Genomic DNA, 127711 nt, shown 5'->3' on the forward strand with positions numbered 1-127711 from the left:
GCATTAACCATTAATATCAACAGAATTCCTACTAGACACCAGGCGTTGGTTAGTTAGGGAGGCATGGTTAACGCACTCACGCCCCAGCTTCACGTCAGCAGAGGACGGAGGGAACTGAACAGGATGTGGTGCCATTCACTCGGTGGAAAGGACAGATGTCACATCTGTCAGAGATGAAAGGGGGGCTCGGGGAGCCGAGAAAGCTGGGGGCTTCTTGGGCATCACACCTGCCAGTGTGTCCCACCAGGAACAATGCACCGAGTTCTCTGGAGGCACCGGGTTTCTCCTTGAACCTGTGACTGCTGATGCGGGAAGCCCCTTGCACAGTGGGCATCATGCAGCCGTTGAATTTGCAACAATTGTGGCCTCCCCTCCAAGAGAGTTACCAAGTCACTGCACCGAAGAGGGAGGATCAGGTCAAAACCCACCTGCCACCTCTTATTTCAGGGATGCACAATTAAAGCACAGGTCGGTAGAGCTGAAAGGGAGGTGGAGCAGCGCCTACTCCAACCCCTTATTCCAGAGAAAATGAGACTGAAAATGCTGTGTCCAAGTGTCTTGGGCAAGTAACCACTGCACCACTGCACAGTAAGGATTGAAGGTGGGTGCAGCCTGTCACAGCATAAAGGAGCGAATCTCAAATGCCATTGTCCTCAGGTTTCCTACCTCCCCTACTTTGTACACTGTTTTCACTGTCTGTCATTCTGCATGTAAATCATATCTCCCCAAAATCTTTAGGGGCCAGATCTTTACTTAGGTTGGACCTCAAGGCCTCAGCTGTGATCATCAGTTTGAAAGGCTCAGAAACTCAATTTTGAGGTTAGCCTGGACCAACCTCCCCTCATTTCTGTGCATTAGGCACTTCCAAGTCCCTGAAATCAAACTTGAGGTCCTGGTACATCTTTCTGTCACCCCAAGGTCTCAAGGCTCCTGGACCCCAGTCCAGATCTTTTACTGCTCCATCAGGGGGACATTCAGAGGAAGCTGACATGATCAGGAAATATCCCCCCAGTGGTAAAACCAGAGGAACCTTGAGTTTATGAGACAAGCAAGTTCCTGATCCAAAGTCACACAGCTGGTCAATCACAAAAAGCCCGGGACACATCCCTGACACAGCCCTACACCTCCTCGCAGGTCCCATGCTCCCCCCACCCCACCCGACCCTGACTCATTAACTACATGCCACTCTGCCCAGGGATCATGTCCCAGAAATATCTGACAGTAAACTGAATTTCCATAATTGAAATACTCCTTTTTTGTTGACTTCTTCAATGATGATTTGGTTGAATGCAACATGGTAAGAATCAGCTGACAAATTATACTAACATTCAAAATCACACTGGGACTTCCCTGGCGGTCCAGTGGTTGAGACTCACTCCCAATGCAAGGGGCCTGGGTTCCATTCCTGGTCGGGGAACTAGATCCTACATGCTGCAACTAAAGATCCCTCATGCCACAACTAAAGATCCCGCATGCCGCAACTAAAGATCCCTCATGCTGCAACTAAGACCCCTCGCAGCCAAATAAATATTTTTGAAAAATGCAAAACCACTGATGGGGACAACTCAAGAGTGTTAGCTCCATGTTGATTTTTTTTATTATTATCAGAAAATATGAAAGTTTCATGGAATAAGGATATTTTCCCCACCACGTTTTCAAAGATTAATTCATTCAACTAATTTTTATTAATATGCCAAGCTCCAAAGATACAAGAATAATTAAAACAGTTAAAAAAAAAAAAAACTCTGCCCTCAAGCAATCATGTGCTCATACATTCTAATAGGAATTACATATTTTCATTTTTTTTGTTTTTCATAAACCAATTCAAGTTAAGGGTTTATTGAAGTTTTTTTCATGTGCTTGCAAGGCCCTGTGAAAAGTACACAATTCATAGTCTTTATCCTTTTCGAACTCAAAGTGATTGGGGAAAAACAGACATGGAAATTCAAAAAAAATAACTATCAGTGAGAGATGTCCGATCAAGTAACAAAAGTTAAACTCAAAATGAAGCCTGAAAATACTTCAGGGGAAGAGAAATCAAGGCAAGTTTGGAATAACAGGCTTGTCAAGGAAGAGGGGGGCGTCCAGCGTGGGGAGGGCACACCCAGAAGCAACTGGCTTGTTAGGGGGGATGGTGCCGCCACCCGCACCCTCGGCCAGAGTGTGAGAGATGCCTGAGCCCTCCAGAGCCGGACTGAGACCCTGTATATTCAGCCTACAAAATCAAGCTTCCAAAGCTTCTAAGCAGGGACTAAAGGCAAGTGGAGGCTTCCTTCCAGCCCAGCACAGGTAGTTGTAACAGAGAGACCAGAGACCACATGCTGAGTGCTAGCCGAGAAGCCCCCTTCCCTGGGGAAGCCCTGAGCAAACACATGTCACAGTTGGGGACAAGAACTGTGTGTGAGTTACAGGGCTCGGAGAACCTCCGAGATGGAGGGTGAAGAGGATGGGCCTGGAGGAGCTGTGAGGTCTGAGGCTGGGCCAGGGCGGGGGCGGGAGCCAGGGGCCAGGAGTCGGGGCTGCAGAGAGGCGGGGCCAGGTCAAAGCTGGGATGGGGCCACCAGGGCTGCTTCCGGCTGTTTCACTCTAGCTGCTCTGTGTAAAGTAGAACACGCACAGGAGCCCCAGCCCTGCTGAGCAGCATGGGGAGCCTGGGGCAGTTGGTGGCTGTGGACCCTCCCCTGCTCTTCCCTTGGTCCAGCCGCACGCGGGAGACAGAAGCTGCCATTGGTGTCAAGTCCACACCCTTGACAGACGCTGCTGTCCAGGCCCAGAATCTCTCCAGGAAGGAGGTAAAGGCTCAGAGGTGCTCTCAGGGCAGGGCCAGCCTGACGGGAGAGGTGAGGACAGGGAGCCCACCTTCTCCCAGCCTTCCCCTCTCTGCCCTCTCAAGCCCCTACCTACCCCCCCACCGCCCCCTCCCACCCCCAGAACAGACTTCCTCCCATGTTGTCGCCCCTCCAGCCCTCCCTATCTCAGGGCTGCCCCAAACTTGGGACTGGGAAGTTTCAAAGCCCAAAGACAGAAGAGGCATTGGTCACCCTGGCCTGACGTTCCCTCTGCCCAAGCCCAGTGCGTGGCCAGCAGCACCTGCAGGCTTGGGCTGCTGGAACCACCTCCCTCTAACTGCCTCAGGTTCCAACTCCCCCCTGCTACCCACCCCCACCCCTCCCAACGGCTTCCAAGCAACTGCCACCGACTCAGAGCTGCCTCCCACTCTGGCCTCACACTGGACCAGACCCTCACCTCCTCCAACGTCTTGGCTTTGCCTCCTGGGCTCCTCTGGGCTCTACCCCAGAAGCAGCCCACTTTCTGGGAGTTTCTCGGTGGTGCCCAGCGCTGGTGATGGTCTCCATCAGAGGCTCAGGCATCTGAGGACACACTTAACTACTGTGTCTAAAGCTCAGGGTCATACAAAACTATTTGTTAAAAAGAACATAATGCTACAGAACATTGTCATGGCTGAGGGACCCCCCATAAGGTCTGGTCTGGGCCCCCCAGCCCCGCTGCCTCAACACTACCAGCTGTGACATCCTGACTCCATGTCCAGGTATCTGTCATTTCAGATTTTGCACAGTCAAGTCAGGAGTGCGACACAGCCAAGCTCTGCCCAGGACTCCCACACTCTCCCCGCTGGGCCCACCTGGGCTGACGACCCCCACCATTCTCCGTGTCACTCACTCTCCACCCTCACCCAGACACTCACAACCAAACTGCTTGAAAACTTTGCTCAGTTTGTGCTCCAGTCCCTCATATCCCTCCCGACCAGCCTCTAATCCATGCAATCAGGTCCCCACCCACAACACAGTCAACACCGTCTTCGGTTCAAGACACCAGGGAACTTGTCGCGAAGAGCTATTCTGTCCTCCTCCTGGGACGTCCCTGGGACCACGTGTTCTGTCGAGCACTCTGTTTTAAAACTCTCTTTGAGCTCTTCATGTGCCAGGCTCCATGACACACAACAGGGGTGCAGAGATGAATCTAGGGGTGGCCCCTGCAGGAAGGCCCCAGCCTGGTGGAGGACACAGTGGGGAGCGCCCAGCCCAACCCGGAAAGGTCCAGGAGGCTTTCTGAAAGGCCGAGAAGGACATCCCAAAAGAGAGAAAACTGGAGAAGCGAACACGAGGGCTGCACTGCCCGCAGGCCCATCTCACAGGTCCCTGAGCCATGGGCACAGCTAGGCCTCGGAAAGGCCCCCAGTGCCTCGGGCCTGACCTGGGCTCCCCTCCCAGCCTCTATCATGTTCTTTTCTCTCCGCAGATGGGCTTCCTCCAGCCCCTAGGCCCTTCGGCGGACCCATAGCTCCTGAGTCTGCACGTTACCTATTAAAACAGAGACTGGAGACTTTCTTGATACTAAGTCTTGACTCTGACATTGGTCACCCAAGGTCAAGGCTCCACCCCAACCTAGTTAGGTGCAGCAGGGGAGGGCATCAGCTGGAGCCCACCGCTGGTGGGGCACAGTCGAGGGAACCAGGGCCGGGATGCAGGGAGCCGAGGCCCCGTCAGACGTGGGGGTGGTGCAGCCTTCCCCGGAGCAGGTGCTGAAGTGAGCTTGTCGCTCACATGACAAACTCCATTTCCTAATAGACTTGAGCTCCCCCCGACCAAGCCCCCTCTTGCGCTTGAGTCTTCTTTGCCACCAGGCACTTACGGGAACCTCTGGCAGGAGTGAGCAGGACACACGTGTGGCCCCAGGGTCCCACCCTCCCCGGCCTCCTCTAGGAGCCATACCAGTCCGTCACGCGGGGGCAGTGCTGTGGTGCCCGGGACCAGGGGAACCCCCACAGCAAAGGGTGCCGAGGCTCCAACAGCGATTCTAATGCTGACAAGCCATGCCCGGCTTCCCCGGAGAGCCCCCCACGGACCCCTCACCCTTCCCAGCGTGGTGAATGCACTGCTCGTGGGCCCCGCAGCCCCCGCCGTGATGCACACGCCCAGTGGCTGCCCGAGCCCCGGGGACAACGCGCAGGGATGCTGCTGCTGCGTCCTAGGGAGGCCTGGCCCTGCTCCTCCTCCTCGCTGGGCTTGGGTGGGTGCCCTCGGAAAACTCAGCCTACCCGAATCACTGCAAACCACCCCCCACACTCACACAGGCAAACCTGTACTCCTCCAAGGGGCCCCCATGCCCACGTGCGGTAACTGGTAAGGCCCTCCATCCCTCATGTGAACCCGGGTGCCCGTGCACACCCGGAGGTGGGGGTTGGGGATAAGTGGGGACAGTAAAGCAAGGTGGGGGCCTTGCACACACCAGTGAGGGTGGTGGGCCGAGAACCAAGGAGTAAGAGTCAATCAGTCTCAGCCTCCGGGGTCACCCTGGCACTGCTCTGATCAGGTTCTCAGGACCTACGTCTGTCCCCAGCTTCCTCTTCTGCAACCTTCTTCAGAACATGACCTTTAGGCTATGTGCTGAGAGCTGGAACGACCCAGGAGTTTCAGTCCCCGGGACTGGGCAGGACCAGACTGCACTGTGACTTACATCCGGGGGCCCCGGGATCAGACGGGGCTGAGACGTCGCCTGAAAGCCCACCAGGCCTGGCTCCGTCTAGCCCGGCTCCCCCCATTCTCACCAGTTTCTCCTGGGAGAACTTCCTTAACAAATCACTTGCATCCAAATCTCTGTCTCTAGATCTACTTCTGGGGAACCCCACCCAAGATAATTTCCAGCATGAAAAAAAGAAAAAATAGGGACTTTCCTGTTGGTCTAGTGGTTAAGACTCCATGCTCCCACCGTAGGGGGTGCGGCTTCAATCCCTGGTCGGGGAACTAAGATCCCTTGTGGCCAAAAAGAAAAAAAAGTTGCTATCCCAATCTTGTGACTGCAAAGTATAACACGTGTTTTCCTATAACCCAACCAAACCTCTATTGAGAGACCTTGTTTCCCCCAGATTGAATGAATTCCTCAGTCAGTACAGGTTTGTTCCCAGGGGTGTACTGGTAAACTAGGATCTCCAGGGAAAAGAAAAAAAAGTCCTGATTTGTAGCATTTGCAAATTTCCGTGATACAAACATTGCCAGCACAGCCAATCACAAACTACCAACACAATGTCGCTGACCAGGGGCTGGAAAGAGGTGCCAGGGAGCTAGCTGCAGCCACCTTCCTTCTCGACCTCGCTTTCAGGAGGGTCTCTATGTTACTGTGAATTCCTGTGATGCGGTGACATTGCTGTGGTCAGAGCCTCTCGTCATGGACGGCCACGCGGTACCCCCCGCCTGACCTGCCCACTGCTTTCCCGGCACACAGGCTGCGTTTTCTGGGGCCCCATTTTCAAACTGCAGCCTGAACTGTAATTCTCTCCCTCTGGGTCCCTCCCAGGAGACAGGACTACCTGGGAGTTTCAGGCCCCAGGATCAAGAGAAAGAGAGGAGATAACTGCAGGAAAGCAAATGCTTGAGATGGCAGGAGGGTATGACACTGGGGCTGACGGGGGGCCAGCCGCTGGGAGCAGAGACGTCCTGGAGGGAAAGACAGGAAACAGAGCTATGGATGGAAATGGGTTTGCATATTTGGCCTAGAGAAGATGAGGCTCCTGTTCACTTTTTCCTAATTTCTTGGTTAGGTGTGGAGCAAGATCTTAAACTGAACAGGTTTTTCTACAAAGAGGGATCCGTAAGGACCATCTGGACAGTAGAAAACCATCCCACCCCTCCCTGCATCCCCACCACCACTGGCACCTCTGGCACGGACCAGTCGACAGTAAACATTTACTGAAGGCTGCATCCGTGTTAACCCAGAGCATGTACAGGTGGCTGTGGGCCTAAAACCTTGGCTTCATAAGTCTGATTCACATGCAGGATATTGTACCATTGCTGCACGAACCAAGCTAGCCCTCGAGCCATCATTTCAGTGTCAGGACAAAAGCCAACCCTGACTGGGTTCTTTTCATTTCACAGGTCTTGGTGCCAAAAGGAGCCTGCCTGGTTTGACAGACATTGCCAGATGACAAAGTCCTTTTTTTAAGTGGGGGCCACAATAGGGCCTCTTTTATAGCAAAGTATTATATGTGGATTTTGTGATCCAAGAAGCACAGAGAATCTGTTGCTACTTCCTCATTGTAGTGTCTATTTCAAAACTGATCAAGGGTGCTTAACAAACCCCACTAGACTGAAAGAAACCTAAAAGGAAAACGAGCATAGGAGAGAAGGAAACAAAATTTTAGAAGCCAGAAGGCAGATGGGTCTACTGTAATTGTCATCGCAGGCCCAGGAAAGTTGGTCAGAAGAGAGCAGGGGGGAGGCAGGGGAATCCCAGAGCCCCTGACTCCCAACGATGCAGGAACATAACAGACATGACAGATCCAGAAATGAGGGTAACCGCGGGGCTACAAAGTTTTTACAGGGCGGTTAGACCCCCTCCCTCCCCTGCCCGACGCAGCACACTGAACCGCTACCCCTCACCTGGACCGGCAGGGGCCCTGAGCCTTGTTCTCTGCAGAAGATAAATCGGGATGTCTGGACTGGGCTGGACAGCTGAAGAAGGGATGACAGTACTGAAAACAGAGGGATTAACTGAAAGTTTACCCACTGAATGATGAGCCTCCCACGAAGCTCTTAGAATGCGGGAGGCTTAAGCTTCAGCTTTGCCCCGGGACAAAAGCACACAGGAAACTTCTCTGGAGAATCGGACCACAGATACTCAACTGGTGGAACCCGCCGGCCACATCACCCTGCAGAGAAGACGGTGCAGAGCAGTAACGTCCACGGGCACGGGGCTCTCGACATGCTCCTAAGTTCAAAGGATAATGTGCAGGGAAAGATGCAGAGTGAAAGACACTAAAACAAACATATAAATTCAAGAATAAGAAAACTTCACAATATTCTCATTAATATCCTCACCGAGGCAAGGAAGGCTATGTCCCCGTTAAACAAGTGCAGGATGATTTTATATTTTTAGATAGCTACAGATACAGATATCTGAATAACATACATCCACACAAGATTCTGTACACAAATGTTCATAACAGTGTTATTCATGGTAGCCAAAAAGTAATGATAACCCAAATGTCCACCAACTGATGAATGGATAGGTAAAACTGGGTCTACGTGAGAATGCTATTTGGTAATAACCAGGAATAAAGTACTGACACAGCTACAACAGGGACGAACCTTGAAAACGTTACGCTGAGTGAAAGAAGCCACACACAAAAGGTCATGGAGTGTGTGATTCTGTTGATAAGAAATGTCCAGGGACTTCCCTGGTGGTCCAGTGGTTAAGAATCCACTTTCCAATATAGAGGACGCGGGTTCAGTCCCTGGTCGGGGAACTAAGATCTCACATGCTGAGAGGCAACTAAGCCTGCACGTCCTGGAGCCCGCGCACTGCAACTGCTGAGCCCGTGCGCCGCTACTAGAGAGAAGCCCATGCACGGCAATGGAGAGCCCGCATACCACAGCCAAGACCCAATGCAGCCAAGTAAATAAATGAATAAATAAATATTTTAAAAAAGAAATGTCCAGAACAGGCAAATGCATAGAGATGCAAGGAGATGAGTGGTTGCCAGAGGCTGGGAGAAGAGAAGGGCAGGGAGTTACTCCTACTAGAGACAAGGTATCTTTGGGGGATGATGAAAATGTCCTGGGATTAGAAAGTGGCGGTGGTGGTACACTTTCGTGACTATACTAGCAAACAAACAGACCCACTAATTGTACACTTAATTGTAGAAACAATGTAAAAGGGTGAATTTTTATGACAAGTTACATCTCAAAAAATGTGTTATTTTAAGAAATCAATGAATGTTTAGAATTTAAAGTTGAGAAAAATCACCCAAAAAGTAAAGCAAGAAGACAAATAACTGGAAAATAAGAGAGGGAAAATAAGAGAATTAGGATCAGGAAGTCTAACATCTGAATAATCAAATTTCTTAGAAATAATAGAGAAAAGAAAGGGTGGGAAAATCATCAAGGAAATCAAGTTTTCTCACAACTGGAACACCAAGTTTCTAGATTGAAGGAAGCCTTAGAAGAATGAGAAAACAAGAAGTACCTAGCAAAATGTTTGCAATTAGACCCACACTATGAAGATTCAGAACAGTGAAAACCAGAAAAGAGTCCAGAAACTTCCAGAGGGAAATGGCTCCACACAAAGGATCAAGAATTAGAAAAGCAGTGACATTTTCAAAAGCAACACTGAAGAAAACTACAAGTCAGCTGAATACCTAAAAAATTCTAAGAGGGACTTCCCTGGTGGTTCCGTGGTTAAGACTTCACGCTTCCACTGCATGGGGCGAGGGTTGGATCCCTGGTTGGGGAACTAAGATGGCACATTCTGCGCAGCATGGCCAAATAAATAAAGAAGTTTTTTTTAATTCTAAGAGAAAAATATTTTGAATATAGAATTCTATATCCAGCCAGAGTAGCAGTTAAGCATGTTGTGGGACGCATTTTTAGATATGTAAGTTCACAGAAAATTTATTTCCGATGTACTAGCTTCTTTTCTACAAAATAGAGGGAGTAAGTCAAGAAAGAAAAATCTGCGGCAACCAGAAAACAGGGAATTCTACATAAAAGAAAGGTGATACCATAAGATCCAGCAATCGTGCTCTTAGCGTTTACCCAAAGGAGCTGAAAACTTACGTTCCCCACAAAAACCTGCACATGGATGTTTACAGCAGCTTTATTCAAATCTTGGAAGCTAAGATGTCTTTCAGTAGGTAAATGGATAAACTATGGTACATCCAGACAATAGAATATTATTCAGAGCTAAAAAGACAAGAGCTGTCATGTCATGAAAAGATACGGAGGAATCTTAAATGCTTATAAGTAAGTGAAAGAAGCCAATCTGAAAAGGCTACATACGGTATGATTCCAATTACATGACCCTCTGGAAAAGGCACAAATACTGAGTCTATAAAAAAGGTCAGTGGTTGTCAGGGATTTGGGGGAAAAGAAAGATGAATAGGCAGAGGAAAGAGGATTTTTCAGGCAGTGAAACTATTCTGCATGATAATTAATGGTGGATACATGTCATGAGACACCTGTCCAAACTCACAGAACGTACACCACCAAGAGTGAACCCTGATGTAAACTGTGGACTTTGGACGATTGCAATGGGTCCACGATCACTGACTGTGAGAAAGAGATCACTCTGGTGGGGGTGTGGATAATGTAGGGGCCGTGCATGTGTGGGCGCAGGGGACACATGGAAAATCTCTGGGCTTTCTGCTCAATTTTGCTGTGAACCCAAAACTGCTCTTTAAAATAGTCTATTTTTTCAAGTTAATTCATTTCACCCTTAACACTGCTTCTTGCAACATTTCCTAAGGAAAATATCATAATGATTAAGAAAAAAAAAAAATGTATGTCTAAATGATGAAATGTCATGTCATAAATGAATTTTGTTTTCTTCAAATCTCATGTAATAAAACGGGGGGGGGGAAGACTATAAGAAAAGAGGTATAAATAACACCTGGAATGAGAAAGTTTCTAGCAAAGAGAGAGCCTCACCCTGTAACAGGCTGAGGGAGCATCACATCCAGAGAGAAGCAGACAACGGAAGTGAGGATGCTGACGTGTCTGAGTGTGCTCAGAGGGGATTCTTACAAAAGGGGGTAGGGTGCAGGATGTATTACTGAATTAGTAAGGAGAACGGAGAAAACCAGAGCAAAGAAGGCTGCTAACCCAGAGAAATGGACAAGTAATTCTAACATAGTAAGTAGCTCAACTGTAAAGAGAATTTTCCTAGTCACAGTGACGTAAATATAAATACTGATCTGAACTAAACTTCAATAAAACTCTGTGGGATCTTTGAGAGGACGTGAAGAATGAATGTGAAAAGATACACGCACCCCTATGTTCACTGCAGCATTATTTACGATAGCCAAGACATGGAAACAACTCCAGGGCCTACTGATGGATGAATGGATAAAGAAGACGTGATATGTATATATATCACAGCCATAAAAAAGAATGTAATCTTGCCATTTGTGACAAAATGGATGGACCTTAGAGCATTATGCTCAGTGAAATAAGTTAGACAGAGAAAGACAAATACTGTATGTTATCACATATGTGGAATCTAAAAAACAAACAAACAAACAAACAAAACCTCACGCTCAGAGATACAGAACGGATTTGTGGTTGCCAGAGGCAGGGAGTTCAGGGAAATGGGTAAAGAGAGTCAAAAGGTACAAACTTCCAGTTATAAAATAAATAAGTCCTGGTGGTATAATGCACAGCATGGTGACTATAGTTAATGATACTGTATTGCATATTTGAAAGCTGCTGAGAAAATAGATCTTAAAAGTTCTCAGCACAAGAAAAATTTGTAACTCTGTGTTACTACATATTAAGTAGACTTACTGTGAATCACTACATTGTACACCTGAAACTAAAATACTGTTGTATGTCAATTATATATCAATTTTAAAAAGTGAATGTGAGGGGTGGGGGAGGGATAAATTAGGAGTTTAGACTTAGCAGATACAAACTATTATATACAAAATAGATAAACAGCAAAGTCCTATTGCATAGCACAGGGAACTACATTCAATATTTTGTAATAAACTATAACAGAAAAGAATAGGAAAAAGAATATATTATATATGTATAACTGAATCACTTTGCTGTACACCAGAAACTAACACATCATTGTAAATTAACTATACTTCAATACAAAATAAATTTTAAAAAAGTGAATGTGAGGGGTGAGGTTTGGAGTGCAGAGAGAAAGCCAGGGTATTACAGAGCTGAAGTCCCGCCATCCCTAACAGGAAGCTCCCAGATTTTGCCTGAAACTGAACAATCAAGAAGCAGGAATGGAAACATAAATTATAGGAATAAGATTTTTTTTTTATTTAAAGAAGAGCTAAGAAAGCTGAGGTTGGCTGCCTCCTGAGAATCAGAAATGAAGGAGGAGACTGACAAAGAAAAGCTGCTTTTCACAAATTAGGGGCAATTTACCTCCAAAGATAAAGAATGTCAAGAATACAAGTCCATTTCTGTGTGTCCTTTATGTTAGTTATTTCACTTCTTTACGCCTCACTTTATCCATCCATTCCCCAAATGCAGCAGATCGTTGAACCATTTGGGGTACTATTTTTTTTAAAGGCTATTTTACATAAGAAATATTTGTGGCTTTATAATTAGAAATTAAACTGTCTACTTTCAAGTTTTTAAGGGGGTATTAAAACTACCTGTAAGATATAAGCTATTGAAAGTGTGGTTTAGGTGAATTTAGAGTAAAAGATGCCCTAATGTCCAATCCACCTCCACCAGGCAGGGGACAGTCCTCATGGCCTCAATTTGACCTTAGCTGTGAGAACCAGTCTGGCTCAGGCTAGCTGCTTAGTGAGCAGTGACCAGACCCAGAGGCGTTCTCAGCTCGAGGGTCAGAGGCCCCCTCCCACAGCCCAGGAAGCCCAGAGCCCCTCGTGAGGGAGACCCCCAAACGGCAGAGCTGCCAGTACCCTCTAAATGTAAAAGGGTCCTGGGCTTCCCTGGTGGCCCAGTGGTTAAGAATCTGCCTTCCAATCCTGGGGACACGGGTTCGATCCGTGGGCCGGGAAGATCACACATGCGGTAGAGCAATCAAGCCGGTGTGCCACAACTACTAAGCCTGCGCTCTAGAGCCCTCGAGCCACAACTACTGAAGCCCCCGGGCCTAGAGCCCGTGCTCCACAACAAGAGAAGGCACCGCAAACCTGTGCACAGCAACAAAGAGTAGGCCCCGCTCACCACAACTAGAGAAAGCCCTCGAGCAGCAATGAAGATGCAATGCAGCCTAAATAAATAAACAAATATTTAATATAAAATGCAGATCCTCCAACTGCTTCGTTCACCGTCAGTGAAAAAAATTTCAATCTAAACCTTAATGTGTGCACGTTATCGATTGTACTAACACATCGTGACTGTTATGAAACATACATGCAAAAACAGATGTTAAAAGAATCTAGACATAAAATGTACATTTTAGAGCTGCCTCTGTATCTCCTACTGGAATTCCAGCAAATCATTCTGCACATCTTGGGCGTTATCCACCCCCTGCCCCAAATCTCTGAGTCACCTGGAACCTGAGGGTCTCAACTGATGGGAGCTGCAAGCCAAGCAAGCCCAGACCCACCTTGGTTTGAACCACGTGTCAGCTACATGCAAGGGGTCCAAGAAAGACACTAGCAGAAAGACGAGGCCGTGCACGTTCACTGGGAGAAGAAAACTGGAAAAGAACAAAAAGAAGAAAGTTAAAATGACCTGGGACCCAACTCCCAAAAGACAACACTGCCTACACTTTAGAATGAAGTTTGTCAGTGACCTTCTATACACTGAGATGTTTCCTTTCAAACTGTGCTCTTTGGAAGTTCCTTTTTTTCATTTATAGCGAATATTTTGTATGTCCTTAAGCTTCTCAACATTTTTCATTAATGTAATGTCGCTTAGTACAGCAGTCCCCAACCTTTTTTGCACCAGGGACCAGTTTCGTGAAAGACAATTTTTCCACAGATGGGGAGTGGGGTTAGGGACCCCTGGCATAGTGTATTTAATTCTTTCAGTTCATGATTTTTAAACATTTCTATTGTGGAAATTTTCAAACGTATGCAAAGCAAACAAAATAGTAAAATGAGACCAAATGTATCCATCGCCCAGCTTCAACAACGATAAACATTCTGCCATTCTTATATCATCTGTAACTCTAGACTGAACTGCACTTTAGGGGGGGGTTACATATATTGCGATGTAAGAGATTGATATGATCACCTTCCTTAAATGTTCCATAGTACCTGGAGTTTTCTCTATGGGGACACTTTTAGTAACAATTTCCATCTGTTTGCTAGATACATTAGATCTATGGGATCAATGCTAGATCCCATTATTCGGATTTTCTGTTTCTTTAAGTTTCAGTAAATTGTGTTTTTAAGGAATTTGTCCCTCCCTCCTCAGTTATCAAATGAGTTGATATAAAGTTGTTCATAATATTTCCATCTATAATTTTGATTTTCATAGTCTCTGTAACAGTATTCCCTCTTTTATACCTGATATTGGTAATTTGTGTTTTCTCTATTTCTTTTCTAGGGATTTATTAATTTTATTCAACTTTTCAAAGAACCGTGGATTCTTTGGAAATTTATTGCTTAATTTCTGAATATTTGGTGATTTTTAAAAATACCTTATTATCATTCTAACTTAATTCCAGAGTAGTCAGAAAGCATACTCTTAAGCCTTTTAATGTTTTACAATTTGCTGTGATTTTTTTGGCCCAGGATTTGGTCTATCTTGGTGAACATTCCACTTGAACTTAACAAAAGCATTTTGCATTTGCTGGGTGGGGTGTTCTATAAATGTCAATTAGGTAAAGGTAGTTTGTGGTGTCGTCACCCAGACCTTCTAGTTTTTCTGTTAATGAGAGAAGCATGTTAAAATATCCACCTAAGATTGTGGATTTGTTTACTTCTCCTTTAAGTTGTTAGATGTTACTTCACGTATTTTGAATATAAGTACACATTTATATTATGTCTTCCCGATGTGCTGACCCTTTTTTTCTTGACGAAACAGTCCTCTTTATTTCTAATAAATCTCCTGCCTCGAAGTCTATGTTGCTTGATATTAATACAGCCAGTCCAGGTTTCTCACAATTAATGTTTCCATGTGTCATGAGTTAAATAGTGTTTCCCAAAAATTCAAGTCCACCTGGCACCCCAAAATATGACTTTTATTTGGAAACAGAGTCTTTGCAGATAGTACTTAGGATAAGGATAGAGGTAAGGATAGAGGTGACATCATACTGGACTAGGGTGGGCCCCAAATCCAGTGAGACTGTGTTTATAAGAGACAGAAAAGGACACACAGGCCCAGGGAAGAAGGCAAGTGAAGACAGAGGCAGAGGCTGTAGTGATGCTGCCACAAGCCATGAACAACACCAGGAATCCCCAGAAACTGGAGAAGGTGAGGCAGGGCTCTCCCCTGGAGCTTACAGGGGGTCTGTGGCCCTGCCAACACCTCGATTTCAGCTCTGGCCTCCAGAGCTGGGAGAGAATGAATATCGGCTATTCTAAGCTCTCTAATCTGTGGTCACTTGTTACTGCAGCCACAGGAAACCGATACACCATCATACACGTTTTTCCTTCTTTTTCTATCAACCCATTTGTGTCTATATTTAAAGTGTTTCTTATAAACAGCATAAAGCTGAGTCTTTTTTTTTTAATTTCTTGATCACACCATGTGACATGTGGAATCCTAGTTTCCTGACCAGGGATAGAACTCGTGCCCCCTGCAGTGGAAGCCCAGAGTCCTAACCACTGGACCACCAGGGAAGTTCCAAGGCTGGGTCCTGTTTCTATCACCTCTGACACTCTTTGCCTTTTCATTGGAAGGGTTAGTTCATTTACATTTAATTATTAAAATGCTTGGATTTAAGGCAGCCATTTTGCTATTCGTTTTCTATTTGGTTCACTTGTTTGCTCTCTATTCCTCCTTTCTTTGAACTTACTTGAAGATTTTTTGCTATTTCAGCCTTATTCCCCTATTAGCTTGTTAGGTATCCCACCGTTCATTATTTTTCAGTGGTTGCTCTAGGGCTGCATTGTGCAAAATGGTAGCCACTAACCACCTGTGGCTATTAAACTTAAATTTTAAGTTAATTAAAATTAAGTGAAACTTGGGCTTCCTAGGTGGCGCAGTGGTTAAGAATCCACCTCACAATGCAGGGGACATGGGTTCGAGCCCAGCTCTGGGAAGATTCCACATGCCACGGAGCAACTAAGCCCGTGCACCACAACTATTGAGCCTGTGCTCTAGAGCCCATGAGCCACAACTACTGAGCCCGTGTGCTGCAACTATTGAAGCCCACGCACCTAGAGCCCGTGCTCCACAGCAAGAGAAGCCATGACAATGAAGAGCCCGCACACCACAATGAAGAGTAGCCCCCACTCGCAGCAACTAGAGAAAGCCCGTGTGCAGCAACGAAGACCCAACACAGCCAATAAATAAATAAATTTATTTTTTAAAAAAATTAAGTGAAACTAAACTTAGTTCTTCAGCACAATACCCACATTCCAAGTGTTCACTAACTACACGTGACTTGGGGGACACTGCATATACGGAACATTTCTCTCACTGAGGAAAATCCTACTGGTAACTTATCACATTCTATCTCCAGTTACTATTAACACTACTCTACATACAATATTGGAACTTTGACAGAGGGCAGTTCTTTCAGCCAACCCCATCCTTTGTAACATTTTCATATATTTCATACATATTTCATCTGCATACATTATAAACTCACAATACACTATTAATATTTTGCACATATTTGTAAAAGAAATTTTAAGAAAAAATACACAGTCTTTATATTTACCCACATGTTTACCATTTCTGCTGCTCTCTACTTTTCCTCTGGATCTGAGTCACCACCTGGTGTCATAACCCGTCAGCCTGAATATCTGCACTCAGCACTTTTCAGCTGAGGTCGAATTCGCTCATATTGTCCTTAATCTTAATTTTTTTCACCTTTGTTCTTGAAGTACATCTTTGCAAGATATAAAATTATGAGTTGGTGATTTTTTTCTGTATTTCAGCACTTCCACCGTGCTGCTCTACTGCCTTTTAACCTCCATTATTTCTGATGAAAAGCTAACATTTTCCATGTGTTATTTTCTATACATAATGTCTCTTTTCTTTGGCTACTTTTATGATTTTCTCTTTATTTTTGGAGTTCAGCAGTTTCATCATATGTACCCATGTGAGTTTTTCTGTGTATCCATCCTGCAGGTGGTTCACTGGGTTTCTTGGATTTATAAGTTAATGTCTTTGATCAAATTTCAGACATTTGAGGCTACTATTTCTTCAAATACTGTTTCTATCCTGTTTTTTTTCTTCCATCTTTTTCTAGGACTCTAATTACACTTATTTTAGACCAGATAATATTCAACACCAGGCCTGTGAAAATCTGCTCCTTTGTCTTCAATTGCTTTTCTCCCCACTCTGCAAACTGGGTCATTTCTATAGAACTGTTTTCAAAGTCTTCAAGTTGTTGTTCATCTTCAACCTGCTGTTAAGAACATCCAATGAATTTTTTGTTTCAGTTATTGCATGCTTCAGTTTCAGTGTTTCCATTTGCTTCCCTTTTACAGTTTCAATTTCTCTGCTGAGAGTCTCCATCACTCCATTGGTCACGTGTGCACCTTACTCTAAATCTTTGAATGTATTCGTAACACCTGCTTTAAAGTGCTTGTCTGCTAATGGTTACATCTGGTCCATCCAGGCATCCATTTACAGGACTGCTTTTTTCCTAATTGTGGGTCACATTTTCCTATCTCTGTGCCTTCTAATCATTTTTTACTGGACACTGGACATTATGAATGATACATCATGAGGACTCTGCCTTCTGTTACAGTTCTCTAATGACTGGTTTTTGTTTTGTTTTGTTCTATACACCAGTTAACCTAGCTAGGCTCAAACTCTGTCTCTCCTGAAGGGAGAAGAACCTAAAGCCTTGCTCTGTTCTTTTAGGTTTTTGGCGTTTCTTGTCGGGCCACCATGTTGTTGAGTAGTCAGCCAAAGATTTGAGTGGATTTTACATTCAGATTTGTGGGGCTCACACTTCTCAAGTTCCCTTCCTTCTAGGATTTGGCTGCCAACTTTCTGGCTCTTCCCATGGCTCCAAATTCTGCTCTCTGACATCGTGAGCCAGTGAGTAGGGCCAGCTTCCTGGGCGTGCGACCTGCAAAGTCCCACAGGGCCCCAGGCCTAGCTTAATACTCTGCACTCACTATCTTGAAATTCCTGTTTTCAACACGGGACAGAGGATTTTCATTTTGCACGGGGCCCCACAAATTCTGTAATGCATGTTGCCAGTAACCCTGAGGTTTTCTGCTCTCCACCGACTGCAGACTGGGGAGTGTCCTCGGGCAAAAGGGCATCAACCCACACATCTTAGCCAGTGCACTCATCTTCCAAGGGGATACTCACCCTGCTACTCTTCCGTGAATTTACACAGCACATAGGAATCTCATATTTTTTTTATTGTTGTTTTCTGAGGAGTGTCAGTCCAGCCAAGCTCCTCTGCCAATCTACTGCTGCCACGGTTCCCAACCAGGGTCAGTTTTGCCTAAGGGGACATCTGGCATGCCTGGAGACATTTTTTTGTTGTTGTCACCATTGAGGAAGGTGTCACTGGCATCTACGGGGTAGAGGCCAAGGATTCTCCTAAACATCCCACCATGCACAGGACACTCCCCACTGCAACAACTTCCCCAGCCTCGAAGGTCGGCAGTGCCGAGGTTGAGAAATCCTGCATTACAGGAAGCCAGGCCTCCACTTTCATTTTTAATGTCTGCATTATTATATACATTATCATCGTATTATTCAATGAATCTTTTAAGACTATATGTATCATACTAATCAAACAGCCCTAAATTTCAGGGAAGAGGAAACCAAATTGGTCTTAACTCTTCTCTATAATTTTACTTAAGTTTCCAATGGAACACTGTCAAAATGTGTAAAAATGGCAATAATAAAGTGCCATTTTCATCAATTAAACCCGGTATCATACGAAGACCTTAGACATAACGTTTCACTACATCTTAACTGTTTGCTCTTCTAAAGGAAGTTCAGAGGAAGATGCATTAAGAATGTAAAAATCCTATCTGCAACAGTGAAGATTATACATTAGATTACATATTATACCAACACTCTGTAATGTTACATTGACTTAGACTCCCCTCATGATTTCTACTTTCAGATTCATAATCATTCTTTGACATTAGAAATTACCTACATAAATGACCCAATGATTTTTAAATTAAATCATCTAGATTAAAGAAAAAACATTAAATTTTGCTGTTATATATAAATATTAAACATTCTAATTTATCCTATGCATAGACCACATAATCCAATTTTTCTAATAATTGGTATTGATGGAGGAAATTTTCACATATTGAGGTGTGGGAAAGTCATTCTGGCTTAAGCATGATTTGGCTTGAACTTTACGCTAGAACAGCCTGTCTTATGGCCTATCAAACATGCATCATCCACCTGCATCTGCTTGAACTACTAAAGACAAGAATGCACTTAAAAATCAAAATGGAGTAACTGTGGTTCAGGCATCCAAAACGGAGCCAGGTGTCCATTGTGGACGTGGTTTCAGACACGGTCCTTCATCACTGAGAACGTGAATTTTCTGAACTGTATCAAACTCAAGGACACCACCAGCTTTTCTCAAAATGATGTCTGCCAGCAGCTGCCAGCTGCCACCTTCTGGTCTCAAGGTCCCCCCTTGTAACTATGCAACCATTTCAGACCCCAGCCAATCCTGGCTTAACAAGCACCTTACTTCTTACCAGATGCAATTATCATTCTTGACAAATAATTCATGGAATTGTGCGGTTTTGCCTTTATTAGCCACCCGCGCTTCATAGTCCAGAGGAACACAACTCAAGTGCTGCTTGAATCTGTGTCTTTCAGGCTATGGTCTTCGGTTTGGCTCATATAAAACTCTTTTCTATTCCTATTATAGGCTGTTTATGGATTATTTCCATCAATAGGATGTAATTAGAGGTGTTTGAAAGAAACTGAAATGTGGGCACAAGGGCCAGGGCCTTTTTTTCCCAGAGTTCTTTCAATAGGATAGTAAGGGTTTTTGTTTTTGTTTTCAGTTTATTATGTAAGGTACCAAGAAGGAATATTCTCTTCTATTACTTTTTCTAAGTAAACTATTAAATTTGAGTGAATTCTTATTTAGATACATTTTATGTACTTAAACTTTTAAAAACTGTACTCTGCTTCTATTTTCAGCTGGCTTTAATTTATAAACAATGTTATCCATCTCGTGATACTACTTGATAAAGTGTGTATAGTAAACTACGTTGTAACAGAAAAGGAATTAATATGCATTTCTCAGATCTCCATTCAAATATTCCGTGCTCTGAAAGGCCTTCTCTTGATCAAACACAAACCCCTTCCCTCTCCAATTTAAATTGGACCTTCCCTACTTCTCTTCGCGGCACTTGTATAATTTGCATTATATAATAAACATGTTGGCTTGTGTTTATATGACTGAACATACTTCCACCTCCGAGGTTACAAACTCCACGAGGACCCGTGTCTTTTTTTTTCCCCTTTGGAATATAGTTGCTTTACAATGTTGTGTTAGTTTCTGCGGTACAGTGAAGTGAATCCGCTATATGCATATCCCCTCCCTCTTGGAGATATGTATATATACACATCCCTTTCCTCTTGGACCTCCTCCCACTCCCCCCCATCCCATCCATCAAGGTCACCACAGAGCACTGAGCTGAGCTCCCTGTGCTATACAGCAGGTTCCCACTAGCTATCTATTTTACATATGGTGGTGTATGTATATCAAATCTAATCTCCCAATTCATCCTACCTCCCCTTCCCCCACTGTGTCCACACGTCCATTCTCTACGTCTGCATGTTTATTCCTGCCCTGCAAATAGGTTCATCTGTACCATTTTTCTATATTCCACATATACGCATTAATACACGATATTTGTTTTTCTCTTTCTTCACTCTGTATGACAGACTCTAGGTCCATCCATGTCTCTACAAATGTCTTTTCCTTCACCCAGTACCAGCCAGGAAGCCAAGCAAATTGTGTGTGCTTGATACATATTAATAAATGAGTGGGCACATGGAGGTAGGTGAATGCATATGACAGTGATATTTAGTACCTTTTTCTGTCTTCTCAAGTTAGATTTTCTGTAGTCATGGTTTGTTCTACCCAAAGATCTAAAAGTAGAGTACAATTTTGGCAAAAATTTTGGCAAAATATTTGGCCAAAAGCATTACATAGCATTTGCTATTAACAGGCCCTAAAATAAATGTGAATTGTGGATTTCCATGTTTTTAATTTAAAAATTAATCAAATATAGTTTACTCCAAATACCCACTGCCGTGTTGCATTAAACAGCCCAATTTGCTCTATTAATGGGATTTCTATATATCTATCAGTTATAACATCCCACGTCATTTTACTCGAAATCAAGGAACACGTATTACAGCAGGCTTCTTAAAAGCTATGTCAAAAACTTCATGTGTTGCAAAAGCCCCGTAAGATGATGGACATTATGTGAGAAATAAGGAGAAAACCAAGCATTTCTGGTGGATTGGAGGCATGGAGAGAAGGCACCGGGTTTGGAAGCGCCCCGCTCCTCCCTGGGTTATACTGCAGATTAAAAAACAGGATGCAGGGTGCAATTCCGTATTCTCCTTTTAGCAAGTATAAACAGTATATGACAATTGACACTTGTTTTCAAATTTTTACTACGTGTATAAATAGTTGAAAATGATGTCGTGGACCTACTGATTCGGAAATATTGTCGAGATGGAAAGTGTAATAGTTTAAGGTAGGGGTCAAGAGTGTGCGGAGGTGTGTGCACATGTGTAAGATGAACAGGAAAGGCGCTGCAAGGTGAAGAGAGCGCTGCAGGTGTAACATCCGGGAATTCAAGATCTCAAAGCTAGCATTCCCACCCCTTTACCCGGCTTTCGGTTCTTATTGACTAGTGTCCAAGATCAAACTCCGGAGGTGTTTTAACAGCTGCAATGGCAGCTGCGGACGGTGGCGGCAGCGCCACGGTCGCAGAGGCACTGTCCGCAGCTGCGCGCCGGGCTCGGGCAGCGGTCTTTACCGTAACGGGGACGGAGGCGAGCGGCGGTACTTACGGTAATGGGGGGACGGGCCAGGCGGCGGTATTTACGGTAAGGGGGCCGGGCCGGGCGGCAATACTTACGGTAACGGGGGCCGGGCTGGCGGCGGCCCGTCCGGCCCAAGGTCCGCGTTGTCAGGTGATCTCCGGCCGAGGCGGTCGCCGCCCCCTGCACCAGCGGAAAGCGCGGAATGGCCCTCAGGGGCGGTGAGGGGCCGGGGGCCCGCCGCACCCATAGTCCCCAGCCTGCCGGCCGCAGCGCCGAGCCGGGTCCTCCTGCAGCCCCCTCCCGCCCCTCGGCGGGGTCCGCGGCCTGAGCCCCGCGCCCCGCGTCCACATGGGGCTGTGCCACAGCCTCCGGCCGCTGCTCTTCGGGGACCCGGAGCCGCCCGTGGAGGGCGCGCGGTCCAGCCCGGACCCGACCCCGACCCCGGACCCGGACCCGGACCTGACCCTGGTCCCGACCCCGGTCCCGACCCCAGCGGGTGCAGACGCGGCGCTGCCCCCGGCGCAAAAGGAGAGGCGGCGGCGCGCCGACCAGCAACGCGAGGAGGAGCGCGAGGCCAGGCGGGTCAGCAGGAGCATCGACCGCCGGCTCCGTGAGCAGAAGCGCGACCTGCGGCGTACGCACCGGCTGCTGCTGCTCGGTGGGTGCAGGGGGCGCACCGGCGGCGCGGGATCCGGGCCGGGGGCGGGGCGCGCGGGGGGCGCCTGGAACTGGGCGGGGCTCACGGGGGCGCACACGCGGCGGGGGGCGCACAGGGCTCGCGGGGCGGGGCGCGAAGCCGAGTGCACCGCCGGGCGCGCGCCGGGTTGAGGACTGGGCTCTGGGCGGACGCCGGCCCCACGGGTTCGGTCTCCGGTCTGGAGAGCTTCCTACCTGACAGCGTCCACTTGAGTGATTGGGCTGGGAACGCGCTGCCCGGTGACTCTGCTCTTTTCCACACCGTGTCATCCTGGCCGTGGCTCACTTGTTACTGGTTAAGAAGCCTGCCCGGGAATTTCGCCCTCACTCGTGCGGCGGCGGAGGGGCCCCGGGCATCTCACCTCCTCAGAGGCGGCCTTTGTTCTAAGGGCGCGAGTGAGAGCAGGTACACGAGGCCTTTAGGGCGGGGTCGTCGGTGGGGGTGGCTTGTCCCCTTTGGAGAAATAACTTCCACAGCCCAGGATATGGCCCTTCTGTTTCACTGAGTGGGTTCAACCCCGGTGCCCTCAGAATGTTTGCTGCTCCTTCAGAAGCATCCTCTGCGCCACCTGCACACAAGAAAGTGGGCACACCACCACCGGCGCTTTGAAGATACAGAGCGCATGGTTTGCTGGCGTTTCTCAGCTCGAGCTGTAGCAAGCATCACAGTTCTTCCAGTGAACAACCCGGGGACGTTCTCTGTGCTCTCGAAGCCTGGATTCCTGATGCTACTTGTGCCTTTTAAAGTTTAGGGGGAAAAAAAGTAAGACATGGCCTTCTGACCCCAATTTTGTGAGCTATAAGGAAGAATAATTGTTGAGTTCTGTGTCCCACCGGGCCCAGAGAAAGAACCTGGCCTACGTGGAGGAAGATCCCAGCTTATAAATGAATGAGACTTTTCTTTAAAATCTAGAGAACAACGAAATCTTCCGTTTGAAAGGGATCACCATTGCAAGAATGAATAACGAAGCACAAACCTAGATGCTGTATCCTGGTGAAATATCTGAATTCTAACATACAAGAACATTTTTATTTTAGAGAAACAAAAAATATATAAATAAGTGATAAAGTTACCTAAAAAAGGAAGAGGACACATCAGAAGCAGAGTTCTCATCTACAGTGCTGACTTCTGGAACAGGACAGAACAGTGCTTTTAGAGGTCTGAAAATACAGAATGGTGATCCTAGAACCTGGTACCTTGTTAAACCACTGTGTGTGTGTGAAGGGAAAATAGATTTTCAGATATGCAAGTGCTCAAAGTATATCCCCCCAACACATATTTTTCTGGAAAGAAGTCAATTAGAAAGTACTCCAGCCAGATTTCTTTTCATGCACCAAACTAAAATAACTCAAAAAGTAGAGAATTGTGGTCTCAGGAAATAAGAGAAAAATAAGGTCTACAGTTCTGGCTATGTAATGTTGTTTTAACGTGATTGTGCAGCTGGACAGAAATGTTTGAAAGGATAGGTGAAGCAAGAAGATGCTCGATATATAGGAAAAAAATTAAACTTAACGATTCTCTGAAAGAGTCCTGGGAGGCAAGGTCTAAAGATTGGAATAGTGAGCAGTTTCTTACAACATGTTGAGAGACTGTCCCTGTAAAGACACCGTCTTAGCCTTGTGTGTCAGCATCACATATGACTTGATACAGAGTCAGGTAACTCACACTTTGGGGGGACAGTGTCCTGGATCTTCCCACCAGTGACAGCAACAGTGCAACACAAACTGTCCTGTCAGGGTGACATTCAGTCCAGACCAGTCTAACAGGGACAGTGCATCCTAGCTTCATCCCATTGTCACCTTGTGAGAGTGCAGGCCCAGTGTTGCCAGCTCTTGAATTTTCAGAAGAGGGAAATGCCCGTTTTCATCTGAAACCTCCTTATTTTTAACCATTGGCTCAAATTAATAAAACACAATCTGTGTGCCTGTTGTGGCCCACAAGACACTGAGTCTCACATTGGATCTCTCCTAAGCCACAGAGACATTTCCACAGGCCAGGCACTGGGCTGCAGGGGCAATAGCCCCAGGCCAATGTCAGCAAAACGCAATTGACAAGACTGGGTGTGGGATCAAAATATGTAACCTGAACACACACAGCAAGCGAAGCCAGGTTCCCATCCTTCAAGTGAATCTTTCTGCCGCTGAGCTCATAGGGTCATGACATAGTCATGAAAATAGATGCCATTGATTCTTCTTCCGCCTCTTTTGTTGACTATAATGTAAATTCCTGTTCACTACAATCTGAATGGAAAAGTGTTTATTTGATGTTATTCTTTTTCTAGATAATTATTCAAATTAAAAATGGCCAACTGTGGGTAGGATTCACATTTTTTGTTTCCTTCAATTATTTTCTGTTGTTTTCCTGTGCATTTGGTTTTTCTCTGACAGGAATACATCTTTCAAGAAGGAAGCAGTCCTGGGGGACGTTTGCTGCCTTTCTCTTGTACTTGGCTGTTGGTATAAACCAGAACTCTGGCTTGACCTCCGTCTGTGGCTAGTTCCTTTAAGAGGGAGTGCTTGGTGCAGTCACAGGAAAACAGAATGTTCTCCACTGAAGGGTTTTGATCACTTTTTTTCAGATAAATGTCTCTTTTCTTAAGTTGTGCAATGGATGTGAGCTGCCTGGACCCCTGGGGCGCCTCCTTTTCAGTTTTGTGCCTTGTCCTGCCTCAGCCTCCTGTAGCCCTGTGGCTTTTAAAGTCAGGAGAAATTCCAGATCCTCTGGCTGTGCCTTGGCTTTTCCAAACTTACACGCGCAACACATCCTTACAGCCTGGGAAGAGGATGCAGCCACAGCTTCTATATCACTCTGTTGTTTAAACTATTACCAGCATCCTTCAGACACAAAGCTCCCATTTCAAATCAGCGGAGTAAGACTCAGGAATTGGGTGTGGCCCGAGGGATGGTGCAGTGAGAACGAGCAGGTGGGGGCCTTGGGCCTCCGAGGCCAGTGTAGGCAGACCCTGAACCCACACCCTTCCTTAGAAGGAAGCACAGCCCATGAGGGCATGAGTTGGGGTTAACCATCATTTGATGTGGGGGTGGCACTTGTTCAGAAGGATGTTGGGCCATGTTTCGGGCCACCCTCTTGTGAGTTCAGCAGCTCCTGCCCAGGGGGTCAGCAGAGAGGTGTTCCCATGGCCTCTTGTGGGGACAGGGGTACCTGCACCATAACCAGGGGTCCCCTGGCACCACATGCGCAGGACCAAGCGGGGCCTGGAGGGAGGGAGGCTGCGTGGAGGTCACTGATAGATCGAAATACACTCGTGGAATAGGTTTGTTTTTAAAGTGGACCAGGGGTTCTTTTTTTTTTTTTTTTTCCATTTTAAGGGGTTTGTTGGAAAGTGGTGTATTAGGGTTGCACTTGGAACAAATGCAAAGCAAAACACCCAGCACGTTTCCCACCATCAAAACCTCACAGCTTCCCTACTCTGGCTGCATTCACAGTCTGGTCCCGACGCCCCAGTGACCTCTGTGGTGTCCTCCTGGAAGGTGAGGATGGGCCCTCTCCTTTGGCTGTTAGAGCTTTTCATGTACAAGGAAATTCCATGCACTGGAAAGAATCAGCAAACCAAGGGGGAGACGGCTGTTTTCTGTCTGTCCTTCCCTCCTGGGCCAGGAAGGATGGTTGTGTAATTCTCTGTCTCGGAAGCTTTTTACCTGGTACATTAGAATCACTTCTTAACATAACAGGATCCTGCATACCAGCTATCAACTGATCGGTGCCGCCTGGCCTGAAGAGGGGGCAGAGACGCAGCTGGTCTGATGCTTTTCCCTGCACCTAATGGAGGATGTTTATTTAATAGTCAAACCCACTTTCCCCTCCAGTGAGTGATGTTTTCTCAGAAGAAACCGCTCCCATTCGGGCTTGGGCCCAATAATGAGCTCAGATGGGCAGGGAAGGCCCAGGTCACTGGTCTGGCTTGGCAGCAGCCTCAGGCGCAGGGGGTGGTCTGCTGAGTGTGGACCCGAGAGCATCAGGGAGGAGGGCTTTGCTGCCGATGTGCCCTGGGCAGCCCCCACCCCACCCCGCATTTATCTCTGACCTGAATTCCTGAGTGTCAGCCTAGGCACAAATAGTCTCCGATTTAATCAAGTGCAGCCGAATGTTCACTTAGGAAAATAGAGGACAGGTTTCTAGGGTGACCTCCACATTCTGTGAGTTAACCCACAGTGGCAGAGCCTGAATACTGTGGTCACAGTGGGTCACACCATGGTCACAGTCATCACGAATCTACAGGGACTGATTCAGGACCCCCTCAGATACCAAATCTGAGGATGCTCAAGTCCCTTATAGAAAATGGCCTGGTACAGTCTGCCCTCCACATCTGCATTTGGAGATGGAGCCTTTAAAGGACTAAAGTAAAATGAAGTCATTAGGGTAGACCCTAATCCAATCTACTGGTGTCCTTCTATAAAGAAGAAGTTTGGACACAGACATGACAGAGGGACCACCATGTGAAGATACAGGGAGAAGATGGCTGTCTACAAGCCTCAGGAGGAACCAACCCTGCCAGCACCTCCATCTTAGATTTTCCAGCCTCTAGAACTGCGAGAAAATTAATTTCTGTTGTTTAAGCCACCCAGTCTCTGCTACTTTGTTAAGGCAGCCCCAGCAAACTAATACACGACAGGTGTGCCTCCTCCAGAACATCATGCAATTGGAGTCATACTTTGTGGCTTTTTCAGATTGGCTTCCTTCACCGAGAAATACGCATTCAAGTTTCCTCCATGTCTTCACGGTTTGACAGCTCATTTATTTTCATCACCAAGTAATATTCCACTGTCTGGATGGACCACACTTTGTTTATCTGTTTACCCTCTGAAGGACGTGAAAGAAGCATGCTTCATGCTGTAGCATAATAACCAGGATTTAGGCAAAAACATTCCAGTTCAGTCGGGAAAGGTAAGTATTCATATTCCCCTTGAGAAAAACAAATCTGGTTACTTACTTTCTCATCTGTGAAATGGGATCCTAAACCACCTCACAGGATTTCCTGGCCCCGCGGTGCCCCACCCATGCTGGGAGAAAATATTCCCAGAGCACCCATCTGCAGGGCACTTGTTTTCCAGAACAAAGAAAGGAATCCTACAGACTGTTATAAAAAGATACAGATTGACATAAAAACGGCTTGGAGCCAACAGTACATGAAAGAAGATACCTGAAAAGCCAGCACACTGGCAGCATCCTTGGTCATCAAGGAAATGCAGATTAAAACCCCAGACAGCGGTTCACGCAAACCCACAGTTCCAGTGCTGACCAGAATGTAAAACAGGGTCAGCAGACTTTCTCCGCCAGGGGCAGGTGGCAAACATGTTCTGTTTTGCAGGCCATGGGACCTAGTCAGCTCTGCTGCACCACGCAGCAGCTGTAGACCCCATGTAAGCACACAAGTGGGTTTGTGCTCCAATAATACTGTATTTATAAATGCTTACATTTGAATTTCATGTAATTTTTACATTTTTTTCATATAATTTTTGAGTTTTTTAAATCATAAAATGCTATTCTTTTGATTTTTTTCCCCAAAGACTTATGATGTCTTAGCTCACAAACAATGCAAAAACAGGCTGCAAACCGAAGTTTGCTGAGCTCTGATCTAGAAGCCAAACCTGCACTCTCTGCGGGCAGCACAAGTACAATTGTACAGTCCCTTCCCAGAATTACTGGGTAGTTTTCTGTGAAGTTAAACACACATCCTATGACCCAGCAATACCACTCCTAGGAATTTACCCAAGAGAAATGAAAACATGAATTTATTATAAGGACTTGTACAAAGTGTTTCTATCTGCTTTTTTCAGGATAGCCAAAAACTGGGAGCAACTCAAATTGTCATCAACCGAGAATGAATAAGCACATTGTGTATATTCATACAGTGAAATACTCAATGATGAAAAAGTACTGATTGATAACATAGCAACACGGATGAGTTTTTTTAGAATTATGTACACATGCAAAAGAGTATCTACTTTCGATTCTCTTTGTACTGAATTCTAGAAGAGGTCAAACCAATGGATGGTGACAGAAATCAGAACAGTAGTTTCACGAGTCAGATTTCTGGGAAAAGTCGTTAAGCACCTTTCTGGGGTCACGGAAATGTTCTGTCTCTTGTGTGGGATGGTGATTACACAGGTGTCAATGTGTGAGAACTTATCAAATTGTATGCTTAAAATCTATGCATTTCAACGTACGTAAATTTTACTTTTTTTTTTTAAATAAAGCCCTTAAAAATAGTGCCTAGCATATTGTAGAGGCTTCATAAATGTTTGCTGTTTTTTAAAAGAATTTTTTTTAAAGGATAGATCAAAACTCAAAAGAGGGACAATTCTAATTATAGAACGAGATAAATTATGGCTTGCTACATCAGGGGTCCCACCGCCTGTTAGGAATCGGGCTGCACAGCAGGGGGTGAGCACAGCAGGGGGTGAGCAGCTGGGTAGCCCGTGAAGCTTCATCAGCGGCTCCCCATGGCTCCCATTACCGCCTGAACCATATCCCCTCCCTGCCCCCGTCCATGGAAACATTGTCTTCCACGAAACCGGTTCCTGGTGCCAAAGAGGTCGGGGACCGCCATCACCACACCTAAATTTCGTGTGTTTGATACAAAGATCCTTACGTAGCATTCGTAGGGTCTGTGTTCTAAGGATCCCAGAGATGAAACAGCAGACGCTGAAGTGGGCCTGCGGTGTGGGGGGGGGCGGGCGGGGGGAGGTAGCTCATCTCTCTGCCATGTGGTCAGACTGAAAGGGGGGCTCGTGTTCAGATTAATTGCCTCTCTAACCATTTACTGAGCTCCTTGGTCACAGGAACATCCACACTGTAATCATGAAACTATAAACCTTTTTGTTGCCGGGTCCTCTGTCCCATTCTCCCCTCTCTTCTCTCTACAACAGGACCCCAGGCTGAGGTTATAAAGCTGAAACTAACTGTGTAGGGGAATCACAGTTGCTTGTTTTCATCCAGACCCTTTCTGTTGTGGTAGAATTCCAGCTCAAACAGCCTAAGTTGGAGGCAGAGGAGGTGTCAGCCAGGCTGTTTCTGTCCCGAGTCTCATTTCTGTGTGTTCACCAGCGGCTTCAACTTCACAGAGTCTCAGGAGCCCAGAGGAAAGAGGCTTTGTTAACAGTTTGGGGCAGACAGCTCAAGTGAGAGCTTAATGTTGTTTCTAACTGTTCTTGTCGCAAACCTCAAAGGTGCATTTTTAAGATAAATGCATTTTACACTTTCTAAAATTATTTCTGAACTTAATTTCACCATTAATCTTTGATAAAAGACATTGATTTCTTTGTATTTTCTTCTGTTTCCTTACAGTGATAAAATGGACAGAAACGTAGATATTTGCTATATCACTGTAAGAAAATGAAATTCCTGTCTTAGACAGTGAATTTTGCGATGTATGATACCAAGCACTATTGCAAGCTTAAGACCCTTAGGCATTTTGAAGACAAGTTGTTTCTTTGGGAGCCCACAGGTAAAGGACAGGGTCCTCTCTTGGGAGAAACCATAACGCATCACTTAAAGTGCTGAGGATTTAAGCACTAGCTGGTGGACCAGGGAGTAGATAAAGTCTGAGCAAGAAATGTCAGAACCACTACAGGGAAAGAGATCTCTGGCATCAGAATCTTGATTTGCTCTTTGGTCTTTGTACTGATAATTTGGTGTTTGGCAGCAAATGCAATATTTAAGCCATATTTCTAAGATCCTGGAAATGACACCCGGGGTGTGACGTTTGTGGGCTGGAAGGTTCACGTCCTCTAATGTGGTGAGATGGGGCATTTTCTCCTAAGACAGGAGAAAGAGAGCAAGACTCCCCCCTGACGTCAGGCTGTTCTGAGGCCCTTCAGGACCTGACCACGTCGTTTGCTGCCGCATGCATGTGTGTGTGTGTCTGTGTATGTGTGTCTGTGTGTGAAATACCACCAAGAACCACCCCCTCAGGGCACGTCACACTGTCATTCTCTGTCCCTCTGTCCCTGCCTCCCCCACTGCTCCCTCTGCCTGGAGAACGGGTCCCCTTTCTTGTACCTGCTTGAACCCAACTTAGCTTCACATCTTAGCTCCCTTGTTACTTTCTCTGCCGAGAGGCCTTATTTGATGCCCATCTTTTCTTTCCCTGGGCAACTCTTTCCTCATAGAACTTACTCCATTTTGAATACATTTTCATTCATGTGTTTGCTTAGCATCTGACTCCAATAAACTCCTGGGGCCAGAGACCTCATCCGTCATGTTTCCTGCTGCATCTCCAGTGTCCTGCATGTGCCCAAAGGCATGTTTTTCAGTAAATGCGTGAATGTCAGGCTAAGGTCAGGTGGTGACAGGCAAGTGTAAGAGCTGGCCAGGCGGGCGCCCTCCCCCTCCCCCCACTGCGCCCCAGCAGGTGGGGGCTGTGGGGCTGAGGCTCTAGACCAAGAGGACAGGGTCCAGTGGGAAACTTTTTTTTTAGGTTACTTGTTTTAGTATGTTTTAATTGAGATGCAGTTAGCAGAAAACATATTTCAGGTGTACAACAAAATGATTCTATATTTGTATTGTGAAGTGATCACAATAAGTCTAGTTAACATCCGTCACCACACATAATTACCCCAAAAATTGTGTGTGATGAAGACTTTTAAGATCTACCTTCTTAACAACTTTCAAATATGCAATACAGTATTGTTAACTGAAGTCACCATGGTGTACACTCCATCCCCAGGACTTATTTATTTTATAGCTGGGAGTTTGTACCCTTTGTCCCCCTCCCCCCATTTCTCATGACCCACTCCCCTCTACACACGTTTGGACCTACCACACCAGACCATCTATGCCACCTGCTCGCTGGCTCCTTGGCTCCCCTGGGTCCTCTGCCCCTGGAGTCCCCTCCCCGACACCACTAAGTGTCTTGTTCACCCCCAGTTTCAAAGGCCATCTCGGGTGTTACCTCTTCTTCCAAGCCTTTCCTGATCCCCTCTGTCGGAAGTGTCCGCTCATTTTGTAGGTAACTCCCTTAGAATACCTTTTCACCTTCTATCATGGACATTCATAAGTTTAGCTGAAATCCATGATCAGATTAGATCCCACAAGAGTCACGTCCACTCTGATTTATGTCTCCTCTACATCACACGGCAGAACCTGGCATAAAACAAATGGGAAATTATCGTGGACAAAACAGAAACAAGAACGTGCAAATCCTGAGATGCATTTTAATTCCAAGCCAGAGAGACTGCCGTCTGTTCTTTTTTTTCTTAACTGAAATATAATTCACATACCATGAAATTCACCCTTCTAAAAACTGTACAACACAGTAGGTTTTTAGTGTACTTATGAGGTTGTGGGACCATCACCACTGCCTCGTTCCGGAACATTTTCATCTTTCCAAAAAGAAGCCCCTGCCGGCAGTCACCCCCCCATCCCCTGACCACCACTGGTCCACTTTCTGTCTTTATGGACGTGTCACATAAATCATCACACAACGTGCAGTCTTCCGTGTCTGGCTTCTTTCTCTCAACAGGATGTTTTCACCCATGTAAGGTGGATCAGCACTTCATTTCTTTTTGTGGCCAAATAAAGTCCGCCACATGCATCTGCCACCTGCTGTTTGTTATCCATTCATCATTGGTGGGCATTTGAGTTGTTACAGTTCTTACCTATTAGGACTAATGCTGTGAATGTTCGTGTACAGGTTACTGTCTGGACATATGTTCTCATTTCTCTTGGGTGCATATCTGGGAGTGGAATGGCTTCATATGGTAACTCTGTTTAACTTTCTGAGGAACCACCAGACTGTTTTCCAAAGCAGCTGAATCATTTTACATTTCCACCGTCAACATGTGAGGATTCCAAGTTTTCCACACTCTCATCAACATTTGTTATTATCTGTCTTTTTTTTTATTACGGCCATCCTAGTGGGCGTGGGGTGGTATTCACTGTGCTTTTGACTTGCATCTCCCCAATCACTAATGTTGCGCATCTTTTCGTGTGCCAGTTGGCCATTTGTACATATTCCTTAGAGAAATGCCTGTTTAATACTTTGTTCCCTTTGTAATTGGGTTATTTTTCTTTCTGTTGTTGTGATGTAGTTTCTTAAACATTTCTGTCTGCTGGAGCCTTTTGTTATTAACCACGCGTAACTCTGCACCTTATGTCCTAAGCTTCAGGATATCAGTTTGTAGTGAATAATGTCAAGTTTTGCCTCTATTTTTATAATTTTAATTGCTTTGTGCATTAGCAATATCAAGAGTCTTAATTCCAAGGTTCCAGATGTGGACCTTACCAACATTTACATATTTATGGGGAGGGGTATGTAGAATTTTCTAAGATGTCAGTATACTTTGAAACTGTTTGATCAACGCAGATGTTAAATCAGCAGAACCCGATAATTTATGATAAACAGGATAATTTAACAGCAATAACAGAAATACAGGGATATGGTGGAGGGGGAGGGGGGCAGTGGCCTTAGGGGAGAGAGGGAAGGGCTGGGTGGGGGAAGTTGTGTGTTTTGAAACGGGCGCGTTCAGAGCTTTGACTGACTGACACGTGAGAAATGGGCAAACAGAAAAGGAGAAAAGAAGCCGGGAAGGAAGCGAAGTTGGGGCCAGGCCACGGGGACTTAGGGCCTCCAAAGACGATGCAGGTGCGCGCGGCCGGTCGTTCCTGCGGCGGCCGCCAGGTGGCGCTGCGGCGCGGGACGCCCCATGGGCCGGCGGCGCTGTGCCGCGACCTCGGTCCGCACTGCCCGCCGGGCTGGTAGCCGAGAAACCGGCTTGTACCGAGCTCCCAGGTGTGAGTGGTCGTGCTGGGCGAGAGGTGAAACCGACGGATGCCTTGCCAGTGGCACAGCGGGGCCCGGAGGCAGGGACCCCATTGATCGGGCCCTCACCTGCACACACCTGCATGCAGCAGCATCCTCCAGTGGCCGTTAAAGCGGCCCCTCCTTTGTGTGGTCCCTCTTCTCTCTTCTTTGTGCTCGTGTGATGCTGTATGTCCCAGGACAGATCATGCGCCTGTCCATCCTGCACGACTGCTCCCGCCATCTCTGTCCCAGGGAGGGTACCCCCCGCCTCCTAATGACCACCGGTTCTAGTTCTGTCTAGCCTGTAATCAGTTCTCCACATAAAACTCTCCCTGTCCCTGCCCCGCTCTGACAACTCTGACTTCCGGCCATCCTGGGGATAAAGAATCACCCCTAACAGAACCCACAGCCGGACAGTGTGAGTCCTGACTCCTTGGCGCAACACGGGACATGCCGTCAGCGCTGCATGAATACCTGCGGAGACCGAGGATAAACTCTGCACAGACAGAATGCAGCCCACCCGCAGGTAGAGAGGAAAGGAACCGAGAATTGAGCGAGAGGGGTGGTTCTCGCTTCTCCGTGACTGATGTTACTTTCTCTTCTCCTCCCTTTATCTCTTTGTTGTTGGCATGGACAAATGGTATTTCTCTGTTTGTCAGTGGCTTAGAACTGACTACTGTCCTTAAATATCTTGGTGCTGAAACCATCCCAGATTTGGCCAAGAGGGAGCCCCTTCTGTTTGGCTTTTGTGTTCTCGGGAGGTGCCCCAGCGTTTGAAAGTACTTCCCTACTTTCTGGCATAACAATATTGCAGGGTTATCTTACGGAGGGTGATGCTGAAGACCAAGATCCAAACACTAGGTGCGCTCACGGCCATCGGCGTGTCTAACGCCTGGGTCTCTTCAGCAGGCAGAACGAGGGAGTAGATGCGTGTGGCCCATACACAGGCATACAGTGTTCACACACACACACATGCACATAATCACGGACACATACATACACACTCTAGATGCCATGAGCTCATTCTGATCAATACAATTCGAGTCCACCCCACAGGCGTGCCTTGCTGTTCCCTACTCTGTGTTTGTTCGTCCTCTTTCTCTCTGAAAATCCTGGTTCTCAGGAACCGCCACAATGCTCCTCTCCACCTACTCTGTCCTGTCATTCATGAATCTAAGGGTTTGGGGTTTGCAATCAGGGTCTCCCTTTTGAACATTAATCTTGAATTTATCTGTACTTTAATTCATCAAATGGTTCCTACTTAATGACAAAATAAACATACCACAAATGGCAAAGACAGACAAACCCTAGGCTCTGTCTCCCTTGTTCATAGCCTGTGAGCCTCAGAAAGAGCCCGTCCAGCTTTCCTGGGAAAGGCCCATAGTCCCACTGGTGATGGAGCAAGTTCATGTTCTGTTTAACTTCATACACAGGTTGACATTATACTGCAAGGAAAACTGTTGCTTTAGCCTCTGTAACTAAGCCAAATTCTAAAAGAAACCAGTTGCTAAGGCAACTGAGCGAAGAGTTAATTAATTCACCAGTCATTATATGCAGATTAATCTGCCCGTGTTAGGAAGGAGGTGTGCTTGTTTGATTTTTCTTTTTGGAATAGAGAACAGTGCGATTTTTTCCACCTGTCAGGGCCTTCAAATTCCTTCCGGAAAGGGCTGAGGCTTTGCGATCAGACAGGGCTCCATCCCCGTCAGGCCCCTGTGGGACCTTCAGACCAACAGCCTTCTCTGCAAAATGTGGATAATCTTGTAGCTGTTGTGATGATCAGATGAGCCACTAGAAACAGAGCACCTTTCAGCATCTTTTTAAAATTAAGACGAAGGGTGACTTACAAAGGTTAGTACACGTTGCTCGAGGGAATGAAGTGACATTTTTCTTCATTTTCATAACTGACCACACACACCCCTACGTGCTCCCACTATGATCTCCACAGAATCCCGAAGACTTGACTGCACGTCTATTCCTCTGTACTAGCCAATTAAATGGCTGGAGATCTGGGACAAGACAGAGTTTGTCCTTGTAACCTCAAGGCTACATGTGTGTAGGATTCAAAAAATGCTTTGTGGTGAATGAACCTGGAAACGTACCACTTTACAGGCATCCTTGGAGCCTCCTTCTGAATCCAGGCTCTGGATCGTCACCTGCTGGTCAGAAACTGTCACTGCAGCAGATGTTTGTAAAGAAGGAATTGAAGTCACCTGACTGTAATCAGCTGCCTAAAACAAACTGCCCAAAACCACCAAGAGGAGGATTTCTCTCTTCCACCACTGTTATGATGATCATAAATGTGAATTCTTTCCTTGTTTTTGTGGTTAAATACACATAACATAATTTACCATCTTAACCTTTTTTAAGTGTACAGTTCAGTGGCATTAAGTACATTTGCATTGTTGTGCAACCATCATCTCCAGAATTTATCATCCTTCCACATGGAAACTCTGTCCCCATTAAACACTCACTCCCCATCACCCTCCCCCACAGCCTGGTAACCACCACCCTACTTTTCAGTGTATTCAGTGACCACCTCGTGCTTCACACCACAACTAAACCCCTGTCTTCGGCACTGAGTTGTGTCTTCCAATGAGGATATTTCAGTCCTGGGTTTTTGGACACAGGGCAGAGTCAAAGACAGTTAACCCACATTTCCTACTCATTCGCTGCTATTTGGGTTTCTTAAGCCTTAAGTTAAAAAGACTGCATCACTACCCTTCACAGACAGCACTCCTGAAAGCTCCTTAATATTACTTTGCTGTAGGAGTAGGGGAAAAAAAGAGAAATTATTTCAGTAAAGTCTAAAATATTTGACTGCAGAGTGCTGTGTACAGAAAAAGAGTGTTGAAAACATTTCCCTACTTTTCTATTTGAAAATGTAAAACAAAATACTACAAGATTTTTTAAAATGTGTTGTGATTAGGTCGTGGAGTGCACTTGCTGCCAAGAATGAAAATAATCCACACAGACCATTTCCACTGAGACACTGAGAAAGGAAAGAGGGAAAACAAGGTGGTAAATGGCATGAAGTAGCACGAGGGTCGTGTGGGCAGCGGCCACTCAGTCGCCCCCCACGCCGCCGCCGCCGCCGAGTTTGTTGCAAAACAGGCCGCAGCTTTTAGTTTCTTGGGGCCACGTCACTGCATTGAGTCAGTGACTGTTCACCTCTCCCACTCCAATTTGTTCCTCCTCTTTTAAATCTTTCCATATACCTGATCCAGGTGCCTTGGAGTGCAGTTTTAACCTTTAGTAACCCCTACAGTATAAAATCCTAGACCAGTTATTTTTTTAAAACATTGATTTTTTTAAAAATTAAATTCAATATGTCCCCTACCTCGTGCTATACAGCATTCTAGTCACTTTTCAAACTAGCCCAGCATCTCCTAGATCCAGGCCTGCGGTGATGTGAAACACTTCCTTTGAATTTTTTTATCTCGTTGTTAATTAAATTTATGTGGAGGGCCTTCTTAAAACAGGAAACAAATTTTGTTCTCATTGTTATCAAGGACTTGGGTCCATATAACCAGAGAACAGCTGTGATCTTTTCGACATTTGCCAACTTCAATCAGAGGGGCTCAAACAAAAACAAATTTCAAAATCGTTATTCAAAATTCACAACACTAAGTACAAAAGAAATTCAAATAATTCAACTTTCAAATGCACTAAGACTTACGAGACACCTTGTCTTAAACATCAACAGGAGCAGGAAAACATCACTTTGTTTTACATTTGCCCTTTTGCCCCAAACTCCGTGCCTTCCCAACCTTGCTTGCCACCCGGGGCCTCTCCGCGCCCCAGCATCTCCCCGCCTGGCCGCCCCCTCTGCTGGCAGCGCGCTGCCGCTGCCAGCGGCCCTTCGCCTCCGCAGGTGGGCGAGCGCTGCGCGAGTGGTGCTGATGCTGCGCTGCCGTTGCCTGGCGACAGATGCCGGCACTGCCTGTTTCGGGCTGCTCCCCAACAGCGCCGCTCCCGCGCTCCAGGTGAGCCAGTGGGGATTCTGGATTCTGATCCCTGGGTTAAAAACTCGAATGAGGATCGGTTTCCCAGACCAGACTAGGAAAGTCCAGATGACTTTTTTTAAGTGTCTTGAGCTCCTACCTGATAATAGACTGTGAAGATGGGCTTGACATTTCTCATCATAAATGTTGCATCGCTGTGTAAGCACGTTGCTTTTACGTTTTGGACTGGTTAGCAGTGTTCTGTGGACCTACAGTGCAGACACTGCAGCCAGGCTGCAAGGGTGTAGATCCCACACCCAACTCTTATCCTCTAACATTCTGTAAAATAATGGTCACAATAGTTCCTTTTAGGGTTATTGCAAATACTAACTAAATTGCTCCATGGAAAGGATTTAGCCCAGTAATCACTGGGTAAGTCATAGAAACGAGTTATTTTAACCCTAATTCCTAGGTTTTAACAAGTGAAAACCTTTTGCTGTAATTTTAAGGTTACAGGTTCTAACGTAGTTCTCTCTTTATAAGTTTCCATGGGACTTGTTTTGTCCCCTTCTCTTCCAGCTAACAATTTATAGAAACCTTGGCATTAAAAAATAGACAAATCCTTTAAAACATCCCACGACACTCTGCTGTTTTTGTACACCTGTTCTCGCCTCTGACTGCTCCATTAGCCACTGTACAGGCCCCATGGATGTTGCGGTAGGTGAATGTTTGTGTTAAGACAAGGAGTGAGACCTCACAATGGTGCTAAACAGTGTCCTTCCACAAGCTAAAACTCTTACCCCGCTCAGAATGTGGTATGGAACTACGTGTTTGCTTCTGCTGTGTCAAGAAGAGAACTTTACTGCTTTTGTTTTTTAAAGGGTATTCTTATTTGGATACAGTACCAAACTGGACAAGTATTTTATGAATTTAAGATCTGATCGTGAAATTCCTTTCTTGAGAACCCACACTTGGAGCAGAAGTTATATTTGGCCTTCATGAAGTCGTTCATCCATCCAATAAAGATTCATGGGGCATCTCCCCCAAGCCAGACACTGAACTGGGCGCAGTGCAGCATTTGCAAAGAGCAGCCTCTGCCCCAGCCCTCACAGGTTCCTGCATCCAGTGGACTTTTGAAAGAGCAGTTAAGCAAACCATTACAGCGTAAGGTGCAGTGGGATGGTGGGGAACAGAGGAGGGGCCTGGCCTGTGGAGGCAGCTGTGAGGCAGAAGGGTGACTAGGAGTTGGCCAAGTGAAGAAGGGGCCACATGACTGCCAGAGAGAGAAACAGCACGTGCACCCATGCCATGTGCTCGGTTGTTCACAGGCAAGGGGTCGAAGAGGGGCTGGGGCAGCACCAGGAAGGGGGGGGGGCATGAGAGCTGAAGCTGCAGAGTTTACAGGAACCCAGTCTTGATGGACCATGGCTGGGGGCCTGGAGGTGATGGGGACAGTGATGTGGTCACATTTGCATTGTCACTGTGGCAACACTATGCAGGTGGGTCGCAATCAGTGAGCAAGAGGGCACTGCTGACACCCAGGCTGGATGGTGACCATGGCAACAGCAGATGGGGTGGAAAGAACAGGAATGATGTTTAGGACATGGACCCAAAGAAACATGGTTAACTGGGTCTGCAAGAAGGAAAAGGAGTCAGGAATGATCGCCATGGTCTGGTTCGGAAAATCAGGGGCCTTATTCACAAAGAGAAAAGCGGGCTGAAGGTGTGGGTGGGCAGGGGGATGAGCTCCTGGGAGACACGGAGGTGGAGGTATGCTCAGGGCACTGTGGACAGGAGCGTGGGCTGAGCTGGAGGTCTGGTGTGGCCGTTGTCAGAGCCTCGTATGCAGAGGATGGGGAAAGCAGTCAGCCCCCGAGTGCAGGACCTAAGGGGAGAAGGGCTGTGCTGGGTCTCAGGCGCCTCCTCCAGGTGGGTGGGCGGGAAATCCAAACGCCGCGTGGGGTAAGTCGAAGGACAGGGAAGCCTCCGGGAGGGTCAGAGAAGGGACCATAGTTCCTGGGTGAAGTGTGGACCCGGGGGTCCGCTGATGACCCCATGAAAGTATTTCAGTGAACGGGGTTGGCCGAAGCCAGGTGCCGGGAGGTGAGGCGTGAACGGGAGGTGGGAAGGACAGGGTGAGTCAGATCCCGATTTCAACTAGGAGCCGGTTGGTGGGCAAGAGGACATGGCGCGGCTGACGCAGGGCCTGAGGCTGCAGGAGGGGCCGTCGTAAGGCGTCAAATGGGACGGAGTTGAACGTGTTTGTCCGCAGGAGGGAAGGAGACTTAGAGAAGGGAGGGAAAAGAGCAGGGAGCCCATGAGGCCCGCGGGGCGCAGGGGAGGCGGAGCCCGCGGTCCGTGCAGGAGGCCAGGCGTGCTGACCGCGAGGGAACACGGTGGGGCCGGAGGGGAGTGGGGACTTGACCGCAGAGCCGAGCAAAGCCCTGCGAAGAACAGGCGCGCGGTGCCAGGGCCGCGGACCTGGAGACCCGAAGCTGGTACCAGCGACACACCGGGAGGCGACCGCCGCGGTCACGCCTCTGCGCCCCCCGCGTCCAGCAGAGCGGATGGGGAGCGACCGGCCCCCGCGCAAGAGGCGGGAACGGGCAGACGCCCTCACTCGTCCCGGCGGCGGTGCCAGGCTCCGGGCCACGGCGTCCTCCAGAAAAGTAGCGAAGGGGCTCAGAGCGCGCCGAGGAGAGCCGGGGGCGGGAGACACACAGGAGGTTGCGGGAGGCGGCGTGGGTGCCTGGAACCGTCTCGAACGGGAACGGGGGAGGCGGGATGCCCGAGCCCTGCACGGACCCTCCCCCTGATAGAATATGCATGATCCTGCGCGAGGCCTCGCCCGCCCGGAGCCGGAGGCGGAGCGGGATCCGGGAGCGCACGCCCAGACCCAGTGCCGCTCCGTCTGCGAAGGAGCCGCGCGCCGCCTCCGGACCTCACGCGGGTGAGCCTCCTCGGGGACCCTTCGAGGGCGGCCGCCACCCCTCCAGACCCCGGGACCCGCTGCCCGGCCGTCTCGAGCCGACTCCCCTTCCCTGCCGCGCGGAGGCCCCAGGGGCTCGGCCCCGGGATGGGGCGCGGGTGGCCAGCGGGTGCCCACAGTCACCCGGCTAGGACCCGGCGCGCTCTGTCCCTTCGCGGCGCGCTCGGCCGCCACCGGCGGGGCCCGAGCGCCGGGCCAAGCATGCCTGCTCGGGGTCTCTCTGGGCGCCCCCGGGCAGCGCCTCGGGCGCGGGGAGGGCCAGCGCCACCCCTCTGACTCCGCGGACCCGGCGCCCTCGGCTCCGTCTCCGCCCACTGCTGTTTATCCAGCAGATGATTCTAAACTCTTGCCTTTTAAAAGCAGTTGGCTCCGCGCGTCTTCCCTACGTCCTCTTGAGTTGGGAGTTTGCGGTGAGCAGGGGGAGGGAGTAGAAACGCCTGTTCTGACGGGGAAAACACCGAGAGACCAGAACATCTCTTTTAGCAGTGAGGAAGAGGGGACGCCGCAGGATCCACACACACCTGCAACTCTCTACCGCCTTTTGTGCAAACTCCTAACTGTGCCCGACGTCCACGCAAGCGGGCAGGCATGGGGTGTTTGGGCAATAGCAAGACGTCAGAAGACCAGGGCGTCGATGAAAAGGAAAGACGCGAGGCCAACAAAAAGATCGAGAAGCAGTTGCAGAAGGAACGCCTGGCTTACAAAGCGACTCACCGCCTGCTGCTGCTGGGTAAGGCGGGGTGGCGCGCTGCAGCGCCAGGCCAGAGCGGAGCGCACGGCCTGGGGCGCAGGGCCTGGAGCGCGGAGAGGGCCAGGCGAGCAGGGCCAGCGCCCCCGCCGACGGCGAGCGGAGCGCGCACCTGCAAATGCCCGCGTTGGGGCAGGATACTTGTTCAGTCTCGGTTGGCGTGAGAGACGGCTACGGTCTCCGGACACAGATCACAGCATTCTCTCTGTTTGTTGGCAGGGGCTGGTGAGTCTGGGAAAAGCACTATCGTCAAACAGATGAGGATCCTGCACGTTAATGGATTTAATCCCGAGTAAGGAACGACCGATTTGGGGCTTGCTTTCCAACTGCATGCAAACTTTGTCACTTCTCTCCCGGCCTTCCCCAAAGTGCTTTCTTTAAACAGTTAATTTGATCTTTGAGTCGACCTTTAAGTGGGGGTGAGGGGATATAGAAGTGAGTTGTTGAATTTGGCATATTTAGGCAAATCCTTCTTCTGGTAGTGTCTACATCAAAGTCAAATAACTAAATATAATTTATTAGATACTCTTGAGGTACTGATCTGCGTTATTGCTTTGGGCTGAACACACTTAACCAATGTGTCAGTATATACTTCTCTCTATATCATTTGTTTTCAGCTATTTCAATTCAATGTATGGGTAGATTCAAATAAAACGTATTTACAAGTGTAGGCCTGTAGTTTTTATATGCAACAGTCATGATGATTTTGCCATGTTGTGTGGTTATCTAGAGCTAGAGGTTGTGGTGTGTGCCTTCAAATTTGTTTAGAGTCTAAACCAGAAAAGCCGGATGTTTTCCTTTCCCACATCAAAAACTTTTCTTGCTGTTATCCTGGGGCTGATGTTGACCTGTGGTAGTACCATTCTAACCCCACTGCAGCTAGGAATTTAAAAATCCCACTCAGCACTCAGCAGGCAGTGTGGAAAGTTAATTAATAACCATTCTCTTTTTATACAGGGAAAAGAAACAGAAAATTCTGGACATCCGGAAAAACGTTAAGGATGCTATTGTGGTAAGGACATTTTTTAAAAATATTTATTCAGTAGAATGGTTGTGTCTTCTGCTCCCTCAAACTGCATAGACATACATTATACACTAGATTATCACACATGGAGTCTAAGTGGTTTATTTATCCATATATCTTTTTCCTTCATTCCACTTTAGACCATTGTTTCTGCGATGAGTACCATAATTCCCCCAGTTCCGCTGGCCAACCCAGAAAACCAGTTTCGATCAGACTATATCAAGAGCATAGCCCCCATCACTGACTTTGAATATTCCCAGGTAAGTAAATCCTTACTGAAATATTTCAAATGGTGCAAGATGGAACCGTTTTTTTAACGAGGTGGCTTACTGAGAACCAATGTTAATGTTATTTCATTACTGACTTTGTTCAAAATCTAGCTTAGGAGAAGTGCTTCCCTCCATACCAAAATATTAACGTGTTAAAAGTATTAAAGACAGTAAGATTGTAAGATATGCTTTTATGAGTGTACTGGTACAGGTGACGATCAGGAAGACAGCACATCTCTAAGAAATATTGGTCGTACTTTTTCCTATACGTATTTCTAAATGAACAATTAAGCCGTTTCCAGATAACAAAAGAGTAGAAATTACATGAGCAGAGAGAAATGGTTTGTGGTATGTGATTGCATCTCTGTTTGTTGGCAGGGGCTGGTGTAATAGAACAGAATTCAGTTTACTCTTAACATGTGCTTCCTTCAGCTCATATGAGAGGCGCACGCCAGCTGTAGGTCATACATGGATCACTTCTGAATGTTGACTGTATCCTGGGAAAATGTAATTTGCTTCACATCTGCAGGATTTAGGGCTCCTTTCCTAATCACTTGGATGGCAGTGTTGCCTATGCAAAAGGGTGATTTGAATATTAGTTTTCTTTTGTTTGATGGACATACATTTCTTTAGAATGTCATTATTTGGTAACTTGATTAAGCATATTTCAAAGGAGAAATATTTGTTCAATTTCTCAGAAAATCGGTTTTGTGAAAAGTTGTGCCAAAAGAGCACGTGTGCACGTGCGTGTGTGCATGTGTACCCTTCGAAAACATTATTTCAAAGTTTCCGCTGTCTGGCCCCGGTGGTCTTGAGACATTTTTCATTCTCAGAATCCTCTCTTCTGAGGGAAGCCGGTGCTGGACCCAGTATGTAAGACAGATGGGCCCGTGTGCACCTCCCCACCCTGCCCCACTTCAGTAGAACACGCTTACCCTATAGACTCTGTATTCAGATGGTGGATAAGAATTACTTTTTAAAGCTTTTTTTTTGCATCTTCTCATGTAATGTTTGTTTCTGATAAGCATTCCGATATAGCCGGTGAAACCCCTAGAATTTCTAAAAAGACATAGGTAACGATGGCAAACTACCTAGAAAATGGGGCCATGGCATCTGGCATGGCAGATGCACTGTTTTTTTCCTAAACTGTGTCTTTAACTGGGTGGTGTGGAGGGGGATCAAGGAGATGATGGGGGGCCAAAGCCATACTTTAGCCAACTGGAGCTCTGAGTCCTCCCAGTTCGCTGTGATGATTTACATATTAGAGAAGTCACCCAAAACTGCAAGGTCCTAGCTGAAATCAGGTTGTTCTCATTCAGCTTCAGATTTACACATTTATAGACACATATTTGAGTTCTAAATTTTGTCCTTCACACTTGCGTACAAGTAATCATAAAACATTTCCTATGTGGTTCTGATGAAGGGAAAAGTTATTCTTAGCACATAATGAGAAATTAACATCAAGACATATTGATCTGTCACATCTTCTCTCTTCTGCTTATGACAAACTCACAGGTGACAAGGGCTCCCACAAGGGCTCTCAGCTACTGTTGCTATCTGAAATATAGAAACAGTAACTCCCACATGGGTTACTAAGGAATCCAAAGCACCTAATTTACAAATATGTTTTTGAGCTATAGCATGAGTTTTAATTTAAAAAAAATAAAAATAAAACTCAAGAAACCATTTGCACTGAAGGAATGTGTTTTTATATAGATATGTTGAAGCCACTTAAAAATGATTATCAGAAGCCATAATTAACTATGATTAAAATAAAAGAGAACTGGGAATCAGCAGATGCAAAGGCAATTATAATGCTTTTTCAGAGGTAATACTTTTTTTGGTAGTTTTTAAGCCTACATTCTGTTCGTCGTATGTGTCTCTGTGTGAAATGAGATTATGTTTATAATTGAGCCTACACTTATGTAAATGAGGAAATTAATATCTAATATATAACTTTCTTCCTGAAAATTCTGTTTTATTTTAATAAGCACACAGTTTTCAGTAACATTTATTCTATACTTCTCTGAAATATTCATCAGCTACATTATTAGATTGAATAGCTCCTGAATTTATGTTTTGATGATCCCCATAAGAGTTATGCTAAGATGGATTTCTGACTTTTATGCTAATAACACTTGGTACATTTGAAGACAATTAACTTTTGTTTAAAGAAAATGTCTATTGTAAAAAATCACAAAAGGAGAGCTAAATCAAGTATTTCGGTAGTAAACATAACTTGAATTTACTAAATCTGGTACTTTTTTTTAGATTAAATCCTTGAGAAAGTCTTTGTGTCACAATCTGATTTCTTAAGGGTCTTAAGTTTATTTTACTGTAGATCTAGAATAATTTTTGAACCAAATATGTCCTGTCATTAAAATTTAATTTCAGAGTTATTTAATTTAAGAAGGAAAAGTTAGAAGAATGTTTAAGATTCTTCCTTATTATTAAGAATTTGAGAGTCTACATCAGATTGCTCTTTATAATGAAAAGTCTAGAGTATATTAGAGGGATCCTAAGAATTTTCTCTGAAGATGTCACACTTAGGTTTACTCTTCATGTTGCCTTCTACTTGAATTTCAGTTGAATTATATGAAAGTCACGTTGTAACAGGAAGAAGAGAGGCTGGCGGGTGGCCTGCCCAGCAGGCGGTGCTGGGGGAGGTCGGGGCGAACACTGGGGACAGATCTTGCTGACCTCTTAGGCCTGGTCTGTCCTGACCTAGGAGGGCTCTAGAACCTTCTCAGAGGGGAGTTTCATGATCTGATTGTTTTGTCAAGGTCGATCTGGCTGTGGGTGGAGACAGGTTCTGGGGAGGAAGAGTTGACGTGGGGTGACCTCTTGGAGGCCCCTAGAAAGATCCAGATGGGAGAGACTGGGCAGCCTGGATGGGGTGGGGTGGCTCACCGGCCATTGCCTGTTGGCTCGTGAGCACGTCCAGATCACCTCTGCTCTGGGCAGGGCTCCACCAGGGACCCATTCACGGGCTGGCGCCCTGTCTGTGCACCGAGGTCGTCTACACGGGAAGTGGTAGGAAATACAGGCTCAGGTGATGGTCCTGACAGAACGCACATTACTTGATCATTTACAAAGTGAGAAAATATTGCCGTTGAACCTCACCTCCCAAAACTCTTAGCACAATACCAGACAGAATCTTTGATGGATTAAATTGGAGTATTCATTTCTTTGGTGTTTTCTTCCCCAAATGTGGATATTTTATTAGCTCCCTTAAAAGTGTGCTTTGCTAGTGGTTTTAAGCATCAGTGGCTAAGTGAGGCTTAGTGAGAAATGTGAAAGTGTCTGGTCAGTCAGTGCTTTGCTATCACCACCCGTCTCCTAAGTGGAGGTTTATCAGAGTCACATGTCATCATACACCTAGAGAGCGGGAGTTACTCTTCCCAGCAAGCACTTGCTTGGGGTACAGTCCAGCTCGCCAGAAGAGACCCGGGCTTCCTGGGAGCCTGCCTGCCCACAGTGGGCCTTGGCTCCACTTTAGAGCAACTTGTGACCTGGAGCAAGAGGCCTCCCGCTGAGGCGGAGGACAGGGTGGGAGCTGGGCTTCCCAGGGCCGCCCTGCCAGGTGCCAGGTGCCAGGTGCCGATGGCTCTCAGCTGCTCCTCCTCCGGGGAGTGTGTGCAGAATCCTCAGATTCACACCATCCAGGCTAGTGGTTTTCTTTGCGATTTTTAACCCTCTCACTACCTCCCTCCCTGCCACCTCCAACAAAGCCTTTGAAACTCACAATATAAGTCAGGTGGGAGCACCCAGGCTAGAGCCCCCACAGGGGCCCCCAACATCTGCCCTGAACCCCACCAGGCACCATCGGAAACAACTGGGGTGGGGGTTACAGTGGCTCCTGGGGGCACCAGGCTTCTTCCTCGCCCCAGTGCCCACGGGGTGCAGGCCCCAGGCACCCTCGACGTAACAGGCCCTGATCCCCTTCAGTGCAGGGCCATGGATGTGACACATCAGGGCTGGCCCACCTGGAGGCTACTCAGTTCAAGAGAGAAGGGTCCGTCCCTGCAGCAAAATGCACCAGCACTTTGATTTGAACTGGATTTGAACCCATCTGCAGAGCTTAGTGCTCTGAGGTGGTGGTGCCATGTGCGCTGCAGGGGAGGGGGCGTCACAGGGATGAGAGGTGGGATCTGTGGCCATGTGTGCACCGTCATCTGAGACTCAGAGATTTTACATGTGGCATCAAAGGGAAAAGCGTCATTGTAGGTGATTTCAGATGTAATTAATAAATGGAGGTCACTCTAGGGGACAGCTAGGGGCCTTACTGTGGGCAAACCCTCCTCAGGTCCTGGCAGGTCCTGAGCCACCAGGCAGGGGACACTGGTGCCTCTGTGTGTTCAGGGCGGAGGCAAGGGCCCAGAAGGGGCACCCTCTTGGGCCAAGAAGTGGGCAGGGTGCTCCCGAGATGCCTGCCCAGGACCTCTGAACCTGAGGACCCAACAGCATCCCTGTTGTGTGGGGGAGTGGGTGCTGGAGCCAGACCACCTAGGCCCAGATCCAGACCTGTGGCTGGATCTGAGCAACGTCTCCACTGTCTCCCAGCCTGCCTGGGGGTGTCTCAGCTGTCCCCAAGGGGCGATCCCTACCTCTCAGAGCACAGGTGCCCAGGTGAGAGCCCGCCCAGGTAACCCCTGCCTGGTCTCTGTCACCAGCGGCCCCGATCTCCACCCTCTTCCTCTCCCTGCACCTCCGTTTCAGTCAGATTGTCCTCCACTGACCCTAGTCCTCCTGCTTTGCCACCTTCTCTGTCTGCCACTGTCGCACCCTCCAGGTAGCCTCACCAGCCGCAGGTTCTCTGAGGCCCCTGGACGCACCTGTACGTGTGAGATCTTAGTCAGACCCTCCCCCTTGCTCCCTGGGGCTCCGGGTCCTGCCCAGTTTTGCCACAAGTTCCAGCAAGCTTCTGACTGTTCTTCCAGCTGAGCCCTCACCCCGCAGGCCTCTGCCTGGTGCTCTCGGGTGATGGGGCTGAGCTGGTCCCCACCCTGCAGGGAGCTCACACCAAAACGTCACATTTCCAGGGCAGGTGTCTTCTCAGGACACTTCCAGCATTTTGAATTTTTGAAAATAAAATATTTAAAATGTCCCAGAGTATGTTCTCTAGTTTAAAAAAAAAAAAAAAAAAAACGCCTCCAGGGGCCGCCCTCCATCTGTGTCCCTGGAACGTGCTTGGGGCTAGTCTGCACTGGGAGGGGGCGCTTCAGCTCCTCTGTCAGAAACCTGCCTCCAGCCCTTCTGTGGCTTCTGTCCACACGCTGAGGGGGGCAGGGGGGCAGAGAAGTAGCGCTCAGATCTGTCCTGCACGGCCCGCGCACCGGGGAAAGGCAGAGCTGTCTTTTCAGGAAAAGACCCCAGTTAGATCATCAGCCATGCTAGGCCTTCACTGAAGATATTTTTTAAAAATTCCATCTTCTTCTTTGAAATATTACCATAAGGGGTATTCCTAGTAAATAACAACTGTTTATTTTGAAGCAGTTTTCAACTTACCCCCCTAAATGCAAAAGTAAGACAAAGACCTCCCATACCCCACACCCAGATTCATCAGATGGTGAATCTGGTCACATTGGCTCCCTGGTCCCGTCTACACTGACACACACCTTTATGAGCCGTTTGCAAGGGGGTCGCAGCCGTCATGCTCCCTCTAAACACTTCAGTGTGTATTTCCTACAAACAAGGCCATCTGCTTACGTAACCACAGCACAGTTCTCAAAATTAGGGGATTTAGTGTTAATACGATGTCTATTCAAATTCCGCGGATTGTCCCAGTAATTATAGTGAAATGATGGTCATAATAATAATGATGATGGAAGCCTGGTCAGTAATTGAGTGCAGGGTCTGGTGGCCCTCCCAGTGGTGGGGGACGTTAACTCTGGTCACTTACGAAGCTGGGGTCTGCTGTGCTCTCCTCTGTGAAGGTACCGCCCCCCCTTGTAACTCATAGGTACGTTTGGGGAATGTCCTTTGAGACTGGGTAGATACCCTGTTCTTTTCAAAACTTCCACACTCTCGTTTTAGTGCACTAATAAATTTCATCCACGGTAAATGCTTAAGAGGGAAATCTGTTGACAATTCTTTCAACAATTTCTAAATACTGTCAATATAATGAGACGTAATAGAGTATGGACCCTGGTGCTGCCTTACATGTGGTGAAAAGCGTGTCATTCTTGCTGTTAGCAAAGTGTGTGAGGATCGCCCAGAGTAGCGCCCTCTCGTCTACACTCGCACGGCGAGAAATCCGGGCTGGAACCGTGAGACACCATTTCCCTAAAGTATTTTTCCTTATAGAGAATACTTTGTAAGGGTCACAAAGTAAGGCAACATTTTTTAAAAATTCCTTGGAGAAGATGTCACTGAAATTTTAGATCCTTGGAAAGTGCGAGATTTTTATTGTCAAGGTTGCCCTCAAATTTGGACATATTGGAAGTTTGTCGCTGGGTTTCCCAAAGCAAAGTTCACTTCTGAGGACACTTGCCCTTTTCAGGAGCATTTTACATTAAAAATACCTTAGTAATGGGCCATTTTGTCCTTAGCACTGTGTTCTTTTTTTCATTTTATTAAAGTGTCGTTGATTTACTATGTTATGTTAAATGCAGAGTGACTCAGTTATGCATATATATGTATTCCTTTTCATGTTCTTTTCCATTATGGTTTATCCCAGGATATTGAATAGAGTTCCCTGTGCTGTACAGTAGGACCTTGTTGTTTTTCCATCCTGTATATACTAGTTTGCATCTGCTAATTCCAGACTCCCAGTCCATCCCTTCCCCACCCTCCACCCCTTGGCAACCACAAGTCTGTTCTCTATGCCTGTGAGTCTGTTCCTGTCTCGTAGATAAGTTCGTGTCGTGTTTTAGATTTCACATATAAGTGATATCATATGATATTTGTCTTTCTCTTTCTGACTTCACTTAGTATGATAATATCTAGGTCCATCCATGTTGCTGCTAATGGCATTATTTCTTTGTTGTGGCTGGTAATATTCCTTACCATTATCGTTTTATGTAACTCTGAGAGAAAACATTTTTAACTTTTTATCTGTCTCTCTGGAAACGGAGGAAGGAGCAGAATGAGTTGATTTTCTTGTGTCAAATTAAGGCTTGAGTGAGTCAACACACGTGGCTTATGACACAGGTGCATGAAGTTTTCAGAAGCAGAAAAATGAAGTTGCTCCTGAGAAGATTCCTTTGAAACACTGACTTTTTAATTTTTTAGTTTTGCATAAGAATGTCATCCAGGAATATGTGGGTTTCTTCTTCACCTGTTAAAATAATCCCACGCAGTTTTTATCCTGTCCTTTATTACAGCATATAGATTGAATTAAATCACTTTACACATAACATTCTCACTACGCGTAGCAATTTCATATTTTAAGTTGTATGTATTTGAATAGGCAGTATCTGTGTGCGGCACAAAATCCAAAAGACAGAAAACAGTGACCAGTCTCTCTCTCACTCTTGCCCCCAGGCACCCACACCTCATCCCCAGAGACAGCCAAGGTGGCATAAAATCGACTTGGGGTCCTCAAAGAGGGATCTGTTAAACATATTTTTGTTTGGTAGCAAATAGTCAGTTATAAAATGCAGTTGCAGTTAATCTTACTAGTATAGAGAAAATATCCAGCCTGAATTGCCAAGTTAGCGTTTTCCAAACAACATTTAACATTAAATTGTAAGGAAACTGCTTTGATGCCGAGACAAAGTGCCAGCTCAGGGATGATGAAGATACAGAGAGTTATGTGTTGCTGTGTTATGCATCCATGAAATATTGAGATGTTAAAGTGCAGAAGCTGCAGAGGTCATCCTTGGAGGGAAATCACAAATGACACAGTTAAGGTGAGCAGGACACGGGAGGGCACTTGACCTCTGTGCTCTGCGTGGCGGGCGACCTCTTTGTCCTGACCTCATCCTGCCTTGGCTTTAGGACATACAATCCCCCTCACACCCATCTTCCTTTCACAGACCTCCTTTGAAATTTCTGCCCAAGAAAAAGCCCTAGAAATATATAAAGGTGTTTTCAGTGTCTCCTATTCTTCTGAAAAGAGCCAGTGTCTCCAGGTGTGACATGTTTTCCTCCGTCTGCAGGTCAGTCCCCGGCTTTGGCTCTTTCTACCTTCAAAACCCGCTGACTGGTTTTTCTTCCTCTGCATGAAAAGCTCAGATTCCCAAGAGCACACTGTTCCTGATGTATGTTTGTCCCTATTTAAACAGTGATTTGCCAGGGTTCAGTCCTGAGCACTCAGTAAGCACCCAATTAATTCTGAGTGATTAAAATAACTAAAGAAACAAGTTTGGGGCCTCTTTTAAGTCCCTCCAACTAACAAGGCTAGACTTACTTAGAAAGCAGATTCTGTGTCATGATTGCAAATGTTTAACTTTATGCCTGTACTTTTCTCTGAAGCTCACATCATAACTAGTCATGTTGAGTTTTCCAGCAAACGTGCATTTGTCAGGGGTAGGAGGCATCTCCCCCTTGCTTGGCACAGCATGTAACATACAGTTATGCTCCAAAAACATGCTCGAAAATCACGTTTGCCATGTTCTCAGCACTGCGCTTGGGATCATGAGTTACACTAAGAAAGTCTGAGTTACAACTTCTCACCTCAAGAAACTCATGTCTTAGTGAAAAAACAAGATGTATGTGATGTGTAACATCTGTAACATGTAATATGTAACATAGAATTAATGAAAAATAAAGTATCCTGTATTGTGGGGTAGGCTGGAAACTACCCATTCAGGGAAGAAGACCTTGTGAGGACTGCGGTGCTCAGACCGCAGGCTTGGTGACCATGCCCGGGGGAGAGGGGCTTCCTGGCGAGTAAAAGTGTCACCAGCGGAGCAGTAAGAACTGAGGATCTGGTGCGAGGATCCAGCACAAGTCACAGGTGTGTGTTGAAGGGAGACAGAGCATTGCAGACATGGGATATTAACCACCAGACCAGCTGGAATGCTCGATCAGATGAGTGCTGGTAGAAGAAAGTTGCTATTTGAGCTTTCATTTTTGTCACATACAGTGTAAAGGATTTATGGAGTTATCATCATTTATTCTTAGCCACAGCAGTGTGTTCATTACCCCCCAAAACACATTTTACTACAAGTTGGCTGATTTGAGAAATTACTAGGAGGTTCCTAAACATGTTCCCAAGCCTCTGCTCCTTACCCAGTCTCCTAAGTTTTAGACATTATCTAAATGTTCCATTGCTTTATGTATTAAATGATGATATATCATTTCAGAGTACAGTATTAAATTTGTAAGGTTATTTTTAATAGTTCTTAAACCATTGTATTTTTATTTGTTTCTTTGTTAAACTGTGTCATCGCCTCCCAAAGAAACTAAAATGGCACCAATTGGCGTCTTTAGCTGCATGAAAGAATTAAGGTGATAAAGATTATCACCCATGTTTCTTATTTCTACAGTTAAAAAGTTATCATTAGTAAGTAATACTGCATATCCATATCATCACATAAATTCCTCTAATTCACCAGAAGTTAATATCTTCCAAATCAAGCATCATGAGTTTTATCTGGGGAGGCATTCAATGTGATCTTCTAAAAATGACCTCCCGCTGTGTGCCAGGAGCTGTGTCATGCAGCATGGGCCGCGTCCGAGCGGTCTGTCTCCCATATCCCTACACCATATGAAGGACTTAGGGAATGTTGCCCTGCAGAAGCATCATGGCCAGATGGTCTTGGAGTCCGGCATTCATGAAGCTAATGTTTAGGGAATTCAGCTGGAGACTTTGACACTAACTGCAGTGTAAAATTTCATAGTATGAATATTACGGTAGAGATAAATAAAAACACTGGTACAGGTAGTAGAAAAGAATTACGAGGCATTTCAGAAATGGATGTGCCTCAATGAAAAGATTGCTTCACGTTGCTCTTTGGTTGTATGGAGGGTACACTGGAGACTCCTTACTATTTAAGCCAAATGAGCACTCATGCTTCTCTTTGGTTCTCTTTACCAAGAAATCTGGGAGACTGAGCATGTGAGGCTTCTGCCTCTAGCCTTGTTCTTGGCCCCCCGAGCCCCCGCCCCGCTCCTGCGCCAGCGGGTCCTGGGTCGGGCGCACCTGACAACCCGCCTGGTGTTGCCAAACCCCTTGTCTACACTCTGGCGGCTGCTCCTTGAACCTCAGCCTGTCAGCTGGTCGTGAACTTCCAGTGTGTCTGGTCCAAGTCTCACTTTGTAGAGGGACGCAGAGACTTGGGGGGTCACCCAGACGTGCTGCCCTGGAGGTCGGGACAGGATGAGGACAGTCTCCGGATCCCCATCGGGGGTCTGCTCGCCATCCTCGTCCACGTGTAGGTCTGACCCGCGCTTGTACAGAGTTTTATGATCTGTTCAGTGGAAACATAAGACATCGCCCATGTGTCGCCGTTTTTGACCTACAACGTGGCTTTCCCTAAGGTTCAGCCTCGTGGGTTTTGTGCCACACACCAGCCTCGGTCACTTCCGTCCCCTGGTCCCCTGCCCGGCGTCTATGTGACGGGTGCCCCTGAGGGGCCCGGCTCTGTCCTCTCAGTCCCAGACTCCCCTTTTGGGGCTGCCTTTCACTCTGGTCACTTCCATTGCCTGCCCACCCCCCTCACCCAGGCACCCTCTTCGCATCCTGGGTATCTTCTTACGTTTGGGCAGAAAACTTCCGACCAGCCACGGCTCCTAGGAGAACCCTCACCATGAGATGAGAGGCGGCCCCAGTGTCCCCTCCTCCACGAAGCTGTGTGCTCGCACGTCCCATGCCTGTCCCCACCCCCTGTGCCTCTCATTCCTGCGTCTTCAGTGCTAGTTTAGTCAAAGCCACAAATTTTGGGTAACTAAGCATGTGATGTGTTTTCTTATCTACAGTTGTAACAGCTACAAGTTCACGCAGTTTGTTTAAAGGGTTTTGTGTGAAATCAACCACAAAGACCCTCAGTGGATGTTGGGGTGGGAGAGAAATAGGATACTCTCTGTGTAAAGAGTCTGAAATAACTCCCTTAGTTGGCTTGGTGTCCTTCCTTGAGGCTCTTTTTTGAAAAGAAAGGAAGCAGAGTAGTACCAAAACTCTAATAATAAGAGCTTCACACATATAATTATATAAAAGCTATTGTATCTAATTCATTCTGTCGGCTCCAGTGAAAGTTCCTCAACCTTGTAGCTGAGGATGCAGGCTCTGTGGTTCCTGTCCCATCTCTGCCTCCTGCTGTCTGTACAACCTTGGGAAAGTTGAGGAGCATCTCTGGGCTCAGCTTTCTCATGTGTAAAATGGGTGCAGTAGTAATGACTCCTGTCTCATGAAGCTGTGATGGGAATTCAGTACCATCATGCATCTAAGCGCTCAGCACTGTGTCTGGACACTGTAGACATCCAACAAATGTCAGCCATATCTTGGTTACCCTTTAACGTGATCTGCTAATGTACCTACACTGCGTGCTGAGATGTTGCCACGTGCTAAGCTTTGGAAACTTCACTTGGATTTTGCCATCAAATCATGCAGAGAGCCCTGTGGATGGAGGGAGAGATAAGACCCTCCATCTCTCCTGAGCTCCCGGTGTCCTTGCTGGACTCCCAAGACCAGCAGGGACACAGGAGCCTCCCCAGGGCTGGGATGGAGCCCGACCGTCCCTGCTGTCAGGTGTCTGTGCTGCACACAGGCAGCCCCATCTGATGGCACCTCTGGGAGTGGCCCCAGAACAAGCCTGCCTCTGACTAAGGGTCTAGCTGTGGTATCTGTGGGGGACTCTCTTCTGTAGCTTTTCAGGGGTTGGGTTGCATGGCCACAGATGCTATATTCTGCAGATAACATTTTGATTGGGATAAACTTATAGTTTAGAATGAAAATGTGAAGAAAAACAAAGTCAGGATTTCAGAACACATAAGAGTCTATCAAGAGGTTTTTCTCCTCCTAGTTTTCGTCCTTTTTTGGCGGTGTTGGTCAGTCGGCTTGGTGCCAGTGAAAATCAGGCCTCAGCTCCCACAGCCCTGAGGCCACGTTCTATCCTGAGTCAAGTGGTCACAGCATCTCTGTTATCCTCCCCGCACACGTCAGGAGACAGGAGCTCGGAGAAAGCAATTGACTGGTCCAGAGACAGAGCTGGGAGCTGGGAGCAGGTGGTCAGGGCTGGAGCCCAGTGGTCTGACCCTGGAGCCTTCTGTGTGGCCTTCCAGGGCTCAGGAACTGCTGGTCCATCCTGCTTGCTGGGTCAGATCAGTTGCAGTCCCACAGAGCAGCCTGGAAAGAGATTTCCCGGAAGAACAGGGTGTGCTCTGTGGTCACTCTTGTCTACCTCCAGCGGTGCTTAAACAGTCCTCTTTGGTGCCCACTCGGTTCTCCTAGGGGCGAAAATGCAAGTGGATAAAAATGAAAGTTTGGGGATTATTGGATCAATCACTCATTCAAGTAGAATTTCCCAAAGGCCTCCTAGGGAAAGGCTAGGGTGGCCTGAAAAGTGGAACATCCCAGTGACCAAGACACAGCCCTGCCCCCAAGGACAGTTTATCCACCAGACTTTGGCTACAAGTTGGCTGTTTTCACGGGAACGCTCTTGCAGCTCTCTTGGTTCCCTTGCATCATACTGCAAGCATTTAATCGTGCAGTCAATTAATTAATCAAGATGGAAAATGTCAGCCGGGGATTATTTTTCCACTCCCTTGAAGCAGCGTCGTGCAGCTTCCTGAGCTGGTGAAAGACGCCTCTAATAACTTGTTGTTGTTGTTGAACAAAATGGGCCGTTAGAACGTGAATCATCACCCCATTAGGGCCTCTTCCCAGCTTTTGGTTTATACGCTTCCTCAGGGTCTCAGGTGGCTCGTGTTACCTCGCTTGGATGTAGTATAAAACTATTTCTGTGATAAGTTTCTGTTTTTAAACTGCTTTTCATGCTCTGACACCTGAAGTTACTCTATAGGGACTTGAGTCCAGTCCCTAAAGTCGAGGGATTTTTGCATAGTCATGTCCGTGCTGTCCTGGCCGGGCAGTTATCCTTGTGTGCTGTTGGTACATATTTGAATCCTATTACATAAGCCCATCTTTCAGAGGAAATATCTAAAAAATTTTATAACATCCCTGATATTTTAGAAAGGATAAGTTTTTGTCAAATTTAAGATGTGCTATCTCTGGGACTTAAAATATTTTAAGGTCTTCAAAAAATTAAATGCCTATGGGAGCCTCTCTGGCTCTTTAAAATAAAATATTCCAGCTCTAAGTGGAAGGATGGGGCCTCTCTCCAAACTGTTTTCAGGATTATTCCAACCAGCCCCAGTGAAGTGGGATATAGCAGAGTGAGCCCAAGATCTAAAGGACTTGAGTCAGTTCTTGGCCGACAGCCTCTTAGCCAACCTGCCTTTTGAATTTTCCGGTCTGTAAAATGGGGACAGTAATAGGAGCTTCATGTGTGAGAATGAATTGGATCACGTGAGAAAGCTTGGTGATATAAAGAACAGAATAGCCAGGAATTACTGTGGTTATCACCATTGGCCAAGTTCGAATATGAAAACCAGAAAGGGACTTCAATAAAAATTAGCAGGAACTCTGACTTGACGTGCACATCGCTGGCAATCCCGCTCCTCGCCCGGAAGACCTGGGTCACCCCAAGGCCTTAGTGACTGCTAACAGGTGTTACCCCCAGGTGTCTTTCATTTTAACTGGCTCAGAGCCTGAAACCACAGGATTGATATTCTACAAGTTCAATTTTAAATATTGACCAATGAATGACTAAAATGTCTCAGTGCTTTTTATGGCTGTTTCAAATTAAGACTTAAGTGTAGAGAAAATACGTTTTGTTTTTCCTTATCATCGTTTCCTCTTATAGGCGTCTTTTCACCCTGCCAATCCATGGTCACTGCAAATATAGCATCCCCTGACCTATGCATAAGAAATTGGACTCGGAAATGCCTAAGCATTGAAGTACAGCTCTGAACAGCCCTGAAGATTCCTTTGTGTCACCCAAGCCAGGAGCCTTATTACTGTACACCTTTAAAAATGTGGAATCTCTGAAATTGCCATGTGTCTTATAATAGCTCTGCACATTTACTGTGACAGCATTCTCCTCCCATACACCCCCTCACCCACCAAAATCTATTATTAAAACTCTAGTACATCCAGAATGGAGAAAATACAGCATTTTGTGGAAAATTAAGCATCATATTGCTTCGAAAAAAGAAAAGAGCAGTTGTAGATATTTCCTTGGCTAATTGTATAATTCTTAAAAAAGCATCATTTTACATAATGAACAAATTACTGAGTTCTTTGAAGATAAACCTTGTCCTTTGTGAGATATATATATATATATGTATATCTATATAAAATTAAAGGGATTGAAAAGCTGTATTTGATAAGCAACATGGAAAGGAAATTCTGAGTTGCACACAGAATTATCAAGGTACCAGATGTTTCTTTATTCCGCCATTTTCGAGGAAAACCTAGATTACTGGCTACTGCCAGAAGGGCAGGGATTACAGTGGATTTCAGAATTATGTTTATTTTAATTAATAAAATAAGTGTTACACAAGGAATATATAACAGGAAACATAGTGTCACTGTTCTTCCAACCAAAGGCTGGAGCAGCCCAAATGCCCTCTCATAGGACAGTGGACACTGACCCTGTGGTGACCCTCGAGGGTTGAGTGTAGCATCAGTGGATCCCACCCACACCACAACAACGCAGGTGGGTCTCTGTGTCTTTATGTTGAATGAAGAACTGAAGTGTTGGAAGGTTATATAGAATACAATACTCTTCTATGAAGTTCAGAAACAAGCGAAACTAAGTAGCATATTGTTTCAGCACATGTATATTTGTGATAATTTGTAAGAGAAGAGAATAAGCATCACAGTATTTGGGGTGGGAGAGAGGAAGCAGGAGAGGACGTGTGGAAGGTGAGTGTCAGTTATCTATCACGTCGGGGGTGGGGGATGGGAGGGGCTCAGTGTTCACTGTATTATAAACAAATACATAACAAAACAAAGCAAAAGAGAACACTGTGAGGACCAGTGAGGACTGTGTATCATTCCCCAATTCTGGTCACCTGCATTCCCCATTAAAAAGAAATTGGAGTTTTCAAATGTATTAGCCTATATTCTTCTTTGTGCCCTTTCCCCTCTTAGAGGGACGTTTACGTAGATGATCTCGAAGGGGCTGTGTGAACACAAGACCCAATAAAGAAAATCCTAAATCTCAGGAATTTTACAGAGATGTGCATTCATCATGATAGAAGACGGTGCTTTAAGATTTGCTGGACACGATGCTGTTGAGGGTGTTTCCTCCATGAAGACAGATTCTGATTGTGCAGAAGACACGTGGAAGATCCTTGTTTGTCAAAGTAACTGTCATTCTGGAAACTTCATATCACATCCTGACAGTAACTCTTGAAGTTAATCAGACTATAATTCCAGAGATGGGTGCTGTCCCACTTCTTTTTTGTTATGAATATGAGCCAGGTTATTTAAAAAGTATTCTAAACTTTCAACATTCAAGAGAAATTGGTATTGGGAGAGGCTGCTGTCTGAGCCCAAGGCCGGCTTCATCCTTCCCCACAGCTGCACTCACCCTGATCCACAGAGGGAATGGGCATGACAGCGGAACCTCCTCCCTGAGCTCCATGAGAATTGAATTGAGCAAGTTAATATACGTAAAAGGTTGGGCTCCACGTTTGCTGTTCTCGGAACTCCAGATTATCTATGCAGAAGAAAAGCATTTTTTAATCAAATGTTTATGTTACATGTTTGCAAAGCCAAGACACTCTGCTAATCTCAAAGCAACTGCATCGCAACGTAATATCATGGCCGGCTCTTTCTCAGTGAACACGTCCTCTACACCAGCCCTGACCAGATGCAGAGCAGAGAGATATAATGAGAGCCACAAATACAGACCACGTGTGTAATTCCATGTTTCCTAGTAGCCACATTTTTTTAAGTGAAAAGAGACAACTGAAGTTTAATAATATATTTTACTTAACACAGTATACCCAAAATATTACTTCAATGTGCAATTTCTAGAAGTTATTCATGAGATATTTTATCATCTTTTTTCTTAATTAATCTTAGAAATCCATTGTGTACTGCACGTCAGCACACCTCAATCTGAGAAAGCCACGTGCCAGGTGCTCAAAAGCCACTTGTCACTGGCGGCTGCCGCATCACACGTGCTGGGCTGGACCCAAGGGTGGGGCAGAGGACATAGTGATTTCTTCTCAACCAGCCTGAGCGTTGGTGCTGGTGACAGGTGCAGGCCAGTGGCTGTTCTTGGGCCTCTCTGAGTCCCCACTGGGACCCTGGCATCCACATGGCTGTCCGAGCCCAGGTGGCGGGGGAGCAGGGAGGGGAGGGGGGACACCCATGAGGAGGGGGCCTGGCCTGGGCTGGGCAGTGTGCGTCCTCCTCGTGGGGCAGACACACTCATCTACCCTCCCAGTGCTGATGAGAACCTCTTGCTCTTCTGGGACCTTCTCTGCAAAGTTTCTCTGTCTGCAGATTGACAGGTGAGGTATCTGCCATTTGACATGACCCCATGTCTTTCGCCGTGGCCTGACCCTGGGACAGTCAGCCACGTGGCCCTTGTCCGTATCTGTAGGTGGTGTTGCCAGCGGCCAGGCCTCTGTCTGTACAGCAGGCGCACCTGTGAGACCTGCCTCGCCTCCCCAGCAACGCCCCATCGTGACCGAAAGCTGCTGTGTGCCTAGCGCTGTGCGTGTGACCCATATCCTTCTCAGTGCCTTTGCCCAGAAAGGGCCACGTGGCTCTGGGTTGCTGGAGCAGAGACAGATTGTGCGGTTTTGTTCTTTTCGTTTTCTTTTATGCGTGCACTTTTTTCGGGCATGAGTAATTCACTGAAAACCTACAAATTAGCATTTTACTTCTGAGCCAAGAAACTGGCTCTGGTCTATGTGTGTTTAAGAAGACTGTGTTATGAATCTAAATAGGATACATGGAGGGAAAAAAGATTTCTTTTCAGCTCCATCGGGGGGAGAAAAGCCAGAACTCAATTTCTGAGCCTTGAAGGAACTCGCTGTGCGTGTTCTGTTGGATTCTGAGCCGAGCGGGCCTGGGTGTCCGTCTATGAGAGAGGCAGAAAAGTGGGAGGAAGTGTGTGATTCACAGTGAACAGAGAATTCAAGTTTGGAAACAGGGAATGAGCAAGAAGTATTACTCAGTTGCTACTATTTAAAACTGGGAACAAGAAGACAGTGAGCACAATGGTGTTTGAAAAGAAAAAGTTCCAGATATTGTAACATTTTTAGTCTCTCCGAAGTCTGGAATTGCTGTGATTCCTACTTTCTGTCTGTCCCATGCTTAGTTTTTGTCCCTTACCGGCCATTTGAAAGGACACCTTTCTTCCCCAGCTTCAGTCCACTGAAGGCTTCTAGATGTTTCTTTTTGCAAGATTTTGCCTCAGTGGAATTTGGAAATTGAGTCTAGACAGGGAGGAGGGGAGAGGGGAGCTGAAAGCTGGGACAAAGCTTGGGTAGGTAGGCCTGGATTCTGCCCGCTTGCCGGCATCATCCCTAGGGAATCTCCACAAAGGTGCAGTTCGCATCTGCAGGGCAAGTGGGCAGTTGGGAGGCTCCAGAGAGAGCTCATGTGCCTTGAGCCTCCCAACAAGTAGAACAAGTGGAAGAGGTAAGTTTTAGAGCTCCGGCCATTAGGGGAGACAAGGGTGCCGGGCAGCACTCAGAGGTTGCCAGCTCAGGTGCCCAGGTGCTGGGTGCCTCCGCCTCAGCCCAGCGCCGGCCAGCGAGGACCCGCTGAGGACCTTGGCCCCAGGGAGCTCCCACCCAGCCTTGCCAAGGGTTTTCTTTTTCTCTCCCTCTAGCGTACAATTCATTATCTTAGGTGAAAGCAGCCAGTGCCAGTGAATTTAAAACTGAATTGCACCGTTTCTGTTTCGTTTTGGTTTTCTTGCGATATGTCTTTCCTAAATTGGGTCCACATCATTGTATGTGAGGCCACGAAGGCTCATTCTGCCCAGAGACCTGGGGTAAGTCCCCCTCCAGCAAAACATCAAAGGCAGTCTTGGCTGCGAAGGGGTTACAGTACCCGCTTCTCCGGCTCAGCCCTGTCGAGCTGTTACCACATCTTGAAAGATTTCCACCCACCGCCCGCCCACTCACCTGGCAAGTGAAAGATGTTTGAATTCCTCTCTTAAGGAAGAAAATTATTAAAGTGAAAGAAAATGACTGTTCCCTGTTCTGAAAAGGAGAGAGGAGAAAAGTGGGTTGTGGCCCTCCTTTGCTATTCTGTACCTGTGAGGATGCTGTCAGACCAACTCCCAGAGATCAGGAGAAGGAGGTAGATCCCAGCTACCTTGTGTGCCTCTTTTAGCTTAGAATCCAGTGTCTTACAATACAGAGCAGGAGATACTTTGACTTGAAGACCCCAAATAACTGAAATGCAGAGAAGAATGTCAAAGGGAAAGGAAGGGAAACAGTTTATTTCTCCTGTCCTTTGAGCCCTAGAAGGGCCACTGAAAATGAATCCACTTGGGAGTCAGATCTGAATGAGAAGTAGTAATTCTTTTACATGTGACTAGAGACTGTAGGGGGATGGGTTCTCACACATCTCTGTTTAAATCCTTTTGTATTTTATGAACATCATTTCATAATTTGTCTGTTAGCTCAGCTCACCTTTCTCCATCCCAAGCTATTGAAGCTATTCAGGCTATGCTCATGGAGCCCCAGTTGTGCTCAAAGCATCAGGTTAGGGGCTCAGACAGGGGATGGGATAAAGAGTTTAAAAATAATCCCTGTTCTAGGACTCATGGTCTAAGTAGAAAGATAAGACCAACACGCAAGGAAAGCTACAGATCAAGAGATCCTAGGATTTCACCAAATCCTAGTCTAAAATTGTCTCTACTTTCCACAAACAAATACAAAAGGAAGTAAGACTCTGACAACGGCAAATACCTGTTCCATACAAATCTCAAAACAATGTGTTCTCCAACCCCTTCAGATGTGGACGTATTAGAACTAAAGTCTCTGCTGATCGCACATCACTTTTTTGGCGACAGCTCTGGTGCCTGGAAGTGACAGCATGCTCTTCACTGAGATGGGCTGAAGCTGTTCTCAGCCTTTGCAGCATCACCTAATTTTATCATTAGTGACTTTTTGCAATAATGATGTAAAATATGAATACAGAGCATTTCAGACCTCGGCATCATTGGGCAGCCATCATTAACTAATAAACGTTAAGCCCAACTGGGTGATTTCCTGTATTTTGAGGTCACCAGCCTTGATCAGTTTTTACGTCATGAAGTTTTCACATGTGTTTAGGCTCGTGGGCCACCTGCGCAGGGCTGGCTGCACCATAAGACGGGCACAGGGTGGACTTGGGCACCTGTTCCATTGCCATTGCCAGTTTCCCACTGCCTTCCTCAGACTTTTCTTTTTACTTCCTGCTGCCCCAATAAATAATCCTGATCAAACCCGGAGCCAATCCCATAATCAGGCCTTCGAGATCTGCAGCACCCTGACAGCTTGGCAGCCACGGGGTCAATGTGTTATTCCCAGGTCAGGCCGCGCCTCAGAATCGTCTGGGGAGCTTTTAAAACAAGATCCCTACGTTGCCGGCGGAGACTAGGAATTCTCCAGGGGAAGTTGGAGGAATCTGTGTGTTTGAAAGGCACCCTGAGGTTTCTGCTGCGCCCCCAGGTTGGGCGGAAATGACCGGGCACCTGGTGTGGTTCTCAGTGCCTGGTGGGGCTGGGCTGTGGCTGTGGACTTGCAATGACCTCTAGTTATGGGATGTGGGTTGCTGGACGTAAAATGTAGCTACACTTTGCAATCACAGTGATAACTGCACTTTCCTGTAGCTGTTTTTGTAGTTAGAATTCAGGATAAATCTTGATTCATTCAAATTCATTGACAGTATTTTTGCTCATAAACAGAATGTGTGATAAATTAAATGTGAAGGATCAGTCGTAGAGGGCTTGACACCTGCTCCAGCTGGTCATCCAGCCCCGGGCAGGGTGCTCTGAGCCTCCTTTGGCCTGTCCTTCTGCTGCTACCACCCAAGGCCTGCAGGGACACGGGGGTGGCTGGAGGGGGCTTGGTGGGAAGCTCTCGCCGCAGCATAGGTGCTTGGGGGTCACTTTGGAAGCCGAGAAGGTGGTGGGACAGCCCAGCAGAGCTGGAGTCCTGAGAAGATGGGCACCTGTGTCTCAGTGGGAAACAGCGAGTGATTAAAGAGGCTTCTGCCTTCGCCCCCAACCCTGTCCACAAGGTCCTCCAGAGTTAGGGACTATGGGGTGGGGTCCCTCCATGTCAGCTCAGCATATTCTCCCATTTTCTGCCAGCACCCCCTCCTCCCCACCCCACCCCCGGCCGGGATAGCAGGGCTGTGCAGCCGGGAGCGTGTTTGGGGGGAGACCGCACCCAGACAGCCAGATGCCCTTGGATCGAACCATGCAGTTATGCATCTTACGGACAAACACAGGCCGCATCTCGTTTCTTAAGTGGATATTTAAAATAAAGTTCTCTGTGTTTCTCTTTTTATTCTACTTGCATTTTATGCCCACTTTTCTCTCGGCATTTGTTACCATAATTTGGAAACAGTCTTGCACTGACAAGAGTTTTACATGTAATTTACACAAATAATGCTCCTCTGACTTTGAGGCGGTACAGGAAGAGTTTCGCCCCAGAAGCTATAAAAACGCCTTGTTATGAAAGGCGTTGCAACAAGACGCAGGCTGCCACCCATCTGTGTTGCTGTGTGTCAGAGTAAAAGTCTCAATGCAAATATTCTTTTTGGAGTGAAAGTAAATATTTTGGTGGGAACATATCACAAACCTGATTACATGTATGTGGAATACACACTTGAAGAAGGAAAGACTTGCAGTTATTCAAAAAGGGAATCGGTATGTGTACAGCTGAAACCAATGTAATGTCCTATGTGGATTACACCTCAGTAACGTGAATAGTGATTGAATAAGAAGGAATGACTCGGTCACTGATGCGAACATGAGAAGAAAATTCTAGGAAACCAAGTTCAAGGCTTCAATTTTCTAAAGATCCCCGAGGGCCCCAGAAAGGTGCTCTTTTAAAAAAAAATAATGAGATGTCAGATGTATTCAAAGTGAAAATTAAAATGGGGAGCAGTTTTTAATGGTGTGAATAGAATCGCTGAGCAGAGTGTGTGTGTCGGGGGGGTGGTCTCTGTGGGGTGGGGTGGGGCTCGGCCCTGGGCCATCACCCCCTTCACCCCCCTCTGCTGGGACGGGAAGGGGGCCTCCTGGGGTGGTTGTCACGGCCTCTGATTCCCACGCTGACGTCACTGAGTCCTCGGAGGGGATGTTTACGAGCTGGCCCGCCTCATCCTTAGTGCAGATGATCCAGGAGTTCCTGACACTGGTGTGAATTCTCAGCACCAGAGCAGGTTGGGGTTCAATGGTGGGGGGCGGGAAGGCTGTTAACATGTTTGACCTTGATTTCTGAGACCCCTGGGCATTTAATATCATGTCACAACCTATGGTTTGCAGCCTGTTGATTTTTCTATCAAAACTATTTCAGTACTTAGTAAAAGAAAGAAAAGAACTACTCAGAATGTACAGAGCAGGGTGCCCTGACTTGGGAATGATGCTGTGTCCCTTTAGTGCTGGGAAGGGAAGCTCCTTGTTGAGAAGCTTGTTGGATTCATGAGCCAAGCCTACAACCCTAACAAAGGTTTCCAGGAAAGTAAGGCTGGGACTCTAAGAGGGCTGCTGGTCACAGTTATTCTTAAATTCCCTGTGTCTCCATTGCCAGCCACCAGAGTGGGACCAGCGAGGTGTTTTTCTGTAGCCACAGCAGAGCCATAGACACCCAGGCGGGAGAGGAGACCGGAGGAACCATAAGGGACCCTATTTGCCTTCTCAACAGAAGGCTGATTATCAAGAGATCATGCTTGTTTGTTTGAAATAAATGAGCTGATTTCTCTCCTGGGTGTTTTTCTTGGTAAAACATTTTAAAAGCTTTCAAAAAGGAAAAAGAAAACAAAAACCTATACCCAACTCCACACGCTCTAAATAAGATGCTCTGCCCGTAGAGTATCCCCTCCTCCCTGAAGAAGGTCAGCGACTAGAGCATGTCTTATCCATTTAGTTGAGACATCATCAGCAGAGCGTGGCCAGGTTAGCTTGCAGGTGTGTCGCCCAGACATGCGTTACTCCCTGGCATCGTGTCCCCCACCCAGTAAGTTAAGCCCATCTGCTCAGAGCTCCGGACTGTTACCACCTTCATTGCTCACGTCCTGCTGATTCTTTGAGTTTAGTTCCACCTCCTTTGGAGACCTTTCCACTCTGTTCTGAAATGGGGCGATCTTGTCCTTTCCCGAATTCCTGCAGCCTTCACTTCCTGTGGCTCTCCCAGTTGGCATTCTAGCTTTGGTTGATATTATATCCAGCACTTCCTGCCCTTTATTGTTGCCTAATTACTTGGTATATCTGAGCCGCGGTCTCCTTACTGAAAGTGTCAACTTCCTGAGACTAGGAGTCGCGGCTTATAGCGGTGCTCCCTCTCTTCAGCAACTCACCTGGTGCTGGGCACATAATCTGCAAAATTTCAGGCTCCGTGAGGACAGGGACCACCTCCTCACTCGCTTGGTCTCCCCAGCCCCTGACACAGCACCTGGCACAGAGCTGGAAGTCAGTAAACATTTGGTGAACGATTATTGGTCGATTGTTGGTGCTTAGGGAATACTTGGGCTTTGGTGACAAATTTGGAAGGAGAAGTCATCCTTGTTTTAAAATGTCTTTGACAAACTACCATCACGGTGATGTGATGATGAAACTTCTGTATGAGAGTCTTCATAGTCCATTTATGAGAGAGAGAGCACTTACACAAATTTTAATAAGCTTAGGCATGTTTATGTAGTATGAACTTGTTATAGTATTGAAGTATGTCATTTTCCAAGAAAAATTCATGTGAATTTGAGAAAAAATCTAGATGGTACTAAGCCTATAATAACATACATAACCTCACACCATCCACAAAAGTTAACCTAAAATGGATCAATGGCCTAAACAGAAGAGTTAAAACCATAAAATGCTCAGAAGAAAATATAGGGATGAGTCTTCATGACCTTGATTTCTTGGGTATGAAAGTAACAAAATCAAAAATAAACACATTGGACTTGATCAAAATTTGAAATGTTTGTGCATCAAAGCACGTGAAAAGAAAGCCACAGAATGGGAGAAATATTTGCAGATCATATATCTAATAAGGGTCTAGTATCCAGTATATATAAAGAACTGTTAAAACCCAACAACAAAAAGACAAACGCTCAGTTTAAATATGAGCAAAGGACTTGAATAGACATTTCTCCAAAGAAGATGTACAAATGGCCAGTACACACATGAAAAGATGCTCAATGTTAGCATCAAAACCACAATGAGATACCATTTCAGACCTACTAGAATTGCTGTTTTTTTTTTTTTTTTAATTTGAAAATAACAAGTGATAGGATGTGGAGAAATGAGAACCCTCCATATACTGCAGATGGGAATGTAAAATGGGGGAAAACAGTTCAGCAGTTTCTTAAAGGTTAAATGTAGAGCTACCATATGACCCAGCAATCCCAAAATAATTGAAAGCAGGGAATTGAACAGATATGTAAACTAGTGTTGAGAGCAGCGTTATTCAGTATAGCCAAAAAATGGAAATAAACTAAATGTCCATCAACAGTTGAATGGATAAACAGAGTGTGGTAGACACACACATGGAATAGTACTCAGCTACAAAGCAATGAGGCTGTGACACATGCCGCAGCATGGGTGAGCCTCAGAAACACACTGAGTGAAGGAAGCCAGGCACAGAAGGCCACGTGTGGTGTGACTCCAGTTGTGTGAATTATCCAGACTAGGTGACATCCGCAGAGAGAGAAAGCAGGTCAGTGGTTGCCTGGCATTGCAGAGAAGAAAGGATGGAGATTTACTGCTCGGTGGGCAAGGGATTTTCTTTTGGACAGTGGAAGTTTTGGAACCGACTTAAATAGAGGTGGTGGTCACACATCATTGTGGAACTAGTAATGTACACTTTAAAAAGGTTTATTTTCTATTGTGCAAATTTCACCTCGATTTTCTTAATCTTAAAAAGACACACAAGCAGGCATCTAACAATGTCTGTACCCACCATTGGGAATAATTGGCTTTCTTAAATTTCTGTTGAGTGAAAAACAGATTAAAATAACATAAATATTGCACTTTGACCATGTATCATTCATGCTAAGCTACAGATTTGAGGATACACCAAAGCAAGAGTAATGAAAGGCCTTGTATTGAAAAGTAAAATCAGTTTCACTGGAGTGAAAGTCGAGCTCAGGCCAAGAGAAGGGGCTTTCCAGAAAAGCACATTCACACAAACGCTCATGACACAAATATTTGTTGAGCTCTAGGTGTCAAGGACGCAAAACATGAAGATCCCTGCCTCAGGGCTGACAGTCTAGCAGGTGATGCAGAGACTAAGTAGTACATAGTGAATGAGTTAGTTGCAGGCTTTAGGAAGTGCTGAGCACTGTGGACACAGGAACAGTCAGGGCCATGGAGAGGTCTGGGTGTGGGGGACCCAGGATGGTCAGAGAGGGTCTCATCGGGAAGGGATTTGGAGAGGACCCAAAGGAGGTGAGGCAGCCACACAGGAGGGCTAAGGTGCCGCTCGGGTGCCCGGGCCCTGGGGGTCCAGGGACAGCAGGAGGCCTTTGTGGCTGGAGCAGTGACCTAGTGGGAGGGCAGAATGGTGACAAGATGCTGGATGGCCATGGAGAGGGGGTGCAGGAGAAACAGGGCCGGTGTCACACAGGGACCCTGAACGGACATAGGTGGTGAGCATACCAGTGACCCTGGCTGACTGCTCTGTGCACCGTGATCCCAGCTGCAGCCCCTGAGATGTGGTGAGTGGGAGGCGCTTGTGGTCATTGGGTGAGAGAGGCTGGTGGTCAGAACCTGGCAGGTGGTGGAAGTGGAGCCGTGGAGATGGATTCCACATGCCTGTGATACAGAGGATCGTCCAGGTGACTTCAGGGCCCGTCTGAGCCACCGGAGAGATGGAATCGCTATCTGCTGAACTGCAGGGCAGGTTTGGGGGTCAGGAGCTCGACTCTAGCCATGTCGAGTGTCCGGCCTGCGCTGGACATCCAGGGAGAGGCCAGAACTGCTCCTCACCTTCAGATAACAGGTTCTTCTGAGGAAGGTGCTTGTAGCCGTAGAGTGAGGAGTTGGTGCTCAGGTGTATAATGCCAGGTGGGTCCTTGGAACAGTCACCGCGGTGAGCCCAGCGGTGCAGAACCATCACATGGACCACTTGTGTCATCAAAGCTTTTCCCAGCGTGGACCTGGTTACCCAATTCCCTGGAAGCTTAGGAACATTTTCCTTGTCTAGGAAGCATGGTGGGTTTCAGATAAAGATTACAAGAAAAATGTTTCTTCTTCCTGTAATTGTCAGACGCCTTCATTGATTCGCTCTGGATAGCGCACTTGCCAAGCAAATATCATTTTCTTGGTATTTAGAGTCAAGTTAGCAGAAAACCAATAACGATCATGCTTCTTATGCGTTTCCCCCTGAGATCCTGCAGCAGCCACTGATGTTACTGTTTGGTCTAAAAGATTAATTGAGAGAGGAAGAGCCGAAGCCATCTGTTTACGGGGTTTCTTGTGTCATGGACGACTCCTGGGGCTGTGCTGCTCTCTCCTCTTCCAGAACATCGTGGCCAAAGTCAGCTCAGGAGGCAAATAGGTGAGGCCAGGAGGAAGTGTCCTTGTTGTTGGGAATTGTCGGGAGCTCCAGGAATCTCGGGTCCATCTGTGTTGAAGTTTAAGAGCTGGATGAGAGTGGCATCTTACACTGGCCGCACTGTCCGCCTCCGTTAGAGTAAATAAATGTCAAATAAAGTTACTGAATGCTGAGATGAATTAAGAACATCGAATCAGAAGTTCCAACTAGTAAGTCTTGTAAAATGGTTCCAGATATTTCTCTTGGGAAAGGAGGCCCTCCCCTAGGTATATACCCAAGAGAATTAAAAACATACATTTACACAAATACTTGTACATGAATGTTCACAGCAGCACTATTCACAACAGCCACAAAGTGCAACTACCCAAAAGTCCATCGAAGGAGGAGTGGGTGGACCCACATGATCCATCCACACAGTGGGATCTTATTTGGCCATAAAAAGAATGAAGCACTGACCCATGTTACAACCTTGAAAACATCACGCTAAGTGAAAGAATCTTCACGAAAGGCCACACATCGTATGAAACGTCCAGAACAGGCAGATCTGCAGAAAGTGTACTCATGGTTGCCAGGGCAGAGGGATGTGAGGATGAGGAGTGACTGGTCATGTGCACAGGGTTTGTTTTGGGGGGATTGATTTGTTTTAAAGGTGATTGTGGTGATGGGTACACAACTCTGCAAATAAACTGAAAGGCACTGAATTGTGCACTTTAAATGCGTGAACTGCATGGTATATGCACTACAGGGCAATAAAACTGTTCCATTAAGGATAGAAAGAATGAGGGAAAAGATAAAACTTAAAATCAGAGTGTCCCAGGACTGAAGAAATCTTAAAGATGATCCGGTACAAACAAGTGTAGAATATCAAGGTCTTTGGCTTCTTTGGACAGTTTTCTTTCCCTTTTGTGTCGGATGCCAGAGTCGCAGCTGCTGCAGGTTTGCAGAGGAGACCAGTGGGTCTTTGAAATCTTTTATTTCGTGGAAACGTGAATCTCCTGATCCCTCCAGGAACGCACCTCGGGTGTTGTGTTTTCTTGTAGCCCTTGGTTCCTCTCCGGGAGGCGGCAGGTTCCCACTGAGGACACCCTCAGCCTGTCGTGGGGTGCTGGGGACATGTGCAGCTTAGTTAATTACCAAGAGCTCCTTTAGTAACTGGGGGATCGTGGGCCTGCGCCCCAGCCTCATCCCACTCCCTTTCTTTCTCCCTTCCCCACACAGCCCCCGCCCCAGCTGCCTGTGAGCTGAGTTGGGGGTTTCCACAGCCCCAGGGACCCTCTCCCTTGCGGGGACTTGGGGGCTTGGCTTCCAGGTGCCCTTCCGAGGGACCACGCATGTTCTCCTGTGAGGGCTCGGCCCTTGTTTCTAGAAAGAGGCTGCAGTCCTGTTCAGCCAGCCTCAGCTGTAAGTGCGGGAGTCTGGGGGCCTTGCCAGGGGCCAGAAGCTTGGGGTGCAGCTAAACGCAACAGCAGTGCCCTCAGGGCTCCTGTCCCCAGGGCCCGCTATTAGCCACCTTAGCCGCCTATGCTGGTGATCGGGGCCCCTCCTTGTGTTCAACCCCCTCCCCAGCACCTGGTGTGATGCCTCATGCCTGAGGGTGTCCTGTAGCTGTTCCTGGAATTCAGTCCTGCACATGCCTCCTGTTCCCTGCCACATTCTTCTCTCCGGGCTTGTTGGCACCTGGCAGCCTTGTCACAATGCTGCCAGATCTGCAGCCCGTGTTCCAGCACCATCCTTGTGCCCAAAGCAAAGGACCCCCCTACCAACCCTACCCCCACCAGCACTTCACAGGTGGGTCCTCACCTCTCAGCTGCTTTGAGACTGTCCTAGCCCCCACTTCTAGTTTTGTCTTCCCCTCCACCTTCTCACCGCCTCCCTCCTGCCCTCGAGTGCACATCCTCACCCCCCTCCTCCACCTGTCAGCTGTGTGCTCATCACTCTGGCTAATGCTCCAGCCTCTGCCCAGAAGGACCATTCTGTCCCTGGGAACAGGGCACAGTGGTTGGAGTGAAGAAGTCCCCCGACTGGGACCTGAACCTAGGCACTCAGATACCAAAATCCATGCTCAACCATAAAATATTGTTTTAGGATTCCTCATTAGAAACCTCTACTATGTTTTACACTAAAATTTTCCCAAAAAAATATGTATCTAATTCTGCAGCCATTGTCAGTAGGAATATAGCAAACTCACTTTTACAGACATTTGCTTTTAACCTGTTCCCAGAAAAAGGGCCTTCTTCCTCCATTTTGCCTCTTAGCACATAAAACAGGACTCAGAGTGACTAAGAAGACCAAGAATAATACCTCCAGGTGTTACATAATCAAGCTCTATGCCACGGAGAACTTTTGTCAGACAACTTGACAGAGCCTGTCTGGAAGCAAAGACCAAAGTCGTGATTCTTTGAGTCTCTTATCCCTAATAAAAATACTTAATTATTTTATTTCTGTTCCCACACAAATAAGTTTCTCCTGAGTCTCTTTGGCATGCTTCAAGTGCACAAGTTTCTCAGAGAATTAGGATTTTAGAGAGAGAATCTTCTGTGTAAGAGTGGGAGTATTGTGGAGAAAATCAAAAGCTAAAAAATTAATTTTGTGGGAAAAAAATACTTAAGGAAAATTATATGTTCCCATCACAATGGGGCAGATTTATTTAACTCTCTACTATGGGTCATTGGTCTGATTACTAAAACTTTATAATTATCAGTTGTTTTGTGAGACAGTAATTTGGAAATAAAAGGTAGACTCTTTAGACAGATCTTACTGTATCTTTAAAAAAAAATTTTAAACCAAGTGCAAGAGTAGCAAAACCTGTGCAACCTGGCCATGGTGGGCAGCAAAGTTCCCTTTGGCTCAGTCCTCCTGCACTTTGGAACCACAGGGAATTCTGATTCAGCCCCAGGCTTTGTGGGTCATGCTTCAGGGAGAAAAAAGAGACAGGCCAGAGCTACATGGCTAACTCTCTCTGTGCTCAGCTATGCAGGAAGGAAGTGAAAGCCTCAGGAACTAATATGTGAAATTAACAAGGTTGCAGGATATAGGATCGAATACAGCAGTCAATTGTATTTCTTTGTACTAGTCATGAAAAATTCCAAAAATGAAATTAAAAAAAAAAAAAAACATGTACATGCAACATAACATCGAAAAAAATTACTCAGGAAAAAAATCTAACAAACAATATAAAAGATGTATACACCGAAAACTAGGAAACATTATTGAGAGAAAGTAAGACACAAACAGATATACCATGTTCATGGATAGAAAGCTCATTGTTATTAAGATGGCATTTCTCCCCAAAGCAGCCAAGAGACACAGTGCAATTCCAGCCAAAATACCAGCAACTTTTCTATAGAAACTGACAGGTCAGTTCTCAGATGTACAAGGGTAAGTCAAAAATTATCCGCAACCTGGCTGTAGAATTTATTGTAATTAACTTTTAGAAAAGACAAATACATCATTTTTTGACATAATCTCCTTGCTCTTCAGTACACTTTGTCCGTCTGTCAATTAACTTTTGTATTCCCCCATTAAAAAACGTTTTAGACTGAGCTGTGAGTCATGAATGTCTTCACTTCTTCATCAGAAATGAATCTTCATCCTCGTAGGGCTGCTTTCAGGGGACCACACAGGTGAAAGTCTGATGGTGCAACTTCTCTATCTATTCACAACACTTCTTCACGACAAAACACTTTCTCCATACTGTGCACAAAGTCTTCAATAAATAATGGCACCAGATACACCCTCAGACCACAAAAAACGAATCACTGCATGCTGCTTTTCTTTCATGCATATCACAAGTGGGGCATCCATTTTTGCTCTCACTGCAGTTACAAATGAACTGATAAAACACGTTCACACATACACAGCAGTGACTAGGGAGACAGTAGCTTTGAACGGAAAGTGCTGATGAGACAGTGTGGCCAACAGAACTTTTAATATAACCAGAGTGCGGATAATTTTTGACTCATTCTCGTATGTGGAAATTCAGAAGACCAAGAATAGTCAGAATGATGTTGGAAAAGAACAAAGCTTCAAGACTAATTTTAAGACTGACTGCAGAGCTACAGAAATCAAAATGGACAGAGTTGGCACAAGGATAGACATGTAGGGGCTTCCCTGGTGGAACAGGATCAAGTCCAGGAACAGACCCATGTGTATATGGTCCATTTCAGCAAAGGTACTGAGGTCAGTTTCAACAATTCAATGGAGAAAGGGTAGTCTTTTCAATAAATGTGCTGGGGGACACTGCATATCCATGTTGAAAAAAATGAAATTGACCTTTTCCTCTGACCATACCCCCAAATTAACTCAGATCATAGACCTAAATCTAAGAGCTAAAAATATATAACTTTTAGAAGAAATTTTAGAGAAAAAAAACTTTTTACTTTGGGTTAGGCAAAGATTTCTTAGAACATAAAAAAGCATAAAAGAAAAAAGCAAGAACTGATTAATCATACATCATCAAAATTAAAAACATTGCTCATCAAAAGAGGCCTAGGAGCCTTCCCTGATGATCCAGTGGTTAAGACCCTGAGTTTCCAATGCAGGGAGTATGGGTTTGATCCCTGGTCTGGGAACTAAGATCCCACGTGCCTCGAAGTGTGGCCAAAAAAAATAATAATAAAAGGCACTTAGGAAAATTAAAATACAAGCCACATTTGATGAGAAAATGTTTACAAAACCTGTAGCTAACAAAGGATTTGAATCCAGGTAATTTTTTAGAATATTTTACTCTTATAAAAAATAAAACAATAATAAGAAGGCATACAATCCGATTTTTTAATGGGAAAAATATTTGAACTGACACTTCAAAAGGAAGACATGCAAGCAGCCAACAGTCATGTAAAAAGATGTCCTCCATCATTGATCATTAGGGAGACGCAAGCTAAAACCACAGCCAGATGCCATTACACACCCAATAGAATAATTAAAATTAAGAAGACTGACAAAACCAAGTATTGATGAGGTTTGGAGAAACTCGAACCCCTAGCCATCGCTCTTCACCATGTAAATGGAATGGCCACTTTGGGAAACAATTTAGCAGTTTTTTAAAGTTATCCATGCACCGTCCCTGTAAGCCAGCAATTCCACTCCTGGGTATTAACCCAAAAGAGATGATAATAGAAGTCCACACAAAGCCTGGTACATAGATGCTCCTGGCAGCATTACTCATCACAGTCAGAACCCAGAAATAACCCAGTATCCATCCACTGGTGAGTGAATAAGCCAAATGTGGTCTTATCCCATACAATGGAATGGAACTCAGCAGTTGTTGTTGTTGTTTTTTTTTAAGCTGCTAATATGTATAACAAAATGGGTGAATTTCAGAAAAATCAGGCTAAGTGAAAAAAGCCAGACATAAAAGATTGTATGACTTCATTTACATGAAATTTCTAGAAAAGGCAAAACTATGGAGACAGAAGTAGATTGGCAGTTGTCTGATACCTGGAGAGGGGGCAGGTGGTCGAGGGACTCTAAGACTTGGCTGTGTTGGTGGGTGTACAACTGGATAAATAAATGGGTGAATTTTAGGGCATATAAAGTATACCCGAAAAGGCTGTTAGAGATGATTCTAAGAATAAAGTGCTGTCCTAGGGGACAGTATTGTAAATGTGGGTTTGCTCTCTGTCCTGGCCCCAAGGCTGCTTCCAAATCCAGGCTGATCAGCTCCTAATCAGGGGACTCGGACAAGTATAAAGGACGCAAGATCATTCCCATTTTGTCATCTGTAAAACCGGAGCTGCATCACCTGCATGGCAAGGTATTTGAGACTTGAGTGAGCTCTCAGCCAGAATACCCTTAGAACCTTGTCTGGGGCCCACGAGGTCCTGGGAGGGGTCAGAGCGACCCCCCTTTACGTTTGGTTACTTGCTGTGGTTGGTGTCCACAGGGGCTGTGCTTCGTGCTGGGAAGGACACGGGCTTGGGGACCCCTGAGTACCGTTAATAATTTGGTTTGTTCAGCCTGGTCTCTGAGAGCTGTTTGTAAATAGAATCTGAGGAATCCTGTTTTCACTTAGACCTGAGGATGGACAGAGCTTATAAATAACCAGGCGTGACGGATCCCACACAGGCTTTCAACTTGACATCCACCAGATATCTGAAAAGAGAAATGACAGAAACCTGTTAGATCATTCTGCTCTCTGAAGGGTAAAGCTGAGTAGGTGTGTTTTAAATGAATCAGACCCAAACTTGAGCTTTAGAAAATTCCATTTAAGTGGCTACTCACCTGACTGAAACCGCCCATTTCTAAGGCCCATTTGGTGGTGGTGGTGGCCGTTGTTCACTGCGTTACTGTGGAAAGTTCCGGCAATCATTTATATTTGCTTCAGTGTGTTCCAGAAAGGACCTAGTGCCACTCACAAAGTTATAATACAAGTTAATTAGAAAACAAAACCAAACCAAAGTATAGCAGAAGGAAGCTAGGAGCAGGAGAGTGAGTGGTGCGGAAGCAGGTTGAAGTTGGTACCCAGAGCACACAAGGTCTACACACAAGCTGGGACCGACCCCAAAACGGGATTTCTGAGCTTCTTTGCAGTCAACTCAGTGACATAAATGAAAACAGCAGGAAAGTCACAGGATCCCAGAGGATTAAAAATTAATAATAAAATTGAAAAAGAAATTGCCTGAGAGATGCAAAAAAGTATTCCTGACACTAAAAGAGGAACATTTTCCATAAGTCATCCTAGGAATAACATTTTTCACTCAGCACAGTGAGGCTTTGTGCCAGCCTCAGGACAGGGCAGCACACGTGGGAGCAGCTCCACTTGAGACCCGGTGGTCCTTCAGGCCGCTGGACGACATCGGTTTCACCAGATAAGAAATATTATGCTTTTGATTGTTATTTCCAAAAAGGAAAATGTAACTTAAGTGTCAGTGTAACCAAAAAGTTGTTTTATTGTATTTTATTAGCAGAGAAATCGTGCAATAATTTTTTTGCATTTCTTATTGGCATACATTTATTTCCGTTTTAAAGCAGTTATGAAGAATTTAAAAGCAAAAAATTCTTTTATTCACCTCATAATTCCAGGCTAGCTTTGAGTACCCTCTATATCTACGGGAAGGTGTAAACAGCAGAACCAGAAGGAAAGTGCTGTAATAGGAAATGGAGAAGTTGGGGATTTAATTTTTTTTAATTTTAGATTTTGATTTAAACATCAAAACTGTGCTGTGAAAATTTAAAGCCTTGCTTTTTAAAAGTAGTTTTAATTTGTTATCATTATTTTATTTTCTGTAACACAACTCAAACTCCTTTGAATAAGAATGACATAAAAGACCATGTATTTCAGTTGCTAAATATATGAGGATCACAAGGTGATTCTCATATTCAACAATACAGAAAAAAATTAAGAAATGTCAGTTAGTAATTTTCTTTTTATGCTCTCAGATTCTCTCAACTCTCAGATGTCAAAAACAAGTGAGACTTCACTGTGAATCACCCTTTCTTTTCAGACAGACAGACAGACACACCACTGAAATTATTTTTATTTAGTATTATTTATCTTAGTTGCTAATGGAGGCATACTAAAATTATTCCTTATATTTATTTCCCTGTTGTTTTAGCAAATGTATGAGAATTCTAGCCAGGCTCTGCACAAATGTTGGATCACAGCTAAAAAAGCTGCAGTGGTGATGTTACAGAATCATTTCTTCACTGGTTTACGCATTTTTATTTGAGATTCAGGTATTGTGGCTATGATTTCTAAACCTTTGTCTTTTACAAATAATGTTGAAAAATAATATGGTGTAAAAAACTGCGATAAAATAATAAAGATGGGAGAAAAGGTCTGAGCTACAGATAAAAGAGAATGGCCACATGATGAGTGTGGAATCTGCCTGCAGGTGATGAGTGCCCAGGGGCATTCTCTCTCCTTCTGTAAGTTTGACATTTTCCTGATAAAAAGGTGAGGAGTCCACAGCAGTAGCAGCCCTGGAATTTTCCACAAAGGTCTGAGAAGGTCTTTATTCCTTAAAGAGTAAACATGGAGAATGCTAGGGACCTGGCCCTGGTCTAGCCTGACGTCCTGTTTCCCAAGGAGGAGCTCGAGATTGTTCTGTCTCCTTGAGGTTGCTGTGTCTCCTCGGTGTCATCCATGGCATCTGCTGTTAGATCCCACCGCCCACGGTTTCTGTCTCACCACTGCCGTCGGCATCCCCCCAGGAGCTGTGGCATTTTGTTTCTTGAGTCAAGCACCCCTCTGTGACTCTGTCTCAATGGCTTCTGCTCAGACTATTAAAGGAAAAATGATTCTGACACGTGTTAAAGACAGTAAGGAACTTTCTTCCAGGACCACTGCACCGGGGTTTGCCAAAGAGGGAAAGGTGGGTTTAAATCCCAGTATCACCGCAACGGGGGTTTCACTGCCCTCCAGGACCATCCCAATAATAGCACAGTAGAGTGTTCCTCTTAGACGTGGTGAGTGTGTGTGTGGGGTGTGTGTGTGTGTGTGTGTGTGTCCTCATTTGGCTCTTGGAAGTAAATTTTTCAAGGAAGCCCACAGACTCCTTCACTGGAGTGATGGGAGCAGCCCTGGAAGATTTTGGAAGGAAGCATCAATCCAGGGGGACAGGATAAGAGCTGAGGGTCCAGCTTCTCTCCTTGGCATCCCTTTCTGTCACCTGTGGGCAGTGTGGGTTTGTTGTTGGTGATGGCAGGCAGACACGATAGGTGCAGAGACGGGGCACAAGCTTAAAAACTCTTCCCAACACTGGGAGTCAGGCCGGGACGGACTAGAACCTGGTAAAGCTGCACTCAGGGCACCCCTGCTCCCCCTCCCATGTCTTGTACCTGATTTGTATTCATAATTCTGTGTTTCTTTTTTCAGAGAGGGCCTACAAGTTGTATAAGCATCAGGCCCCTCAAAACTTGGATCCACCCTTGTATGGAATGATGAATCTCTAAGAACAATGCCAAGTCAGTTGTTTTTTTTTCTGCAGAGAATCTGTGCTGATTCTTAGGGAGAGTGGCTTTGGCTGCTTCCTGGCAGGGTCACCCCAGACCCTCACCTGCACAGCAGAGATGGAAATCGGTGCTTCCTGGTGTAGGAAGGGATATAAATATTCTAACAGTGTTCGTGAAAATTTATGTAACTTCTTTTATATTTAGCTGCTAGTGTATAGTCATTTGGTTCCATAGCGCTGTTCATTTAATTTGGGTAATTTTGGAAATACAACTTATGAAAGCCACTCTTACCGAGGTGGGCAGGCTCCCATTTCAGAGGCTGCTGGTGCCGTAAGGGATGGGCCTGAGCATCGTGTGTGAACCAAAAATCCTGGTTCATGCTTAACTCAGAGTTTCTAAAAAGGCCAAAAAACCATAAATCACGATCCCCAAAGAATATAATTTTAAAAGTTTCTTTCTTATGTACCTAATATTTCTGGGCTGAATTTAATCCACCTGTCCAATCATGTCTATTCATAATTGTGGCTCACCTAAAAAATTTAAAAGAAGCAGTAAAAACAGGCCTTGCCATTATAACAAGAGTGCTTTTTCACAGCTGAAGTGGTCATTCTGCTAATCGAGTTACTGAGTCCTAAGAACTTTAAATTCTTCGTTGTACTGATGGTGAATGTCATTAACTTTTGACCTGTCATTTCCACTTTGGGGAACTTTCTGGAAGGACAAGAATGACCGGTAGATCGAGTGGTGAGATCTGGGCCTTCCACCCCATGTGTGGAGTCGACCTCCACAAAGAAAACAATTCATGTGCTCCCTGCAAGTGCTTTTGGCATCTTCTTTTTACTTTTAAGTTTTGGAAGATGGTAACACATGGGTTTTCTTATTTGTAACTTTTTCAAACTTCAGGAATTCTTCGATCATGTGAAGAAGCTCTGGGATGATGAAGGCGTGAAGGCCTGCTTCGAGAGGTCCAATGAGTACCAGCTCATCGACTGCGCCCAATAGTGAGTCTGCTGCCCGTGAGGGCGAGGCCCCTGGGGTGGGCGCCCCCCCACCTGGTGCAGCCCCTCGGGGTCCAGCCCCCCCAGCCCATGCCGCCCTCTCAGAATCCCTGAAGTTCCTTAAGTGCGAGGAACCAATAATTAACAACTCATTGCGGAAACCAGCTTTTAATATGAGACGAGTTTAACACATGCAAAACTGAAAATCCAGCAGGAGTCAGTTTCAGGAAAGAACCAGAACAGTTGTATTCATTTTACCCTGATCTTTGTATTCAGTTCTAGTCATTTATGGCCTTCTATAGCCTCATAGGCATGTGTGTAAATGATAACATACTTAGGTATTCATTATTATATTTTAATTTTGGACTAGGGGCCCCAAAATTAAAATTTAAATAATCAACATCTGCAGTCTGGCCCAAGCTCTTACTTAAAGTAATGAGATCATCCTACACACATTCGAAGTAGACTAGAACCTCAAGAGTAGATGGTAATCAAAATAATAAGTAAATATTTGATGAAAAAATGTATGAGGAGAAATAAGGAAAAGGACTCTGGTGCTGAGGTTGGCTCATTGGTGTTCCCCGAAATACTCATTTTCCTATTTTCTTTCACTATTTAAGATTCAGTCTATAACTGTTAGACCATATTGGTCCCCAGAAGAGGGTTAATCAACAAGTTTTAGCTGTGTTTGCTCGTTTGATAACAAAAACTGTATTTCAAGGTTGTCTTAGATAACTCTTTGGGCAGCAAGAAATGAGCTTTTTTACATTTTAAGTCTGTAAACTCTAAAAATCCGTACATGTGGAAGAGGTCCCAGAGCATGAAGTGTGGGGATTTACAGTGTTTGGGACCAAATCTGCACTATTTAGAGCCACCGGAGCTGCACTGTGAAAGCTGACTTCAAGGACAGGAGGGTGCAGCCGCCCCGGCCCCTGGCCCCTGGCCCCTCGCCCCTCCTCACCCCTTGAAGCTCAGGCTGACGGCCGAGGGGCGCTGAGCCGGGCAGGCAGGGCTTGAGGAGGGGGGCACGGGCATGTCACCAGCACTGACAGGAAGCGTTATGGGCGCCCAGGGGTGATGGAGGTGGCTGTGAACAGATGAGAGGGCTCGGTGGGGCCACACCCTCCCAGGCCAGGGAACGTGGATTTTCCTCTGGACACAGAGAGTGGCCATAGGCTGGAAGAGTGAGGTTGTTGGATCACTCTGATGCTGCGTGGAGGATGAAATAGAGGCGTCAGAGACCCGTGGGTGCACCAGGGCAGGTGGTAGCTGTGGAGGTGAGCCTGGGGCCTTGGGGACAGAGCCGTGTGGTGGACCAGATGAGGGAGGTGGAGGAAAGGAGGTGTCGGGGTGACCATGGGTGCGTCATGGTGTCCCTGTTATTGAGACAGGGACTTGGGAAATGTCATTTATAGGGGGCAGAACACCATCAAGCTCTGGTCTGGAGAGTCGAGCTGAGATGCCAGAGGGGATTTCTAGCACAGATTGAGATAACATTAGCGTTCATATAGGTTTGCATTTGAGGTTCACAGGGTGTGTGTGTGATGTCGTTCCCAGTATTTCTTGAGCAAAGTCGCCTTGGGACCACAGCACCCTTCAGTGTGGTATTAGGAATATCTCTTTCTTATAAAAAGAGACAACCTCACCATAGCGATAGAATTAATGATTTTCTTTAAAATATAATACGCAAAGTGAATTTGACAAAGAAGCAGTACGAGCTTTGACAGCAGGCAGTCGGGATCCACCTCTTTGCTCTGGTCCTGAGAGCAGAGAGTTTGGGCAGGTTACTTCCTTGGGGATAAAATTCTGGGCTCTATTCTCGTTTAGTTGTCATATAGGATTCAATAGAGACCCGAAGACCCCAGAGTGGTGCCTGGCACACATGAGCCCTCCTGAGCTCTTGCTACTGTGTTTGCAACGCGGGAACTGAGGTCCAGTGGGTAACCTAAGGCGACCGAGATCAGGGTTCTGCCCCCGGGGGGTGGGGGTGGGGACCGCAGCCAAGCTCTGATATTTCTTTCAGTTCTGTCCTTTCAAATTACGGAGCGTGAGACTGAGGCGCGAGGTGGAGACTCCAGGGTCGTCAAAAATAGAACACCAAGGGTCCTGCTCCCTTCCCTCTGGGCTTGGCAGCATCGCAGAGAGCCGTCCCCCTGCTAAACCTCACTATCTGGGTTAATCGTAACGTCCCCAGCTTTGCTTTTTTAATCCATTTTAATACGCATGGGAATCAGGTTGGATAAGTGACCTTTGTCTCTTAATAATGATTTTGTTTTTCCTCTGCACTCAGATTTTGAGGTTGGGGGTGAGGGATTTCAAAAACAAGTAATATTTCAGTAACTCTTTTTAGAATGACACGCGTGCCAGATTTTTTTTTGTTGCCAGATAAGGTGTCGAAGGAACACAGCTGCTTCCACCTCCCCTCACCATGACTCTTGGGGAAAAGGACCTGTCAGCCTCCATCCCGGGATGCCCTGGGGCCAGGATGCTCATGCTTGCCCAGCCCCCCAGCTTTCCTGTTCTTCGGGGAGTGTGTCTTATTCCTCCTGAAAGGCCCGGCTCTCGGGTTGGGGCTCTCGCATGAAGTCAGGGCTATTGGAAATAACTGTCAGCTTGGGGCCAGTGGGGCGCTGAGCTTTGCCCCGGCAGAGTCCAGAGCTCTGACACGTCTTCTTTTCCTCTCTCTTCTAAAATCTCTGAGAAAAGATCTGCCAACATCTTGGTGTGACTCTAAGTCACTATGTTTGTCTGCTCAGTAGTCTTGTGTTTTGAGCCCAAATGCTAATTAAGAAGGGATTCATTCTAAGCCCTGTTGAAGCCATTTCAGATATGGCAGAAACATGGGAATATCTGGGGGAAGACCCACTTCCCAGGGGCTGAGCTGCCAGTGAAGAATCCAAGGATGGTCTTGCCACAGTTCCTCAAAAGCTTAAACACAGAGGAACCCAGCAGTTTCTCTCCTGGGTATACACCCTAGAGAATTAAAGACATACATCCACACAAAAATTGTACACGAATGTTCACAGCAGCGTTATCCACAGTAGCAAAAAAGCACAAACAACCCAAATGGCGATGAAAGGGGCTGGATGAACAGACACACAGTGGGGTCTTATTTGGCCATGAAAGGGAATGAAACACCGATGCGTGTCACAACCTGGATGAACCTTGAAAGCGTGAGGCTCAGAGAAGGCAGCCTGGCATGAGGGCTACATAGCATATGAGTCCATTTGTGTGAAATGCCCGAAACAGGCAATTCCTAGGGACAGAAAGCAGATTAGCTATTGCCAGGGGCTGGCAGTGGGGGAAGTTGAGCGAGACTGTTAAAGGGTACAGGGTTTCTTTTGGGGATACTGAGAATGTTCTGGAATTGAATCATAGTGATGGTTGTAAATAGTCTAAAAACCACTGAATTGTTTACTTCAGAATGGTGAGGTTTATGTTACGTGAATGACATCTCAATTTAAAAAGAGAAACATTATGGGGGAGGGGAGGGTCTAGGGCAGGAAAACCGATGGGAACATGTCGATCTTGGTGAGGACTCTGAGAGCGGAAATCCTGCCTCTTCTCCGTCCTCCTCCCAAAGTCAAGTCTAAACATACGTTTTAAGGGCTTCTTCTTCTTACCCGCCACCCCTCTCCAGACCTCGACACACGGGTGCACGCGCACGTGGAGCTCCTGAGTTATAAAGTGCCTTGTGCATAAAAATGAGAAAGGCTGCTCCGGACTGTGTTGTGCTACCTGGCATGCAAGGCGTGGATGCTTGCTAAGGCTCCTGCAGGAAAGGGGGGATTTGTTCTGAGTCTCTCGGAGCTACTCCAGCCCAGGCCCCACGACCTCTCCGTCCCCATCTGCTAACCGGCAGGGGCCGCCCTGTAACCCGCAGGCCAGGCCCCAGAGGAAACAGGGCAGACTGGTTTGCTCCAGCCAGGCAGCCTTGTCCCCGTCACCCCGGCCAGTGGACCTCTGCGTCCCTGAGCAGGGCTGCAGCAGGCAGGGTGGGCACTGCACCGTCCAACGCACGACCCTCCTGGCTGGAGAAGCCCGGGAACAATCATTGTGAGCTTCAAGGGTTGGACTTTTGGTAAAAATGAGTGTTTTTGCAGCCTCAAGCTAGCTGAGCAAATTAGCAGAGATTATATTTCATACAGAGGTCCCCAGTCCCCACTGTGAAAATTAAAAACAGTCTCTACTGCATTATCCCCCAAAATGCGTTTCCTCTAAGTGCTAATAATAAGTGATTATGTAGCCATGGAAACAGCTATTTTGGGAGAAAGGAAATCAGAGAAAATTGGATCTTTAGAACAGGTTTATAAAATCAGACTTTGCTTAATCTAACTTGAAACTACAGCTCAGAGTGTATGTAGGCTCTCACGGTTTCCACACACGTGTTTATGTGATACTCACCTTTCGGATACATCCATTTACGTAATTAGTTTTAGAATACCTGGAAGGCAGAGAATATCCCCCTAAAAGAAAAGAGCAGTGGGAAAGGTGAAGTGATTTCCCATTGTGTGCCCTTTGCCACCCAGCCCGAGCCATGGGGGCCCCATTTGTCTTCTTCACACCAGCCTGGATCTCAGGGCAATCTGGAAATTATTCACAAAAATGAAGTTTCAAGTGGGTTTTTAGGTCATTTTAAAATAAGCTATCATGTTAACTCATTAAATATCCAGTCAGTTACCTCGGTGCTTCTGAACCCTCATTTTGACCTTCATTTCCAGCCAGATTTACTTTAGATTCATTTTCTTGATCTGCAGCATTGGAAATGCTCCTGTTTGTGGGCAGTAATGTTTTTAAGTGTGAAGGGTACACTTCATGGCAAATATCTCAGCATTAAGTGGGTCAGCCTGGTTCTCCTCTGACCTCTTCAGAAGCTTCACCCCGAGAAGCAGCTTCTGAGAGGATTTAACACGTAAGAGGTCTGGGAGGGTCCTGAGTGCAGGAGCCTGTGTCCGGATGGAGTTGGGGCCCCCCCTTCCAGCACGTGGATGTGTCCACAGCAGGGAAGGTCTCCCAGCCCCATACTGTTGGGCTTGTTGTGGAGGCTTCCTCACCTCAGCATGATAGATCATTAACTCAGTCTCCAGCCCCTTCCGCTTCCTGGAGGATGGAGGTGGGGCTGAAAATTCCAAGCTTCTAATCACAGGTTGGCCTTTCTGGTGACCAGCCCTCCACCAGGAGCCATCCAGGAGCCTACCCAGCGTCACCACATTAGAACAAAGGATGCTCCTATCACTTAGGAAGTTACAAGGGTTTCTGGAGCCCTGTGTCAGGAACCAGGAGCAGAGACTACCTTTTTTTCTGTGATTTCACACTGTATACATGGACTTTTTAAATGTCCAGAAAAACTACTCGCCTGAGCAGAGAATCCTGATAAGATGGAAATAGGGTAGATATGTGACTTTTTAAAGCACAGTAAAATAGTAATGGCAGAATCTAGGTGGTGGGTATTCAAGTAAATTTCAGGTTTGTTGTGTGTTTGAAACTTTTCATAATAAAATATAAGGGGAAGAAAATTTTCTTAAGTACAAAAGTGATCAGAAGTCTACAGAAAAGTAACGTAGTAGCATGGAGTAACGCACTGGTAGTACCCCATAAATTATAATATGACACGTAAGACCTTTGCTATGGAAGGGTTTTATTACCATTCTTTTTTTTTTAATATAAATTTATTTATTTATTTATTTATTTATTTATTTATTGGCTGCTTTGGGTCTTCATTGCTGCACACGGGCTTTCTCTAGTTGATGCAAGCGGGGGCTACTCTTCATTGTGGTGCGCAGGCTCCTCATTGTAGTGGCTTCTCCTGTTGTGGAGCACAGGCTCTAGGCGCGTGGGCTTCAATAGTTGTGGCACATGGGCTCAACAGTTGTAGCTCACGGGCTCTAGAGCACAGGCTCAATAGTTGTGGCACACGTGCTTAGTTGCTCCGCGGCATGTGGAATCTTCCCAGATCAGGGCTCGAACCCGTGTCCCCTGCATTGGCAGGTGGATTCTTAATCACTGTGCCACCTAGGAAGTCCTTATTACCATTCTTTTAAGTATTTGCTGAATTACTTGAAACACTTGGAAAGAGTCCAGGGAACTTAGATTGAAAACCACTTGTACTACTAACTATTAATAAGATGTGCAGCTGGGTTAAGAATCGCCTGCCAATACAGGGGACACGGGTTCGATCCCTGTTCCAGGAAGATCCCACATGCCGCGGAGCAACTAAGCCGATGCGCCACGAAAAAAAAAAAAAAAAAAGATGTGCAGCTACAGAATAACGTAAGATATGTGTCCTGTATTTCTCAGCTTCCATTGTTATAGAAACTTCCCATGCACATCATACGAGTTAACATACCATCCTCACACAAGCCCAGAGAATTTACTATATCCATTTTACAGAGGGGGAAACAAAACCGCCCACAATTACACAGGGCTACACCATGCCAGGCTGTTACCTGATTTAGCCAGGATTCAACATTTTAAACCTAAAGATTATGAGAGACTATTTTGGGTTAAAAGTTTAACAAACATTATGTGAGCATGAAATGTATGCCAGGTGCTGCCAGATAGTAAATTTTAAAGATGATGAGGGTGGGTCCAAGTTTATAAATAAGTGGATTTTCACAAGGACACCCATTCTCTCAGATTCTGAAGTCACTCTCCTTAACTTTTCATTTCTATCCAATTCATGCCTCGAACATAGTTTGCAAATGAAAACCAGGATAGTTGGTTTTTTTTATAGAGGTCCTTATGGTTCAAGAAATTTAAAAAGATAATTCACAGAAAAGGGAAGATATTTGTAAATTATGTATCTGCTAAGTTACTTGTGTCCAGAATATATAAAGAACTCTTACAACTCAATAATAAAAAGATAAATAACCCAATTTTAAAATGAGCAAAGGATCAGAAGAAACATTCCCCCAGTGAAATATATAAGTGGCCAATAAGCTGTGAAAATGTGGCCAGCATCACTGGCTCCCTGGAAAATGAAGATTGAAACCATGATGAGACACTACTGCACACCCACTAGGATGGCCAGAATCAGAGCCAGACAAAAACTCATGTTAGTGAGGATGTGGAGAAACTGGAACCTTCAGATTCTGCTGGTAGAGATGTAAAATGGTGCAGCCACTTTGGAAAACAGTCTGGTAGTTCCACAAAAAGTTAAACATAGAGTTACCATATGATCCAGCCATTCCTAAGTATATACCCAACAGAATTGAAAACACACATCTACAACAAAACTTTAAGACAGAGACTTCCCTGGCGGTCTAGTGGTTAAGACTCCGAGCTCCCAATGCAGGGGCCACGGGTTTTACCCCTGGCCGGGGGACTAAGATCTCACATGGCACTCAGAGCGGCCAAAAAAACCCAAAAACAAAACCTTTAAGACCAATGTTCATGGCAGCATTATTCACAGCAGCCAAAAAAACAGAAACAATCCAAATCAGCTGATGAAGGGATAAACAAATCGTGGTCTGTCTATGCAGTGGCATATTATTTAGCTATAAAAAGGATGAAGCACTGACATGCTACAAAATGGATGAGCCTTGAAGACTTGATATTAAGTCAAAGCCAAACACAAAAGGCCACATATTGTGTGATTCCATTTCTATGAAACGCCCAGAATAAGTATTTCTGTGGAGACAGGAAGTAGGTTAGGGTTTCACAGGGCTGAAGGGAATTGAGGGGGCAGATGAGGAGGACCTGTTTGATGGGTACCAGGTACCCCTTTGGAGTGATGCACATTCTAAAAGTGATCATGGAGCTGGTTGCACAAGTCTGGGTGTATGGGAAAAAAAACATCGAATTGTGCACTTTAAATGCACTCTGAGACCCTCTGTTGCAATTGGCTTGTTAAATTAATTTGGACACGGCAGTAAAATTAATGTGGAGACTGATGATCACTTGAATCTGCCCGATTTCAGGCCTTTCTATTTAATACCAAGAAAAAAGCGAAAGAGAGACTCTGAGACTCTGAGAGATACTCCATTGAAAAGTGGTGAACGATTACTCCACAGAAGTGAATGCTCCTGACCCTATAAAAGGATCTCTGTCTCACCTGTGTGCTTGAGCTGGGTGAGGTGGCAGTACAGGTACACTGCTGAGAGAAGAGGGAAGAAGAGAAGTGGAAAAACAAAAACACTGATTCAAAATACGATTCCCATCCTGAAAAGATGTCTTGATATTTCTAAAAAAAATCATCTTTATGGAAGCTGGCAGGTAATTTTATAAGAAGCTATTTCCGCGGGATTTTGAGTTGTTCTTCTCCACACTGGGCCTGACACAGTAACATCTCATTAAATATTTGTTGAATGAATGAATAAATCTAATCAGGTGTTTTAAACTCTCCATTATGGATGGGTCAGTGGACTACTGCTGGCTGTTTCCCGCCGTGCTTGGATGGTAGGTGTTCAAAAAGCACCTGTTACAAGAACGGATTTTACATTATAACTGTTCATTCTCGTGTATACAGAATTCATCTTTCTTTAAAGCTCAGATAAAGACACAATATCTGTTCATAGCAGCATTATGCAAAATAGCCAGAAAGTGGAATAAACGCAAATGTCCCTCATACAATGAAAGAAGAAAGAAAATGTGGCCTGTCCAGACAGTGACTGTTGTTCAGCCCTAACAGAATGAAATGCTGGTTCCTGTTTTCACCTAGCCTTCTCTCGAGCAGAAGCATTCACTTCTGCTCAGAGAAAACGAGCTGCTCTAGTAAAAGCACATCACACAAGGACCTCCCTCCTTCCAGTAAACAGTGAGAGTGTGTTCACAATATCAAGACGTGTAATTACAGCCTATGAAGTAAGATTCAGGGAGTGAGGAAGCTGCCCTTTGATAATTTCACATCAAAGAAAGCTTTCAACAAAGGAGGAAAGTAAAACCGTTCTTCCTTACACCAAACTCCATTGATCACATAATAATTGGACTCCCTGATAGCAACAGAAAGCTACCTTTCAAATACAAGCTTCATTCTGGCCTTATGTGAGCTTACTAAGCACAGATGGAACTCCCGTGTGCTAGATAACAATTCCATTCACATGACCACAGTTAAGTGCGTGGTGCAAGGTGCTTCCCAAACTGTTCTCCATCGGTGTGAACCTCGAGGCCGGGCATTGTTTTCTCTGTCAGTGTGAACCTCGAGGCCGGGCATTGTTTCTGAGGAGAAGGAATGAAGGATTCCTCATACCAGCTCCCAGGGCTCGGAAAGAAATCGCTTTGCTGTGACTCTCTGCTAAGATGTATGCAGTGACTAAATATATCCTCTTCTAAAACTGACAAGACTTAGATCATTTTTCCAAAACAGGATACATTTTATTACCCTCAATTGACCACGTTTAATGACATCTCATGTCCCTTCTGAAATAAGAAATGGCGTGAAGTGAGCACAGATCCGAGGGCCCGTTTCTCACTGCAGTTCTTCCTCTGACACGTAGTGTGATCTGAACACAAGGAGTGTATCTGGTCTCTGATGACAGGGTGGCCCCCAGAAGGCTGTCTGCATCGGGAAGCCTGCGGTTGACCCCCTGCTGCTCAGACTGGCCTGTCCTAGGTCAGCTTCCTCGCCAGTACCTGGGAGGTGGAGGGACCTGCATCCCGACCCTGTGACAGGCATGCAACACAGTGGATGCCACCTGTGCTGTTTCCTTACTTTATTTCATGTGAAAGACACTGAAGAATTTGCAACATTTCCTCCATTAGTGTAAGCTGAAATTCAGGGAGCTCTTGAACTCTCTTTTAACCCCTAAACAGCTCTGAAAATACATTTTGTCTCTCCTGCAGTGTGCTAGGGTTTACTATTAAGTATTGTTTTCCAGATGTTAATCCTGGCTGGGGCACGGTTAAACATGCCCCATGGCAGCCTCGTGGTTCCTGGAGTAGAAATATCCATATCCGCTAGAACCTAGCCTCACTAGGCAAATTTATCAGGAAAGTTCAGCCAGCACCTCTGTGCCCCAATTGTGGGGACCCTTCCGTGAGAAGAAATGCAGGGGAAATGCACCCCTCTGCTTTGTGGAACAGTATACATGCATCACATGTGTGGATTACTTACCTGTCCCCACCCTCACCCCCTACCCTACATCCTGAGCCTTGAGCCAGGTAGTACTTGTGGAAACAGGCGTGAGCTGAAAGTGTCCAGCCCAAGTCCATCAAATAGAACAAGAAAGCATGGCCACTATATTTTAGTTGAGACACCTTGTTTCTGATGACTTAGTTCAAAACCATTTTAAAGGTGACACTGCTTTTCCAAATACCTAGCTTTGGCCTCCTTTAGACCACAGATGTTCACTGTCTCAGAGAAACTGAATGCTATCATAGTAATTATAGAAATGGAGAAGTGGTAAGAAGTATCCTGCTTTGTTACAGGATTTTTCACATTCTAAATAGAAGTTTTAAATGATTTCTAGTAGGATTCATTGAGTTAAGTTATAGTGGAGTTCTCATCCTGCTTTGCTTAGTGTCTGGTGCTTCAGTTCCCTGGCCTGGTGGATGGAGGTGTTAACAGTGTCGACCTCCCAGGGTTTGTGAGGATGACAAGAGTCGGTTCGTGTGAAGTGGTCAGAACAACCCGGCACATCAGGACTTAATATATTAGTTATTATCCTCATAAATCTGTCAGAGTTTCTCATGCTTATACTCCAAACCCTCTCACCTAATGTAACAGGCCATAGGTCATGTTCAAGGAACTGGCTTGCTGACTTCAAGGGACCCAAAAGAAAGGGCGGGGTGGGGGGACAGTGGGTGAGCAGCAGAGGAGGCGGGGCCCTCTAAGCCCCACTTTAAACAGATTTCTTCCCATTATTGGTCTTTTATATCCTGTTTCTAGAAATCTCATGTGAAGAAAGAGTTCTGCCTTAGGCAAAAAAGCAATCTTGGCTAAGCTACTGACAAGGGTAATGTCCTAGCCCCTCTCAGCCATGTTCAATTCAGCAAAGCCTCAGTAAGTTCAATGCCTGCTCTGTGCAGAGTGTGTGCTGGGTTCCCTGGGGTAAGGAATAAGGCTGTTCTCTGCCTCCATGTTTCGTAATATAATAGGTACCCGGACCCCATGCCAGGTGGTCTGCCATATGTGCTGTGTGGAGGTGCGGAGTGCAAGAGACAGCATGCAGGGGTCCTGGAGAAGCAGCTTTGAGCAGGGAAAGGATCGCAACAGGCAGAGATGCAAGGACTAGAAGCCCAGGCAGCAGGGACAGTGTTCGGAGGGAGGACTGCTCCTCCTCGTCCGCACTGACAAAGTGACACAAATGGTGTTCAGCCTCCAGGCTCAGTCTGGCTTGACTGTGTGGGGAGGGCAAGAAGGGGGAGCGTGGGGACTATGTTCGCCACGTGCCATTCTGCTCAGGTTTTGGAGAAGTGACAGAACCAGAGCTGTGTTTTAGGGAAATGCACGTACCAACAGCTCCACTGGCTGACGGTCACACGAGGCCCAAAAGGACGGTGAGACTCTGGGTTAAAACTACCTCAGACAGAATTATCCTCAGATTCATTTTCAGCCTGGCTCCTTAGGGCAGGTTGGGGCTTTGTATGTTGTTACTGCTGTACAGGAGGAATCTTCCTAACAGCACAGGCTGCTGCCATCTGAAAACCTGCACTTCTAAAGGATATAATACAAAGTGACAGATTTGATCTACGCCAGTGGGTGTGGGTCCCCGTGCCTGCATAATTTAAAATGACAATTTTGCCTGTCAAAGTGAAATGTGAGTGAAGTTCCTTGGATATTTATAAAATATCAAATAGAATCATATCAGCAAAAGATGGGTCTTTATTACTAAACCACAGAAGGAATTTTGGATGGTAGTTGCTGGCAACTCACCTACAAGCTGAGCTTCAGCCCCAGCATATATGAGGTGGTCCACGGACTGGAAGGTATTTTTACCCACTGCAGTAGACGGATGTCACAGGCTGCAGCCAGATTGTCCTCAAAGACTGAGGCACAGGTCAGTGATACAACGTTTTGTTTTGTACTGTTAATTATTAACGGCCTACTTCCCCCTGAGAAGGAGCAAGTTGCCGTTGCTGATGGAGAAGACTGTGGTCTGCTGACCTCAGGACAGCTTCCTGGTTTCCAGTCTCTGGCCGGACACCTCAGGCCGCCAAATTTGGCCATTTTTTACGTGTAGCTCCAGACAGTCCTCTCTGTGCCTAAGAAAGTGTCTGGACACGCATTTCTGTGAATTTACTAATGCTGCAGTACTTTAACGACTGGGGGCACTCGGCGAGCGCCCGGGTCAGCTGCAGCAGCCGGCCAGCGGGACCGAAGTCCACGTGATCCAGGTCCGAGAGCCCCGCCCCCTACGTCGTGCGTCCAGCGGGCCCCTCCCCCTATGCCGTGCGTCCAGCGGGGCCCCCGCCCCCGACGCCGTACGTCCCTCCAGCCCCTCCCCGGCGCCGACCGATGACGTCATCGTCTGCGCAACCGGAGGCAGAAACAGGAAGCGAGACCAAAACAAAGGAGCTGCGGCCGGGAGTGGACTTTTTCTTCAACCTCCTCTGGCCTCCGCCTCGGCCCTGGCCGCGGACCCCGGTAGCTGTCCGAGCATGTCTAACATGGAGAAGCACCTGTTCAACCTAAAGTTCGCGGCCAAAGAACTAGGCAGGAGTGCCAAAAAATGCGACAAGGAGGAAAAGGCCGAAAAGGCCAAGATTAAAAAGGCCATTCAGAAGGGCAACATGGAAGTTGCGAGGATTCACGCCGAGAACGCGATTCGCCAGAAGAACCAGGCGGTGAATTTTCTGAGGATGAGCGCGCGGGTGGACGCGGTGGCCGCCAGGGTCCAGACAGCCGTGACGATGGGCAAGGTGACCAAGTCGATGGCCGGTGTGGTCAAGTCGATGGACGCGACGTTGAAGACCATGAATCTCGAGAAGATCTCCGCCCTGATGGACAAGTTCGAGCACCAGTTCGAGACGCTGGACGTGCAGACGCAGCAGATGGAGGACACGATGAGCAGCACGACGACGCTGACCACTCCCCAAGGCCAGGTGGACATGTTGCTGCAGGAAATGGCAGACGAGGCCGGCCTCGATCTCAACATGGAGCTGCCGCAGGGCCAGACCGGCTCCGTGGGCACGAGCGTGGCCTCGGCCGAGCAGGACGAACTGTCCCAGAGGCTGGCCCGCCTGCGAGACCAGGTGTGACCGCGGAACCCGCTCTGAGGCGTCCCGGCCGCAGCCCCCTTCGAAGACGGATTCTCTGCACTAGAAACTCGGAACCGGCCAGAATGCTAAACTGCTCTACCTTTGGGTTTACAGTGCTCCCCAGATATACGAAGAAGTCCGAGGCCTTCTCCACTCTTAACTGGATTTGAAAGTTCTCTATAACTTGTGATCACGTGTATTTTTATAGTTGCCTTTTAACAGATCTAGTTAATTTGGAGTATATTAATCTTTCTCAATTATTTGGTCAAAACTCTAGTTCCCGTGTATTCAGTTTTCAGCCCGAAATTATCAAAATTGAAGCTTTTCTTTTTAACTTTGTGTAATTGATATCTAGAATTGACGGGTGGTGAGTAGGTTGATTACAGGGCTATCAACACGTCATTTGGAGACTTATTTCATGGGCAGTGTTCTTCTGTTTACCCTTTGTTTATTGCCATCAGATCCAGACTACAGGTGACCATTAGCCTGTTCTCTTAACTTACACTAAAAGTACTTTAGGACCTTCTTGTGTAATACTCTCTTACTGTTTATGTCCTATAAATTTTTCGAGTGCAGTTGTCTTTTTATAACTGGAAAAAAATGCCACATAACTTCCATTTATCATAAGAGAAAATTGTTCATTTATGATTTTAAGATGTACAAGGTTTAACATGTGACGGTTTTTTCCAGGTGAACTTCTCTCACATTTCTAGTTATTTTCCTATTTAATTAGACTTTAATTAGACTTCTTTTTAAAGTATGCCAATTAGCATGACAGTCTCATTACTCTAACGTTGCCAAAGAACTGTTGATTGGTTTGAGAAAGCCCTGGGACTGGGTGTGTGTACGTTTTGTTTTGATTTGAATCAAAAATAGAAATAAAATTAGAACTGCATTTTAGGTTCTAAATATTTGCATTTAATATCTTGTCTTAAAGCGACAGCTCTTTTAAAACCTTGTAAGTACAAGTTGGAATGTTTGGCTTAGCCATGCAAACCCCTTACACATACATGCAGCCATCTGTCTGGCAGGGTCAGACAGCAGGCTCGGCCCCCTCAGGCCAGAGCCCAGCTGTGCTCTTTCTAGAGTGGTTGTGTGTAAAGTAAAAGCAGAAAACTAGAGCCTGAAGCCACCACTTTCTCAGAGCCTCAAAACATGGATACAGCAAGTTGCTTTTGCCTTGGTGAGCATATTAATCTAGGTTAAATACTTAAGGATATTTTTAATTCCCTCTTCCCTTCACTGGAAGATTTCTCCAAGAGAGAATTCCAGTATTTCAGAAAATAATTAAAGGGACTCTTGCAAGCCCTTCGAAAGATTGAGAACCAAGTATTCACCATTATAACGTGTCCTGCTGTATCAAAGTGTGTGTTTAAGGGGGAAAAAAATGACGAGTTGTGTGCAGATGAGGACTGACCCTCCTATTTAAGTGTCTTTATGTCTGACTGGGTGTTGTTCCACAGTCTTCCGTAAGGGATGCCTGCCAGTCATCTACCCCAAATCGTCTTTCTAGAACTAGTCCCTTTCCGTGACTCCTCTCATTCACATGGTTGCCCAGAGGCAGCTGTGAGCACAGCATGATTCTTAACCCTTCTTTAGACTGAAAAAGTCATTACAACTTAAAAAATAGCTTGGTGTTGATCCTTCGGTAAATTGAGGACCCTTTTATAGTGCAGATATTCCCAGCAAAATTAATATATTTTGTGAGATTAAACAATGCTTATATATGCTTGACCTTTCCTAAAATATGTTCGTTTCAAACTACATGAATGTACATTTTTATGAAACATAAATATTTTCAAAAGCATACCAGGCCGGTGAATTATTTCCTCACTTTTGCAGTTGGTGAAATGCTGGAATATGAACCAAAAAAGTTTGTCAAATAAATCATTTTAAACTGCATGTTATTGCATGTGCGTATACATGATTTTTATAAAGCTATTTAAGGTTGATTTTGTTCAGAAAGCATAGTATTTTTCCAGACTCACCTTTAGCACCTGAATTTCTGTCTGCATGCATATTTCTAGAAGCCCGGGTTGTCACTTCTTTACTGTAATAGTTCGTGGCGACAAGATTCTTCCTCACATCGAAACTTGCCTAGCCTAAAGCGAGACAGAATTTCCAAAAGGATCCAGCTTAAACATACAAGGAAATGGTTCATCTTCCTTGCAACTACTAGTATAATTTTTGCTCGTTTCTCCTCTGTATTTTTTTCTCTTCAAATGCAGTTTCTAAATGGATTTAGAGTAAACTTTTAAGTTTACTTTATGAACTATTTAGTTTATTTCAGTTCAGATGATAAGTGCACTATTGGAGACTTTTCTTACTAAAGCTGCTTCTTCCTGAAGGAGGCTTAACATGCGTGTGCCTTTCAGGTAAGGGCGCCGTGTGTCCATCCTGCTATCTTTGATTTGGAAAAATGCCACCTAAAGTAAGCATCAGTCTGACAAACTTATTCGCTGAACGTGGTCCTTAGGTCAGCCAGACAACCTTCCGTTGTTGAACAGAAGTGAGGCACCTCATGTTCTAGTTTCCTCCTGTACAACAGGCATGACACCCTCTTGGAGGTGTTTTTATTGCGAAAATCCAAAGCTTAGGACCTCAGGTGCAATTAGCAAAAAGCTGCAAGCCCGTGGACATAGAACAAACTGATGAGCAGGCCTCTGTTTCTTTTCTTACTTTTTATCAACTGATTGGAATGAGACAGTGCCTGCCTGGTTTACCGGGTTCGTTTTCCTACGACTAGATGGTAGGTTCCAGCTGTGGCAGGTCCAGTGAGTCTCAGTTATGGTTCCTGGGCATCGGGTGGTACCTAGCTCAGTGGGCGTGAATGCAGACCTCCCTTGGGTGCTGTCACTCATGACCATGCCCAGAGCTCCCCGGTGACAGCGTCGCAGTGGGTGTGGGGTGTGGGGTGGGGGCATCGGCAGAGCCCAGATATACCCTCAGGACCACTGTGTCCTCTTCCTTCATTGCATTTCTCCAAACTGAGATGTTTGCTCCTGCTCTTCAGGGTTTATACATCCTCCCTCCCTCCTGAATGGTGTCAGGATAAACAATTCAGTGGTGTTTGTTCAGAACAACTGAATACAGTAAAAGATTTAGACTGAAGTGGGTCAGGTGCTGCCTATCTGGGACTTCTTTTTAGAAATAAAAGACATGCTTCTGCCTTAAACAGCCCTCAGTGGAGTTAGGTAGATAAGGCACAAGCAAAAAGGAAAATACACAAGTGTACACAGGTGTGAGAGAGTCACCAAGATGAGCAAGGTTAATGCTCTTTACACACTGGTGTTTTCTCAGCTTATACAAGGGGGAAGTCACCATGTACAGCATGTTCTGTGCTGATCAAATCATGAACCAGTAACGACGCGGAAGGCAGGATTATAGCGTCCATGGGGATTAAAATTGGTTTTTTTTTGAAGTAACATTGGTTTATGACACAGAAGTTTCATATTTACAGCATTCTGCCTGTACTTCTGTGTACACTGCAGCGAGCTCAACACCAGGAATTTCGTTTCCATCCCTCCCCACAGTCCATCCCCTTCACCCATTTCACCCTCCCTCTGCTTCTCCCCCCTCTGGTAACCACTACTCTCTTCTCTGTATCTGTTTTTATTTAGTTTGGTTTGTTCATTTATTTTGGGTTTTTTATTTTTTTATTTTTATATTCCACACATAAGTGAAATCATCTGACTTACTTCACTTAGCATAATACCCTCAATGTTCACCTATGTTGTCCCAAATGGCAAAGTTTCCTTCTTTTTATGGCTAAATAATATTCGTGTTTGTGTGTGTGTATACCATATCTTCTTTATCCATTCATCTGTCCATGAATGCTTAAGGTTGTTTCTGTATCTTGGGTATCATAAGTAATGCTTCTGTGAACATTGGGGTGCAGATATTTTCTTGAATTAGTGTTTCTATTTTCCTTGGATAAATACCCGGGAGCAGAACTGATGGATCATTGGGTGGTAGTTCTATTTTTAATTCTTTGAGGAATATCCATACTGTTTTCCATGGTGGCTGAACCAATTTACAGTCCCAGCAACAGTGCACAGGGTTCCCTTTTCTCCACATCCTCTCCAATGCTTGTTATTTCTTGCCTTTGATAATAGCTATTCGACAGGCATGAGGTGATATCTCACTGTGGTTTGGGTTTGTATTTCTCTGATGGTTAGCGATGTTTTCATGTGCCTGTTGGCCATCTGTTTGTCTTCTTTGGAAAAATGTCTATTCAGCTCTTCTGCCCATTTTTAAATCATGTTGTTTGTTTTTTCGTTGTTGAGTCATGTGAGTTCTTTATTTATTGTCCCATTTGTTTACTTTTGCTTTTGTTTCCCTTGCCTGAGGAGACGTATCTAGAAAGATATTGCTAAGACCAATGTCAAAGAGCATCCTGCCTGTTTTCTTCTATGATTTCAGGTCTTACATTCGTCTTTAATCCATTTTGAGTTTGAGTTTTGTGTAGGGTGTGAGGTCTAGTTTGGTTATTTTCCGTGTGGCAGTCCAGCTTTCCCAACACCAGTTATTGAAGAGACCATCCTTTATCCACTGTGTTCTTTTTTTATATATATATAAATTTATTTATTTTATTGGCTGTGTTGGGTCTTTTTTGCTGTGTGCGGGTTTTCTTTAATTGCGGTGAGTGGGGGCTACTCTTCGTTGTGGTGTGCGGGCTCCTCATTGCCGTGGCTTCTCCTGTTGCGGAGCATGGACTCTAGGCACGGGGGCTTCAGTAGTTGCAGCACATGGGCTCAATAGTTGTGGCTCACGGGCTTAGTTGCTCCGCGGCATGTGGGATCTTCCTGGAGCAGGAATCGAAGCCGTGTCCCCTGCATTGGCAGGCGGATTCTTAACCACTGCGCCACCTAGGAAGCCCCACTGTGTGTTCTTTGCTCCTTTGTCATAAATTAGTTGTCCATATGTGTGTGGGTTTATCTCTGGGCTGTCAATTCTGTTCTATAGAATCGGCTTCTAGAAGAGGTTGGGTTCAATCTGAGGCCTCAAAGAAAAAAAAAAGTGGGGATTACACAAAGGTCTGAAAAGCCTAAAACCGTGTGGGGATTTGACTGGGGTGGAGGGTTTGATAACAAGAAGAACAAGAAAGAGATGTGAAGGACTGCAAAGGGCTCGCAGGCCAGGTTCAGTGTGGACTTTTCCCTGAGGGTGGGAGCAGGATGTGAGTCACCAGGTGTGCCGTCCAGGTGACTCGAGCGGACAGCCCAGGGCAGGGGAGGAAAAGGCACAGTGCTTCTCAGACGTCCAAGGGCACGTGGTCACTCGACCACTGGGGTCGCTGCAGTCCTGATGCCAGGGCTCTGGTCCCAGGACCACCTCCGACATGGCCTGGATCTCAGCCCTGCTGCACATTAGATCAGGCTGGTGGTCTGTCACTACTGATAACATTTTCCTCCAGTATTTTGTATATCAAGTAAATAAGCAAAATGAAGTGAATTTCGATAACACGCTGAAAAAAGGTTTCTACTTGGCTTGACAGAGCTCCGACTTGCTACATTTTTCACAAAAGAAATCATTTTAAGTACATTTTAATGAAATGTTGGTGCTTTTCCTCAGATTCAGTTGTTCAAAGGCATTTAATAGGATAGCTTCATCTTTTCACGATGCCCCTTCCACCGCCCATAAGAACCCTGCAGCTTTGAGTTACTGGGGTGGCAGACAGATGAAAAATGAACAGTGAATGGCTGTTTCATGCCAACGTGGAGCAGAGGGGGATCCCAGTGGCCAGAATAAAAACACTTCTGTAAACACAAATATCCTCAGCTGTAACAGGAAACAGTGAAAAGAAATAAAAGTAAATTGCTTTTCTTAAAGTGACCATAATGGGGGTTAGGTTTTTTTAAAGTATTTATTTATTTGGCTGTGCCAGGTCTTAGTTGCGGCACACAAACTCTTAGTTGTGGCATGCAAACTCTTAGTTGTGGCATGCAGGATCTTTAGTTGCGGCATATGGGATCTAGTTCCCTGACCAGGGATCGAACCCGGGCCCCCTGCATTGGGAGCATGGTCTCAACCACTGGACCACCAGGGAAGTCCCGGGCGGGGGGAGGGTGGGTGACTTTTTATAATTGTATTTTGTTATTGTGACTCTGTATCTAGTGAGGTGAATGGTCTACAAGTGGGATTCTTAGATCTTGTTAATTTTTCGGCATAATAGGCCAGTGGCGTATTTAGGGAGACAACCCTTTAAATTTTAGTCATACAAGATTCTGTACGTGATTTGGAAAATCCTTTTAAAACTCCCCTCTCTATATATTATCTTAAGAGCCTCAATTTGAAGAAGTCCTTCTACAACATGTGGGAAATACACCAATTGAACCAAAGATTAAGGCAAAAGTCTGGCAGAAATCAACAGCTAATCTTTACTCCTTAGAGAAGCTTCCAAACATCTGGGGACACATTCATATCCGGGGGCATTTTCACACTTTACTTCCATTGTACAAACTTGAAATCCATGAACTCAGACCATTCAGCATCAGTAACAGTTTAGAAAATGCTCTGGGAAATGTTCACTGATGCCAGTCAGGTCTCAGGTGCTTAAAGGCCAGAGCTGAAAGGAATCCTGGACACCCATCCCGGTCTCAGGGGTGGGGACAGACAGTACATCTTTCCTTTGTCACAGTCAGGAAGTGGTCAGGAAGGTACTCCCACTTTCAACAACTTGCGGTCTTGTTAACCATATTTCATTGTTTCTACTTATACCAGTTATTAGCATCTGAATAGATTCACCCACCCTCTCCACCCTGTCTGCATCCTGTTTGAAATCGGGTGCCTCCTACACTCTAACCGTAGCTGAAGGCTTCATATTTGATTTTCAGTTCCTTTCAGCCCTTTCAGTTGGAGATGATCCGTGTCTATATCACATGCTCATATTAGATGTCCTTGGCCAAGAGGACAAACCACTTCTGTGTCAAATTATTACATCCACGCGGTGGGGAGGGAGGCGGCTCATCTCGCCACCAGAGCCCCCAGGTTTCTGGGCTACAGTCCAGAGCCCCTCCCCACCACGGCAGACATCCCTCCCACTTCATCACAGACTCAAGTCTTTCTGCTGCTAGATGGCGCCCTCCACTCCACCAAATGCAAGGCTGACAAGAACTGGGCCATACTGCACTGTGGTTTTCAAACCAGGCTCAGCTCTCAGGGGTCCCCTCCTGTGGCACCTCCGGGGTCGTCTGCACGCCCCTCTCCTCCTGCGAGCAGCTCAAGGGCCTGCAGAGCTGTCTGGGGAGGGGGCCATGTGGACGTGGGGAGGTGCCCCCCCTCGCCATGAAGAAGCTCAGGGCACACAGGCTGGGAGGAAGGCCCACCATGGCTTTACTCCAGATACGGAGCAGTAGACCCGAGCTGTCTAGGCAGGGACATCGGGCCAAGTCCCCCCAGTCCAGGTCACATCTGCTCTCCCCAGGACCGAGCCCCACCCTGGCCACAGGGACCCGCTCTCCCCCCCCCCCCCCCCACCAGGAGAGCCCAAGGCACTCAGAGCCCCTCCAGTCCTCACACGGTCTGCTGCACCGCGCCTCGGGTAGTGGTCCTTTGCTCACTGGTTAACCAGCCCTGTGCCTCCCACATGCCTGCATCGCCTCCATCCACCAGCTCCGCCTCCCAAGGACCCCAGCCCTGCGCAGGGGAAAGGGGGAGGGAGAGCAGAGGCTTGGCCCCCGAGGGACTGTCAGGAGGCTGACCTGCCCAGGACGCTCAGGTTCAGGAAGAAAGTGGGAACCTGCTGGCCCGTGGCTGCCCCGTCCCCCTGGGCTCGTGTGGGCCCCTGCACATCTGCCCCTCAGCCCAGAGGCGTCACCAGAGCAGCCCCGAGCACGTCTGGCTTTCTTTTCAGCTTCCTGGAGAGAATCGACAGCGTCAGCCTGGTGGACTACACACCCACAGACCAGGTAGGTGGGTTGGGCCATGACCACCCCCCGAACATGGGGACACTGGAGGGTCTCTGTCCCCTAGGGGTCCAGCCGTGGCCCTCCCAAAGACTCTCTGCTCCCCAGCCTCTCCCTTGGAGGCCTGAGCTCCTGGCTGTCCCCTGGAGTCCATCCCCCTATGACGCCGACCCCGGGAGTTCAGTCACCCTGGCCTTGACCCTGCGCCCAAGTCTGGCCTCACACTTCTCATCGGGCTCAGAGGGGCCACCGCTCCCCCACTTCCAGAGTCACTGCAGGGACCAATTTACATCCTAATGGATATGGTGACTGGGAAAGAAACCCCGACATCTGACATGTGCAGAGTGTCAGCCTTGTGAAACTGTACGGTTTTCTCATCCCCTTAGCAGCATATCATCTTTTACCTTAGAGACTAGAAATGTGAGAGAAAGGGAGTGAATCTATCAATAAAATCAGCCAGCACCCAAGTGAGTCTGACCCAGAGTGGTGGCTGGTGGGACAATCCGGTGAGCTGTCGGGGACATGGTGACAGTAGGAAACACTCAGGAGTGATGAGAAGAAGCTCCTAAAGGAAATAAAAGCAGAACCATCAGGTCTCTAAGACCAAACCAGCACATTAACTGTGACTTTCTCCAAGGACTGAGACCGAGAGCATCTCTCTGAGTTTTTAATTCCAGTTTCTTTTCCGATGGAGGGAATTGCTGTTTGGGACACTCACAGCCTGCGGTTGCCCTGGGCTCTCCTCCTGAGGATGGGGGTCACTTGTTTGCTTCTCTCTTCTCTGCCCCCAGGACCTCCTCAGGTGCCGAGTTCTGACATCAGGGATTTTTGAGACACGATTCCAAGTGGACAAAGTCAATTTCCAGTAAGTCTGTGGGCAGGACCCTCCCTCGGGGCCCTCGGGCCTGGGGTCGGGGAGGCGGCCTGGACACTGGGGGATCCCGGGCCTGCAGCGCTGCCAACCCAAGTGCGAGCCCGCAAGCACAGGTGTCACCGCAGGAAACGGAGCCCCAAGCCCGGGGGCCTGGGGCAGGTGCAGAGGAGGCGGACGTGGGCAGGAGGCTGCCCAGGGGGAGAGAGGGCCAAGCGGCCACTGATCGCAGGGCAAGGGCTGGGCCCAAAGAAATACAACCTGGGCCAGACCTGGGAGGCCCCGCTGGGCCCGTCTGTGAGATCACCCGTGGAGCAGAGCTGTGGGCCAGGTGTGGGGAGGAGGGAGGTCCTCCCATCCATGGATAACGATCCCCCCCGCCCCCCGTTCTCCCGCAGCATGTTCGACGTCGGAGGCCAGAGGGATGAGAGAAGAAAATGGATCCAGTGCTTCAATGGTGATTTCTCCCTCTCCCAAGAAAAGGGGGCAAACTCACACTCCCTCCTGCTGCTGTGTTTCAGTAGCTTCCGGTCCACACACCAATTTAGAGCCTTAACCATGAGCCCTGTGAATATGGAAGTTAAACGTCCCGGGGTCACACTGTCTCTGCTAGTTTGGGGGCCCTGGGTCATTCCTGCGACCACAAGGGAGCTCTCCCTGGGAAGGGGTGGCCGAAACTGCTCTCAGTAACCAAGGTGCCTCCTGCCCCCCCGCCCCCTCACCCCCAGACGTCACCGCCATCATCTATGTGGCCGCCTGCAGCAGCTACAACATGGTGATCCGGGAGGACAACAACACTAACCGCCTGCGGGAGTCCCTGGACCTTTTCGATAGCATCTGGAACAACAGGTGATGAGGCAGAGACTCTGTCTCCTGCTGGCTTCTGTCTTTGCTCTCCGATGCAGTCCTCTAATCAAATCTTCTAAAACCATAAGAAGCATCCCTTTCAGCCCATCTAATGTGGAGACTTACTTAAGATGGGGGTGTCCTTTGCTGAAGCTGATGAGACTTTGTCAGGAAAATCCAGATCTCTGTTTTGGAAGCCTAAGATTATGTACAGTGCAAAATTGGTTTTGTTTGGTTTTTAAAATTAAGAAGGCGCCCATTTAAAGCATCCACTGGTGACTAGATGACCCCCGAGCCCCTCCCCCAACCTGTCAGCGCAATGACAGTTCCCCTCCCAGGCCCTCAACACCCAGCTCCTCTCCCGAGTCCCAGACACCCTGCATGACCATCTGTTCTGTTGTCATTGTGAGAGCTTTAACTTTGCTTTTCTGACCCTCTGCTAGTAAGTTACACCACACAAATCTGAGTGTATTTATTCCGTATGTGAACCTTGACTTTGGTGCCAGTTCTGCCCTGTGGAGCTGAATCACCCTCAGGAGAGCTTATCCTCTTGAAAGTGTCCTGCGTGCAGATGGAGCGGGGCCGAGGCACTGGGGTGTGAAATAACCCCAAGCCCTGCGCCTCGTCCAGAGGGTGGCACGTTGTCCTCTCCCGGATAACGCCTGCGATGGAGGTGCCTGCTGGGGCGGTGGACCCACATCTCTGTGTTTACTTCTCCTTTCCAGGTGGCTACGGACCATTTCCATCATCTTGTTCTTGAACAAACAGGATATGCTGGCAGAAAAAGTCTTGGCAGGGAAATCAAAAATCGAAGACTATTTCCCAGAGTACGCAAATTACACTGTTCCTGAGGACGGTAAGATTCCAGAACAAGCGTTTCACTATTGAGGGAGAGCACTGCACTTTCAGTAGCCCTGTAATTCCTACAGGTTTCCTGGTTCTGATGAATCCAGGAAACTTAGTTTAGATCAGTCTTCTCTACTCCCACCCTACCCTAAGTTTCTAGAATGTTAAAATGTCCTCAGGGTCTCATTTGTAAAATTTTCAGAGTTCGACTTGGTCCACACTGGGCAGGAGGAGGAAGGGCAGCTTGGTGTGAATGTGGCATTTGTGGGGAAGCTCTGCCTCCCAGTGTCCCGTGTCAGTCCACCTGGACCTGCGCACTGACCCCGCACAGTGACTGACAGGGAAGTCGCTATCGGGGCCAGCTCTCCCCGCAGGTTGGCTACGTGGGTAGAGGCGACACGGGGCCGGCTCACCGGTCAGTGAAACACTTCATCTGATTTGAGTGGGAGTTGTCCACAAACCACCATTAAAATAAGAATGACCTGGGAGGAGGAGAGAGACGAAGGTCATATTTAGCTTTTGGCCACACAGCCCATGAGTTTCTGTGCCGTGTGTGCATGGCCTCCATCCAGCTGTATCCATGTGTCACGTCGCTTAAATAAAATTCCCTTGGATTTCCTACAGCAACACCGGATGCAGGAGAAGATCCCAAAGTCACAAGAGCAAAGTTCTTCATCCGGGACCTCTTCTTGGTGAGCATCTTCCTTGCCCCTTGCTCTCCTGCCCTTAGGGTGACACTGCTCTTTTCACGTAGCCTCTCACACGCTCGTTTAATCTCCCCCAAATGATGAGGGATGAGAGGGTGTCCTTCCCTCATCTCATAGTCAAGCACATGAAGACTCAGAGAGGTTGGACTTCTGACCTCAGGTCACACAGCTTCCCAGCAGGAACGGCAGGGCACAGGCCCTGGGGCGGCACTGAGACGGTCGACCACGCTTGCGTGTCGCCTTTCCCAGAAAGGAAGGAGGCCTTCTGCGGGATGTGGGGTGTGGCTCCCCATGGCTCGAGGGTCACATGGAAACAGACCTACTCAGGTTCAGATGTTCCCTTTTTGAAAAAACTTTGTATTTTGAGATGATTTCAAACTTACATAAAAAGTGAATTCTTGGGGGGGGGGGTGTCTGCTCAGCCCTGATGCAGACACCCCCACCCCCGGCCCTCGGTCCCCCGAGAACTGACAGGGTATGTCTGTGCAGCGCATCAGCACAGCCACGGGCGACGGCAAGCACTACTGCTACCCGCACTTCACGTGCGCTGTGGACACAGAGAACATCCGCCGCGTCTTCAACGACTGCAGGGACATCATTCAGAGGATGCACCTCAAGCAGTACGAGCTCCTGTGAGGCCCCCGCCCCTGCCCCGTGTCCCCGGGTCACCTGGCGCAGGGCAGCGAGTCCCCGTCCATCAGCCCCCTGCGCCTGACCCGTGGGGGCTCCCCTGACCAGTGGGCCCCCAGCCACCTCTGTCCCCCTGCCTCCCCCTCAACTCATGGAGAACTTGGCAGATGGGGGGACGCACTGGCAGGGATCACCCTTCTGATCTGATGGGCCCATGACTCAGAGAAGCCCCTGAGCCACAGTGGGGACAGAACCCCTTTCAGTCCTGTCTCCAGGGGCGGCCGGCCTCAGCCTTTGCATCAGAGCCCCTTTGACCATCCACACGTCGGCAGGAAGTGCCCCCCCTAGCTCCGGCCACGTGTGTCCCGTCCACGATGGTCCCCAAGACTCACGCTGCTCGGGCAAGGGCCTCCGTTCATAGGTTCTTTTTGTTGTTTTATTGCTGGTTTATTACAATGTACAGACCACAAAATGTAATATTATTTTGTAAAACTACTCAAGGAAAATCCCTGTAGATCTCCGTGCCTTGACTATGGCTGTCCCTGTAAAAGAAACGTGTTTCTGTTGTGCTGAACAGCTGTCATCATACCTCCGCTTGCTCTGAGAAAGGGAGTGAATGGTGTATGTAGAGTTCAGGGTATTTTATCAGGTTGGTACTTTTTAACAATACTCCTGGATAAATACATATATATAAATTTATATAAATATAAATGATACACATTAATCATCCACATCACACAAAATGCCATACCCACATCACAAGCTTCTTTCAGGGAACCAAGGATGTTTTTTCTCTCCAGCAAACATGTTTCTCATTTATCTGGCTACTTAAAGACTTTTCCAAGGTCACCCATTCCCTTAGTCAAAGTTTTTGAACCACTTATTTAACCATAGGTCCCATCATAAACAAACAGCAAGAAAAAGACAAGGGTTCCAGGTTTGTGTCTGGACTTGGAGAATCAAAGGATAGAATCTGATTGGCCTTTTGAAGAAGCAGCATTACAAAACCTTTATTTGAAACACAGACTCAGAATACATGGCGGTTTCTCAGCCTTGAACGATTTGCAAATGCAGCCTCATGAGTTACATGCAGCTCAAGACCTTGAAGCCATTCATGTCTGTCGACGGCCTTGAGGGTGCTTTTCTCAGGTCAAAGAGAATCTGTTAGATTGTCCAAGGTTATATTTCAACAGCACAAATGCAGAGATGGGGCAGCCTAGCCTGCATTACTGCATTAACTTCCATTTTGTCCTTAGTATTTTAAAGTTTACTCTCTAAAGCAGCGTCTTATAACCCTTTTGTAAACTTATGCACATTTAAATACTACTCTTCCATGTAATAAAGGATGACAACTTTACAGACAATGCACTGTCACATTTTTTAATCTCATTATCACCAAATTCCTGTTGCTGTCATCCTTGACTATTTCATAACACTTTCAGTTGAACTGAGACTCATAAAGTAGAAATGATTTTCAGTTTCCACTGAATTTTCAAGATAAAACATGAAGAAAACCTGAGGAGATACAGCCCCATACATACACCCAAAAAAATGAAATTGTATATTTTTACATCCATTATTATTCAACAATTCCCCTGTAACTAAACTTCCTATTTAAAAGTTTGATTTGAAGAGTGAGACTCTTAGAAAAAACACAAAAAGAATTTATCTGGCTTAAAATTACCACGGCTTTTTTTTTTTTTGGCTGCGCAGCACGTGGGATCTTAGTTCCCTGACCAGGGATCGAACCTGCACCCCCTGCATTGGAAGCGCAGAGTCACAACCACTGGACCACCAGGGAAGTCCCCTCAGCATATTAATTTTTAAATATGAAAAGCCTTTACTGGTCCATTTCTTTTGATCACTGATAAGCATTTGATTCAGATTTAACAACTTGGTCTGCTGGAGAGAAAAATCACACTCATCTAAAAATCTGATTCCATTAATTTAGCATAGAAATACAAGTCTGTGAGAAAATATACTCCTGCTCGTAGCATCTGCATTTTATTTTAAGCATACAGCTTTGTAAAGTATAGGAACTTGAGAACTGCTCATAGGAGGACAGAAGCAAACCCGGTGTTTGTGCACAGTTGACCCTCCGTCTTGGGGAAGGAAGGCTGTCTAGTGCATGTGAGTGATGACATTCATAGCTTTTACACATTGTACAGATACAGTCTTTGATTACACATATACTTGATAAAAAGAGAAGACACACCTGTTGTAGAGACGTCCCATTTTTGCAGCATGAGAACAGCACAGTCAACTACTGATTCTGCAGGACTCTGTACCAGCGACTCAGACCCCACAAGCTGTGTCCACAGCCAACTCTGGTCTCGCTGTCCATGAGCATTGCCCAAAGTTCAGTTTCTTTGGCTTTGGGACTTACTACTAAGTACAGAAAGTCTCCTGCTACTCACGTCGTCTTAAACTTTCTGAGCATGTTCCAACCAAGATGAAAAGGTGAGGCCAGAAGCCCAGCGTGGACGAACGTGAGGAGCACGAGGCCCCCAGCAGCCACGCAGTACGTGGTCAGAACCGTGTCCTCGCAGGGCAGGTAGCACTTGGCGAGGGCGAACTCTGTGGGCAGGATGCTGCCCTGGAAAGCAAGCAAGACCATCCGCTGAACCCGCAGACCCAACCGAGGAAAGGCAGCTGCTGAGCCTGTGGCGCCTGAGGCCAAGGGTACAGCCTTCAGCACCCCCCACCCCCCAGCACTGGGTCCCAGTGTGCTGAATGCAGACAGCCTGGGAGCTGACCTCCCTCTGAATCTAGCCCCTGGCACAGGGGGCTCCTCAGTGGGACACATGGCAGAGGGCTTCAGAGAGGCCTGGAGACTTGGATTAGTGGTCATGCTCTGTTTTTCACGCCACTTGATGCTGAAATGAGCAATCTGTTACCTAGCAATGCGTGTGCTGGGGCATCTCAATGGTTTTTTTTTTTTTTTGGTAGATGTTTTTGCTATATGGAAGGATAGTGGGGGATGGTCATTTACTTTGAATTTGAAAACAGGTTTTCTCCATCTTGTTATGAAGTAAAAGCCTTGTGACCTAGATGCTGGTCAAAGAAAGGAGCTGAAACTGCAGGTTGCCACTAATTAACACCTTTAATAAATATGCAAGAGCTGCAGCGTTCTTCTGTCAGAACAAATGGGCATGTTTGGAAAATAAGATGACCCTGTTTCCTTAGAAAACCGAACAGGCAGAGCTGGTACCTGAGGTCACTGCTGTCCCTGCAAGATGAGACACTGTGAGATGCTCCCCTCACCCCCGGAACAGCTGTCCCCAGAGAGGTGTTCATGCCAGGTGTGCCTGGTGGAGTTTACAGCTTGTGTATTTTCAGATTGCAGCAATTCAGTAGTTGGTCACTGTGTTGATTTAAATAAGTATGAAAGCTTTGAGACAAAATAAAGGTTCACGTACCATGACGAAACTGGGGTTGTTTCTGTTTCTCCAACTGAAAGACGGCACGCTGACCTCCAGGACACTGGCCCCGTGCAGGACTTCGCAGGCGCTGTGCGTGTGGCCACTGAGGACCAGGCGCGGCCGGAGCCACCACAGCAGCTGCAGCGACAGTGGAGGTGGTGAGAGTGCGGCCGGGGCCCAGGGCCACCACCACGGCCACCATGAAGCCCCTGCTGGGGGCTGCCTCTCTCTGCCCTGAAAATCCTTTCGTCTGTGTAGACTCCATCAGAAGTGAGCTCAGGCTCTTAGGGAGCATCTATTCTTCTCATCCCAGATTTCAAATTTTTAACTATATTTTCTCTTTATAAATATTTTTATGTCTATTTCATAAATGTACTTACATTTTGTTTTATGTATTACATACACGATATAGTATAAAAATATTTGTGTGTATATATAAATGTGTGTATATATATACACACACAGAAGACATGCACAGAAAGCACATTGTAATTAAGTCCCTAAAAACTTAACTCTTAAGTCTCATTCGCCTTCCCAAATACACATTGAGGGGAAAACAGAATAAAGGAATAGCTGAGAACATTATTAACTAAATCTCAGGGAACAGAAGTGGGTTTCTTGGGGAGGGGTTGGGGGCAGGGGACCGCCCGTCCTGTCCCATTCCACATTCCCACGTCCCTGCATCCCAGACGCAGCAAACCTTCTGCGAGGCCTCCCTGGACAGCGCATCATATCGCTCCTTGAAAGGGGTGTACTTCTCCTCGGGGGGAGCCGAGTCCTCCCCAGAGCAGTTGGCGTCATTTCTCCGGTAAAGTGGGAAGTGCTGTCCAGGGTCAGAGAGGAGTCAGGGAAGCGTGAGACCCTGGGAGCATCCTCCAAACGTGGGCAGGGACCCCCTCACCTGCAGGAGGATGGGGGCCGAGGGTGGCAGCCGCCGCCTGTCTCCACACCCGTGGGGGCGATGCTCCTGCTGGTCAGAGATTAACTTGCAACCCCGCCTTTGCTGGATGCTGGACGCTGGGGAGGGAAGGGGGGGCGGCCATGCCCTGGGTGTGGGAGGGTGCGGGGTCCTACCTCCCGGGAGCAGTTCAGCCGGCGAGAGATTTCCACGAGCTCGGCCTCTGCTCCAGAGCAGATGTCACAGCCATCCCCTTCCAGTGCAACACTGTTGATCATCACGAAACTGAGGAGAGGGCAGGAGATCAGCCACGGGCCACCTGCGCTGGCGGCTGATCGCCATGTCCCCAGGACACGGAAGCTGCCCACCCACAGGGAAGAAACCCCAGCACAGCTATAAGTCTCGGCCCAGCTACGCTGTGTCTGCAGGTGCAGATGATGCTAAGAGGACAAAACAGCATCTCGGAGCGTCGAGTCTGAGACACGGCTTTTCCACCCTGAACTTGTGAGAGGTCCCAGGTGACCACCACGTGTGCTTGGGCTGTAAAGTGGGGAGATAACGGCCCACCCATATCACTGGCTCCCTGTGGGGATGACGTGAAATAAGACGACAAGGCAGAACCTAAAAACCAGCGGGGGTGGGGAGCTGCAGAGCTAGCTGGGCAGGAAGAGCCCACAATGGGATGACAGCAAGGCCGGCTGTGGTTCCCTGTGCCCCACCTCCCAATGCACCATCACAGGCACCACTACATGTGCCTTCCTTTCACACGCGCACAGCCACTGGGCACAAAAAGGGTGCCTGACATTTAAAGAATTTAAAGATAAGGAGCCTATCAATCCAATAATCTGGAACATGACTATTGTCTTTAAACTTTCTTAAGGAAATTCAAGTTCTAGGGTCTTCATAAGAATTCACAGATAATACTCACTTAATTCCTTTCCAAGAGAATAGCCTTTCAGGGTTGAAAACTTTCTCAAATCGTTTAATTTTGTACGTGTTCATCCTACATTCAATTGTAAAAAGAAACATTTTTCAGAACAAGCCATTTTAAAATGTCTTAAGAAGTGTCATGAACACAGAAAGTAACTTCCTGGACCTGAGGGCCCGACCAGCACCCTTCGTTCTAAACTCCCACTGGTTCAGGCAAGCAAGGGGCCACCCTCACTGCCCCACCACTGCCCAGCCGGGGCCCCAGCTCCCTCATTGGTACAGTGGGTGAAGTAATAAAAACAACAGGTAAAATAAGAGACTGAATGTACGGAAGTACAGTGCTTACAACAGGCTGGCGCATCAGAAGCACTAGGTAAACATCAGCTACTAAAGCCCAAATGTCTCATTTTCTGATTCCCGAAGAAAACTGGCCAGGAAATGTAAGTTTCAAGTTAGAATCACTCCAGGGCACACACAGATTGGTTGTTAGGCAGGTGTGTGACGTGCAGGCCTGCAGTCCCGCCCCCGTGGAGCCCCCCCCACCTGACAGCACACGTAGGCCCCTCGGGCTGGGCAGGCGGGAAGGCACAGCCGCATGGCAGCCTCCACTGACCACTCACTGGTAGTGGAAGCCGATGTCATGGTTGCCAGCCACGGCCCTCAGCTGCACATGTGGCGGGTGTCGGAAGATCTTCCAGAAGCGCCCCACATCGTCCGCCCAGGCCTGCGGGGACAAGGGACACCGCTCAGGCCCGGGAGCCTTCCCTGCCCTGTTTTGAGGTGAGAAGGTCACTCCCCGCCCAGATGTTCACAAAGCCAACGTGTGGAATATTCTTTTCCCAAGACTAACTATATTTTAACTATTTAATTTGATGCCAAATTTTAATCAAATAGTGTATCTCCCCCAACTATCCTCTTCACAGACCCACTACTTCAAGGTCGCCTGACGGCCACACATGGACCCCAGTCTGAGTGAGGATGCCCTCAGATCTGGGCATGTCCCCAGAACAGGCTCTGAGGAATTATCTAGTACACTGTGCATCCCCCCAGCATGAGGACCAGCACCTCCCTCGGGGTCATCTTCTCTGAGGCCGGATGGGGGCAGAGGCGGGATGAGATGTGGGGGAAAGAAAAAGTCCAACAAATCTCTCAAGACTTTAACTGTTAAAGCTTGAGACTGATGCCTGTCTAGTTCTTATTTTTAAGCCTAAAAACATAAACTGGACAAATACTCCAGGCTGGATGATACCAAGCTGAACAGTAGTCAACTTTATCCTAAAAGTTTTAAATCTGGCCCAACCTAGGGAAATAAGCTGGATAGAGATTCCTTCAATACATTTACAAAGACCTTAACAAATAATACTTAAAGGTAGAATAACATAAAATTAGAAAAACATAAAATGTTCCCTTTAATTTGCAAAAGGAACATCTATATCCAACCTCATTTTATAATTAGTTGCTTTTTACATTTAGCATTTCTTTTATTTCATAATTAGTTCTGGACACTGTAACCCTATGAACAGTGGGTTTCTATAATATCTGGACCAAGGCTTTCTTTGTACAGCTTTGGACTGTCCTGGGAAATTTCAATGAATTTTTAGAAATATCTTCCAGGGGATTTCCATGGCTGTCCAGTGGTTAACACTTCATGCTTCCAATGCAGGGGGCCTGGGTTCGATCTCTGGTTGAGGAACTAAGATCCCACATGCCACGCAATGCTGCCAAAAACTTCCAAAACCATTACTGCCATAACATTTTTAACTAAGCAGCAAGAATGGCTTCTTTTTTCTTTTTTCATTAATCCCAAGAATGTAGCAGGCAATGCAGTCTGACAGACAAGGTGAGAGCAGCCCTTCTCTCTGGTTTGTGGAAAGACTCACATCACTTGGTCTCGGTCCCCTGAGGGCACAGGAACCTCCCACCAGAGTCCGGCTCCCCCACCTCCCTTGGAAGAAGGAAAATGAAAGGAGAATAGTAATCTTGTATGTAGCACAATCTCCTGATGTAGCCGTTCAATTTTAAGAGCCTAAAGTCAAGCTACATTTCACTGAGTACTCTGTAATTCCGGGGACAACTGAAACGCTTTCCTCTTGCCCACGCTTCCCATCCCAAGAGCTTCGTGGGAAGCGTCTGGCTAACCTACATGTCTCCTACACAGACAAACCTAAGACAAGCTGACCTAACTCAGGACTGGCATTGACACAGAGCCCCAAGACCTTAGGATGGACCACACACTGTTTCACGCTGGAACTCCGACCCAGGGCCAGGGCTCCAGACCCCCTGGGCTTTCTGTGCTGGCCCTCAACAGGACCAGGATGTCAGGGTCACAGGGTCCCACCTGGGGGGAGCTCCACTTCCCTTCATCGAAGACGTCGCCCAGGATGAAGACGACTTCCGGCTGTAGCAGCCACAGCGCCGTCTGGAAGGCTCGCTCCATCTGCCACTCCCTGAAGGCCAAGTGGAAAGGAAAGGTCAGTCGCTTCTTGGGCAAAGCTACATCCAGGGGATGGTCTGACAGGACATTTAAAATGTGAACTAAAGGTCCCCTCTCCTCCTTCCAAGGCCCCCCTTGCTTGGAAGAGCCAGGGTCCCCATCTGCTTCACTGAGGGGGCAAAGGCACCAGGGGGACCACTGGGCTGCCCCTCCCACAACCACAAAGGCTGCCACCCTGGGTGGGACCCTCAGACCAGCCCCACCCGAAGCCAGAGCCCAGGGGCCTAGGAGGCCTAGATGCGGCTTCTGAAGATGCCAACGCAGAGGAGATGCAGCACAGGGCTTCTTGGGAGAGACGAGAGACACAGGCCAGCATCACAACTAACTCCTGTCGACCCCAGATGTACCAGCAAGCACCCCAGAGGAAGACGGGCACACAGAGCCTCGGGTCTGCAGCCTACCCACCCTCCCCCCACCAGTAACCCATGGTCGGCTTAAGAACGCTGCCCACTGCCTTTGATTCCTGGTTTCTCTGTGGTCAACGGAGACAGCGAGCCCTGCTTTCACAGGACAGTCATGGGATGAAGCAAGCAGGCACGGCGTCCACACACAGTGGGGCTGCAACCCAGCAGCGCCTCCTGCCTCCTGCTCCCCGGGCAACTCCGACTCCGCCACTGTCCTGCCATCCCAGCTCCTCTTCCCTCCCAAAGCGGGGCGTTATGTCCGGGGCACGTCAGAGGGGAAGGTAACTGTCAGAGGAGACTCTGAGGCCTGGAACCTCTCTGCGTGACCACCACTTCACCCAGGACACCTCACAAATATACTTCCCGGTTTGTCCCAGTTTACTGTTATTCACCCTGGCGAGGGAAGTGTGCAGCAGCAGCAGCAGGAGGGCAGGGCAGGCTGCTCTCCCGCCTGGTCATACACAAGGCTCCCTGGGTGAGACCCACAGAGCCCAGGCCTCTCCCTGGGCCTGGTCTATCTCACACCTCCTGGGGTTTAAAACTCTGAGGAGGAAGGCACGTCGGCCCCTCTGTCCGTCCTGCCTCCTTTGCTCGCCCCGGGGACGTCTCAAGCACTGGAGGACATTCCTGCCCACAGGAGTAAAGGCCTGTTCAGGGAGGCACAAATGAAGCCACTGTGACGAAAAGGGGGCAGGCACAGGGCCACGGGGCAGGAAGCATCACTCACACGGGCCAAAGGGAGAGGGGAGAGGCCAACAGCCTCCCGCCTACAGACCCACAGAAGACCCTGATCTCTGCGCCTACCTCCGTAATTTGTCCAGCCAGTGGCCTCTCACGGCCCCGAGCAGGTGGGTATCAGCCAAGAACATGGCCCTGAGCACTGGCTCGGGGGCCCCACGGCCACCGGCATTCGTGGGAGTTCTCACCGCAGGCCAACTGCACCGGGAGATCACGAGGTAATAGATTAGAAATTCACAGAAGAGAAGCACTGCAAAGACAACAGCCATGAATTTCAGCAGAACCAAGCCCCTCCTCTTCAGGGGATGGAGGTGCTGCCTCCCGGCCCCCAGCCGGGCTGTGGCCACGTCCCCTGCAGCCATGTCCCTGCCCGGGGGTACAGCAGCCGAGTCAAATCCACGAGACTTCCCACGAGGAAACTAGACTCCCGGGCTGGGTGCAGCTGGCGTTGGGGTCTTGGCTGCGTACCTGCAGGCAGAGGGAGAGGACAAGGTGATGTGTGTCCCTTAGCAAGCCACCGTCACTAGCCCTCCAGTAAGACCTAGGAATTCCAGAACCCTATCACCTTCCCAGATAAACAGGACGGTCCCGCACGTTCACAAGGACTACCGGCCACATGACTCACCAATAAGGGAAACAATGGTTTCCTTGGCAGTCTCTACACTTCCAGGTGCCAGGATGGCTACCAGAATGATCTTCCCACCACGATGACAAAGTCTTAATACTACTTTAGAAATCATCAGACACAGGAGTCTAAGGAAGGATCTTTGTTAAGGCAGGAGACATAACTGGAGAAGTCAGAAGTTAGCAAGTAGGTTCCACCTGGCTCCCAGAAGGATTCCCCACCACCAACCTCCTCGAAAATCAACAGGCCGTAGCCCCATGTAATGCAGCCCCTGTAACACGTTGCCTTTGGTGTGAATTACCCGCTTTTCTATACGGCTTTTCCACAAAAGAAGTGGAATTCACGGACAAGGTGCTTCCTCACTGACTCAGAGCCGGGGTATGACGGAGCCACAGCCATGAACACTGCGTTGGGGTTACACACGTTTCCACAAACATAGGCTTTCACCTGCACATTAGCCTTAAACTCTGGATGGCTTCCTTTATAAGACATTTATGTGCAGGAACCTGTTACATGTTCACGGATCTGTCTGAATCGTAGGTGAACTCGGCACCCATTTTTGACACATCTGACAAGAATGTTGATGAAAGCGTGGCTGAGATGGGCTCTGAGAGGTGGCCTTCCACTTTAGGTTCCTCCACTAGTGCTCAAGACCCTGGTGAGCACTAGTGAAGGAACCTCCAACAGCTGGTGACCTGGAGGCCACAGAGAGCTCAGACTCGGGAGAAAATCCAGAAGGCTGGGGGGGCTGTGGAGACACTGAGCCAGTAAGTATAGAGAATCCTTTCCCAGGAGGTGATTTTCTAGGATGGACTTAAGAACCTTCATATGGCTGACCGCCAAGGGGACAAGGACACTCATTCTTTTAGGGCCTAAAGCAGTCTCTGCAAAGTGCAGCTTCCAGAAGGTTTGCACCTGCACCTGTAAAAGCCCAGCTTACTCCACAGTGGGGTTCATAACACACAACCGCTGAGACGCAGAAAAACTGCAAAACCTCGCCTAAAACAAACAGGGGCAAATGTGTATGTTGAGCCACTAAACAAAAGTTTCAAACATACCCCAACACTGAAAACAGCAGAAACTGATCAACGAGGAAGCCTGCTCGTGATGACTGAAACCCTGCCGACAACAGTGGGGCTGTCCTGCTTAGGACTCACCCACACGGGCAGCTTTTTAAAAACGAGGAAATGATGCGCGGGTGCCTCCAGTCTCCCCGTCCAGCGTCTGCACACGAACTGCATTGCTTATAGTAAGTACCCGACGGGAGAGAAGCAGGACTCAAACACTGGATTTTAAATACGTCCCTTGGGACGCAGAGACCACGGGCAGTCGCACATGTGACCTGGGATCACAGAAGACACACAACACATGACAACTTTACCCCCAAGTCTGGGCGGTCAGGGATGAGGGCCAGCCCCTCCCCTCTGACTAGACCGTCCTCCGCACCCGTTTTCTCTGAGGCTGACCCACACAGGCCGAGTATCTCCTACAGGGGATGCCCCGGAGAGGGCACAGTGGCCCTGAGGGTGGTAGCGACGCCTCGTGACATGCTGTCACCCCAGGTGCACTTCTGCCCACAGCCAGCGCCGCCTCGGACAGCACGAGGAGGAGCGAGTCCTTTGGCTGCCATGCACCCATCGTGCTCCCACCTCAGACATGGACAAACATCAGTGGGACTCGGGGCACGGACTCTCCGCTTGCTGATAAAAGAGGGAAAAGCAAAGGAACTTCGAAGGAGTAACAAACCCCCCTCAACACCTTCAGCCTCCTCAGCTTGGCCTCATGTCAAAACCATTTGCTCTCACTGTCCCATTTTCTTTCAAAAGAAATCTCTTAAAAGCCTCAAAGCTAAGGCCAAAATAGCAGCAGATACTTGCTAGAACCTAAGGTCCCCGCCCACAAGGACGGGGAGGGAGGGAGCCCCAGCCCTGGGGCTGGTCTGGAGCCTCCCGTCTGCAGCCTTTCTCTGTGGGCCCCCGTTTCCCAAGGAGAAAACCTGAAGGACAAGTTAAACAGCTCCTCCATGCCCACTGCTCCTTGTTCCCGGTGGTGTGGTTGGTGCGGTGACAGAGACCTAGGAGCACAGGGCGGGGACACCTGGGCTGATCGGCCAGGTGCAAGGGGGTGGGGGGGGGACGACACAAGAGCAGAAGGATGACCCCTCCCAGCCGCCCTCTGCCCCGCACTGTCAGCTTAGACAAGGGCCCAGGCAAAGGGACCAGGGAGCACGGAGCCCTGGCCCCTCCTCAGGCTTCCAGGTTGGAAACAAACACCATCATCCCACTGGAGCCCTTCAGACAGAGGACTTGGAAGGAAGGAGGCAGGGACCAGGGAGGGGGAAGAAAGGAAAGGAGGGGCAGGAGGCCAGCCAGCTGCTCCTGTTACTGTTACACATTTTCAGGAGAAAACCCTAATACCACATGAACCTGGTATAATACGATCATCAAAAAAAATTGAAATCCCCATCAGAGTGAAAACCATATTTGACAGCTTCTGACACCAAATCCTTCAAACAGAAATCCCTTTGCTCAAATCTTGGAAACTGCTTTTCTTCCTCTTTCCAAAACTCACTGTACCATCCATCAAAGTCATGTTCCCAACACTGTCTACAATGTCATGGCCACAGCCCACCCCCTTTACCTTCTGAAGTGAAGGCAGTGTTTGGGGCTGACGGGGTGAAGGAACCAGATGCGGCTCCAAGCCCTACGCTAGGGGCCCAGACGTCACTACCGCCACGGCTGCTTCTGACAGCTCTCTGCTCACTCCCAGCCGGTGGCCTCAGGGACCCCGCTGCTCACCTCCTGGTCTGCTCAGACACCTCAACAAGTCCCCGACCTTCCCTGGGCCTCTAGGGGTCACAGCACCCACCCCCGCTGTGACTGCTGAGATTGACAGAAATGTTCACAAGAGTGCTTCTTTTTTTTTTAAGTAAGTCTTTCTACTGTTGATGGGAAAATTAACCAACAGTCAATCTAAGAAAAAAATGGAAAATTTTACTCAAGCCAACCTGGGGGATGGTCTTTTGTTTCTGAGACAGTCATACATCAGATGGATCGTTCACAGTTTACACAATCCAGACCTGCATGTACGAGTGGTGGGTGGTGGGTCCCTGTGGCTCCTTACAAGTTGAAGAAGGAAAGTCACCCCGTAAGGAGCTGGCCCTTGATGAGATAAAGAAGGAAGGCCCTGTCTAAGGAGGACTGGTCTCTAAGGAGGGCTGGTCAGTGCAGGTGCACAGCACACACTAAAGGGAGGAGGATGCCCCAATGGGCAGAGAAAATTTTTATATCTAAGTTTTTCTCATCTTGGCATAAAATATGAATTTTATTTCACCCCTACGAGGCAGGCTTGTCAGGATGAGATCAGAGTGAAGCTCACGCCCAGAGGGTTCCTGCAGGCTCAGTCAGCACAATCCAGCGGGCCCGGGGAAGGAGGGCCAGTGACCAGAGGGTCTGGGAACCGTGGCCACCGGTGCTGACCCTGCTTCTCCACTCATTCCCTGCTTGGCGCTTCTAATGCTTCACACCCGAAGCTCCCAGACGCTTGCCTCACGAAAAGTACACTTTAAGTTTTATCTCAACCCACAAGAAAAGCCAGTGATTTAAGATCCCCAAAGCTGTTAAAGAACCGCTGACTGAAACCACCCACCCTGGCCAGGCAGGATAATAACCACTTGCAATGAGTTATCTCACAACAGGAGGTCCCAATAAGGACCTCAGACTGACAAGCTACAGCCAGCCAGAAGAATTCAGGAGGGGCCGAAAGGAGGGAGGGGACACCAGCCCATGATATGTCCTGCCAACCTCCCAGAAACCCTTGCGCTGGAATCCATCTTCACTGAGATGCCTGCACCGCCAGGAATCGGATCAAATATGTGCATAAGCAAGACGACTGGCCAGAGACAACCTGGAGAGCTAACCCATTACCATGAACCCTGAGACTCGAGCACGTGGCAGAGCAGGTCTCCCAGGTTCCCATCCCCTACCGCTCTCCACCGGGCACCCCTTCCCCTACTGCTCTCCACCGGGCACCCCTTCCCACTAAAGTAAAGGCTTCTGCTTCATCAGCACGTGTCTCTTCGCACAATTCATTTCCGAGTGTTAGACAAGAGCCCACCCTTGGGCCCTGGAAGGCGGACCCCTTCCAGTAACACGGCCACAGCTCGAACCACCAAATGCTACTGTCCCTTCCACATCCAGACTCTCACAGGCAAATAGAGAGAAAACGTGTCCTTTCCTAGGCTAAGTGACAGGGGGTCTGGTCCTTCCTCAGAGCAGCTCGGGCCCAGATGCCACCATCCCCTCCTTCCTGATCAATGAACACACGGAAAAGACATGTTTATCCATCTGTATCACTAGCCTGTAAGAGGAGGAAGTGGGAGTTTATGATAAAAACTATATTCTGTGTGTTGCCTTCTTGTGATTAATGATGAATAATCCTGTCCATATTAGAAGCCTTTGCTCTGCATTAGCAGATTTGGGCTCAAAAGGCAAAATTAATAAAATGTTATTGTTTTCACTCCCCAAGTTCAATTCGTAGGTTTTACTGAGCTCATCAAATTTAACACAGCAAGAAAGCCACACAGGCTCCCGACACAGCTGGTCTGGCCTCAGATTAAGGGGCAGACTCACAGCTATAGGACAACCTCCCCAGGCTTGTCTACATGTAAGAGGCCCTGGTGAGCCCTACAGGGCTGAATCTTGGTATTTTGACTTCTACCACATACACACACTTCTTATTCCTGACACTACAGAGGACAATGGTAAAAAAACAGCTCAGTAACATCTACTGAAATGGTGCAGGACCCTGTGAGACCCTCCCTGGTTCAAGGACTTTCTGTGTGCTCCGTTTCTTATTTGCAGGAAATAGGCTTCATTCTGCCTCCTTGACCTTCCCTGAGTTCCAAAGGGGCAGGTTCATCAGGTACTTATCAGGGAAGGAAGGGGATGCAGAGACAAGGGAGGAGCAGTCACGAAACAACAGTGCAGCCTTGGGGCAGGGTTCCAGTTCCCCCTCAAGAGATACACTTAACAATATCTTTGAGCTCTTCTGCAGAACTAAGGCCCCCCACCCAGGTGGAGGATAGCAACTTTAGGCTGAGGACAAGATTCCTGGAGCTCCGCCCTGCTACCTCCCCCCCCCCCCCCCCCCCCCCGCCACACATCCCCTGCAGCTCTCCCCCCCCCCCTCAAATTTTGCTTATAAAAACTCTTCTCTGAAAAACCATTGAGGATTTCAGAGTTTTAGTGCACAAGCCACTTGTCCTCCCTGTATTGGTGCCTTTTCAACAAATGCCACATTTTCCTTCACTACAACCTGGTGTCAGCAGACTGGACCCAAGTTTGATAACACTACTATCCCAGAATTTTTCAAAAAGCTAGAAGAGACCCATCACTGGTTTATGAACTAAGTTTGGTGGTTTGCAACCCAAATTTTAAAAAGTAAAATACAGTAAAACAGAACAGAAAAGTCTGTAGGGCAAACAGTGGAGGCAAGGCAGGGTAAAGCTTTGTGCTCCGTTTTTCTGCACAGGTGCGTGTGTGCACTGGACACAACATCAACAGAGCCTACCACGCTGGGCTCTCCACTCCCTGCACAGGAACCCAGCCCCGTTTATCTTCATGTCTCCCTTCTCGTGGCCACTTGCTGCCTGCAAACAGTAGGTGCTCAATAAATGTGTGTGGCCTTAATGGCTTACATTTAGTCCTATTTATTTTCCCGAGCATTTTATAATTACAAACACACCGCGTGGCTGTTTCAGTCTGCTATCTGTCTTTGAATGCACAACAGTCTACCCTCCTCACAGACACAGGAGGGAAACGGACGGAGGCTGTTCCTGCTCCCCTGACCAGGGAGCCAGGCAAGAACGTAAAGACTGGCAAATGCACTTCCAGAACCATCCTCACACCAGCCCTGGTGTGGGACTCAGACAAGAAAGGACGAGGGCAGCTCTCCAAGTTGGAGGGAAGTGATGACAGTCTTCCCCAAGCCTCTTTGGAGAAAACACTTTCTTCTAATAGGGAAGGACACAGAAACGCTTGGAACTTCTGGGGTCTCCCCTAACACCTGGGACCGGGATGATCCCAGCAGCGGGGGACGCCCAGACCCCGGTGTGTGACCTCCCAAAGTGTGACCGCAGGCAAGTCATACAAAACAAAACAGAGACAGGATGGCTATTATTTAAAACAAACAAACAAAAAACAGAAAATAACAGGTGCTGGCAAGGATGAGGAGGAATTGGAACCCTTGTGCACTATTGGTGGGAATTTAAAATGGTGCAGCTGTAGAAAACATTACAGTGGCTGCCCCCCAAATTACAAATGGAACGACTGTATGTTCCAGCAAGCCCACTTCTGGATACACACCCAAACGTACTGAAAGCACACTCGTTTCACAGCAGCACAATTCACAATAGCCAAAAGGTGGAAGCGACCCAGTGTCCACTGATGGATGAATCACGGATAAACAAAATGTTGCATGAACATCTAATTACAGTGGAATATTATTCAGCCCTTGAAAAAGGAAAGAAATTCTGACACAGGCTACAACATGGATGAACTCTCAGGACAGTATGTCCTACTTATAAGAGGGCCCTACAGAAGTCAATTCCATAGAGACAGAAGTGGGATGGTGGGTGCCAGGGCCTGGGGCGGAGGATGGAGAGTTATTATTTAATGGATGTGGAGTTTCCATTTGGAAAGAAGAAAAAGCTCTGGAAATGAATGGCGGTGACAGTTGCAGAATATGTGAATGTACTTAATGCCACTGAACTTAAAAACGGTAAAATTTATGTAGGTGTTGCCACAATTTTTTCAAAAAAGAAGACAAACACATGCGCACAGAAAACCCTATAAGTTAACCATGTCCTATAACAAGGGCTTCCATTGAGACTTAAGCTCACTACTTTTATATTTCAAAAAAGAAAACGTGTTGGGAGCTTAGATTTAGGGGATTATCACTGGGTCATTTTCTCACCTTTGAAAGAACAAGACCGGTGTGAAGGTTGGCTTGTGCTCCCCCACATCAGAGCACCTTTACCTGAAATAAAACACAAAATGTGTGTTTTGTGGCTGAATAATCTTTCATTCAGTTAACTATCATTAAAGCCGAAAATGCATCACTTCCGGGAGGGCACAGCGGCTGCTGTCCCCCAACGCACACAGAGGAGGAGGAGCCACGTTCAAAGTAAAAGACGCTGAGAACCGTACAGGTAACGACCTAGCCACACTGCAGTTACTGGTCAAGACCAGTTCTTTTAAGCTATAGCACAAGTATTTACACATGAACCGCGCATACACTGTTCCGTATGGCCCAACATACAAGACTAGTAGCTACAGTCCACCACTGGGAGCAAAATATTTCACCCATCGGCTGATTTTTTAACTTCAAAGCTGCCACTGAATATCCAACTTCCCTCCAAAAATTAGCATTAAAAGTGTTTAATAATTGTCCATTAACGTTAAGTTCATTATTATTACAATGTCATCAGTGGCTGTTTGCGTGTTAAATTTTTCCACCTCTTATTTTAAATGATATTTTAAAACAAGACGGGTTTTTAAAAACCGACAGCGGCAAACCAGGAAGGGAGCGGCCCCTACGATTTAATACATAGGCCTTAGATAATGGTACTTTTACAGCAAATAAATAATTTCCGGCATACCGTTTTCTCAATAGGTAAACCTGAGCTCCTAACAGGGAAACGGGGCTGCGCTCGCAGGGCCGGGAACAGCCGCGAAAGCGCAGCCGCGAACTGAAGCTGACACGGCGCCCGCCTGGCGGCCTGGCCCCCACCTGCCGGCGCAGCCGCCTGCACCGACCCCGGAGGCCCAGCTCCGCGCCGGCCTCGGGCGGGTCCGCAGGGCGCGCCCCGCGCACCTGCCTCCCCCGGCCTCCGCGCGCCCGCGTCCCCGGACGTGACAGCAGCGCTCCGCTCGCTCAGCTCGCGACCAGCCAGACGGCGGGCAGCGGGAGCGCGAGGGCAACGCGTAGAGACTCAGGGCCGGAGAGCGCAGCGAGGGGGAGCAGGGTGCACTAGGCGTAGGGCGTGGTGCGCGGCGGGCGCGGGGGCGTAGGGGCGGGGCGTCGGGGTGCAGGGGTGGGTCGCTCAGGGCCGGGGCCGGGGGCGGGGAGCGGCGGGGCGGGGCGCGGCGGGGCGGGGCGCGCCGGGGGCACGGGGTGAGACGCAGGGGCGGGGAGGGACGTGCGGGGGGCGCGGGGGCGTAGGGGCGGGGCGCTGGGACGTGGGGGCGGGGCTCATTGGGGGCGCGGGGAGGGGCTGTGCGCCTGCCCCGGAAGCTTGCCGGGGCTGCCGCGGATGGCATCTGTGAGGCCGCTCTCCTACGTCCCTGCCGCTCTGGCTGCTGCGCTCCTGCACCGGGCCGCTTTCATTCTCGTTTGCGGGGCCTGGCTCAGCGCCTTCAAGAAATGGGTGCAGAATAAGTGAGACAGACGATCATGGTCACTGTTTATCTTGGGTTTTCTTTTTAAAATTTTTTTACAACAGTATAGCAGGGCATGTTCTAGTTTTCAAAATGCGTTCACATCATGACTTCAAATAATCATCAAAATAATTCTGTAAATCGAGAGCAAGAATCACTATGTCAAAAAAGCAAACCGAATCTCAGAGCAGTGGTTCAGAGTCTTCCAAACAACCAAGTCCGGTCCGTGTTTCAAATCTGTGAGTACAGTGAATGTACTGAGATGTAATATGAGAAAGCACATAGAAAGCAATTAGCAAAATGCCTGGTATGTGTAGGTAAGCAGTAAGTGGTAATTATTATTAATTAAAATATTGTAATATTTTCAAATATGCCCAGATGAACAACTTTAACGTCACCAAAACCGGCACAGCCGGACTCTATGAACAGTGATATGGTACAGCAGGAAGTAAGCATCACCTCCAGAGTATTCTGACTAACCGGAAAAGAAAAAGAAAAGAAAATGAAATCCAGTTCGGCCTAGAACTACAAGCTTAAGGAAATACAGGGACCAAATGAGCGTGTTTGTTACCCCAGGAGGAAGCTGTCTGCAGAACCCTGAATGTGGGGAGTCTACAGAGCAAATGACCCAGTTTCTTTATTCAGCAAATAAGTAGCATCACAGCAAAAGGGAGGAGGGCGGGAGGAGGGTCTGCTGTTGCAGATCAGACGGGAAATAAGGCAGCCAAATGCAGTTCGTGGTCTGAGTTGGGTCATGATTGGGACAAACCAGCTTCAAACGGAAAAAAATATATATTTTTTAAAAGATTGGGGGGACATTCCTGGCGGCCCAGTGGTTAAGACTCGCTGCTTCCACTGCAGGGGGCACAGGTTCCATCCCTGGTCAGGGAGCTAAGATCCCATGTGCTGTCCATGCTGTGCGGCCAAAAAATTTAAAAAAATAAAAAATAAATAAAAATAAAAGATTGGGAAACTTGGACATGGAATGGATGTTAGGTGATACTAAAGAATTATTGGTAATTTTGCTATAATAATGCTCTTGGGTTTGTATTTTTTAAGATGAGAGAAACACACTAAAGTACTTATAAGTAAATTATATGATTACTGGAATTTTTTTTAATACTCCAGAAAAAAAATGTTAAAGTAGGGAAATAGGAGAAAAACCGATAGTGGCAAAATGCTGCTAGTTCTGAAGCCAAGAGGTAGTGTATGATACCATGGATGGTAGAATAACAGCCCCCAAAGATGTCCAAGCCACTTCTCCCGACCTGTGAACAGGCTTCCTTATGTGGCCAAAGAGACTTCGCAGATGTGTTGAAGGTTAAAGGGCCACTTATCCATTAGGTGCTATGAACTGAGTGAGTAGGTAGCAGATCCAAAACCCATAGACGATGCTTAGGGCAAAACCATCTGACGGGATAACACCACAAACCCCTCAAATGTAAGGGGAGTGAGGATGAACCACAGATCACTACAAGCCTGGGTGACCTCAGTGTAGGTGCAGAGAGAAATGAGAGAACAGTAAAAAATCTGATGGACCTGAAGACAGGAAACCCCAAATAACATCAGGTTCCCCAGGAAGCATGGAGAGGACAGCAGCTGAAAACAGGAAGGATTTTTCCTCATCCAACAGCAAGGGGCCCCTGGATAGACCTGAAGGGCTGGAACAATACTTCTTCCAGAACAAGACCCCACATGGAGGGGGATTCCTAGGGTGGGATAAGAATTTGTAAGACATGGACGAGAGCCATGTAGGAAAGATGTGCAGATAAAACTGGGAATGAGGGAATTGCAGAAGGCAAGCTCAAACACGTTAGCCCGCTGATGACAGCAACAGCAGGCGTTGCGAAAGCTCTCTGAATGCTGCTCCTTTCAGATGTTCAGAAGCGAAATCAAGAATGAGCATTAGGAAAGAAGTGAGGTCAAAAGCCAGCAAAGTTATTATCAGAAAAAAGAGAACAAGAAGTAGAATGATATTCCTGCAGATGATGAAAGCATGCCGCAAAAACATGTCCACGAAACAGACCAAACTGTCACCTACTATTTCAAAACAAACTGAAGACATTCAGAGAGTGAGAGACAGTATAAATCAGGATCAGGAATAAATTAGAAATAAAAGAAAAAAATTAAGAAATAAAGACTAGGGACTTCCCTGGTGGTCCAGTGGTTGACTTTGCCTTCCAGTGCAGGGAGTGGGGATTTCAATCCCTGATCTGGGCACTAAGATCCCAGGTGCCTCATGGCCAAAAAAAAAAAAAAAAAACAGATGCAATATTGTAACAAATTCAGTAAAGACTTTTAAAAATGGTCCACATCAAAAAAATAAAAATTTTTTTTTAAATTTTAAAAGAAGAAAGACTAAACTAAAGGAATGAAAGGAACTGAACATAACAATCAACACCTAAAGAGAAACAGAAAGTGAAAAGGAGAAAATCTTCTTAAATTAAAAAAAAAATGAAGAAAGACAAGTGAATTTAAGAGAGGCTGAAAACATTGAGGACAGCCAAGAGTATCCAACAGATAACAAGAGTCCCAGAAGATAAAAGTAATGTGAGGGAACAGTTCTAAAACATGTAATTCAAGGAAACGTTTCTGGAATAAATACACATACTTGAAACATATTGAAGGCAAACACTACGTACCTGAGACTATCAATTCACAATGTTGATCACCAACACATATTCTAGTAAAATTATTGGATTTTCAATAAAAACAAAAGAAAATATCTTTGGGCATCCAGGCAAAAACAGCAAGTGCCTTACAAGGGAATAGGATTTAGGTTATCATCAGGCTCTGTGTGCTTTATGGCAGAAGAGAACAGAGTACCTGTACTTAAGATTTTGTAAGGAAAGAAAATGTGAGCCAAGTACTTTATATGCAGCAAAAATGAATTTCAAGTATAAAGGTCATAGACCACTGTTTTCAACATGCAGGAATTCAGATAACTTAGTTCCCATGATTCCTTCCAGAAAACAATCTTCAGACCATCAGAATGACTAGGGAGAGATATTGCTGTAAAGACCAGAGGTTAACATCAAAGTCACAGTGTCATTTGAACTAAGACCAAGTTAGGGTTAAAAGAGAGAGAGTGGTATGTAATAGCTATACGCTCTGACAAGATAGATGTACAGCTTTTATTTTTTTTAAATGGAAGTATGGAGACCACAAATGCAGAGACAAATTCCTGTTTTCAGTAAGTATATTAGTAGCAATATCATTTGTAGTGTCATTCTAACACTGTTGCATGTATAGGAGGGGATAAAGCAGATTAGTAACTGTGGGATATTCTAATTCTATCATTCCCTGGTGAAAAATGATTATGATTCTTTCGTGACTTTTGCTCAGGTTATTATTGGTTCTTTAATGTTTTCAAGATTCAGGGAAACTTTTTCTCTTCTCTCTTAAGCTATCTATAATTTATAGCAACTTGGTAGATTATACTTTTATAAACAGAAAGAAAACAATCCAGAGGCAGACCAAGAGCTTCTAGGATTGATTCATTGCATTTCCAGTTAATATTAGACACACAGATTTTCTTAAATCCCTGCAGGTAAAACTAGCCGGTGCCATTGACATAGAAATACTGCTGTCACATCCAGAGAAGAGCAAGGATTACAGTACCCACCATTGGAGCATCTGGATGGCATTTGGAAGAGCAAACAGCTGGAACCAAGCAGAGAAAGCAGTGGACCGCCATATCCACAGGGAAGGCCAGGCCACGAAGACCAGTGTCCACACCGCCACACAGGGGTGCTCCCAGGGCAGGGGTGGGGGCCCTGGGATCCAGCCGACAGCGGAGAGGTCAGGGGCTCAGCACCTCTGCAGGCTGGATAGTGGTCAGGAAAACGACTGATGTTGACAATGTCACCAGGGCCAAGTTTTGAAGCCCCAAGGCCAGGTCCCAAATTGCGTGCTTGCTCTCTCTCCAGGGAGCAGAGGCCCCTCCAGGTGGGCTAGTGGCAGGGTGTTCCCAGCCCAACACCCAAGAACCACAAGAGCCCTGAGTTCCTTCGCAGATGTCTTTCCTCAGAGCACATCACCGTCCTCTGCCATGACTGGAGGTAGGGACTTTGCCAGCAGAAGCACATTTGTAGAGCTGTTTCACTCAGGCTTTTTCTTCTGGATGCACAGTAGATTCCCCAGAAATGGTTTTTGTTAATTAGAAAGGAGAGGGGAAGACAGAGGGACAGAGAGAGCAGGGGGAGGAGGGGGAGGGGGAGGGGAGGGGGGAGGAATAAGAGTGGATGGATGAAAGGAAGGAAAAGGGAAGAAATGAAAGTGAGCTGAAAAAAAGAAAGGAAGTAGTAAAGGGAGGGAGGGACATCATTCTGGTGGAAACACACACACACACACACACACACACACACACACACACACACACCCACTGTGATCACCGTAAAGAAATCAGCTATTTTCCAACTACACCTATTATCTTAGTCCTTCCTAGAGCATCCTTTAGGGTAAGGGCAGGTAATGGCTGGGATAACTGCATATTTTGGTTTAAAATTATTTTTATTTCTAGGGTCAACTATACTTTGCTTTTCTCTGAAACATAATCTAAAAGACAGAGGGTCTCAAGGCAGATAATTGTCAGGTCAGAAGTAGTGATCAGGTCCTGAACTAACTAGATTGCAGCCAATCACTTCATGACCGGATGGACCGAGCATCCCCAGCAGATGGCGCCAGCTGCCCTCTGCCAAGATGAGACTTCTCACCCTGGGCTCCGTTAGGTGTCAGCATAGGTTTCTTCTTTATGTGATGGTGGAGAAACAGTAGACCCTAACCAGGTAAGGCTTTGGGTGAGGAAAGAAATCCTTCAGCAGGATTCCAGGGGACACTGAGTAGGGAAGACAAAATCTGGAGGCTTTTACATTTATTTCTCATGTTAAAGTGTTCAAAAACATGCACTGACCTCACCGATAATATTGTTCCATTCACATCATTTGGGGCTCTGAAAAAGTTAAGAATTCTTCCAAGACAGATGTCCTACAAATTAAGACATCTGAACGTATTTTTATCTGGTAGGATAATTCGTGAAGATCTCATAAAAGAGGAAAGCTTTCCTGTAACAAATGGAAGATAAACCAATTCTGCAGGAAACCTCAGGACAGGGGACGTTGATTAGGGATTACTGGGATCAGTCAATATTTCTGCTGCTTCGCTCGTTACTTACATTCGGACCTCTGGGCTGTGTGTTTTCCATGAGCAAGCACACAGCAGAATAGAAAGCATTTATGTCTCTGCTCAAGAGGCAGGGAATGTCACATGTTTTCTTTGGAATCATCCTCAAATCTTGGACAGAAAGTAGAGCTTTATTAATCAAGTTGTTAAACATCTTTCCTCACAAGTTTCCAGAGAGAGAGTTTGGAAATTCAGATCTGTGACTAATTTCCAGGCAACAGCTGAGCTGCCAGCACCTGCGGCCTCCCTCCCGGCCCATCCACTGATATTTTAACTCTCTGCAGCTGCTTTTACTGTCAGCCTGCCACTAAAACTTTACTTTCTAAAGACAGTTTAAATGTAAAAGTACCATGTTAACCGCAAGATGTTTGAAAACACTTTGAAAGGTGTAGAGGAGAAATTACCCATGATTGAGTAGATCGTGGCTTGTGTCCAGTTGTGGCAGCAAGTTTTAGAGTCACATGCTGTGTTACATCGGCTTCACTGCTGTTACCGTGTTTGATGGGGTCAGGGCACCTGATTTGCTGGGATTTGAAGTCGGGTGCAGCAGGTGGATAAGGACAGGAACATGTGCAGGGAGTTCTGCCCTTGAGGAATATAAACGTGCCCCATGGGAGTGTTTGAAAGAAGCGGATATTACATTCATAATTACAGCTTGAACTATCTACAGTAACTTAGTCAAGTTGAAAAATGCTGTTGTTTGGGGCAACAATCTGTCAAATTTATAGGCAAGCTGAGCATTGATTACAGAACTGTCTCTGGACTGTTATCATCAGGCTGTTGATTAGATTAGCAAGACATAAACTGAACATAAAGCTTGAAAAACATTTGATTTTGAATTTTATAATTTTAGTTCATTAAGTACTGATTAAAAAAAAAAAACCAGCTTCTCATTTCTGAGCATAATGCCGCCTCCCCACCAAACACTTAGAGAACAGGCCTCTGGCCACAGTTTAGAAAAGCAAAAGACATGCAGCTGCTCAAACCGCAGAAAAGGCCAAAGCTCTTCCTAATGACTGCAGGATTTTTTCTGATTAATACAAATTTGGGAATATTTATGTAATAGTGTTTTCCAGTGGGTGTTTTTTCCCCACTAAAAGGGCGTTTTTGGGAGAGAGCGTTCCCTGTTCAGCTCCTGGAAAAGCTCAGTGAGTTCTGGGGACTCTCACCGGTTTGTTTTTCTCCTCTCATCAGGCAAGGATGCAGCACGCCCTCTTGTACCCCTCCGATTCTTCCCATCTGGTTAAGGAAAGGCTCGTGACAGCGCCCCAGGGACAAGCCCTTTTCCATGATTCCCAGACTTCTGGATTCCACACGCCAGCAACGGCTCCAAAAAAAATTTTTTTTTGGTGACCTACATAGATTTGTCAACCATTTATTTGGCCAAGTGAGAGGGAATAACAAAAAAAAATCTGCCATCTCCCATCAGAATCATTTTATTACAGAAACGACCTTTTTTCACTCAAATGCAGAAAGGACCTTACCTCGGCTAAGGACAGTGTTTTGCATGGAATACACTTAGCTGAGTGGACATCTCCCGGGCTTCGCCATACTACTGTCGTGTGGGTGTGACCACCTCTACAGACAGACTGGTGCCCAACTGGGAATTTCAGCCCCAAGATGGGACTGTGCATGGCCCGCCCTGCCCCCGTCACATCCGCTTGGGGCTGGGAGACCTGTGCTTATACAGCCCAGCTCATCTCCCACTGCCTGTCACCCACGCGGGGCTCTGCTCCCCTTGGCCTTCCCCCGGGCCAGTCCGGCTGCCTGGCCTCCTTGCCCGAGTGGGCAAAAGCATCAGCCTCATTCTCCTTAAAGCATCTGTGCCCCTTGACTAACGTGTCTTTCAAATGATTACTAAGTCAGCATTATTTTAGCCTCCACAGTTGTCATTGGGCCAGTCCTGAGCCCAAAGACATCACTTGAGCCCTTCCTTCCCTTCTGCAGGGAGCAGAAAAGAGAAGGTCCTGCCTTCCCTGGGAGGAAAGTTAGGATTGTGCTGTTTCTATCATCTTTCCCAAAG

The 127711-nt window shown here is 47.0% G+C and overlaps 3 protein-coding genes across 14 annotated transcripts; 2 read left to right on the forward strand and 1 right to left on the reverse strand.

The window, feature by feature from the left end:
- The first annotated feature begins 21941 nt into the window (after nucleotides 1-21941).
- On the forward strand, nucleotides 21942-102847 carry GNAL (G protein subunit alpha L). Of its 3 annotated transcripts, XM_057698502.1 has the most exons (13): nucleotides 39836-39949; nucleotides 40475-40718; nucleotides 40956-41028; nucleotides 41694-41748; nucleotides 41901-42020; nucleotides 77520-77617; nucleotides 98607-98661; nucleotides 99450-99523; nucleotides 99928-99986; nucleotides 100258-100378; nucleotides 101101-101231; nucleotides 101846-101913; nucleotides 102418-102847. In XM_057698502.1, the coding sequence occupies exons 2-13, from the start codon at nucleotides 40577-40579 to the stop codon at nucleotides 102562-102564; spliced, it is 1143 nt and encodes a 380-aa protein (XP_057554485.1). In that variant the 5' UTR covers nucleotides 39836-39949; nucleotides 40475-40576; the 3' UTR covers nucleotides 102565-102847. The 3 variants fall into 3 exon arrangements, with proteins under 3 accessions (XP_057554488.1, XP_057554485.1, XP_057554486.1); XM_057698505.1 differs by lacking the exons at nucleotides 39836-39949; nucleotides 40475-40718 and adding an exon at nucleotides 21942-22251; XM_057698503.1 differs by lacking the exon at nucleotides 40475-40718 and having other exon boundaries at nucleotides 39910-39949.
- On the forward strand, nucleotides 90021-92647 carry CHMP1B (charged multivesicular body protein 1B). The gene has a single exon (XM_057698506.1). The coding sequence runs from the start codon at nucleotides 90152-90154 to the stop codon at nucleotides 90749-90751; it is 600 nt and encodes a 199-aa protein (XP_057554489.1). The 5' UTR covers nucleotides 90021-90151; the 3' UTR covers nucleotides 90752-92647.
- Nucleotides 102848-102971: 124 nt separating the features above from the next.
- MPPE1 (metallophosphoesterase 1) lies at nucleotides 102972-120080 on the reverse strand. 10 transcript variants are annotated; one of them, XR_009047939.1, is made up of 12 exons: nucleotides 119730-120080; nucleotides 119045-119107; nucleotides 111511-111912; nucleotides 110147-110255; nucleotides 108429-108532; nucleotides 107807-107881; nucleotides 107055-107163; nucleotides 106882-106950; nucleotides 106681-106803; nucleotides 105978-106118; nucleotides 104774-105154; nucleotides 102973-103158 (listed from the first exon to the last, which is right to left on the reverse strand). XR_009047939.1 is itself a non-coding variant. In XM_057698498.1 (11 exons), exons 2-11 carry the CDS (start codon nucleotides 119091-119093, stop codon nucleotides 104972-104974), a joined length of 1146 nt encoding a protein of 381 aa, XP_057554481.1. In that variant the 5' UTR covers nucleotides 119094-119107; nucleotides 119861-120080; the 3' UTR covers nucleotides 102972-104971. The 10 variants fall into 10 exon arrangements, 9 of the variants coding, with proteins under 9 accessions (XP_057554481.1, XP_057554480.1, XP_057554482.1 ...); XM_057698498.1 differs by having other exon boundaries at nucleotides 102972-105154; nucleotides 111511-111694; nucleotides 119861-120080; XM_057698497.1 differs by having other exon boundaries at nucleotides 102972-105154; nucleotides 111511-111694.
- Between the last annotated feature and the right edge of the window lie 7631 nt (nucleotides 120081-127711).

Source organism: Hippopotamus amphibius, chromosome 11, assembly GCF_030028045.1.
Source record: "Hippopotamus amphibius kiboko isolate mHipAmp2 chromosome 11, mHipAmp2.hap2, whole genome shotgun sequence".
NCBI classification, from domain to species: Eukaryota; Metazoa; Chordata; class Mammalia; order Artiodactyla; family Hippopotamidae; genus Hippopotamus; species Hippopotamus amphibius.

Excerpts from the sequence above, each read along its gene's own strand:
- CHMP1B (XM_057698506.1), top strand. The coding sequence starts at position 90,152 with ATGTCTAACATGGAGAAGCACCTGTTCAACCTAAAGTTCGCGGCCAAA.
- GNAL (XM_057698505.1), top strand. The coding sequence starts at position 21,942 with ATGGGGCTGTGCCACAGCCTCCGGCCGCTGCTCTTCGGGGACCCGGAG. Across the intron at positions 41,749-41,900 it reads ACGTTAAGGATGCTATTGTG|ACCATTGTTTCTGCGATGAG; the intron begins GTAAGGACATTT and ends ATTCCACTTTAG. Across the intron at positions 77,618-98,606 it reads CTCATCGACTGCGCCCAATA|CTTCCTGGAGAGAATCGACA; the intron begins GTGAGTCTGCTG and ends CTTTCTTTTCAG.
- MPPE1 (XM_057698493.1), bottom strand. The coding sequence starts at position 111,806 with ATGGCTGCAGGGGACGTGGCCACAGCCCGGCTGGGGGCCGGGAGGCAG. Across the intron at positions 107,164-107,806 it reads TTCTCTTGGAAAGGAATTAA|TTTCGTGATGATCAACAGTG; the intron begins GTGAGTATTATC and ends CCCTCTCCTCAG. Across the intron at positions 106,804-106,881 it reads CGGCCCCCATCCTCCTGCAG|CACTTCCCACTTTACCGGAG; the intron begins GTGAGGGGGTCC and ends GACCCTGGACAG.